This window comes from Rhododendron vialii, chromosome 6a (genome assembly GCF_030253575.1).
Source record: "Rhododendron vialii isolate Sample 1 chromosome 6a, ASM3025357v1".
NCBI lineage: Eukaryota > Viridiplantae > Streptophyta > Magnoliopsida > Ericales > Ericaceae > Rhododendron > Rhododendron vialii.
Window position 1 is genome coordinate 10646995 of NC_080562.1, and position 142597 is coordinate 10789591.

The following is a 142597-nucleotide window of genomic DNA, read 5'->3' on the forward strand; positions in this document are numbered from 1 at the left end:
TCTTTGTGAATGTGTGTGGTAATAAAATTATTGGTGCACACTAATTTATAGCCCTAAATCAAAAAACACGAATCAAGAAAATAATGATTGGGTGAAAATCCTTTAATATGACCTCTCAAGCTGATGGGGGAGAAGCCCACGTAAGCTTGGACCAGAGCGATGAAAAGTTGAGGAAGAGAAACGTAATTTTCTCGAAGATATCAACAAGTTGAATTGAAGAGCGTACGAATTAGAAGGACAAATGACCTTTGCAAACCTCATGTGTTTGTCCTTGAACGAGTGATTGGATTTGTAGCAAGCTGAGTTGTGCCCAATTGGCGAAATATATTCGAACTGCAGAGGACAATGCATGGGATGCTAATATGACTAAGAAGATAGAAAATCCACGTTAGTTCCGATGTCGCAGAAGAAAGTGCTTTATACTCGGCTTCAATATTGGACTCATACATAAAAGCTTACATTTAGTGACCCAATAAATGAGATTTTTACCTAGAAGAACACGACTCCCCATAGTTGATTGTTGTGTACCTGGACGCAACCAGTCCAACTGGAGTTTCCAATTGGAGCCAACATAACCAGTAAGATAAGAAGAAATTAGGAAAACAAAATGCAAATCCCAAAGGAAAATTCATTTCTCATTTACCAAATTTAAAAAATCTGAAATTGAAAAATGCATTTTAGATATTATAAAATGCGCTTAGCAGCTTGAAAATGAATGGAATGCGAGCATTACACAATCTGTCACACCTATTGATCGATCTACATATGTAATTGTAGGTCGGGTGAAACGAGTTATTGCAAGACATCGACAAGTTGTTGATACTGATCCAAAATGTTACCTTTGTGAACAGACAACTTCCTTCTACTAAAAACTAGAGCAGAGCATGGTTTGCAATCAAGCATCTTCATTTTTTAGAGTACAAAGAGAGTATACTTTTGTTTGGGTAAAGCTCAAGGGAAGTGAAGTCTGTTTGGCCTCAATCCCAAGAAAGTTACGCAAAGCTCCTAAAGAGGCTCTCCGTTTTTTTTCTAAACCTTTTTTTTTTAAAAAGGAGGTAATTTCAAATTTAAATATAACGAAATTGAAAAATAATTTTTGATTTTTTTTGCACCTTTTAAAAGATCTCAATGAGATTTATCAAACAAGATCCATATTGGTGGAAAAATTATTTATGTAAATACATGATTTTTGAGCTTGAAATTACCTTCATTTTCTAAAACTTCATTTTCTAAGAAAGTGGAACAACACCTAAGTATATTTCATAGCAAACCGCAAAGCCAAATAGTTGATCACGCATTCTATCAATGAATTAGCTAGAAGAGCTAGTGAGATTTTTCTTATCAACATATAAGAGCAGAATCACAGTACATTGAGAGGTTTTAGGAGTAACAATAGAGAGATCGTTACCTCGATTGGACGTGATAGGCATCACGACAAATCTTAAGTCTGAAATAAGTCTTTCTTTAGATAGCTATAAATGGCCGATCATTCATGCACATAGAAAAGATTCTAGACCGACGATCGGTAAGTATCTAACGAAAAAGTTATTTTAATAAAAAAAAATCGACTTGTTTTAATACCTATCGATATTCGATGATATATACTTTTCTAACGGAGGAAGTTTTCAAAAAGATCTACAAGAGGAACGATTAAGATCATCTTATCATGCGTCGATATGCTTCTATACTTTATACATGTAGAATGATTTAATTTGTATAGAGCCCTTATCAATGTCCAAAAAATCAATCTTACAAATGTGACTTTAACTTTTTACGTAAGAGCTATAAAAGTGGACGATTTTAAATCATATTTTTGGACTCGTAACGGTGCCATGCACAATCCAATCAAAACACACGCAAAATGCACGAAGCAAACGCTGAGAGAAGTTCCCGCAGAACCACCCATGTCCATCTCTCTCCCCTTCTCCAACCATCTCTCTTCAAATTCTCTCTCCTCCATAAAATCCTCTCTCCTTCATTCCCATCCACAACCCTCCCCCAATATAATTTCACTTCCCCACATCAAAACGCAGACCCGAAGAGAAAAAACATAAACCCAGAAAAAAAAAAATACTACTTCCGAAAAACAGAGCCTAACAGCCTCTCTCCAATCCTTCCTTCTCCGGTCGATGTTGACGACGTTGATGGATCCGTTTCCGATGTCTCGCTAAATTAGGGAGAGAAATCAACGAGAACTGTCAATGCCAAACACAGTACATCGATCTGGGTGATCATAATGTATCATCAGGAAGGAAGAAACTGAGGAGAGAGAGTTGTTTTTAAAAGTGGAGAGAGATGGAGGTTCAGCGGATGAAGCAGTTGTTGTTCTTGTGGTCCAATTTGCAAAGTAACCGTGTTGCCCTCGTGGGTGGGAACCACACCGCCGCCAGATTTTGCACCCGCTAAATAATAACCAACCCGCGATCACCACCTCCCTCTTAGCTAATCTCTTATTCTTCTTCTTCTTCGATAATCTCTTTCATTCACTCTCTGATAATTTTGGTAATTTCGCTGCGTTTTCGATCCTGCTTAATTTTCCTCAAAAACCAAGATATGAAGTTCATAGCCATGGATTTGATTCATGGGTTTCGATTCAAACAACAGTACAAAGTCAAGAATCTTTGCAAAGAAGGCGTCGGATTGAGCGCCTACGCGCATTTCCTGGTAATTAGGCTACCCAATTCGTGGATCTTGAAGCTTGTGGCACGGACCCTGGTTTTGGCATTGGTTATCGCCTCACTCCCCCAGATCAGCTCGGTAATCGGGGGAGTTTCTTCGGATTTCTATAAAGCCACCGATTCCGAGGCAGAAATTGCGTTCGATTCGATAAATTTCGATCTGCTGCCTTTGCTCTTCCGCGATTTGAAAAACGAAGGGATACTAAAGATGGGCGACCGAGCCCTGTTCCTCGGCAACAAGAATGACGAAGGGCTTTACAATTCTGACATGATCCGGCTCGGAAACGGCGGGAACGAGATGGACTTCGTCTCGTTCTCGGATTCGGAAAAACAGGGCGCCGTCACGGACGAGACGTTCGATTTTGCATTCACGCAGGGGTTCCACGCCGCGGTCGCCGCGGAGTTCATCGGCAGGACTCTCAAGGTCGGCGGCGTGGTGGCGGTCCAGCTCAGCGAGGACCCCGCAATGGCGTTCGAGAAGCCTGAAAATTTCCAAATCGTCTACGTCCGTCGGTTCGATACGACTATCATTGGAATGCGGAAAACCAGTGGAGCTGGTTTGAAGTCGCCGGCGAAAAGGAAGCTCTGTGGGGTCACGACGGAGGCGAAGAAGGCCGCTTTGAAGAAGCTCGAGGACGTACTCCTCGAACCGCCGCGTGCGGCGTCGGGAAAATCCAAGACGTACCTTAAACGGACACGGTACAATTTGAAATTTCCTTTATTATTTCTAGGGTTAATTTTAGAAAAAGTCCCTTTAGTTTGCTGCAAACTTAATTTCGTCCCTCTAGTATTAATTGTACCATTTTTAATCCTATAATTTGTATTTTGTCTCAATTTGGTCCCTTTCACTGACGGTATTATTGAAACTAACGGAACTTGTCTGCAAAATCGGCATTTCCCTCCTAGAAGGACGAAAATGTGACAAAATACAAACAAGAGGGACTATTCAATAATTTTATTTTTTATTTTGCAAGGACAAACTCACACTTAAAATCTTTTTCACCTTAGTTATAATTTCCTAATCGAATGATAATCAAAATATATTGAGGAAATTAAAAAATTTATTTTGGAATATATTACAGATAATATTATGAAATTTAAAAAGTATCTCTTATTTAAATAACTTTGCACCGGATTTTTTTCAATGAATTTATCTTGATTTTTACAATCCAGTTATATATGTTCTCTTTTTAAAAATCAAGATAAATCTATTGAAAGAAAAAAAATTGATGCAAATTAAGTTCTTTAACTAAGGGATGCTTTTCAAAATTTATAATATTATCTATAATATATTCTAAAATAATATTTTTAATTTCTTCAATATATTTTGATTATTCAATCAAGAAAAATAATTAAGGTAAGAAAGATATTACTTATGAGTTTGTCTTTGCAAAATCGAAAATAAAATGTAAAATTTCTGAAATAGTTTCTAGTTTGTATTTTGTCTCAATTCCATCCCTTTGAGAGGCAGGTGCCATTTTTGCCCCTGAGTTCTGTTAGTTCTAATAACATCATCAATGAGAAGGACCAAATTGAGACAAAATATAAACTACAGAATTAAAATGACACAATTAATACTAGAGGACGAAATTGAGATTGCATGCAAACTAGAGGGGCTATTTCTAAGATTAACCCTTATTTCTATGTTTCAAACTTCCAAGACATACCTGTAGTATGTCAAAAGAAAATGAAAAACCAATTCTTCTACTGTACATTATACTTATAATATGCGTAGTATTGAACAAATGGGAAGGAGACGAGATTATGTTTATACAAAATTGTTGACGTGTGATATTACATGTTATTTGCGTTGATTAAAAAATAATTGATAACTTCAAATTTAAAGAGTTTTTACACTCGTACACATAAATTTTGGAGTTTTTCTCTCAAAAGAATTTTCAAGGACTAATCATATAAAACTTTTTCAAATTAACGTGAAATTAATATAATTTTTAGAAACGTTTGGAGTTTTACAGGGTCTAGGAGATCCCAACATCCCCTTTAGTCTGAAACTTTTTTTTTTTTTTTTTATCTGTGAAAGTCATGGATAGTTCGCAATTTTTTTTTATAATAATTCATTATCGATGTCGGGGTCAGCTTACGAGCAATAACAATTATTTATTTGTGCAAAGTTTGTGACTTTGATCAATTATTATTTTATAAATCCCCCAACAGATACTTGCCGGATTTACTGGGCGATTCCCTCGAAAGCTACCCGCGCCGAGTCTTCATCGACGTCGGGTTGCCGGAGAAGGACGGCGCAGACGTCGGGTGGTTCGAGAAGCATTACCCGAGGAGGAACAAGGATTTCGAGCTATACAACATCGAGACGGTGACGGAAGAATTCTCTGGCAAGGTGCAGCCACAGATCGGGATGTCGGATTGGTTGAGGAAGAATGTGAAGGAAGAGGAGTACGTCGTGATGAAGGCGGAGGCGGAGGTGGTGGAGGAGATGGTGAAGAGCAGAGTGTTAGGGCTGGTGGACGAGCTATTCTTGGAGTGCAAGTATAAGGGGCTGAGTGGGAAGAGCAAGAAAAGTAGAAGGGCATATTGGGAATGCTTGGCTTTGTATGGGAGGTTGAGGGATGAAGGTGTTGCTGTGCACCAGTGGTGGGGTTGACAGAGAAGAAGAGAGAGAGAGACATAGAGAGAGAAAGAGAAGGGAAAGGAGAGAGAATGAGGAGAGAGGTGTGCCTCATTTTTTGGTGCTACTTCCCTGTTTTGTTTGTGTATTCTCATCGTTGTTGTAATTTTTGGGTTATTTCTATGTTGTTTTTTGTATTTCAAAGGCCGATAACAATGAGGGGTTTAATAAGGTATAGAACTGCTAATATTATATTATCCTATGGCCAAATTTTGTTGCTGCTTCCTATTGTTTATATTCTCTTCTCCTTTGATGATCTCTAGTTTGATGCATTCATAATGATTTTACGTGACAATTTGAACAATTCATCTTACGGGGCTCGTTTGTTTGCCCAATAATAAAAGGATGACACGTAAAATCCATGTGATATGAATGAGATATGGAACCTCTTGGTATATATTGCTCTGCATACATTTGAATGGATGGAGAAAAATTCATATTCAATGTTTCTATTGACATAGATATAGCCTTTGTCAAGTATTGTGCACAAAATGATTATGACTTCGGACCCCAATTCATTACATATCCAATCCCACCCTAAATCCTCCAAATCATCGAAGCACATATATAGGTCTTGATATCTTTACCGTTCATGTAGAAAAAGTTAAGTTGCTCAAAGAGAAAACGAAAGGTCAGAGTATAGTCGTCTAGTTCTCTTGTGACAAATATAATTTGTTCAAATGTATATTGATGTGTGATCTAATCTTCAAATGGATGTCGAACACATTGAGGTTTATAAAATGAACAGCTTAGATTATCCAATGAAATCGTGGTGGATCATATTTTGTGTCACATGAAGAATCACACAAGCAGTGCTGACATTAATTTTGCATGAAACGGTAATTGCTTGCCCTTGTTCGTTTACTATGAAAAAAGCAATCATGGAATTCTGATTTCTTAGCTTCAAGGCCAATTTGGATCCTTAAAAGATTGGGTTTTGGACATGGTCCAGCAATGGACGGAATTAGCCCAGTACTGTACTACTGTGCAAGTGGACTGGGAGTTGTTGTAGTACGGCAGTCGCACTACACGGTGTAGTGCAACGGATCCGACCGTCCATTTTGATATGAAGGGTTCGGATTTAATCCGAGCTCTTACAAATTCGAGCCGTCAATTGTTCAGATGAAAATCCGAATCATCCATTGCCGAGATGGTCGGCCAGATTGGCCGCACTATATGTGTAGTGCGAAGGTGCACTACAGCACCCCGGATCGCAGGCGGGACAATAAGGAAGCAAGCCACCAGAGAGAATAAAATATTTTGGAGAGGGTTTGGAGGGTTCAAATCTATGGGTTTAATTGAAATCAAGATCGGAGTTTCAAAAAAAAAAAAGAGAGGATAATTTACCACCAAAAAAAAAAGATTAATAAGGATAACAAATGAAAATGCCAAAGAAAACCTGAAAAATAAGGTAATTTTTTGTTGAATTTTAAAACAAAAGACTTCACAAAAACTGACTTGGTATAGGCTAAGAGCATGTACACCAAATAATTTATAATGCATTTTTAGTTATTTTAGCTAAGAAAAACAAAAAAAAAAAAAAAAATAGCTGCAGCAGCTTCGGGAAAAGGACAGCTATTTTCCATTCTTGAACAGTGGTTCGGTACTTTTGCCGAGGATGGTACAACTACTGTTCACCAGCTACCTTTTAAAAAATTAGTTTCTCTCACCTCTTCTCTCACTCAGGCCATTATTCATCTTTTTCCACTCACTCTTTCTCTCTCAAATTAATATTTTTTTTGCCTAATTACTGATAAACTTGCTCTAAATCTACCTCCATCCTTCATGCCTCTCCAAACATTCCTATGCTCGTTACGGTTGTCCGAACCGTTGATTTCTTACTTTACAAAGTTATTTTGTAATCCAGCTATATATCGTGCATCTTGAAGAAAGAAATGATAATCACTAAGCTACAGGTATATGGGGCGTGTTTACGATAGCCGTGGATACAGATTTTTGATTTTAACTTCATATCTTATGGGGCGTATTTACGATAGCCGTGGATACAGATTTTTGATTTTAACTTCATATCCTACTGCAGATTTTAGATTTTGAATTTTAGTAGAAGATAATAAACCTATTTGTTGCAACTGCGAGATTATAAGAATTTCATTCATTTTTTGAAAATTTGTGTTACAGAATCCCAAAAGTAACCCAAACCCAACTTTAAAATTTTGAGAATTTTTTCTCTTTTTCAAGTGCTCGGAATCTGTAGATTCTAAAAACTAATCATGTATACTTTTTGAAAAAAACATTCTAAACTGATTTTTTGAAATTAGAATCTAAAAATCTGTCAAAATAATTTTTCTCAAACACCCACATGATCTTGTTTTCCCATTCTTCACTTATTGAGTTCATAGTTCCAAACAAAGGCAAACTAGAAAAAGGAAAACGATACAAAAGGAAGAAGATATCCTAGTTACAAACAAATTAGTAAATATAGATATAAATTAAATTTACAAACAACGAAAGTCAAATGACGTCGCTTTGGCCGAGTGGTTAAGGCGTGTGCCTGCTAAGTACATGGGATTTTCCCGCGAGAGTTCGAATCTCTCAGGCGACGATAATATACTGGTCCTTCTTTTTTGTACACCCGCAAACCCGGAAAAGAAAATCCACGGTTCCTTGCGTCAGTTGCGTGGCCCGACGTTTCTCAATTGCGTGTGCACTTGTTTTCTCCCTGGTACTTGACCCGTAAATACACGGCTCCTTGGACGCGGTACAATAAACCGATTTGAACTTCTCAATAGACATACTCCGGTACATAGCTGATTTTTTTCCCACCCTTAAAACGTTGAACTGTGCCATCAGTGCTGGCCAAGATGCTTGGGTTGCCCAAGTTCGACCCCAAGTTCGGTTGCTCATTCATTATTAAGTCATAAAAAATAAAACGACACACAAGTTAGAAAAACAAAATTAGGTTACACTATGTTGTTAACTTGATTTACATCAAAAAATCAAAATCGAAATGTAACCCCGGTTATAGTGTTTTTATGATTGCACGATCCACAACAACAACAGAACCCATGTAGTCCCCAATCATTGGAGGTATTGGCGGGAGAGGATTGGAGACAGACATAATCTTTGGCAATATGCACAAAGTGACTGTTTTCGAAATACCATTGAACAGTGGCCCCCTTATTTCTATTTTGTTGCGGAACCATGCCTCCAAATCAAAGTCGAATGACATCAAAAAAGGCAGGCCTAGAGACCCAATTCAATTTATGTCCACATTACCATACTCGTTTGGCTTATTAAGTACTCCATAAAAGATACAAGGTACTTGAGATCGGATTGTGATCAATTCGTCTTAAATATTTTTAAAACTCGTTAAGTTATCAAACCAATCTTAATTAACTATCTGCTTGGCTCGTTTATCACCCCAATTGAAATAACTGACTCCGTTCATGTACTGGGCATTATGCGTTCCAAAGTCCATTAAACTCCTTTTGAAATAAAAATATGGAAACGCTTTTTGACCCCTATTCTCAGGCAAGATCGAGATTAGTCAGAAAAAGGAGGAGAAATAACCAAATAAATAAAAATAAAGGAGGGGAAAGTTTAATTGACTGGCGTTGAGAATTGGTCCGGTCAACTTCATTCTAGTAGCAACCTAGGGAGACTTGTGTTGCACTCCTATTTAATGGTTGAGCCGAACTGGACTGAAATTGTTGTTCGTAGTTGGGCTCTGTTACGATTCTATGGTTTACATTTCTCCTACGGCTCCAAACATTTGGGTTTGGTTCAGTTTTGTATATTTAGTTCTGAAACTGTAAGTTTCGTTTTAGTTAAAAAGTGTACGCAGTGGTAGCCAGGTAGTAGGTGCTATGTACTCTCCGTGCAATTGATTGAAGTTCAAATTTCACTGACTACAACTAACAATGACTGTAGACTTTTTCCGAGCAAAAGGGGGGCAAAAAAAAAGTGTACTCCCTTTTTGGTTCTTGTTTCGTATCAAAACATAACCAAACCAAACTACTAGCCGTGAACAACCTAATTAATGGTCATCTTGGGAAATAAAATGTAAATAGAATGCTGGAAAACTAATGTCAAAGCTTCGATACTTGACCCAAATGATACTCCCTCCATCCCATAATTTTGGTCGACTTTGACGTGTAAATTTTAAACTTCAAAATAATTTATCTTTTAAAATAATTTTTTAAATTCTTTTTGCACCGTTCAAAAGATCTCATCGAGATTTATCAAATAAGATTCATATTTCACAAAAAAATATTTTTTGCAAGTATATTATTTTTAAACTTAAAAATTACACGTAATTTTGTAGTGGACCAAACTTATGGGACTGAGGGAGAGTATTATAAGATGCCATGCATGAACCCCAAGGGTTTTGGGTGAGAAAACAATAAGTGCTCCTCCATAAAATCACAGATTTTGATTTCCACGGAAGTCAAATATTTCAAACTTTGGGGCCTCTAAGGGTTATGCCTGATCATTACTTTCAGAGTTCCAAAATTAGTCGAGGTGCGCACAAGTTGGCCCGAACATCCGGTTATAAAAAAAGAAAAAAAGAAAAGATGCATTTACCTCTACCCCCAATTCTTTCTCTCTATTTTTGGTTAAGTCAAGTCTTCCCCCAATTATTTCCTCCCCCAGCTAGTTGCTTCCCATATTCTGGCCTTGAAATCACATGCTTAAGCGGCAAACCATGTGTATTACTAGGAATTTCGGATGCCCTATGCTGTCAGGATGGTGCCTCCAAGTCCAAGGACGGTAACCCCTTGGAGTGGCCTGAGTCCTCCGGCTACCAAAATCCTGCTTTGAAATTTTGAGAATTTCTTTCTATTTTCAGCTTTTCAGAATCTGTAAATTTTAAAAATCTGTTTTGTAGAATATTCTAAACTGTTTTTTGGAAGCTATAATCTAAAAATTAATCCGTCAAAATAGTTTTTTGCACACACCCACAAGTACTTATTTGATCTCTCATAAAAGCACTCGGGCAAACCCCTTAAAATTACGATTGCGATGTTCTTAACGTCTTACATGCAGGGCACACGCCGGACCGCAAATCAAGTAAATTTTTTTTTTTAGCTGCAACAAATCAGGAAATTGGAACCGTGAATTTAGGTACTCCAATGCTAGGGTTCTCCAATAATAATACTCCACTTGTTGAGGTACCCACATGTTTGACTTGAATACAGGAGAGGAGAAATCAATGAAGTTGGAATCAAACCTGAGGCTCATATCCAATATTCTCTTCTTTTTCGAGATCACTCTCTTAAAAATCAACCAAAAAAAGTAATTTCCATTTCCCTCTTAACCATTCAGAGTCCAGTCTCTCTTGGGAGAATTACTAGTGGTGGACTGGTGGGAAAGAAAAAGAGGCGTTCACATAGGTTTTTCTTTCAACTTTTTTGGGCTACGGTTCTAGATGACTTTAAAAGTCTTTATGAGAAACGACTTTTTTTTCGGGGTAATTTGTCAGGGTACGTAATCAATGAAGTTGGAATCGATGACGAGTTTCAGACATCAATAATTCTCAATACTCCGAAAATGCCCCGAAAAGGATAAATCAATAGTTCAAATTCACGGTAGATAAATCAATGGTTCAAATTCACAGTTTGAGTGTGAATCTAAATCATTGATTTATCTTTTCGGGATAATTTCTCGAGGGTACGTAGCATTGCTCTTTCGGGTCCTAAAATTAGCGATTGGACCAACCATCTGTTGACCTTAAAATTTGAAATGTTTGGCTTCCTTGAGTTTCAAATTTCATTTGTGTCAATTGAAATCATGCCCAACGATTTTAATTTTGTTTTTTCAAAAAAAAAAGAGCGATAATATATGATATTATTAATCTCAATCAAAATACATAAAGTAGAAAACTTGTCCCTAGACAGGGAACTAAGCAACCATGACGGTGGGGACTCGGCCCAATGGCTATACCCCAAACCAAACAAATCTTTCCCACCAAAAAAAACACACTTCACAAGAAAACAGGAAGAAATCCCATAAAATCACAAACCGTCATAATCCGTCACCGGTAGAATTTTTACCACAAAATCATGAATTTCCAACAACCTCGATATGCTAATTACCAAAACCACAACCATGAACGCCGACCTGTCAGCGACCACGGGTTGGCAACGATGGAGGAGGAGTGGCGGTGGCAGAATCAATGATGAAGGGAAGCTGAGAGAAACGAAAAGAGGGATTAACCCAAAGAAAACTCTCAGATATGAGATCGAGAGGGAAAATCCTCATAGAAATGGAGAAGATATTGAAAGCGAAGAAACCATCATTGTGGAGAAAGAAGGACATAACTATTAATTAAGTATAAAGCCCTCCCCTCCCGTCGCCGCTTAAGGGTGGTGAAAACCCTAGAACGAGGGAGGGGAAGGAAGAAAGGAGGGTCGGGATTTTTGAGAGAGAGAGAGAGAGAGAGAGAGAGAGAGAGAGAGCAAAAGGTGTTTCTTGGGGGATTGAGCAACATAAACTTATCAACAAGAAAAGTGAATTACACAACATAATTAGACAACAATACGTTGAAGTATAATTCAGTACATAATAAATCGATCTTTAATGAATTTTTACGCTCAAATTTAAATTCATATCAACCAAATTAAAGATGTCTACGTAGTACTATTAGGTTGTCATTTCACACATTCTCTCATATTACAAATTTTTACATATGAAAAAAATTAAATGTTAAATCTTTCCTTTGATTACTAAACTATTTAAAACTTTACTGCATAAAATAAAATAGAAAAATGATAGTTTTAAAAATCAAAAATTTCTAAAATACTCCCTTCCCCAACGGCCAAATCGAAGTATAAAACACTACCGTACGTAATTTCAATAATTATTTTGCACCAAATATATTAATTTCTTCTCAAAATTTCACGACTTGTTTGTGGTGGTGTAGACACCCCAATTCGAGCCTCCGAATAATCTTTAAGTTCCCCGATGATGAAATAAGGAAAAATATACCTTCAAGGCTTTGATTGTTGCTCCTTGGTCACTCATTCTCTAAACCTCAAGAAAACCCCTTCCCAAACATGTAGGGTGGCCCCCAGTTCAATTGCAAAGAGAAAAACGCGTTTGCTTGGTCAAAAATAACTTTTTTCATGACATACTGATGGTAAAATGGGCACATATTTCAATGTATAAAACGTCTTTGAGTGAAACCAATTGGGTTAGAAAGAGGACTCGACAAGCTTTTCAACGCTTCGAACCACGCCCAAATCCGAGTTCTGGAGTGTCTAGGGCGCCCCCGCGAAGTTCAGTATGATGAGCTGTCTCGAAATACCGCGCGGCGTTTCAAAACGTCGCGCGACATTTCAGAAAAATTCCAAAAAAATCACTCTACCGCACGAGATTTCAATATACAGTACGGCATTTCTCTTTATGTCGCGTGGCGTTTCGAGAAAAAGTTCTGACAATTACAGAAAGTTGTCAACCACGCCTGCTGATGTAACAATTGAAAAATGGATCGGCCAGAGCACATTTTGCACGGTTTTTTTTTCCTTTGGGTGCATTCCAAGCACATTTTTGCCTATAAATACACCCCCTCTAGTTAAGAAGTACTCCTTCAACTCCAAATAAAGTTACTCTGCCATTTTCTAGACTCTCACTCTCTCTTTCTCTAAAAATACTCTCATTCTTCTTCTCCTCTTATGTTCAGTAAACTACTGACTTAGAAGGACCTCCACCTCAAAACATCCAAACAACCTCACATTCTTCGATCCCCATTCAAGCATTTCAAGTCCAAATCAACTTTCATTTCTCCATCTTCGAGCACATTCAAACTTCGATCAAAAGGTATAAACAAATTTCTTGGGCTAAACCACTTTAGTTTTGAGGGGGAGCCGATCGAGACCCTTCTCGGTCTTTCTATACCGAGTTTAGGTCTCAAACGAGTTTTATATTTAAAAAGCACAAAAAATTAATTTCTGTATCGGATACGCTACACCGTGTGTCGTTTTACAATTCCACATGGCGTAGTGTGTTACACCGTGCAGTATTTTATTTCTTATACATATTCCTTCTTATGTTATTCTATTTAGTCTCTTTATTACTTTTCTGTGCGGGTACATTTCAGAATCAAATTTCATGTTAAAAGTCATTTTTTTTACTTTATTAAATCTTTTAACATTTCAAAAAGCTTTTAACATTGCTTTACATGATAAAATGAACAAAAGGGTTTCGTAAATCACTTTTCAGAGATTCGGAAAATATAAAAAACTATTTTGCGGACCTATGTTCGTTTTGTCATGTAGAAGCGAACTGATTCTGGAATGTGTAGACAGGTGAACCGCACGGTGTTTTAGTTACACCGTGCGATGTATCCGGTCCACCGCGGTGTTCCAGATGATATTGGTAGACTGCTGCAATACTGTTATTTCACTTTCTGTATATTGCTCATCCATTTCATATTGTACAGCTCGCACCACAAGCACGTCAATGCGTTATATTAAACCCCATGTCCCTTTCTCGTACATGTTTTAATCAAAGTTAAGTTTTTGAAATGATATTAAATTCCTCATTTAAAATGTTAAGTAGAGACCGATTTTACGTGGGGAGCGGGGTGCTTTTTCAACAAAATCTTTCTCGTTCGTAACATGGCTCCTGAACCCAAAATCTCAACGTTTTCGCTAGACCAAAAGCCTTTTTCTCTCAAACAAACTCTCAATTTCTCGGATCATCCATCTCAAAAATTCGAGTAGCGACTCTTCGATCGCGCCGGGCGTGGGAGCCCACAGGTGGGCTCCTGTTCTCCCCCATAGGAGAAGCCAGGGTTCGAGCGCCATCTTGAGCGTTTGGAATTTAAGGTTATGGATAGCCTCTGAAATTCTCTATAGACTATTATATTAACACCTCGTTAATCCCCGCTAATGTATATAATATTAAAAAAAAGAAAACGAAAAAACAACTTGGGAGTTGGGACAGATGGAGCAACAGATTTATTATATTAATTGCAGAATAATTTTAGGAATGTCAAGTGTAAACACGTCAAATTTCCATAACAGAAAGTCTACACACACATACACTTTGTGCACAGATTGTGCACAGATTTTATTGTGGGGCCCACCACGGGTCCCACACGAATCATCCGAGCCGTTCATTAAATGTAAAACACTTTTTCAAGAGACCTCATAAAAAATAAGCTCAATCCGATACCTATAAGTGCTCGATCCAACCACATAACTTTTCATTAACCGAAAATCTGAATGAAAAGTTAGATGGTTGGATGAAGCACCTATAGGTATTGGATTAGCCTATTTTTTTTGTAGGGACCTTTGAAAAATTGTTTTACATTTAATGAACGGCTCGGATGATTTGTGTGGGACTCGTGGTGGACCCCACAAAAAAATCTGTGCACAATCTGTGCACAGACTGCTGTGTGTGTAGCAGCTCTCTTTCCATAAATAGCCATCCAATTTTTTTGTAATCATCCAAAAATTTTGACACGTCCCCAAAACTCGAGGTTAGAGTGCTCCTACGATTGCCAAAAACGCTCACGCGTCATGATTCTAGCTGGGTTCGTCCTAGCTGGTTCCACCATTCAATTACAGAACAGAGACAGAAGTAACGCAAAAGAGAAAACACGACACATTATTTATTAACCCCAATGGGTTTGCCAAATAGTCTTGGCTTAAAATTTAGGTGTTTTTTCAATCCTAACGTCTCGTGTTTGATTTTATTTGCCAATCACTTTTGGGTTATTTCAACCCACGTGTAAGCATGTAAAACGGTTATAGAAATTAGTTCGAAATGCGCACAAATTAATCCGAAATACCTGCATTACCCAAAAAATAAAAAAATAAAAGATTATGTTATGCTTTGCTTCCCAGTTACTACCAATCAACACTTTCCATTTTGGCAGAAGGTTGGAGAATCAAAAAAGAGAAATACCAACGCCCCCTTGCCCCATTTAACAGTAGGACGTATATAACTTTCCCAAAACTAGGGTCAAAGGTCACGCCGACGAACTTTCCCAACTTCAACAGTAGAAGAACCGGTCCAGTCGAAACCAAATTAGGGCACTACCAACTGGGTCCCCCCACCCTCCAAACTCCGCGTACTGCCTCCGAACGAAGCATCTCTCCTTCCTTCTTTCCTTTCCTTTCCTTTCCCACCTCCCTAGTACTATAAATATTTTCTACCCCTCCAAACACTCCCCACATCTCAAACCCACAAATCGAAAAAACTTCAACAGCAGCATATGTCTCACAGACCCATCGTTCCTCACTACTCCTCTATAGCCTTCGGCCTCCATTCCCATCTCCTAGTCTCCAGTGATATGAACCCAAACTCCTACTGGTCCCAATAACTTATTCCTCTCTATTCTTTGCTCCATTTTTACAGAGAAAACCAATTCTTTTTAACCAAAATCACTTACATTATTTACACAAATCTGAAATGGGTGCCAAAGGATTTGTCGAGGGAGGTATTGCTTCCATCATCGCCGGTTGCTCGACCCACCCGCTTGATCTAATCAAGGTCCGGATGCAGTTGCAGGGCGAAAACCACGCTGCCCCGAACCCCAACCACCACATCCAACTCCGCCCCGCCTTCGCTTTCAACTCCACCACCATCGCCGCCCCGGGAGGCCACCTCCATATTCCGCCGCCGCCGCCCAAGGCCGGTCCCGTCTCCGTTGGACTGAAGATTTTCCAAACGGAAGGCGTGGCCGGCTTGTTCTCCGGCGTCTCCGCCACCGTCCTCCGCCAGACTTTGTACTCCACCACCCGTATGGGTCTCTACGAGGTTTTTAAACAGAAGTGGTCAGACCCGAATTCGGGTACCCTTCCTCTGGGCCGGAAAATAGCAGCCGGGTTAATAGCCGGTGGTATTGGCGCGGCTGTTGGCAACCCAGCCGATGTAGCCATGGTCCGTATGCAAGCCGACGGTCGGCTCCCGGCTTCTCAGCGGCGCAACTACAAAAGCGTAGTCGATGCTATTTCCCAAATGGCCAAACAAGAGGGAGTTACTAGCCTGTGGCGCGGCTCATCGCTTACGGTGAACCGCGCCATGATTGTGACCGCGTCGCAGCTGGCATCGTACGATCAGTTCAAAGAGACGATTTTGGAAAAGGGTTTGATGAAGGATGGGCTGGGGACTCACGTCACGGCGAGCTTTGCGGCGGGGTTCGTGGCGTCGGTGGCGTCGAATCCGGTGGATGTGATCAAGACTAGAGTCATGAACATGAGGGTGGAGCCAGGGATGGCAGCGCCGTATAGTGGGGCACTTGATTGTGCTTTGAAGACTGTTAGGGCAGAGGGGCCAATGGCCCTGTACAAGGGGTTTATTCCTACCATTTCAAGGCAGGGTCCTTTCACTGTGGTGCTGTTTGTGACACTTGAACAGGTCAGAAAGATTCTCAAGGATTTTTGAAGGGGTTGAACTTGGACTGGTGATGAGATATAATGACGATAAAGGATAACTAAATAAAGTTGATTGAGACTATTGATGTTGTAATGTACTACTATATACTATCTTTCGTATTGAAAGTTGTAGCGGAAAATATCAAATTTTGTTGGGAAATTGAATCTCTTTGAAGGGAAAATCTCTTTCTTTCTTGGTAGTTGGTAGTACTTTGGGAATAAAGAGCCAGCTCGAAACAACAAATAGCAGAAAAATGTTTTACCCCAAACCCAAATGGCCTACTCCCATCACGGTTTCAAGGTTTCAATTTCTTTCGTCTCGAAAATTCATGTGCTTTTGTGTTTTATGCCGTTGGATTGGGTGACTTTTTATGTTATAAATTTAACGGTTAAAAAATCTCTCGACACAGGACCATAAATGTTTTTGGCACAAAAGATCCTTCTTCAACTTCAAGCAGTGTCTCTTAAAAGGAGGAGAGTCCTCAGAAGCCACGAAGTCTGGATTTTGTTTGCCAATGCCGGCGAAAATTGAAAATTTGAGCATTTATTACTGAGGCCCCATTCCAGAAATCTTCTTAAAAAATACAGTAAACAGTCTATTTCACATTTTTAAACTCAAATAAAGTAAATAAAAAATAATTTTTCAAATTTTTTTGCATCGTATAAAAAATCTCATCGAGATCTTTCAAACAAAATCCATATTGCATATTTTTAGATTTCAATAAACCCATAGTTTTTGAGCTTGAAATTGCCTTCGTAAAAAATAAGGACTTATTTTCGGTTCCGGAACGGAGCCTGAGTCCCCTTCTAATAAGGATCACCTCATTTCAATAAAATGCGGACCTCCCTTTTCCGATCGAATTTCGACAATCCGAGCTGCTCAATGTATTTAGAACGTGATTTTAAGGGTACCCGCGATGAATCAGCAAAAAAAAAAAACCTGGAGGAATCAGCAAAAAAAAAGACTGAAAAGGATTTCATCTGAGCAGTTTTTATTTTATTTTTATCGAATGGTTCAAATAAAAACTGCTCAAATCAAGTCCTTCCTGGTCATTTTTTTTGCCGATTTCTCGTGAATACCATTAAAATCACGTTCTGAATACATTGAGCGGCTCGAATCATCGAAATTCGATCGGAAAAGGCGAAAAATGAAAAGGTCCGCATATAAGGTCCTTATTTAAATATTTCTATTTTTTACTATTACAAGTGTATAAAAGTAGAAGGGTTCTTCAAAATTTATAAGGTTCTGTATTTTGCACACAGTATTAAATGATTGGCCCACTGTGTGCTCCGCGGTACACGTGGGTCGATAGGTTTTTTTTTTTTTGCCACATTTTATAGCTATCAGAAGTTAGTAGAAAGTTAGTCAACAAAGAGTGGGGTGTTCCACTAACCCTTCTTTTTTAAAAAGTTTTTTTTCTTCAATTTTCAAATTCAAATATAATGAAAATGAAAAATAATTTTTTGATTTTTTTGCACCGTATAAAAGATTTCAATGAAATCTATCAAACAAGATTCATATTGGTAGAAAAATTATTTACGTAAACACATGATTTTTAAGCTTGAAATTACATTCCTTTTCTAAAAAGTTCTTTTTTAAGAAACCGGAACACCATTCCCATAGCCTTGAAATCCCAAATCCTATTTTTTGTGGGACTCGAACCTTGGTGATATCCTCAAAAGGGGAACGTGAACAAACCATCTCACCAAGTAAGTATAATTTCTCATGATTGATAGTTTTTTTTTTTTTTTTGCCACGGGATATACATCAGCAGAGGTTAGTGGAGGTGTTAGAGTTAGCACGGAGAGATCAGAAGCTATCCATAGCCCTGGTTCCCTAAAGGGCCTGCCCTCTGTGTGGCACAAGCTCAAGATCTTCCACAAAAGGGAGGTAATAACTGATCAACTGCACTAAGCAGTGGTTGTCCGTGACTGATAGTTGAACAGGGCGATTTATAAAGAATTTGGACTCTTCAGTCACAGCGTGATTGGGGTTGTTTGATGTTCACTGAAGTCGTACCCTTTCGAATGTAATGGTTCAGAGCAACTCTGATCTATCCCTAAAATTTCAAAAAAGAGAATGGATATGATATATTGGAGGGAGATTTTATAATTTATTTTTATTTTTGCATTTTATGAGAGAATTTAAGAGACACACATTGTACTTTTTAGAGATTTTATTTCCAAAATGAGAATATGATCTTCATTTTTAGAAAACCTGCCAAGGCAATTTAGAGATTAGAGATCCAAATCTCTAAAAAATATAATGAGGTCCTCCTATATTCTTTCATAAAGTTCAAAAAAGAAATAAATTACAAAAAAATTTCTTCAATATATTACATTCATTCTCTATTTTAAAGTTTTAGAGATGAGTTGGAGTTGCATCCTTTATTATAATAAAGTCTCAATATTTGTGTTACTTAGTATAATTTTGTTATGATAACCTAGGACTCATTTCCTTACAATTTTTTTATTATTCCAACAAATCTAGCTTTTAACTCCCCCGCATACCTAAGACCTTGTTCGGTTGTGGGATTTGGATTTTGGATTCTATTCATTATTTTATTTCTCTCTCCATTTTTTTACTTTTATTTTTAATCATTACTCTTATTTTTCTCTCTATCTTTCTCCAATCATTATCTCTATTTTCAATCATTACTCTATTTCTCTCTACACTCATTACTTATAAATTAAAATCCAACAAGCTACTGTAGCAGCGGCGGGGGGAGAGAGAGGAGAGCAAATCTAGGGCTTTTGATTTCTTCAAATTAATGTTTCAATTGCATGAAAAATAGACCTTTTAATTTGGTTACGAAACCCATCTATCTATATACTATATAATATAATATAATATTGTAGGATGACATTTCGTGAGGAGAATTGTGAATGTTACAAATGGCAAAAATTCATTGGATTGTGATGAAAATTATAGAGTAAGCGATGTAACATAATCATACGACACATTCTAAAATGTTTTTTTAATATAGAAACAAGGATTTGATGTATCCATAAATCTTCTCATTTCCATAATGATTTGAGAAAATAACATTATTACATTCTCTACCATCCGGCGATACCAATACAACCATGAAAAAGATAGTTTTAAAGTGTATCTCCAATCCAGTCGTGCATACCAAATTACCAACACAACAAGGAAAGAGAACTTTTTAAAAGGCCCGTTAAGGAATCAGGTGATCTATATGAAATCCAAGGTACTTTTACCGTTGACTGCTTCTTACTTGATTGATCTGTTTACAAAAAAGGAAGATTTTTTCTGACATTCTCTTCCTTTCCTAAACTCTACCCTGCTCGTTTAAAGGTTTTGGATTCTAATCATTATCATATTTTCTTTCAATCATTACTCTCATTTTTCTTTTCATCTCTCTCCAATTATTTCTATTATTTTCAATCATTACTCTATTTTTTTCTACACTCGTAACTTATAAATCTAAATCCGAAATCTCAAAACGAACGGAATAATTGCTCTGTTCTCTCGCATCGACTCGCTCACCATGAAGATAGATGTGAACGTCTCTTGCTCACCTTGCTAATTACCACTTTCCTCGCTTGATTTGTCAGTATGAATGCTAAATTTGTATCAGGATAGTTTAATTTTTTTATTCTTTATATTTATGGCTTTACGTAAGTTTAATAATTTTTATAAGGAGATAACCCAGCTGCCAATTAAATGTTTGGCGATCCATGCATGTTACCTACATCACGGCAAGATATATGCTCCATTGTCGGTCCGAGCAATTAACTTCGTTCTATGAAGAGTGGATGAAAAGTACTTTTTGACAAATGCTAGCTTCATTGCTGAATAACAGATTACAGTGTTCAAACTTCATGTCTGTTGAAAAATTTATGTTTCTGGAATTTCAAGATTTAGTGTTTGGGGTGAATTCACCAGGTGTCTTAACTAATTAATTAAGCAAATTTTTTAAAATATGTATTCTGCTTGTATGTTTTTTCCTTTGTCACGAGGTGATGCTATTGGCTTAAAGGAGAGAGATCAACAGGTGGGGTTGTAGCGATCTGCACAACCTGCTAACCATTAGCCTAAACATGTGGTTCAAAATATTAACTTCCGGTTAATAGTAACTGATGGGTATCGCAATATATACAACACATTTCTCCCACATTTTACCGATATGGGATTCTATTTGGGATTCTCATAGGGTCATCACCGAAACACTGTCTAATTACTAACATCTTTTGAATTTTTGGAATTCTATTTGGGATTCTCATAGGGTCATCACCGAAACACTGTCTAATTACTAACATCTTTTGAATTTTTGTGCAGCTGTCAAACTTTTAGTTGGTGTAGGTGTCTAATTACTAACATCTTTTGAATTTTTGTGCAGCTGCATGTCAAACTTTTAGTTGGTGTAGGTACCACGCTAGCTTATATCCTCCCGGTATGGAAAATTTTCTCTACGAGCAGACTCTGACTATTCATTTTTTCACATAACAAATAAATATACGCGACCAAGTCTTTATTTAAATATGATCATCCTAATTTAAGGCATGAATGATAAGTTCAACAACGCTAATAAATGAATGATTTTGACTATCAATTGAGACTTTACCAAGTTCTATTTTAGACGTGGGAAGAATATTTTTTAAAAAATGAAACAATTAGGGTCAAAGTGTTTTTTTTTTTTTTTTTTGATCCTCAGTGTCAAATTAAGTTCAAGCCGGCGAACTTTCCAAAATCCCAGCGTCTCGAATAGTAGAACCGGTCCAGTGGAACTGGAAACTGGGGCACCCCCAAAACTCGCGTTGTTTCACTCGGTCCCCCACCCTCCCAACTCGACTCCGCGTACTGCTTTAATGCTTGCTTCGGCCGAAGCATCTCTCTAGAGCCAGCCAAGACTCTCTCTGCCTTCCACTTTTGAACTTTCCCTTCGGGCAAGGGAATTTACATCGTTGTGCTGCGTTTCGCAACGAGGCTCTTGGGCCTGCGTCAGTTGGGTTGGCTTTCACATCGGGAGTTTGAGTTTGTGTGTGTGTGTTTAAAGGGTTCACTCTACCTCTCCCTAGTCACCAATTGTCTAGGTGAGTTTGGTAGGTGAAATTACCCCATTATCCTCCCTAAAATAAAATAAAAAGAACTTTCCCTTCTTTTTCCCACAAACCACCACTACTACTACTACTATAAATATTCTCTTCCCCAAAACACTACCCATAAAACAAATAAAGAGCTTCAACAGCATATAGTATTTCTAACTGACCGATCGTCCCTCACTCACTACTACCAGCTAGTAACTACTTCCTCATTCATTTCTTTGCTCTCTTACTTTACAAACCAATTCTTTTTGATATGGTTCTTTAAATATAAAGGAGCTGAAAAACTAGACTCTCAAAAAAATTCCATAGCAAAGCACGTTCAAACACCAAGAGACTTTTGGCACAATGACATCAGGTGTGCACTTACGTGCTAAGAGTATAAAATTAAGGAGTTTAACTCACTTCCAAAATGTTAATTAAACTCGAACAATGCTAACTGATTAAAAAAAGACTTCATAAGTGGGGACCAATACACCCTACCAATGTATGTCGGGCTCGAATGAATATGAGTTTTCGCATCATTTAGGCAATTATATTCTCCCTCTGTCCCAAATTGCTTGTCCATTTTCACTATTTAGGACCTCTTAAAAAATTATCTATATCTTTTGTTTTGTAATGCTTTTTATATATATTCGATATGGATTTTATTTGATAGATTTCAATTAGTTGTATAACATGATATTTTTTAAATTATATAAAACATTATAAATTGTGAGATATAAATAATTTTTTGAGTGGCATGACTGCTCAAAAGGAACCAGCAATTTGGAACAGAGAGAGTAGTATTTAATTTGGGTTTTGTTTAGAAATTTTGCTAACGAGAGTACCTCCAATGAATAAATTTTGGGGTATAGTATAAGCTATACATACGTTTAGTTTTTCTATTGTGTTAACAAAAAAAAAAAAAAATTTGGTTGCCCAAGCCCGGGGATTGCCCCGGGGTCTGCTCTGTATGTACATATATATGAATTTAGTTATGTACAAAATAAAAATTTTATTTGCTTTTAGATTTATATGAGAGTATAAATTTTACATGGTCAAGTTTGCATGACTACAATACTAAATCACATAATGCGCGCGAATGCATGAGCGGAAGAATGAGGTGAAAACGTATTCTGAAAATATCTCAAACTATTGAAGTTTGTGAGAGAAATGATCAATAACGGTAGCCTAGAGCAAAGACCGAGAGCAAGAGCGAAAGATAATTATAAGGTGCTCTAACACTACAGTTGTTTATAAGTTTACAAAAGTTGTAAATGTTTTTTTGGTTTGTACAGTAAAGTATTTTAGTTGAAAACTACTCCTTTTCACTACTAATTATAGACTATTTCCATTTCGGTTTGTGAAGAAACGTTTGCTAATGTATATTGACAATTTTCATATTATGGGAAACCCATGGTAAGTGTTAAAAGTGAAACCCGAAATCGTGTGTTAAGCGTTTGTTAGGCAGAGAAAAAAAAAATGTTCCATTCGGCACCTTATGTAATGTTTGTAGTGTTGCAAAAACACGTTGATTGGACATTGACGTGCATATAAACATGCTAATATTTTCACCACGTGCAATAGAGATATGCGAGCAGACTCTTATCTTATCGTCCTTCTTTTTTTCAAATAAATATATTCGACCAAGTCCCTAACTATTTAAGCCCCATCATCCTAATTTTAGACGAATATTCCTAAGGCCCCGTTCTAGAATATCTTCTTCAAAATTAATACTTATTTCATATTTTTAAACTAAAAAATAATGTAAATGAAAAATTATTTTTTTGATTTTTTTTTTGCACCGTTCTAAAGATCTCAATGAGATCTATCAAATAAGATTCATATTGCTAAAAAATTATTTACATAAACACATTATTTTTTGACTTGAAATTGCATTCATAAAAAAATACTCCCCAGCAGCTTCAATCATAGAACCGGCCCAGTCAATAATAGTAGAACCAGCTGCTTCAATGATCACAACTTCTCGCGTTGTTTTAACGAAAAGTCTGTCCACACAACTCCGCGTACTGCTTCAGAAGCTGCAGAAGAAGCAGCATCTCTCTACACTCTCTATCCCTTCCACTTTTGACTTTCCCTTTTCTTTTCCCACCCCATCCCCCCTACTATAAATACTCTCACCTCCCAAACACTTCCCACAAATCAAACCAAAAAAGGCTTCTTCACCAGCAGCATATGTCTCACAGACCCATCGTCCCTCACTACTCCTCCATTGCCTTCGGCCTCCATTCCCATCTCCTAGTCTCCAGTGATATGAACCCAAACTCCTACTGGTCCCAATAACTTAATTCATTTCTTTCCTCTCAATTTTTTGCTCCGTTCTTTCCTTAGAAACCAATTCTTTTAAAACTTAAATTATTAACAGAAATCTACAAATCTAACATGGGTGCCAAAGGTTTTGTCGAGGGAGGTATTGCTTCCATTATCGCTGGTTGCTCCACCCACCCACTTGATCTAATCAAGGTCCGGATGCAGTTACAGGGCGAAAACCACGCTGCCCCCAACCCCAACCACCACATCCAGCTCCGCCCCGCCTTCGCTTTCAACTCCTCCACCATCGCCGCCCCAGGAGGCCACCTCCTCCATATCCCATCACCGCCGCCGCCGCCCAAGGCCGGTCCCGTCTCCGTTGGCCTCAAGATTTTCCAAACGGAAGGCGTGGCCGGCTTGTTCTCTGGCGTCTCCGCCACCGTCCTCCGCCAAACTTTATACTCCACCACCCGTATGGGCCTCTACGAGGTTTTTAAGCAGAAGTGGTCCGACCCCAATTCGGGCACCCTTCCTTTGGGCCGGAAAATAGCAGCCGGGTTAATAGCAGGTGGAATCGGCGCAGCTGTTGGGAACCCAGCCGATGTAGCCATGGTACGGATGCAAGCCGACGGTCGGCTCCCTGCTTCTCAGCGGCGCAACTACAAAAGCGTGGTCGACGCTATTTCCCAAATGGCGAAGCAAGAAGGGGTTACTAGCCTGTGGCGCGGCTCGTCCCTTACGGTAAACCGCGCTATGATCGTGACCGCGTCGCAGCTGGCATCGTACGATCAGTTCAAGGAGACCATATTGGAGAAGGGTTTGATGAAGGACGGGCTGGGGACCCACGTCACGGCGAGCTTCGCGGCGGGGTTTGTGGCGTCGGTGGCGTCGAATCCGGTGGATGTGATCAAGACTAGAGTTATGAACATGAGGGTGGAGGCAGGGATGGCACCACCGTATAGTGGGGCACTTGATTGTGCTTTGAAGACTGTTAGGGCTGAGGGGCCAATGGCCCTTTACAAGGGCTTTATTCCTACAATTTCTAGGCAGGGGCCTTTCACTGTTGTGTTGTTTGTGACACTTGAACAGGTCAGAAAGCTTCTCAAGGATTTTTGAAGTGGCGAGGAATTTTTGGATTGCGTTATAACTAGATGATTCGTGATTTTGTACAATTGTCTTTTCCATTCAAAGTTTTGGTCGAAAACATATATATATACTCAATTGGCTACTACTTCGGTTTTCTTAATTTTGATTTGGTTCTTTAAATATAAAGCAACTGAAAAACTAGACTCTCAAAAAAATTCCATAGCAACGCACGTTCAAGTGCCAAGAGACTTTTAGCACAATGACATTAAGTGTGCACTTACGTGCTAGGAGTATAAAATTAAGGAGTTTAACTCACTTCCAAAATGTTAATTAAACTCTAGCAATGCTAACGATTTTAAAAAAAGAACTTTATAAGTGGGGACTAGGGCTGTAAATGGGCTCGTTTACTAAACTAGCCAAAAATTCGAGCTCGAGCCTTAATGAGCCGAGCTCTTATCGAGCCGAGCTGAATCATTTACTAAACGAGCCTCTTTAATCTAGCCGAGCCACCCCTAACGAGTTGAATTTTTGTCCAACGAGCCGAGCTTGCTTTCTAAACGAGCTGAAAACTCGAGCTCGCTAGTTCGGCTCATTTACTTAACGAACCGAGCCGAACCAAGCTCATGAGCTGCTCGATTCATTTCCATCCCTAGTGGGGACCAATACACCCTACCAATATACGTGGGGCTCGAATGAATATGAGTTTACGCTTGAAATATTTGTGTAAATATATGTAGTTGTAGAAGAGTTAAACAGTCAAATGACCTATTCATTGTGCATCTTCAAGCAGAAAAGTGCAACATATATAGAATCATGTAAGTGGCAAACAGGGTTCCTACGTAAATAAATGCAATGAGTAAGAGCATCACCGACAGTACGTACATTATAGTGTTATACCGTGTTATGTGTTGCTATCGTCATATTAAAGCATGAAGGTTCAAATTTCCTTCTCCACTGGCAAGGTAAATTAAGTGTTACATTTAACTATAATTGTGTATTGTGCCAAATATAGCAAAATATATACCTATTGCTATAATTTGGCATGCTCCTTGTCCTCTACCTCTCTCATGATGTGATCCACAAATGACTCTTAAAATTGTCATTTTGGAAAAAATAGAAGAAATAGCATATGCACCATTAAAGCAATGGCAACCCTTACAGCATGCCAACCATTAGAAATAAATCGGATCATTCGTGAACTATTCAAGACTCGATTCGATTAAGACTTATTCGAGTGATTCAAGTACTAAATGAACTGGACTTGACATGAGCGTCAATTTTTAAACTTGTTTAATAATTGAGCCAAATTAAGCAGAACTTGATAGCATTTGGCTCGAATAAACTCACAAACATGGAAGATGTGTGTCTGTGTTTGTACATTATATGTACTATATCTCATAAGGATTTCATCATAACCTTAAATACGTATAACCTTTTACATATGCAAAATGAAAATATTATTATATCTTGTCATTTTTAGATTGACAATATCTTTCAATTTATAATATTTTTCATGATTTTGAAAATTTTGTATAATAAAACTAATTGAGATCTATCAAATAAAATCCATATTACATATTTTTGGATATCTAAATTGAAAGATATACGATTTCAATACATATAATTAATTTTACAGTTTTTAAGGCTAATTTTGGAAATTTTGAGCAAAATTTTGACTTCTTAAAAAGTTCAATTTCCCGTAGAGGACACTTAAATTGGAACGGAGGGAATATAAACTTGATATGTTTATAATTTTATATACACACAGTGTCGACCCGAATATTTGAGTTACCCGAATCCGACCCTAAGCTAGGTTGCCCACTTACTAATAATAGTCATATAAAATAAAAGACACACGAGTACTTAAAAGAACAACATCAATGTTTACCTTATGCTTTTAACTTAAATTACATCAATTAATAAAATCAATACATTGGGTCCACGACAGCACCATGTTATAAGTGCCGTCATAATTTAGAAAATTATGTAGAAATATTCTTGGCCAGTTTTGACATTTTTGGAGCTTCATGAGAGCGTCAAAGTGGGAGTACTTTTATTTTTATGTCTTACATGATGGATAGTTTTTAATTTGGTGTTATATATCAAGTACTAAAACTAGTTTGAGTCATAATTTTTACATACGGATGCCTCTTAATCCGTAGCTCACAGCCAGCTCGGGATATACTTTTTGAATTGTTTTTTACCAGCTAGAACGTAAAACTAAACATGGTATTTGTAAATTCTTTGATAATCTGAGAGAATAGAAGCAGAAAGATTTAAGTGGCGACCAAAATATTTGAAAAATGGGTGGTGCATATATACCTTGCTAATCATAATTTATAAACCACTTTTAGAATATAAAATAGAAGACTATTAGAAGCCTTAGTTTAGAGACTATGGAAAACATGTTTGCTTCCTGCCAAAACTGATCAATTTAAGTTTGCAAGAGAAATGATTAATAACGGTAGCCTAGAACAAAGACTAAGAGCAAGAGCGAAAAATTACTCCTTTTCACTACTTAGACTATTTCCATTTTTCTTCGTGAAGAAACATTTGCTAATGGTGTGCTAAATGACAATTTTCATATTATGGAAACCCATAGTAAGTGTTAAAAGTGAAACCCGAAATTGTGTGTCAAGTGTCTGTTAGGACTTAGGCAGAGAAAGAAAATATGTTCGATTCGCACTTAATTTATGTTACATTTGTAGTGTTGTAAAAATACAAGTTGATTGACATCAACGTGCATATGAACGTAATATTTTCCCACATGCGATAGAGATATGCGGACAGATTTCTGGTCGTCCACTTTTTTTTCAAATACTAATGTATTCGACCAAGTCCCTGGCTATTTAAGTCCCATCATCCTAACTTTATACGAACATTCCTAATCCCCAGCAAGCATCTTCAATAATAGAACCAGCTGCTTCAATAATCACTTCTTCTCGCGTTGTTTTAACGAAAAGTCTGTCCACACAACACAATTCCGCGTACTGCTTCAGAAGCAGCAGAAGAGGTAGCATCTCATCTCTCTACTCCCTTCCAATTTTGACTTTCCCTTTTCTTTTCCCACCCCACCCCACCCCCCCTACTATAAATACTCGTCTCCTCCCAAACACTTCCCACAAATCAAACCAAAAAAGGCTTCTTCACCAGCAGCATATGTCTCACAGACCCATCGTCCCTCACTACTCCTCCATTGCCTTCGGCCTCCATTCCCATCTCCTTGTCTCCAGTGATATGAACCCAAACTCCTACTGGTCCCAATAACTTAATTCATTTCTTTCCTCTCAATTTTTAATTTGCTCCATTCTTTCCTTAGAAACCAATTCTTTTTAAACTTAAATTATTAACAGAAATCTACAAATCTAACATGGGTGCCAAAGGTTTTGTCGAGGGAGGTATTGCTTCCATCATCGCTGGTTGCTCCACCCACCCACTTGATCTAATCAAGGTCCGGATGCAGTTACAGGGCGAAAACCACGCTGCCCCCAACCCCAACCACCACATCCAGCTCCGCCCCGCCTTCGCTTTCAACTCCTCCACCATCGCCGCCCCAGGAGGCCACCTCCTCCATATCCCATCACCACCCCCGCCGCCCAAGGCTGGTCCCGTCTCCGTTGGCCTCAAGATTTTCCAAACGGAAGGCGTGGCTGGCTTGTTCTCCGGCGTCTCCGCCACCGTCCTCCGACAGACTTTGTACTCCACCACCCGTATGGGCCTCTACGAGGTTTTTAAACAGAAGTGGTCCGACCCCAATTCGGGTACCCTTCCTCTGGGCCGGAAAATAGCAGCCGGGTTAATAGCCGGTGGTATCGGCGCGGCTGTTGGCAACCCAGCCGATGTAGCCATGGTCCGGATGCAAGCCGACGGTCGGCTCCCGGCTTCTCAGCGGCGCAACTACAAGAGCGTAGTCGATGCTATTTCCCAAATGGCCAAACAAGAGGGAGTTACTAGCCTGTGGCGCGGCTCGTCCCTTACGGTAAACCGCGCCATGATCGTGACCGCGTCGCAGCTGGCATCGTACGATCAGTTCAAGGAGACCATATTGGAGAAGGGTTTGATGAAGGACGGGCTGGGGACCCACGTCACGGCGAGCTTCGCGGCGGGGTTTGTGGCGTCGGTGGCGTCGAATCCGGTGGATGTGATCAAGACTAGAGTTATGAACATGAGGGTGGAGGCAGGGATGGCACCACCGTATAGTGGGGCACTTGATTGTGCTTTGAAGACTGTTAGGGCAGAGGGGCCAATGGCCCTCTACAAGGGGTTTATTCCCACCATTTCGAGGCAGGGGCCTTTCACTGTGGTATTGTTTGTGACCCTTGAACAGGTCAGAAAGCTTCTCAAGGATTTTTGAAGTGGTGGGATTCTTGGATTGGTGATGAGATAATGACGATAAAGGATAGTAACTAAAGTTGATTCAGATAAATTGTTATTGATATTGAAAATTCTCTTTGGAAATACTAGTACAGTATCAAATTTAGTTGAGAAATTGGACTTTTCATTGTTCCTTTGATTTTTTTTTTTCTCTTTCTTCTTTTCGTACTTGGGAAATAGAGAGACAGTTCAAAACAACAAGCAACAAAAAAGTTAGACCATAAATGGCTAAGTATTGTTAAATTTTGTGTTTAATTATGTGAAATAGGAGTTTAGGAAAGGGAGAATTCGGCGCAGGATCATGTGTGAAAGATTATAGTAGTAATAATATAGATTTTTCCATGAATGAACATGACTTGTGATGATTGACAAAAGGGTAGTTTTCTAGTATAAAACGCAATGAGGAAATGAAGTGGTAGTAGTCTTTTAGGAATTAATAACCTATTCAAGTCACCTTGTTTTTTGGGGTCTAAAAATTTATAGAAACGGTTTTAAATAAATTTTCTCAGTCTATCTCTTTCTACTCATTACTCTCAAATGAAAAATCTCCCTCAAAACCCCCAAACGAACCCGTGCTTGAGCGGAGGTAAACATGAAATCGTCTAATTTCGAAAACATTTCAGCCTGTTAAAATACGTAGGGACAAAGATTGAGATCGGGAACAAAAGTAGAATGAGGATTAAGAGCGAGAGCGGAAGATTTTATTATTGAAAATTTATGTGACCTAAGACTATATATAGTACTAGTTGTTGTAAGTTAACAAAAGTTATGATTCTATTTTGAGAATATCTTTTTTTACAGAGGATACCGTGAAAATGGGTTTACGGAGCCCAATCGCGTGCGTTCAAAGTGTTTTTGGACGGTCCGGATTGAAAACCAATTTTGACCGGTAAAAAATAATTTTTACTGTCAAAATTAAAAAACAATCTCAACCATTGAATTGTGGAAATGGACTGTTGCGATTGCACGAATCTGCGAAAAACCTGTATACTGCTCCGCCGTGAATAAGTTTCTCTATTTTATTTTACGTTTGCGCAATAAAGTACGTAGTAGTAGTAGTAGACTAGGAGTAGTAGTAATGGTTTCTGGTGGGCGGTGGCTGCGGTGGTTTTGGGTTGTGAAAAAAATACTCCTGTACTGTAAAAAAGGTGGATGAAAGTAGGTATATAGTTTGGTCTAATAATAGCGATCATTTGATGATGATGATGATAACATTATCGTAGAGTAGTGTTTGGAATTTTGATGAGCCCAGTCCAGTCAGTTTCATGCAAAACCACTTGCTCTTCGGACCAACGTATGGGCTCTACGAGGCAAAAGGTTTGTTCTTTGTCCTTACAGATGTCGGGTCAATGTCCTCGTCAATGAACCAAAGTAGTATTTATTTTGATAAACGCCGCAAATTAAAATAAATTCAACGTATAGCCCCCAAACTGGATTATACCTTTTTCAATCGGTCAAACTTTGGTTTCAATAATTGGCTGCAACAGGGCGTTCTATTTAGTTTAGACGAGGCGTTCTATTTAGTTTAGACTAGATCATACTTCTAGACCCCCATTTCTCATGATCCTTCCAAAACTCAATTTTGTTGTTTTTCGTTTTGCATCCACAACATTCATCCCAACTAGTATTAAATTTATCGGAAATTTTAATCGCAAGAAAGATTAGCAGGGAACCACGTAAGCAAAAACGCGTTTGGACCCATTTCGAATCTAAAAGTAATACTTACCGATATCCATTGGAGCTTATTTTTTATAAGACCCCATAAAATAATATTCAAAAATTTATGGATATTTTTTTAGATTTTTGTGGGACCCGGAATGAGCCCAAACTCGTTTTTCCTTGCGTGGTTCCCTGCAAATCTTCCTTGCAAATAACAGGGCTCTTTTATAGACGCTGCAATCAAGAAAATATTTTAAAAAATCATATTACGATATCTATAGGCGCACAAATAAGTCAGATGTTACATTACAAAATGATCAGCGGTATTGTTTTATGGATTTGAGACAATTTTCTGCGCACCTATCAGTGTCTGGGCAAATTTTTTTTTCATAAGAATGTTCTTCTATGTGGGATTTATAAAATTAACACGGTGAGTCGTAAATAGATGGTAACCCCAAAAAAAGTTCGTTTGGAAGGGTGTTGAGAAATACGTTGAGGTGAGTTGGTTGTTGGAGGGAAATTGTGGAAAGTAAATTTAATATTTTCTTTTCAAGGTCATCACTATTTTTAGTATTTTATAAAGGAAAATTAACACATTACAAACTAAAATACCCTTAACTTTCATGTTTTGAGTAGTTTCAATATTTTGACCTTAGGGAGTAGCCCAACTGGTTGTGTAGCCTCCCAAAGGGAGTGAGAGGTCACGGGTTCAATTTCTATGGATATGAGATCAATCCTTTGTACGCCTTGGTCATGTAGCCCTCTTGGGGGTGAGAGGTCGTGGGTTCGATTCCTATGGATAGGAGATCAACCCCTTGTGGTATTGCTAACTACTAACTCCACTTACTATATCGCTTGACAAAAAAAAAAAAAAAGAACTTTCACGTTTTACTTTTTAAAAACTAAATTCTTCAATATTTTTTGGTATATACATTTTATGATCCAAATATGGCATTAGTTCTACGTTCAACTGTTAGAGTTCATCACACCTTTGTGTGTCTTGGCTCTCTACGGTGAGGGTTTTTAACATCTCTTCTGTTTATAAGTTCTTTCTCCCCTTCTTTCCTTGCGCCGTCGCTCCACCAGCCTTTTATCTCTTGTTAGGAAAACATTCGGAAGCAAATTAGGCCAGTAATTAGCAACCAAAATATCAGCTTGTGCTCTCTAACAGTTGAGTCAACTTATGAGTTGGTATACTTTATAGGGGAAGCTCTAACGTTGAGCGTTGCAAACTCAGTAATCATAATTTCTTTCAGAGAATGAGAACAAGATTCTTACACTAGTCTATCAATTTCGGGAGAATATTTTCTTGCGCCCTCACTTTATCAAAGTTACCCACTTTCATGATCAGAACCGCTTATTTTATTCACACGGATTTCTTGTAGGAATTTGTGCAGAAATTCAGCTTAATCTGATATTGATAATTGCTCGATTAAAAAGTCTAATTCTTGGGCCTAAACCTTTAAAAAGTTGCGGAACAGAATCAGATAGGTTGAAAACAAAATAAAAAGCTCCGATCACAAATTGTAAAATCAGGCAAAGCATGATCATAAGTGTAAAATTCCACGAATTGTTGCACCAACATGACCCTTTCTGAAATGTAAAAAACCGCACATTAGAAATGAAGCATATTTACAAGACTATAAATAAGGCCAGAGCACTAATGGAACTGTAGCACGAAAAGAATGACGATTATGTTACAGAATTTATATGGAACACCACACGGCTTAACCACTGCACAAATACAACAAAGTCCCAAGCACCAGACTTTCTGCAAAAAGCCCCTAAAAGAGCTTTGATATGACATGGCAAGAAGTCCAGAAGGCTGCTGAGGCAGCCCTGAGAAGCGCCGGGTTTTGGTAAATCCTGTTTAGATAAGAACAGAACAGACAAAACTAAGAACTATACATAATGAACAGGAACAACAGAACAAAACCATAGCAGTCAGAAACGTGACTATTAAGCGTGATAAGATACAGTGATACAAATTAGCTCCTTGGGCATCTCACCAACCCTTCATACCTTAAGCTCCAACACTTTCATCAAGTTAACCAAATCATGGAACAGGCAAAATCTTTATATAATGCATGATGATCCAAATCTTTCATCAAATTTGAGACCGATCAATTTTAACTCAACTTAAAATTTGGTTGGAGATGGGTTTTCTCTTTACCAAATTTGGTTCTTCATGAATCAAGCTTTTAACAGATGTTCTTACTCAAACTCTGATGAAAGAAAAGGTGAAGGGTTGGAGGAGGTGGCCTTAGCCGCCTTAGATGGAAGTTGGAACCGACATTGCATGCAAGAAGAATATAACTCCTTGTGAGAAAAAATACAAATAAAAAAAAGAGAAGGGAAAAACAAGCTAAGTTGGTGAAGATGATTGCACCCTATTTGTCTCTCTTGCAAAACATACATCATCTCTAACAGTATATAGTATGTTAAATGCTTACACTTGTTACTCCGTTCAGCGCTCAAATGTATTAGCACTGAAGCATAGAGAGAGACGCTGCCATAGTATGTTTAGATATAAGCTTATGATCTTCTGAAGATGAATTGATAAACACCGAAGTAGAAGTGGTACAGTAGAGGGAAGTTGCAATGTCTAAGCATGTTGGGATCAGATTTGTCTTCCAAAAGAGCAGGGAAGACTAGGTTTTAAGCATTTAAAAAGTGTGGAACAAACTCACCATGATGAGGCACTTATGGGGCATACGTAAAAAGGTGATACCTTATGGGTTAAATGGATACACACACGTCATTAAGGCTAATAGTCTTTGGTACACGTCCTTGCCATGGCATTCTTCTTGGAGAGTAAGGAAGTTATTCAAGATCAGACCATTGACCCAACCATTGATCAAATACACTTGGGGGAATGGACAGGGAACCTTTCTTTGGGTTGACAACTGGCAAACCTTGGGCCCCTTGTACCAGAGGAATGGTGATATTGACCAAGAACAAAAAATAGAGTAATACAACAAATGATAACACTCCAACAGATTTTCTCCCAAACGAACAGATTCAAGAGAGGGTCACATGGTTACCTAGAGCTAAAGGGGGGTTTTTTTTTTTGGCTTCTGTGAAAACAGCTTGGAACACTATTAGAACTGCAAAGAATAAGGCACTTTGGTTCCCTACAGCCTGGTACAGCCAGAATATTCCAAAATGGTCATTCATCCTATGGCTTTGTTGCTTAAAAAGGCTGAGGACCAAAATTGCTTAAATGAGGCTTGCTAGCTGATGAAAAATGTCTGCAATGCTACTGAGCAGCAGAAAACCATGACCAACTCTTTTTTGATTTTGAGTTTGCTAGGAAGGTCTGGTCTATGATGCTTCATCAATGCAATGTCAACAGGTTACCAATGGGTAGGTCAGATGAGCTTTCTTGGGCCATCAATAATATGAAAGGGTGATATCCTTTGTGAAGGTTATACTAAGGTTGGGATTAGCAGCCGCTGTCTGCCAAGTTTGGCTTGAGAGAAATCCTAGGATTTTGATAAACAAGGCGAGAGATCCTTCTACATTGTTTCAAGTGTTGGCATCCGATATGAGCAAATGAATCTGCTCTTGGAATACAGTGGAGAACAGCTATGAGAACTGGACTGCCTATCGTGGAATCTTCCTATGAAAATTTTGAAATTTAGAGCTGGTAGTGTTAGATCAAATCTATGAAGCACAGGTACTTCGGAAATGTCCCCGTACGCGCACTGGGTACGGGTACAGCGTCGGTATGGCAAAAATGTACCAGGTACGGCAAAATTGTACCGGGTACTTTTGGTACAGCAAGGGTACTCCGTCAATATGCGTTGGGTACTTTGCAGGTATGTTTTAGCCCAAAATGAATTTTTTTTCAAAATTCTGGAATTTTTCGTAAATAATTATAAAATGTTGGGCTTATTGTGTAATTTGTCCTTTAAATACACACAAAGCTCAAGCCTCAACCCACGATGACAACATCCATCGATCTAGGTCTCCAAATCATAAGTTCTCTCTCTTTGTATATATGTATCTGAATGCTAGTTAAGTTAGTAGATAATATGTATGTATCTGATTGAATGCACTGTGATATATAAAAAATAGTAATATATATATATACATACAGTCCGGATCAAGTCCATACCTCTTCCGGTCCGCACCTCTCCTTTTCCGATCGAATTTCGATGATCCGAGCCGCTCAATGTGATCAGAACGTGATTTTAAAGGTACCCCCGAGAAATCAGCAAAAAAAATGACCGGGAAGGGCTTCATCCGAACAGTTTTTGTTTGTATTTTATTGAACGGTTCAATAAACAACTACTCAAATCAAGCCCTTCCTGGTGTTTTTTTTTTTTGCCGATCTCTCGCGTGTACCCTTAAAATCACGTTTTGAACACATTGAGCGGCTCGGATCATCGAAATTTGATCGGGAAAGGGGAGGTGCGGATAGGAAGAGGTGTGGATAGGAACCGGACTGTGTGTTTATATATATAAATATTCGCCGTACCCGTAACCGTCTTTTTTGGGGTTTTGCCATTTCCCGTACCCATACCACGTACCCGTGCTCCATAGGATCAAATGCTCAGGGATTTGTGTTTGCTTTGTTCTGTAGTGATGAAGGGGTGTGCCCTGTTGGATTTTGTATTGGTTTTCGGTTTGAATAAAATGATACTTATTAAAAATAATAAGTTGCAATGTCTGAGGTCCACACAGCCACCAAAGATATTTGTACTTTAGATCTTTAGATAGTATAAAGCTACGAAACCATTGTCAGCGAATCAATCTCAACAACATACCCAATGGCCGTTGCTCCCCAAGATGCTACATTGTAAATGACTTTGCTCCCATCCCAAGCCTTTCGAAGCTTTCCCTTTTTCTTCTTCACAGAGAATGTTTTGCTCAGTGCTGGAGGAAAACCCAGATAACGTTGTTAGGAAAACATAATTTGCCTAATTTGCCTTATACCTTCTGAGTTCTGACAGCTAAGCCAATAAAGATGGGATGGGAAAATCATGGCAAACGAAAATGCCTTTTTACTTCTACTTTCTGTAAGATCAATATGAATCAATCAAACTCACCATCTTGGAGTTGATTAGGAGTCAAATCCTACAAAAAGGAAAGAAGAGGCAAGAAATCAATGGTAAATATCATGTCATTAGTATGGACTTCCTATAAGAATGCTACTGGATCTCAAACAAATTTAACAATGACACTGATATGGAACCACAAGGGATTCCAGTGCAAGAACCAAATATACTGTTACGCATATAAATTATACGAACTCTATCCAATGTATGACCCTAGAACCTATGAAATGCAAAGAGCGATACCAACAATGCTCTATACCTGCATTCATAGCACGTCTAGATGCACCGGCAAGTGGTATTTGATACTCAGGAAAGTCTGCACAGATACCTATATTGGCAGGCAGGTAATAGCATGTACAGTAGCCCTTTAGCTGGTTTTAGGACCTGACGGCTAGCGGTCTAAGGAGATCAATGTCTTACAACAACCAATTCAAGGTAATCAGGCACAACGGAAATTTTGTGAGCAACCACTAATTAAAAAGCAAGATCAAGTTCCTTGCTTCAGGCCATAGGCCCAAAACAATGTTAAACCAAGAACACTTACCCATGCATGCTTTGATCATGATTCTGGCTACATGCTGCATTAAGTTTGAACTTCTCACTATGAGAATTTTATTTGTCCAATAGATGATCAAATTGGCATTTTTATGTCAATTTAGTTCTAATGACCAAACCCTTTGGGTAAAACTCATAAATGTTCAGTTTTAGGGAGGAAAATAACAAGAACTAAACATGGAATGACTATTGGAAACAACACAGTAAGAGTAGCTCACTGAAAGAACTGGACAGTAAAGAAGGGCTAATGAAGATGAACTAAGCCTCTAGTTACCATATTCCTTTCCACACAGGTAGTATCCCTGAACCAGTGGTAGAGCCACGATTTTAACCCGAGGGGGGCCGGCTTAATAGACATATATTTTTTAACGGAACGTATACTTATTATATCATAAAGTTCTTGCTTTCCAATACATTACATTTGTACATTGAAATGATTCTAGCCTAATGCAGCCAAAGTATACCAATCATTTTGTTTTTTTCTTTAGGCTACTTCCAACTTTCAAGTGCTTATTTTTTATTTATAAAAGAAAGGTGAGAAATGAGAATGTAAAATAACCGGTTATTTATCAAATCAAACCAAAATTAAGATTATAAGTAGCTATACACGAATAATTATCAATAAAATATTCAAAATCAGGTATATACAAAATAAAAATTTTAAAACTACTACCCACACCCCCTCGCCACACCCCCCCCCCCCCCCCCCCCCCCCCCCCCCCCCCCGAACTAAAGGCAAATGGCAGCTAAAGTCAAACTAAATATATCAGAATATGTAGTCTACTGTAACTGCATATGGGAAATACAGAACTACAGTGCAAGAAAACTGCCAATTCTGGATGTACTAAAACATAAAAGACAAGCCCAGGACTCCAAGCCAGTATTTCACTTTCACAGAAATTGTCAAAAGGCAAATCATTAGATCCTTGGGAATACAAGTATACGCACAACAGCACAAAAGCAAGGTTCCAGTTATAAGAGAGATTTACAATCCCTTTTGCCAATTCTCCACCATAAGGAGATGAATAGATGATTATGAGCAACCTAAAGCTCAAAAATTATACCAAGAACCAGTACTTGAGACTAGGACTATTGATGTAGGCTTACTGATAGCGATCAACTATTATGGCAGAGAATAACCAATTGAATCAAACAAAACATTCCCCATGACCTCTATTGAACAACAATGACGGCTTACACATACCTTAGTCTGTTTAAGGGATAACAGGTAGGCTGCCATGAAGCATGCTATACCCTCGACTATATCTTCCTGCCTAACCAAAACATAGTCTTCTTGGTCCGGCTCGGAATTTCCTTCTTCCCATAGATCATTATCGCTGACCATGTCCCATGAACTACCTTCTTCTGCTATCACAAAAGGATTGATTAGCAACAAACAATGAACTTCTTTTGAAAGGAAAGGAGTAGTTGCAATAATAGAGGATCTGAATTTCGGTGGCCATTCCCAAGAACACGGTTGTCAAAGGTTTTAACTTTTAAATGGCAGGAAAAACAATTATTTACAGTACGTGAAATATCTGTGGATGTTTTCCAATCATCATACGTAATTTTTAAGTCATGAATATCTCAGAGCAACAGCCTCTAGATCCCTACCAGCCATATTTTGCGGAGCTGATGCTTGTGCACTTTCTAGCTTTTCAAGGAAATCAGGACATTCAACTCTCGATTTGAGAAGATCACACAACTGCAAAACAGAAACAAAAAGCATTACAAATGCACATCACAATTTAACTTACGAAAAGACATATTGACAAGTTGGTGATAAACTAATGGTCATATTTACATGAAGAGACCAAAGTTGGGGTCTTGTTAGGTTACTGCAAAAAAAAGTAACAATAAGTAGTCCAATATAAATTACTACCATCTAAGCTGTCAAAAACTAAATAACTACCATCTTCAGACAGAATCATCAAATTTGTCTGAGTGCTTCAACACTTGTAAAGTGCTAAAGCAAATCACTAGCAAGAGCTGCAAGACCAAGGGGATATGATCATCGAGTAAATTTTTATACTCATCGAAGCATTCGTCAACCAAACTTGACCTTAATATTGTGATCATGTCAGCCTACAAGGCTAGGAATACACGGTGTAACTTCCAATTACAACCCTTTGCACCCAAAAGAGAATTACACAAGACTTAAACAAGATGGTCCACTTTGAATATCAAACAAGGGAACATGATAACTATCGCGGAGTATCTTACTATCACTACGACACATACAGACGTATTTTTGGGCAAACCCTGAATGTGGGAGGGCAATACAGATAAACGTATTCAAGATTTTCGCGAAAAACAGAGACCAAACAGAGAACAATCTTGTTTTAATAGACAGTTATCATGTTTTCTATGTCGTATGCACAGAAAGCATTCATCATATTCGAGGTCTTAAATTTGTATGCACTACAAGGTTTTCCTTAAGCATTACGACGTTTTCCTTATATTTAGCTGAATTAAAGTCTAAAAGGTCTTAAATTTCTTATCCTCAATGTCAAGCATAAAAGAACTTAGCCCAAAGAACCAAAGATCAGTCTCTCAAAGTCAAAGATAATAACCTCCACCCTAGGAGGCTAGGATGAGAAAACAAATTCAAACACAATGGAATCAAATCAACAAAAGCATAGAGAAATAAAATACAGCACCACAATGCAATGGAATCAAATCAACAACAGCATAGAGAAACAAAATACAGCACCACAATACAATGGAATCAAACCCTAGCTTTGACCGAAATCCAAAATTCAGCAAACAAACAACCAGAATCCGTGAAAGTGCCTCATCCAGTCTGTTTCCTTATCGCGGCCTGAATTGTTCTATGTTGCATAGAAAACATTCATCATATTCGAAGTCTAAGATTCATTATGCTCTGCAAGGTTTTCCTTAAGCCCTCCAAGATTTTCCTCTATTTTTTTAAGTCTTTCGAGCGGAATTAAAGTCTAAAAGGTCTCAAATTTCTTATCCTCCGGGTCAAGCATATCAAAATTTAGCCCAAAAACCAAAGACCAGTCTCTCGGAACGTAATTATCCCTACAATAAGATTGAAACACAATCTAACACAATCAAATTCAATCAACAAGCGCATAGAAAACACAGCACAACAATACAGCAGAACCAAACCCTAATTTTGACCAAAATTCAGCAAACAAACAACCCGAACACGCAAAACTCTCTCACCTCGTCCGTCTCCTTATCGCGGCCGGAGGCCTCGGCGGCATCCACATCGCTGTCGCTGCAGTCGCCGTCGTCGTTACCGCCGCCGCAATCGTCGGCGTTACCGAGCAACTCGAGAGCTCTCTGACAATTCTGAAGCACAGCTTCCAACGTCTTCCTCTTCACGCGAAGGCGATCCTTCTCCGACCCGACCCGATTCAACCCTAACGCCTCGACCTCCATAAAAAAAAAAACCCCCTAGAAATACATAGATACAAACGAATATTGATATGGATACAACATGTGTCGGGCGGATGTAGAGAGAGAGGCACAGTGAGACCTCTTTCTCTCTCTCTCTCTCTCTCTCTCTCTCTCTCTTTGTTACTTCTCTCTCTTGGGGTTTCTCTCTCTTGAGCTCTTAAGCTCTGGAGGAGGAGATGATTGTTGGGTCCGACTCCATTATTATTATTGTGGAGGGTAGGAATCGATCGGAAAAAGAGGAAGAATGATTCTAATGTGAGGTTTGTTACGGCGGCGTTTTGTTTTGGATGGGTTGGTTGTTGGCGTGATCCACGTGTGTTTCGTTACGTTAGGTTACATTACATGCTTTGGATGCCGTGAATTGGAATTCGGTCTAACACTAAACCTAGACGGCTCCACGGAACAAATAGCTCAATTTTCTCGAATTCTTTTTTTTTTTTTAATTATTAAATGGTGCGAGAATAAAAACCATATTACCCTCTCAAAAATTTTGATCTTTGTTTAAATGTGTATTAGTTAACTCTATCGCAAATTTTATTTAGAATTTTTGCCAAATTAATTGAGATCTTTAAATTGGTAGAAGAAAATTAAAAGGAAAAACTGTATCTTGAAAATAGCAAGACTTTCGGGGGAGAAAAAATGAAAGAAGACATAGGCAGCATTTTTTCTAAAAATTATGAGATCATGACATTGTATCGCTAAAAATTAGAGGTTTTCGGTAGGCAATAAGTTTTGAGAAAGAATTAGTTGTTGACAAGTCATTAGTTGTTTCCACTAACCAATAAGTTGTTGTCAAATGTCAAGTTATTTCCACTAACCAGTAATTTGTTGCTTAATGTAAACAACAAGCTAAAATGTTATAACTTGTTGCTGAAAATTGTTAGTGGAAACACAGCCTTAACAAGGGATTGGGAGGTGTTGCCAAGCAAACACCCCATGCTTGCCAGCAGTGCAGAGCGCATTTGGACCGTACATCTCTGCAAACAACGATCCGGATTACAAATAAACTTTTTTAGGAAAGAGTTAAAGTTTGATTTTAATCTGGACTGTTGATTGCAGAGATGGACGGTCCAAATGCACTCGGCACCACCGTCAAGCGCAGAACTGCTTGGCTTGGTAGGGTCCCAGCAGAGGCAAACCCACATTGGGGCACGTGGGGCCACATGCCCCACGTCCTTTTTTTTTTTAAAATACCCGATTTTGTATGTGTGTGTGTATATATATATTATATATTGTCGAATATGAGCTATAATGCAATGTTTGGTTTGCTGGTTTGGGAATGAGAGGGTGTGTGTGTTCGAGTCTCCCCCCACTCTCCTTTGTTTTTTTTTTTTTTTTTTTCAAAATCCACTAAAAAATAGTGCATATCTTGGGAGGAAAATGAAAAAACAGAAATCTTGCACTGCGAGTGTCGTTTATAAGCCACACCATTGGTCCGACCTATCCTCCCACAGGCAAAACCAAGGTTTCCCCTACTCCCCAACGTCACTGATCATTTGTGTAGTACTCAATATGAACCAGAACATTGCATTTGTAAACTTTTGATTCCCGAAACTTGTACTTGTAGAGTTAATAATAGAAAAATAGATCATGAATATGTGATAATTTTGTTTTAACGCATATAGTTGAGGTGTGCAAGTTTGCCCAAATAGCTTGTTATTAAAATACATATATACTTTAAAATTGTTACTTTATAATGAATTCTAAAATTATTTTGGTGTAAATGTGTTTAATTGTAACTCATATAGTACGTCATTACAAAGAAAATTGGTACATTCACTATATCAAATTTCTGGATCCGCCACTGAGTCCCGGGTCCCCTTAATAGGGCCAAATGACTCCACAAGTACCAATAACGTCCATTCGTCCCTATTCATAATGATTGTCGGCAAAGGAGTCCCATTATTCAGGAACCTTCCTACGAAAAAGTTAGAACTTAGAAGTACATTATTCAGCACGAAGTCCGACTTGGGAAGGCAAATCCAAATGCTTTCTCCCATTGTGTCTTGGGCCAAACTAGTGCGGTCCTCCCATTATGTTCCGAGATGGCCTTCATTCAAATGGTTGGCCTTTTCGTGGTAGTGAGAGATTATGCTACCAAGGACTTGATATTTCTCCGAATCGTATGCAACTGAGTCGCGTGGCCATTTGTTCTTTACTTGTCCTTTTTACCTCTTTGTTCTTTACTTGTCCTTTTTACCTCTTGTGTTTTGGCAACAACTCTTGAACAAATGTGGTTGCTCCAGAGTGCCTAGGGGATTGGCAGGAGAAATCAATTGGGCAGTACAACATGGAATTGGTCATTTTATTAGAGCTGACTGCTATCTTCATAACCTCCTTGTCTGCAACTATCGAAATCTTGGGATTTTTCTAGCTCAAAAGTACCGATTGCCTTGATCTCGGCCAAGAGCACAAGTGCAATTACTAAGAAAGTACAATCACAAAGAATGAAGAGAATCAAAAGACATGCTCAAGAGAATATTATTATACACAAGTCTGAGTACATTGCTGGTAGCCTCTTCCTTTTATAGAGAAAAAGAGAAGCATAGCCTAGAATCTAGGAAGGTTCCTAAAAAACATCTAACTTACATTATTACACATGGACATATTCACATGGATTCCCTGTGAAAGTTTCTCACAGGTACTATTACATTATTACAACAGACAAACAATTTTACCACTCCTTACAGAAAAGAAATGACTGAAAGTAAAACAACAATTATTCTTGCCACTTTACTTTATCTTCGTTTCACTTCACACTTATTGCACACAATACTTTAGACTTGGAATAAAACAGCGGGCACATGATGATGGCGTTAGTCTGAGTATTACTGGGAATCATCCGAGTCCTACTGTCGGAGTCAGACTCGGTAAATTGGATGGTCTCGATCTCTTTCATCTATTTCCCATTGGTCACGATGAACATCCAGAAGATACCGAACATTCTGACGCCACATACTCTTCTGGATATTCCTCATTAAACTTCCAATTTGATGTTGCCCTCTAAAGGAGAGATTGGGGAACGTGTCCTGGATTAACAGTGTTGAGAGCACACATGGTCCATAAGAAACATGGTGTGGTATGTTGTTAAGCTTGTTTTGTAGCGGTTCTGTGTAATCTTGTTTTCGGAATTATTAATATTTTTTTTTAGGACTCTCACGGCTATCCCTTGTTCCATGTTCTTCGTCTGCTAGTTCTACTGAATTAGCTCACCCTACACATACAAAAGAAAAAGGAAGAAGAAAAAACTAGTCATCATTGGGTGGTCAATTTGTCGAGCTCATTGTTGCCTTTCTGTTTGGTTTCCAATGAGTTTTGTTGTTTGTTTTGATAAATTATGACGTATTGTTTTGATTATTTCCTGTCTAACGCAAGGGAAAGAAAGAAGTGTTTTTTTTTTTTTTTTAAAACCCGGAAACCTGTAGGTGCAGTGGTGCGTATTATAGCCGTTAGTGTTTTCAACGGATTCAAATGAAAAGTTTCATTTGAATCCGGATCGTTGAAAGCACTCACGGACGGCTAAGATTTGCCCTACAAGGCAGACTGTAGGATCCCCGGATCTGTTTTTTATTACCGAATGTTCGGGCCAACTTGGACACATCTCAACTAATTCAGGGGCATTGAAGTAAACGACCGATCAAAACCCTCCAGTGGCCCAAGGTTTGAAGTTTTTGAAACCCGTGGGATTCGAATATGTGACCTTAAGACAAATGCTTGTTACTTTTCTCATTTTCATTTGGCCAAACCATCGGGTCAAAAAGATTGGGACCTAACAATTGGAGTCCATGTCCCTAAAGAAGATTTCTTTCTTTTTTGGTAACGAGAGAAGATTTAGCAAATAGCGACTAAATTTATTTAAACAATATAGGAGTAGAAAGTACTTCCACGACTTGATTTTAAATTTTGGTTCGTCTTACGCCAGCTCCGAGGGTTGTGTTTGCAAGCGAAAACTAATGGAAACACAATTTTAAATAGTGCATTTATCAATAGCTGGAAATAAACAATAGGAATGGAAAAAATAAACTGAACAGATTATCGAACTGTATCGTATGGTGTCCTTAAAATAGATTGGCCACCTCACCAGAGGTGTTGAAAGATACCATCAACATCTGTCTCCCAAGATACAACTCTGCAATGTCGTAATGTCACCGCACTCGGCTGTTCCAACAAGAAAAATTGCCCATTTCATTCCTAAGCAATTAAACTAGCAATTGATACAAAAACATGTGCATAACTCTTGGTGTGCAACTGAAAAATATGGAAGGTTCAACGCCAATTTCGTTCATGCATTCTCCCTATATGAAACTCAGGTACCTCTTGGAACGCAAACCCAAATCCCAACTTTAAGATTTATATACGCAATATTATTTGAATCTTTGAGCAATGTGGAATGGACATGACTTTTTACCTTCTTGCCTTCCACTTTGAGAGAGAATTTCTCATTCTTCTCTCAATAGTAGTATTTGTTTATTCATTCAATGGTTTAAACCCCTTACTTAAGAGTATCTCAGTCCAAGCCGGTCAGTCCGGGTTTTTACTCCTGGATTATACAGGAGAGGAGAGGTTACAAAATGGAAGGTATCCAGTTAGTAGCTAATATGAAAGCAAATTTTGGCAGCCAAAGGGAATAAATTTTGAAATTTTGGACGGTTGATTTCGAACTAAGCTGTGAGGGTAAAGAATATAAAAGAATGCGAGCATCATTCTATATTGTTCAAAGATTACATATGCACCATACAAAATTGGTATGCCTTGTTCTTCTGACTTTGGTAGTAAATCACATAATAACCCTAACATGTACAAACAAAATTCAGTAGTAGTACGTGCTTCCCTTGTGACTTGGAGCATCTCTGCACAGCATTGACTGAACCTCAACAATTGTTTTGGGGGGCTCAATGTCCTTCTCTTGGAGGGCATTCCCCAGAAGCTGCTGCATCTGAGATGCAAAAGTATCATCCAGAATCTGCAAAACATAGAAGGGGGACGGAATCACGCAAGGGGTCTAAATCTAGGACAAACTGAAAGGAGAAACCAATAAAAGCAATGAATACGACACTTTTCTGATAAACATGGCCTAATGATTGTTCAACTTATCCCTGCATTTTCTGGGGATTGAAGCAGCCTTCATCATCCATATATTAGTTTGTGTTTGGCCAAATCAATTGATCAGGCATTGGAGCCTCTAATTACAGAACCTTTCAGCATTTGAAATCCGGGGAAAATATTGACACACCAACAAATTTAAAAGTCGTTAATCAGACAGTGGGACCGAACAATATTGCGTTGTCACCAACAAATAAAAAGTTGCTAATCAGTCAATTTTCAAACACCCATGTTTCATACTAACCCAACAAAGTTATGGTCCCTGCCGCTATGTGAGATTTCCTTTCCCCAATATCTGACGGGGCTATCCACTACAAAATTGACGAGACTATTTACCAAGTGCGGCAGGTTAGTTTGTTACTTCCCTAATTGGCCAGAAATTTGGTACGTTTGTTACTTCAAAATTGGAAAGTTGATCGTTTTTAGTTATATTATTACGTTGCAACACAAATAGTGGACGGCGGTTGGGGTTATATGCCGCTAGGTTATGTATGAACTGCGATCTTTTAAAGCACCTTAATTTGTTTCTAAATAAAAAGCACCTTATTTCCAACAACAAAGAAAAAAAGAACTCCCGACTTTAGATGCTTTTCCCCTCAATCAAAGCTCCATCGCTCCCGACATGGCAGAGCCACTGACTCGTGGAACCCTCTCATATCAACCAGCATGTTCAAGTCATTTTTATCCATTGGTCCTCGTTTTTTTTAAAATTGCCCAGAGGCCCCACTAAAAATGGAAAGTTCCACTTATTTTCTTATGATTGCATGCATTTGACCCCACTGCCAAAAAAATCTTAACTACACCCCTGGTTGTTTATGAACCACCAGCTAAAGAGGTTGAGTCTCATATGTCGCTATATACTTACAGAGACAGCAACTCTTGAACCTTTGTACCACGATCTATTCTCTTTCCTGTTCTCCAAGAAGCTCAAAACATCCTGTGACAACATAACAATCTTCAAGATCTGCAAAAAATATTCAGCTGGAGTGTACTAATACTGGCCAGAGGCAAATTAACTAACCTGCCCCATACGATCCCAATACCCCCGACAGATCGAAATGAAAACGTGACTCTCAAATACAGTATGGAGGTGATTCATTGTGCTTGTCAGCTGGTCCGTCAGTTGCTGCATTCGATTTCTTACATCCGAGTCCACCACAGTTTCCTTAGAATCTTGGAGTATCTTCTTCAGTTTTGTAGCATTTTGTAACCTTGTCTGAAGCACAAAAAGGGAGCCAGTTAAAATATAACAAAGAACTTAAAACCGGCTTCAAGCTAAAAATGTATATTCATCAAACGAAGGAAACTTGGTGTGCAGCACATCACAAACAAGTTAGTTGTACTCTTGGGCTGTATTTGGGTCAAGAATGGAGAAGTAGAAGGATCTAAGCTTTGTGAGCTGCTAGATCCAGTCTTATACTTTCTTTCATTTTCCTTACCCAAATACAGACTAAAGGAAATTCCTTGAGCAAAGCTGTCTCAGTTGGTGTGCGGCATAGGCTTCCCCAATGGAGGCCATGGTTCGAGCCCCACGGGGGGCGCGTTTGGAATTCAAGGCTATGGATAGCTCTGGATCCCCTGTTGACTAACCCACTAACTCCCCCAATCCCGCTGATGTATATCACTGTGACCAAAAAAAAAGTGCGGAAGCAGGTTTCCCACTTTAAGCATGGGATTCTAAGTTCACTAATTTAACTTTTAGATATAGACAACCATCCATATTGTATCTAGAAATTCTCACATTTTTCTTTCAAGCATTATTGATTGTTTTTTTCCATTACACCAATGATCTAAAATGTTTCTAGGAACACTGAGGTGAGTAAAGTGCCAACGCGGTGTACCCAAGTTAAACACTGGATCCTCACAGCGCAAATTCAAATCTTAGGATGTGTGGTTACATATGTGCCCATGCCAGAGAACATAACCTGATGTGTGGGTCTTGTAGTAAAAAAAAAAAAAAAGAGAGAGAAAAGAAAAGGTACAATGTAGTCTTTATTACCACCCATAACGTATGAGGCATGAATATGCAGTTACCATCTAATGTTTGGAGTCATTTGGATTCTTTCTCCACACAAGTTGGACTAAAATCAAACCAACTTCTGCTGACTAAAACTTCAAATTGAAAAACTTAATTTTTAAGCAAATTCATTATCTCCACGTTTCGAAAAGTAAACCCTAAATTTCCTTCCTTCAGTTTGTTTATCAATTTGACTCCGAAGTGATAAACTCTTAAGAATACAACTTGACCTCATATGAACTATAAAATAGCTATAGACCCATTATCCTATTTTTAGATACTTCTTAGTTGGTTTCATGGATATGCACTAAGAATTATATCAAAATTTACGAACATTTATAGTATATAAGTTATATAACCATAGTCCAGCACATAGCGTCGCCCTGATGATACTCACATTTTCTGCCACCTTCTCCACAACCGCTTGCAAGTAGTTTCTGAATTTTGTCCTCAGCATCACGGTTACTTCACTGAGCCTCTCTCCAGGGGCTGTGGTGCCTCCATCAGGGATGCAAGAACCCCAGGACTTCAACTGATATTCTATCCTTGGCCGCAAAACATCAAGCATCCTCTTCATGGAATTCAAAAGGATTCCCAGCTGAAAGAAAAACCACATTTCAGGCCAAAGAATACGAGTACGAAGAAAAATAAGAGAGAACTTGATAGGAGAAACGCACCTCATCAGGGACAAGATAGGGGCACACGGACCGTTTTGCAAGCTTCTGGACATATTTTAGACCAAATTTCTTGGGTGTCAAGTTTTCCTTCAACGGTGCCAAGACGTCTGCATACTGCTTCTCTAGGGCTTCCACAATTGCCTTCTCTACATCAGCAATAGCCTGTTCATAGATATACCGTCCGATCAAAAAATTAAAGCCATCATCCACTCTGTACCATAAAAAAAGACAAAATATATACCCTTCCCACTTTGTTTGTCCATTTTTACTAGTCCTAATATTTCAAAAAATATTCCATATATCCTATTTTGTTCTTTTATTGATTATCTGGAAAACTTTTTCTATCAGACCTGATTGAAATATGGGGAAAAAGTTTCAAAAATTATGCACAAAAGTACATTATATCGAAACGGGGGATGAAGTAGGCAGTCCGACATACGTTCTCCAAAACAAAAGTGTATTCTGGCCAGCGACAGATAATAACTTCATAATCATTCAATGTTTCTTTCAGGCGTTCATACATCTCATCAACAAAAGGAGTTGTTGAGTGTTGTGTCCTGACTCCTGACCACTTAACCTGCAAGTAAATACATTTCTTCAAGCATCAGTGCCAAAAATGAGAAACAAGGGTTTGCAAAACTCTGTGGGATGTAAAAAAATTTCTACAGCTTCCTTCAAATTATCCTTGACAGAATTATATTGTCAAAACACAAAACAGAGAAGTTGGAAAGAGAGAAGTTAAGACTTGCCCATTGACAAAAGGGAGAACTTGGAAAGAGAAAGAGAAGTTAAGACTTAGCCATTGACTAGTGGCAATAGGCACTTTGTAAACGCATTTAAGCAAAATCAAAACAAACCTTCTGGACAGCATAATCATGATTAAGTAGAGCCCACCATATACTCACGATAAGGTACACTTTCAATCATCCAAAAATTTAAGGCTAAAAAGTATTCCAATCAACAACAGGTCATACAATCCTTATAACTAATGTTCAATCGAATAGGAATTAGTATGTGTATACAGTGTATTACATAAATAATGTCACTGCATAGCAATTGTTATCAAGACGCAAGTTTCTGAAATTGCTTTAGTACGTGTATTACATAACTAATTTCACTGCATAGCAAATGTACCTTATCTAATTTGCATGTCTCGAGCAATGAAAGGCGCTTATCTTGAATCCAGAGCATAATATACAAATGGAACAGTTCTTTTGCATCAACTCCACCTTTGACAGGACTAAAATGAAAAACAAGGTCAACGGAAAAATATAGGAATTCAATATTAAGGAACAGGAATAGGACCAATTTCTTACTTAATATTCCAGCTAGAAAGATCCCTTTGAAAATCAGCAGTGGCGATGATAAGTTCTGCTACAGGAGGTGAAGGACCCGTTGGAGGGCAGGCAATTAGAAACGAACGCAACCTGCTGCAGAGTTCTGCGCTGTATATAGCCGCGGAAAGATTGGGAAGATCTATGAAACTGCAACAAAAAAAGAGAAGCAAGTTTTAAACATTTTCACAAGATTTTTTCAAGTTCGAATATCATTAATCAACTAATCAGAAGGCCGAATATTTTATTCAGTTAAGAACTTTCTGATTGCATGCCCAGAACTGACAGGAACATGTTTCATACATCAAAATCAGCCTATGAAGACGTTGAGAATTTCAGAGCACATTCTACGTCTGGTAGGCATTCCTGCACTGGTTATAGTTATTACAAAACTATTAGTCTTGAAGTGAAAGCCGACAAAATTAGTTGTGTACTACAGATTGATTTGTCCAGATCTCAAATTAACTAAAAGTGGTTCTTTGTGAGTTACAACTCAGGTTTTCCATCCTGATGTAATAGCTTTCATGTGGCAGAGAACATAGATGCCTTTAGATTCGCATATATGTTCTTTTTCCATTTGATACGAGGGTGCATATGTAATAGATGACTAGATGAGTGACCACCTTTTCTGGTGTTATCAACTAATATTACTTGGCATGTTACAAAAATAAAAAATAAAAAATAAAAATGGATTGACGACAAGTAATTCTTCACATAACAGACCATGAAGTGTTACTCATCATGGAAGTGCATGTTTCTTGAGTTCGGAGAGACTTTAGAAGTAAATGACCAATTTCAGTGAACAGGAGTAATAACTTAAACAACAGGGAAAAAATCCCGCACCTCAAAAAAATAGACATGAAAATCAAGTTATTTCAAACAGCTTCTTCAGTCATGAACTAAGTCAAATCCTCAAATTAAAAAAACAGTCGATTATAGAATATGAGTTTCGCAATTGAAGGACAAGCTCCATGGCCCAAATGAAAAGATGAACTTTTTCTCAAACTTCACATACTGTTGACACAAGATGAACATTTACCTAGGGAGTACATGTTGACTGTGGATCTCCATGTCAGTGAAAATCTCATTCCTGATGTGGAGGCACAAGGATTTCATTTTTTGGTAAGCAGAAGTCATGGTGAACGCATCGATCAAACAGCCTTCATTGTTACCCGTAACAAACTCATCAGTCTCAGTCAAGTGCCATCTAGATCTCTTTTTTGCAGCAGCCTGGTAATACACAACCACTAATCTCAAAAATGACAGCCAATCAAGGTGTAAGCAACATCTGAGACGGTCTTTTATTCACCACTGACACACAGTCCCACACCAACCATAGTTCATTTCTATCTATATTTTCTGAAAACTCATTAATTTCTCTCCAAAACTCAACTTTCCTTTTAAAGTTGAAGAAGTTATATTTTAAAATAGAATGTCAACTTTATATGAATCACATTAATTACTCAAATCCAATATATATAAATGGATACGGATCTCCCTTTGCTGGAAGAGTCTCCACATAAGGAGAATCAAAATTGGGTCTCCATTTTAGAGGTCAGAAGTTGGGTTGAATATGCTCTAATTAGCAAGATGAGAAGGTGTATTTTGCACCACATTTTATACAAGTGTCCGTTTGACAAACCTGAAAATAGCTGTATAGCTTATTCTGTGCCTCAGGAGACAGTATATCCTGCAAAAGGGTAAACAGCTTCACAGCAGGCTCCAATACAGGGGCTGCAAGTCCAGTTGCAGGCTTAACAACATCCATGATGCCAGATGGGACTGATTCGTCCAAAGACTTGTAGTTCTTGAACACAAGAGCAAGAATCTCATTTATTTGATCCTCAATTTCTCCCAATATTCGGTTCTAGAAAATTACGGGAAAAACATAATGTTAGGAGATACAAGCAGCAGGAATCATTCAGTAAAACCACTAATTGCATATGCACTAACATTGTACTTGGAAACAAAAAAAACCCTAGTACTTATTCTTCTCTCTATGAAGAAGGAAGAAGGAAAAAGGAAAAACAATATAAGATCTCCGCAGTCAGCACACCGCATATCTCTCTCTAAGTGTAGCGTCTCTCTGAAACAACAGCTCAGGGAAGACCACCCTCTCTTTTTATCTCTTCATCAGTGATCTGTTCTGATTTTTATCTCTTTTTCCTTTCTTTTGTTCTCCCTTCCTAAAATGTTCTACAAGAGTTCAGTTTTACATGATATCCGCCGATTTCTCTTTGATAGCAATCTGTTTGTGCTGATTGTTTGTTTGCCGCTTGTCAAGATTGTACTCCCGAGTCCCTTGCACTTCTTTTCTTTTAAAGATAGTAGATCACCAGTTGTTAGGGTTATCTATTCTGGCGTTAAAACTTCTATAGCTATTGTTTGGGCCAACTCTCTGTTTATCGTCTGATAGACAACTTTGGTCGGTAATTATCTTACCATAGACTAGATCTGGAAAAAAATTTACATCATCAAACAAATGAATTCCCCTTGATGTTGTTTTATTTCTACACATAAAAATAGTTAAATACTCCTGCTACTATGACTAAGGACAAAAGTTTCATTTTGGACTGAAAAAGCAGTTATACCTCTTGATGACTCAATGTACGCCGACTGTTGCCCTTCATAACTACAGGGTACAACAGATCGTATACCAGGGTGAGACAATCTGCAGTTGGTGTTGCCACATCCATGACGTAAGAAAGATACCTAAAAGTAAGCATCAGAGAAGCATCATTACTCAAACTGGCTAAGGAACAGGAACAGAAATTTGGTCATAAAATGCGTATTACATGGCCATAACATTATGGAAGAAAGAAGATGCCTTTACCTTAGCCTTGTATAAGCATCTGAAACACCATAATACGATGCAAACTCAGTCAGCAACCATTTCCACGGGCCATGCAGCAGCAAATTTCTTTGTTGAAAATGCTGAACTTTCATTGCAACTTCTAATACCAAGTCATATGCCACCGTTTCTGCAACAGAGCCACACTACCGACCAAAACAAGGACAGGCAACAAAATCAGTAGTTACTTTCGAGGACACTGAATGTTGCTAAAACCATACTGTTAAACATCTTAAACAACTATTCCTTACATAGAACAAAAGATAGACATTAAACGCAGCCTTTATTACCGGTATAAATTTAAGATCTGCACAAAAACCATAAATGCCAATCTTCGGCACATTGGAAATGTGATATTATGTCACACTAGTGCGTACATCTGTAATTTCTTGATTTGATGAAGAAAGTCGAACATACTTATACAAGATACAACTAAAATTTCAGTATCTAAGAACATGCCCTGTACTCGCTACGTCTAAGACCCATTGAGCTATTGAGAATCTTTGTAGAGAAGATGCGGCACGAATGCATACATCACACCAGTCACAAAAATCACTTATTAATTCATCAGAAAAAAATCACTAAAGAGTTAATCTTAACTATGGAACCAGATGATAGGACACAACAATGTTGCACCATGTTCAAAAGTATAATTAGGAGGAAAAACAAGGCCAAAGAATGAGGATGCTTCATAAATGAATTGGAATTTTGCAACTACAAACCTAGAGGCTTATAGTAGTACATTACAAAATAGATGACTTGGTATGACATCATTCAGAGGGAAAGGATACTCACCTTAAGATTACTATTTTCGTCCAAAATTGTAGAGTAGTTAATGAAAAGTTGTAATTTTCCAACAAGTTCATGTTCTGGTTCACGATAAATAGACCACCATCGTAGCTTATCACCCTACAATGACATCAAAATAAAAAACGGTTCATAAAAATCCCTCATTAACAGCTAGCTTTGTAACTAAACTAAGGATTTGGAGAGCTTTACCGGATCTTCAGTGATAGACGCTACTTGAGCAAGGACGCGACCGAATTGTTTCCCTTGGGAATCCAGGACTTCAACAATTAGATCATCTCCTAGGCTGTCTGGTAGGCTGTAAAGGTGTCAATACCTTCGCCAAATAAAACAAGATAAAAACAGATGCAGAATAGCATGAGATGAGCGCATACAATACGTGGGTTTCGCCAGATCCAGGTTGCATTCGAATTGCATCCTCGTCACTTGAACTTTTTAGCCGTAAGAAGCAAGAATATGTCTCTGACAACATTTTAAAATAATTGCCTTTAGTTAGAGTTGCATGGAAATACATAGTTATTAGCATTCAACGGGCTTAATAAGCCAAGAATCAAAACAAAATTGAGTTAACTACAGGAACCAACTTTTATTGATCAATCGAGATCAACATTATATGCCTATTTCACTGTTCAATAATGCCATAATAACAAGAGCATCTCCTCCATAGATTAAAAACCATGCAAACCCAAACACCAACTGTAAAATAGTAAGGCTAATTAATGTACCTGGCTGTTTTGTTTGGGGCACATGTTTTCAGAAAACTGTTCATAAAAACAAAATACTCATCATTTTCGTAGTGTATTTACTTTTTTAGGACAAAAGGGCTTCAAGAATTTGGAAACTCCCCTAAGCATATTCCAGGAATGGCTTCTTTTTGAATATCCTTAAAATAAGGTTCGGAATCTATCATCCGAATGAGCATTTTTATAATATTTGAAAAACTAATGTAAAGAAGCAATCAAACAGAGTTAGCAAAATTCAAGGTGTTTGATCTACTCAAAAAAGGTACATCATAGCTAAAATTCTTACCAAACACAGAATAGGTGATTTAGAAAGACTGTAAATTTCTGATGCGTAGGGTCCACATACCTTGAACAACTTCACGAGAAGACGAATTGCTGCGCAGAGTTGTTACGCCAATTTTCAGGAGTCCAGAAACCTGTTTCACATACTGAGCACTGGCCTGAACATATGCCAAGCTCTGGCGCGGAAGGGAACCATTTGGAGGAACACGAGGAACAAAACGGATTTTCCGAAGTGCTTGCCACCCAGTAGAGAGTGTTGATTGTAAACTGTAAAACCGATATCGGACAGCGTCCATTTTTATCTTCGGCGCCTTGAGGGATGAAAAAGTGCAGCCTTTTGGTGGGTCGAGAGCCATTTTCACCTTTCGGACTGCATACATTAGTCACACGTAAGAATGGTCAATTTCCATTTTTTCTTGGTCACAAGGTCCAAGATAGGAAATGAAATATTACCTTGCACCTTCATCTTTCCAACCATTTTCTTAGGTTTTGGGGCAGTTCCCTCGCCAACAAGTTCAGAAGAGCGCTTTGCCATTAGTTCCTCCTCTGACTGTAATAGCACTTGTTGCAGGCTGTAAATGCAGGATATTGAGACACTAGAATCAGAATAAATTTTACTGTCTTAGACTAGAAAGCGTGCGCACCCCATTTGCATTATTTGAGAATAAACACCAAACAAATGCGCCATCCGTATATATGCAGGACTTACAGTTACAGGAACACACACAACACAATCAAGCATTTCAATTCGAATACTAAACAGCTACAATATGTCACAATAAATTTGGAATTATACTGTACACAAACAGCTACTTATGCACAATATTAGATATAATAACTTGCACCTTATGGATTGAAAACTCTACATCAGGTGTAATATTTTCCACGACTAATTTGCTCCCAGGGAATTAGAGTTTAGAACATATGCAATAGCCCATATGGTAAGTGCAAATGGAATACGTGTGAGATGAACGTAAAGGTTGGACAGAATGCGCACGTAAATGATTCGGAGTTGTGAAGAATATGCTTCTTACAAAAAGCTACAAAGAAACTAAAAACAGAAGGAATTAAGATAACTGATGTAACCACACCTAGCAAAGCACCCAAGTATTCACCGCTATGGTAAACAATGTCAGGGCAGGGTTACGTGTCAGTAAGATATAATACGGGTATTGCATCATGCAAGAAGCAACAAACTCCGATGGAGGCGGTAACACTGGTAAGATAGCAAGGGTAAATTCTCAAACAACTAAGCACCTACAGAATCTCTTGAATAATGACTTTCCCTCCAAAAGAGTAGCATTTTTTTGGAAAATTTAAAAATACATTTTGCCCAATTCAATGTAATTTTCTCCCCCTCCATCAGCAATTCAGCTTAACGAATCTAGTATTTTTGGTTCCATATCAAACCAAACTGAGCCTTAAGTCCCACTAAATTGAGGACAGCTACGTGAATCCGTTGTCCCCATTGAGTTTTGTCAAGGGCATCATGTTCAGTGATATCCAAGAAACCTAGGCCTTTTCGAACTATCACCTCTACAATCGATTTTGGTCTACACACCACTAAGTGCTACCATACACCATAGCTATATTATTCATCCTAAAATTGTAAAACTACTTCAAACAATAGTTCTGCTCCATGAAGAGTTTCAGTTATTGTTAGGTTCCCTATTACACCGTCTGCAATTCTTGAAAGAGTATTATTCTGAGATATCAATGCTGTTTTTGGATGAGTTTTTGAGAAATTTTTGAAAACTTTTTGGGGTTATGAGTGGAGAGAGAAATGAGTGAATGGAGAGAGATAGAGAGAGAGAAATGAGAATAATGATTGGAGATAGGGGTAATAAGTGAAGAGTAATGATTGAAAGTAGGGGTAATGAGTATTTTTTGAGTTGGAAATTTTTTTTCAAAAAGGAAACCGAGCAAGGCACAAGAGAAATTGCAAAATGATAGCATTCTGGCAGCAAGGAAAAGAAAAAACATGAACTCACCTAAATGAGTTGCGCAATAGTGCACATTCATTTTCCAAGAACATCGGAGCTTCCATGCATTGCTTTGCCCATGCATGAAGGCACAGCCGAACACATGCATCATAAGCAATCACAGCATGCCACGGCCCTTGTGCACTGAATTTGATTAAGAAAGCATATAAGACAGTTGTTGAAAGAAAAAATAACTAAGAACCAGGAAGTCAAATGAACACAAAACAATCTACAATTAGCAAGAAATACCTGGCATGAAAGGTAGGGAGGCGAGCTGGGACTAAACCAGAGGGTGCAACACCTTCTATAACAGTGGCACTCCTGTAATACAAACATAATACCTAAGTCCAACCTTTAGCAAATAAACTCAGTTATGAAAGCATGAAACAAGTCACAGCAAGGGTCTAGCTTATTTGTATATTCCAGAAACTAAACTCAAATTCATTTGAATTTTTTCACCTATCGGAAAAACCGTTCTCAAGAATAACAAAATATGGCAACTGAAACAAAAAAACCAGCGCAACATTTTACAAACCTCACGTGCTGGTCAGAATTCTTTTGTCCAGTACTATCCTGTGGTGGTTCAACCTGAGGCTTGATTTCTCCAGTAGAACCACAAAAAGGAGGTGCACTGGGAATTTCTTCATCAATAGCACATGAATCCTGCAAATTTGTTGGATACTTTTAAATGAGTGAAGTACCTTTATATACACACCATGAAATGGTCAAATAGGAAAATGAAAGGAAGAAAAAAAAAAACGTAATGCTTCTAAGGCTTATTTTGTCACTTGGAGCATATAAGTATCATTCTGGTGTTTAAACATTAGATGAAACTGATATATACGCAACTACCCACACCCAATTTAGGACCCATGCTATGCAGCATATTCATAGAGGTGACACCATTCTATGGCCCCAATGTGCATGTTCTAGAGTCAAGAAAAACGAGCAAGACGTTGACCCTTTTCTGGAGGACTGTATGTGATATTATTATTGGTCGTCTAGGGAAGACAGATTTTGAAGAACTTGCCTTTTTTTTCCAAACACGGGCATTACATCCACACCGACCCCCTTCTCGTTCCACTCTAAATACTTTGGCTGTCTAAATTTAGCTATTGAAAAGCATTAGTTTAAGTTGAGCTAGACCAAAATCCTTACCACTTACCAGTTACCAGCAAGTCATTCTGATAAATTTCTACCTAAGTGGAAGGGAGTGGGCGAAAGGTCACCGAACCAGTTGAAGATGTAAAAAATAACTAGCTGGCCAAGAAGGATAGCTCTTAACTGCCAGCAAAGCTGTTATTTTACGGAGCAGATACTCCAGAAAATACGAGTGCTGAAAAAAATTAATAGGAAGGAAGCAATGTCTCAAGCAGAAATTTCAAACAAAAAAGCTGGAGTCAACTTGAGATGAACTAATCTCAGTACCAACAGCCAACGCCAACCAAGTTCAAATTCCAACACTAAATATTGTACCAAGACTTTGTATTTGAATTTCATTACCTTGGGAATAGAAGATCTGCACAGAACAATGAGTACACAAGTTTCAGAACATTCAACTATACGGCTATGGGAAGCAACTCAACACCCAATTGGGGCATTCAATTTCTTCACCATGACCAATACCAGCTCAGTTTGTCCAGTACATACTGATACTATTATCATGCAATCGAACTCTAAAAGGAAGAATTACATCGAGCCGATTCCATATCCGCTAACTTCAGTTTATCACTTAATGTTTCCAAGAAGATTGTTCAATAAACGTTCGAAAGAACAGACGCTTAACATGTAACACACGTGCTCGGACATAAATGAACCTAAACAGCCCATTAATGCTTATTCTAACCCACAATCAACATGAAAAATTAAGAGCACCTCAACACAGGAAAAAACTAACAAATTAGAGCAGTATTTTCAGCAATACCCAAAGTCCGCATACAAAAACAACATCTGAACACTCGCTAATTAGATCACCACTAAAGTAAACAAATAAAAAGAGGACTTAAAATGAGAACAGACCTTTACTCCAGCACTTTCCGCGTTGATCCGAGAAGGAACACTCGATGCATACCCCTCTGAGGCATACGCTCTCGCATGGGGCCCAGCTCCATTGTTACTCCTCACTTGTGTGCTCGAAAACTCCGAGCTCGCAGCAGAATCAGAGGATTCATCCTCAGTATAACCATCCCTTCCAATCGGATACCTATTGGCTCCCCTCATCAGCCTCTCAGCCACATTCCCATTCCCTCTCCCTATTGTTTCCCTAGATGAAGTAACATCATCGGAATACACTGATCCACTGGCGTAAACAGGTTGTTGCCTCTGAGCAGAACCGTAGTATCTTTGTGCAGCTGCATTATTAGTGGGAACTCTATCATCTTGGGGGGAAGAATCGAGGGAGTATCTCCCCCCGTAAACCTCATCCTCCGAATCGGTGGTCATATCGTTTTCGGTCGCGGACCGACTGTCATCCAAGTCGTCGCCGGGTAGGGTTTTAGAAACTGGAACTACGCCGGATAAGTGCCCGCTTCGAAAATTCGACGGCGGAGGGAGGCCAATACCCCGACCGGCGCCGGGTCGGAGCCGGAGGTTCGACATTGAATAAGGAACTTCCTTTTTCTGATTCACAGAACTCTGTGTTTCAATTAATCAGACAAAAAAAATGACCGTAATAAGAAAACCACAGAATTTCAAGAAATTTCTTTAAAACAACAATATTCAAAACCCACACCGACACATTGGACATGTAGAGCAGTAGACTCAGTTTCACACACACACACGGGAGTGAAAGAAGAATGTGAAATAAGGAAACCTCTCTGACCCATCGAAGGGCACTGTTGTCGAGACCTTCTGTGAACATTGTTGCAGAGGGAATTTACTCACCTGTAACTAGAAAGTTCAAAATTTTCAGACAGTGCAAGTAAGTAATAGATACGATGGGATTTTCGTACGGTAAAAAGTGATACCAAACTCACATATCAATATCCCAGTTCAGAAATAGTAAGGCACAGTTTCTTCTACCCAAAACACCGCAGAAACACCAAGCACAGAGATTTCCCTCTTTCCTTAGTATCAATGCAGGCAATGTAGGAAAAGAGAAACTAACAGAAAGTTTCTGACACAGAGAGAGTGTGTGTGTGTGTGTTCTTGAATCTGATCTAGAGAGAGAAAGTACAGAGGAGAGAGATCTGTTCAAACTGTGGACGAATGTGAGGGGAGAGTAGATTTGGGGTTCAGTAGGCAGAAGAAAGCAGGAAACCGAAAAAAGAAACCCATAACCCCTTTTTCTTCCAGCTATTTACTACTCCTACAGTAAAAAATTAGAGCTGATGAGAGAGAGAAGTGTGTGCCCAAAGCTCTGCTGCAAATTCTCTCTCTTAAAAAAACATCCCTTTTTTTTCAAAACTTGATTAAAAAAAATGTCCGGTCCGGTGGAGCAAACGATGTCGTGGGTATACGAGGTGGGCGTGTAACGACGACGTCCTAACGGCAATTTGGTTTCTTTTCTACTGGTAATTACTGTAATTAGCTTAATTAATGGAGTATATAGTGGAAGTGGGGCCGCGAAAATCGAAAATAAAAGCGCATAAAGATGCGGGTACGTGAGTCGAACGTTGGAGTCGGGGGGCTGCACATGGCGTGGTGGGCCACCACTAGCCGCCCGCACACCCCCATAATGCTTTTCTTTCTTTTTTTCTCTCTCCTGCTTACGCAACCCGGGTTTGGTCGTCTGTTTTTTGAAATTGTGTTGCGCCTAGACTTGGATCACAGGAGGTGATAAGCTCGGGGAATTGATTTTCGCACCCCGTTTCGTCGCACAATTATTTAAGGGATGTTTTTGCTGACCTAAAAGTTGTAGACTATGAGTAAAATTTTTTTGTTTTGACTTTTTGCTTATAAAATTTTCGTATTTGTTAGTTTTGCGTCAATTTTTTTTATATAATCTTAGTTCTTCTCGAAAAATCAAAAAAATAAAAAAAAATTGACTTTGACCCAATTCTGTTAGGAAAAAAGCCACAAAAAGTCAGAATTTTTCTTGGATATTTTTTAAAAATATTGTGTAAAAATTATAATTTTTTACTTTTCTAATTCCTCTCGTCGATACGAACCAAATTATACACAAAAACTTAACAGGTAGCAGTACTTCTATTTTAACTTTTCAATTACACTCAATCAAAAAAAAGTGATTTAATTGATGTAGGTAGTAGTACTTCTATTTTAAGAGTACTAATGGAATTTTATCAAATTTCCATAATTGATTTTTGGAAAGGGAGCATGTATTTAGGGACACTCTAAAATAAAAGATGGGACTATCAAAATGGGTGAAATGGAGTAAATTTTTTTTCGATGTACTTGAATGAATAAAAAAAAAACTGTAGTATATAAATAGAAATACAAAAATCAAGAGAATTGATTTATGCACTTCTTTTTTCATCATTCAAGTTATTTTTTTATGCTATATATTTCATCAATGTACTACTATCATATTGTCAAAAATAAATTTATTGATATCAAAATCACAAGCAGCTCAATCATCGTCTGTAGCTTCGGTGTGATGACACGTGTAATACTGTTTTTTTTTTTTTTAAATATTGCTTCGTTGTTGTCAGGTTCGTTAATTCCATTTTGACGCCTGTTTGTTTACTGGCAAGAGCATATTCTAGAAGTTTTTAATTTTGAAAATTTTTGAAAACTGGAGGCTATCTGGATGTGGGTTTTGATATTTATTGAGAAGATGGCCCACCACCCAGCTTGTCATGGACTCATGGGGGCCAACCCCTGGCAAAACGGCTGCCGAAGCGCTGCACTGGCATCCAGTAATTATTCCGTCACTCCCTCATACTCTAATACCTTATTTTCTCACACATTTTTACGGGGTTGCGGTGTCCAATGATATTGAATAATTTTCATATTGTTATCTATAATTAGAGGTTGTTCGGCCTGATAAGCTAAGACCCCGTTAGTTTAAAATTTTTGATTTTGAATTCTAATCATTATCTTATTTTTTTTTAATCATTAATTTTATTTTTTTCTCTATCTCCGTCCAATCATTATCACTATTTTCAATCATTATTTTATTTCTTTCTACAATCATTATCTATAAACTCAAATTTAAAATCCCAAAACGAACGGGTTTAAATGACTTTTTTTTTGTCCTTATTCAATTGTTTTTTTACATTTGTTAGTTTTTTGTCAACTTTTTGTGAATTATTGCTTTGAGAGGAATTTAAAAAGTTAGAAATTACGGTCGAAACCTAAATTTCTTGAATAAAGACAAAAATAAAACAATAAGCCACTTTTTTCGTCTTTATTAAAAAATGAGTTTCGATCATAATTTTATACATTTTAGATTCCATTCGTCATGATGAAGTAATAATCCATAAAAAGTTAACGAAAAATTAACAAATACGAAAAATAATTAAATACAGTCATTTGACTTGTTAGGCCAAACAAGACCTAAGATCTAAGGTATTGTTTGAGGGTTATGGAAAAAATGGGTGATTACTAAGCAAATTATTTAGATAATTAATACCCCCAAATGAGATTTCTTGGGTTCGAGCCCCACAGAGGGCAGACCCTTTAGGGGACCAGGGCTATGGATAGCTTCTGGTCTTCCCGTGCTAACTCTAACACCCCCACTAACCCCAGCTGATGTATATCGTCGTGGCAAAAAAAAAAATAGCATATATGACCTTACCCAATTTTTTGATAATTGTCGGGTTTCAGTACCCAATGCTGCGTTTCTCTGACAAGCTATGTATGAACACTGCCCGTTCCGGAACACCTTCTTAAAAAATAAACACTTATTTCACATTTTCAAACTCAAAAATAATGTAAATGAAAAATAAATTTTAAATTATTTTTGCACCATATTAAAGATCTCAATGAAATCTTTCAAACAAGATCTATATTGCATATTTTTAGATTTTAATAAGCCCATCGTTTTTGAGCTTGAAATTACCTTATTAAAAAATAAGTACTTATTTCGCGTTCCGGAACGGGGCTGAATTCGAAGTTCTCCTACGATGATGTAGAACAAGTGGCCGGGATGTTTCTAGAATGACTGAACCGTATCAAGTCAAAGAATGAATAATAAAGTATGGAGTATTTTGTTTTGGAAACTTTTATTTAGGAAATAGTATTGCTATGAGATCTTATTTGTGCCGCCTGTTTTGCATATTTTTTATATTCTTATTTCCAAGTTTTGGTAAGATTTCTTATTTCCATGGAGTTAGTTTCTCGGAATCTTTTTTCCTTTTTGCTTATAGTTTTGGTTTCCAAGTAATTTTTTTGCTTGGTCTGCTAGATAAATAGGCAAGGAAGACTTAAGGGTTGAGGCATCTTTCAACCAATAAAAATTATATTGCCGGTCAACAAAAACTTCTTGAGTCTCTTTCTTTTTTCTTGTGGATTAAAAAGTTACTCGTAGACTTAAATGTTTATTTCATTTGCTAGATAGCCTTTGTGTTCATTCCATTGTGCCATAAAAACCTGGAGTAATAAGAAATCAAAACACATGCATGGGTATTGGGTTGTGTTAGATTCTTAAAGATGGATTTATAGCAATTAGCACATAAATAAACGATATACAATTACTTACAAAGACGGAACTAGTAATTGTTTGGGTTTTTTTTTTTTTGGGAATTTCAATATTAATATTAGGTGTTTTTTGTTTGTTAAGAACACTTAAATTTTATGTAGTATTTTGTATTTGATGTTATTTAGACATTTAAAGAATGTGTTTGTTTTGGGTTCCAAAACCCTATCCTCTCTTTGCGCACAGTCTTCCATAATTTTTTTCTTGAATTACTAATACCATTTTTCTTTCTATCTCTCTCTCTACAAATTACCCAAAAAACCTCCCTCAAAACCTAAACCAAACAAACTATAGATCCTGAACCTTAAAATTTCATAGTTCGACCCCCGCATTTAGAAAATCCTGGTTCCGTCCCAGATTACTTTTATTCTGTAACCAGATGTGTATAATGTTTAGTAGAGATAAGATCATGATTTAAGAAGAGGAGAACTGATCTATCTTATAAGATAGAAATAATCCTTCTGATGGAATCTGAAAGTCATATCCATAAGCCCGGATAAGTCCAACCTACCCACCATCAGAAAGTTAAATCCATGAGCCCGAAAAAGTCCAACCTACTCACCATCAGAAAGTCATATTCGCAGTTCCGACATTTTGAAGGACTACGGCAAATTTTAAAAATGCACAGCAAAACTATTTGATTTGATTGCCCGATTGACTTGATTTCATGGAGTTGTTGCTCAAGTCGAGTCTTACATAGCGAACGGTTCAGATTATATTTTCAAGCTCGGGAATGAACACGTATTATATTTTCAAGCTTGGGACAGAATACAAATCGAGGGCACAACAGCCTACCGTGCCTTGGGACCCAGAATCACCAAATCTCAAATTGTCTTTCTTCTCTTTCACAAGAGCGTCCAAATTCTTTTCTTATTTTGAGTAAAAAATGAGCATGTGAAAAGAGCAATGTCCTTGTAATCTGCCTTGCCCAAATACTTAGCCCCATTCCGCTGAGGAAAATAAGTATTTATTTTTTGAATTAAATGTAATGTATTGTAAAAGAATGACCTGTCTCGTAAAGTGAAAAATAAAAGCTTAAAAATAAGAACCTTAGCAAAACAAGGTCAGATTAATGAAAACTAACACACACTTGGTTCATAAAACCTTATCATAGTTTAACTCGAATTAACATGAAACTTTCCAGAGATAATATTAACGACAATATTGGGTATTGCTTTCATGTATAGACTGTTTTCATCTCATTGCCCCTTATGAATTTCTGGTAGATGCGAAGGCAAATCAAACCACCCAAAACAGGATTTTATTTCAGACAACTTCAATGCAGTCATTCTCAAATCTCAACAAATATCCAAATCTGACTGTAAAAAACCAGCGGACAGAGCCTTTTCCGGTACCTCATGAAAGGTGGTTCTCAAGTTGCAACTCACACGTACATTTCATCAAGATTACACTCTCCGAGGAAAACTTTGATGCTACGAGGTGAGCCACAGCTGCCTTCAGCTATAAGTGCTCTATCATTGGCAGCCATGTGGGCGATAATCTTGTAAATCATCTCAATCTGCAAAGACCACAAAAATGGTCAGGTAAGCATGGTATACAGGAGCTATAATTGGGTACAGAGTTTTTAGAGAGATGGCATTGCGTACATCTTCAGGAGCATGGCAACGTTCAGCTACTTCATCAAGTGTTAATGGCTCAACAGGGTCTTTACAGCTGGGGGACAAAAGAAAGAAAATTTCACAAAACTAGTTATCAGTGTCCCAGAAGGCCAAATGGTAATAAACACAGAAGGGATTATATTTAACCAAAGCTGGGCCATTTACAAATATAGAGCATGGCTAAATGCCAGGTTGTGAGGATATTAATGAAAATATCAGTCAGGTCAGGTACTCTTAACAATCGAGGGTATTTTTGTAGGGCATGAAACAAATAAAAAGACCTACAAAGCCTAAATGTTTAGAACACGCGCAACGTTAATTTGCCGCACCTTTGAGATGGAAGGGTGGAAACACATGTTCATTTTGACTAAAAATCAGAAAAGAATATAATATACCGACTGTATTGTGATGGTATCCTGCTCATTGATGTAATGACACAATCAATTGCATCACCTAATGGTGACAATGTCTTCAGCCTTTTTTTCTTTTTTTTATAAACATCATTCATGATGCCTTTAGCTAGAACATCTTCCACCAAAATTATGCATGGTTCTCAGAAATTATGGACAAAACATCCTGGATTATCACAATCTTGAAATTTGGACAACATACCTGGCCTCATTGAGTACTTGAAGGACCCGCTTTTGGAGAGCTAGTACTTCTCCAGCTGCTTTTTTCCCAGCTTCCACACCTGAGAATCATGAGATAACGACATAACGTTGATGTAAGAGGACAGTTCCTATATGCACAAAATGTCTTTCTCACAAAAATATAGCTTTGTTCCAAAACAACAATTGTCAGCTGGACCCCCAAACTCTAAGCGATAGCAAAAGGAAATAGGCATTTACCAGGTTGGTGGTAAGCATTAATGTTGACCAGCGAGGCATAAATACCAACTGCTCGTTCATACAGTGCAATCATTGCCCCCACTGATCTCGGAGTCACTTCTTGCACGGTCACTGTAATGGACTCCCGATCATTAGAATACAAAGCTGACCTTGTGCCCTGAAAAAGAGTCACAATGAGTTTAGGCCAGATGAGTTGGGAAAAAGAAAGTAATGTTCAATGACAAAAATGACCTTTAAAAAATAGAATTATATCATTCCCCTGTCCCTTTAGTTCACTTAATCGAGGATTTGACCTTTTTATTTCCCTTCACCAACAATTTCCAGAAGTAGGAATCATATACCACTCCTTACAAAGTGCAATCCAATGAATCGGGCCTAAACAATTTAACACGATATATGCGATTTGACTCCTACATTTGCATAACTTATCACACAGTCCACGTTCCCACATATTGCCATGTCCATGTGGCATAGCATGTTGGTGCCAAAACTCAGCCCACAGGGTACAGCCACAGGCATTCAAAAAAAGAAAGAGATAGACACACACACACACTCGCCCGCGCACAAGAACTGTAAAACAATTGGACGTATGCAAAGCTGAACCAGATACTTGGTTGACGGTTTAAATAGCACAAGCTTTCTCTGAGTAATGCCCGAGGAACCAGTTTATCAAAGATCTTGGTTTTTCCAAAGGTTCTTAACTCAGGTCCAGTACGGGGTTGAAAGTAGCACCAAGAGAGTATAAACTAAGATACTATGCCCGGGTGGTTCTTTCCTTTGCAAAGAGTTTCAAATGCAGCAGCAACTTGTCGATGCTGAAAATTTTCTAAGGACAACAACAAAATGAGTGTTCTAAAATCGGAACTAATCGCTGGCGGGGGACCTATCTGACTAATGGCTATGCGTCGATTACTAATTGCTATGCGCCAATTACTAGGCCTCAAAGCTCGAAGGTGTCCAACCGCCCAACTAGTGCCTAGCAACTTTTAGAACATTGCAAAATGATAAAGAATGTTACTGAAGGCTCGGAGATGACATGAGGATCCTCATTCATATGAATGCCTCAAAGTCCAATGCGAAAGAGCAGTGGATGATGTTCATGGTAGGTTCTCACTTAACGCTCAGTATGTTCAACCACCAATGCTTCCATGTTATCCTTTCATATTTTAATTTGGGCAGTAGTATACAACAGAAAATGTTGAATATTGATTATAGAGCTCATTTACTCTCTTACGGCTACCAGTAGTCAACAACCTGACACCATCGTCAAAGTTCAAATCAATTGATTGTTTGTAACAAATATGTAGTCAGCTCAGCCTTAAACCAAAATCCCAGTGGATAGTGGAGATTATGTTCAGAGCCTTTAGTAACAAGGACAGGGTAGCTTTCACCTTTCCCCCGTTCATTAATAGTACAACACAGAATATAGATGTGATCACTTGGCCAGTATCTACCCTTGCTGACCTAATTCATAGCGCACACTCAGCACAAATCCAATCTTCGCATTTCAACCTCAGTGGTGAAGGGAAAACTAACCTGTAACATACCAAACAGGTAGTCACCACATGTGACCCCTGGTTCAAGCTCCCAATCATGGCCAGGGGGTCTATCACGTAGGACTTCAATAAATGTGACAAAGAAGTTATGAACGCCTTCTCTCAGTTGTTGGATGTAGCTGTTTAACAGGACAATGAAAGGCTTAGTTATGGCCATATCTATAAAAACATGGTCTACGCAGCCAAATGAGAAGTCAGAACAAAATCTCACGCATGCTGATCTGTGCTCCCTTTATTTCCATAAACAGTAAGTCCCTGATTCACCTGTTGAGGTAAAGAAGACAGAGAAAGAGGCTACTATGAGTGGCCAAACTAAAACACAATATAAAACAGGACTTTTTACTTAGCTTAAGAACTCATGAAAAGCAAAGTAACTCTTGAGCAGGAATATTCCAGCATCATTGTTACTGGCAACCAACATGTAGCATTTTAAATACTATGCTCAACTAATGCTTAAAGCTTATAGCTCATTAAAAAGGACTAAAGCTTTCTTCTGTCAGCATTACCAAACGACAACTGCAGCTACTTGCACAAAATTAAGACCGACTCCCTCACATGCCGCAATATCTATGAGAGATGTCTATTACCTATTGTGAGCAGGGGTATTCATGTCTTAAATCAGTATATCTAGCTAGTAGATCTGGGTTCATGGATAAAGGGGCAAAACATCTACGAAAAAATGTTAACAAGTTGCAAAAACATTATCAAATGCAATTTCGACACTTAGTTAATCAATATCCAATCTTTACAATTTCCCATACAACGGGTTGAGAAAAGGATGCAAGGGTACAAAATCAAATTTCAGTAGATAGGAAACCTCCACGTCCATTGTTTTTAGTGCAGGAAACACTGAAGAGGCACCAGCTATTAAACGACAACTTTGGTTTAACAATAAAAATCAACACATGGCCTGGGCTAGAAAGCAAATTGGAATAATATGTACAAAGTAGCTAGAAGAACTGCCACAGTGTCAATAGATCACATGTGGCAAATGTAAGCAAAGCTAGGCTTTGTTTGGTTTGAGTTTTGAGGGAGGTTTTTGGGGGAATGAGCTGGAGAGAGATAGAGAAATGAGAGTAATAATTGGAGAGAAAACTTATTGGGGACTGTGCGCAAAGAGAGGGGTTGGTTTTAGAGACCCAAGCGAACACAGTCATTTCTGCAAGTCCTACAAACTAAAATGCCTCCAAAGAAAGATTAACGAGCTATCCTCAAACAAGTCCCCCTGCTCCAGACGGCTGTTCCTGAGCAGTTGACACTCTAAATGCTAAGGGGAAAATATCATCTGCAATAAACAATCTTGGCCTCACATTTACGCTTTCTTAGTCCTCACCAGATGAGTCGCAACACGTCATTGGTAAAAAATTCTAATTCCAGCGAAATAAACATGACATTTTTATATCATTATCTGACCCTCCTTCAAACAATAAGAGTTGAAAAGAGATGATTAGTAATACCCGATTACCATCCAGGTCAAACTCCTTCCCAATTGATTCCATGACCAGCTGCTGTAAGTACCTGCTAAATAATAGTAGGCTGTCCTTGTAAGGAAGAACGACCATATCCTGTAGAAAGCCAAAGAAAACAAAGCATAGCTTTCAGTGTGATTGCAACATATCATAGGCACGAATAAAGTTTAAGAAATGACGGCCTGAAGCAACACCTTGGATCCTACTCCATCAGAAGCCCAGTACCAGCATAAAGCTAGCAACGCTGCAGGATTATTCCTCACCTGAAGAACAGAAATCAAATCAAAATTTTCTGTTCTGTACTTGTGTGGGTGATCACTTTGAAAGATGGGAGTGTTAGTCAAATAGAAATAGGAAGCAAATAAAAGTACGAGCAGTGCAACAAAATTACTTTTCCACCTTCAACAAGGCAATCTCACACCAAGTGTATCTGGAAATGTACACATTCTGTTCAATGTCCACATGGGAAGTACATATTAACTAAGTATTCAATCTAGCCGATCAAAACAATAAGCATTCAATCTATTTAGGTGATCCTCATAGGCTAGACAATTAAACCGATTTAAGCAATGAGCCCTGTAATCATCGCACTGAACTATTTCCGATTCTGCAGCAAAGAGAACTGGAGTAGTTGGCACATAACTAAGCTATAATGCAGCTCTATCGATCTATTTGCCTCACCATTTTAACTTTGATGATAAGAAAGGCACATACGCTCATGATGGCATCTCTGACAGGGATATGCACCCTCCACTTATCCCTCTTGGAGTGGCAAGATACCACACAAGGATCAAGCTAATAGCGGATCAATAAGTCTATAGAGAAGGAAGATCGGAAACTACTTATACATTAAAGAAATATAACTAGCGTACCAAAAAATGAACTGTATTCACCCATCTACACCAAAAAAAGAGCCTTTCCCAGCTAAAACAGAATTTTGGGAGAGGAAAATAGATGAACTGGAAAACATGAATTGCAATTTAGTGAAAGATACGCTGGCTTGTACAATTCTGGAAATTGTTAATCGAACAACATTCTGGTAGTGACTACGAAATTCAAACCCATCATATTGCTAACCACTAACTCATCTAAAATCTTAAGCTGTTACAAAGAGGAAAACCGTAGTACTCAGACTTCCCCCCGCAAGCGCGCCAAACATGTCCAAGTATTTAATTTTTAAGTTTGAAACACAAGATCTATTGCCTGCTTTAAAATATATGAGATTGTTAACCACCAACTCATCTATAAACTTAACCGGTTAGAGAGAGGAGCACTGCAATATAATTCACCAACCTATAACCAGAAATAGATGAAAGACCATCCTTTGAAAGGCCAGCAAAAGAAATATGAAGAGAATATAAAGAAGATAAAAGATGAAATGGATGTCCTGCTAAAAAATGTTGCTGTCCTTTATTCGGTTGCATGAGAAGATGAAGACTCATCTCCCACAATTGCATAAAAAGTCCTTTATTTAGTTGCTCAAGTAAAGTAAGAGACATTTGTATAGCAAATCATTACCACTGTCGTCCTATTTGCCTCATCCATCAATGAAGCACCGTCAATCATTTCTTTAATATCAATTCCCTGAAATACAAATTCTGTCTAAATAAGGGTGTAGTTCGGAGTAGAAGATAGGACACACTGAGTTCTGCATACAAAGATAACGAACCTGAAGAGCTGCTGGAAGTAGACCAACTGAAGACAGTTCTGAAGTTCTACCACCCACCCAGTCAAACATAGGAAACCTAGCTAACCACCCCTCAATTCTCGCGGTGTTGTCTAATAAGGAATTCGCTTGTGTAATGGCAACACCCTGGAAAATAATATATGAAGAAAAAAATCACAAGCCAGCATAAAATTGGAACTAGAAACAACAGAATTATCGTACATATAAGCTTATAGCAGCACAAGTCAAGCCCATTCAGCTAATAATGGTTCGAAAATTGTTGAGGACATGCAACAAGTTAAGGTGGTGGCTAAACAACCGGTTCTCTAATACTTGCCAAGTCGTCCCAGAAATTACTATGAATGGAACCCTGATGATAAGGAACCCCCTTACAGGTAAACCTCAATTCTATGTACACCCAACCACACAAGTACATTGGGCAAAGTCATGATCCATGAGAACCAATAACCATGGTTATCTGGTGACAACATGACATTGTTGACAACTAATTACAGGCGAACTACACCCCAAGGGTCCATCAACATCAAAAGTAGCCTATTAACCGAGCAATTATACACAAACACTATTCCAATAAGTAACACAGTAACTATTTATATTCCAACACTTATAAACAGCAATGTGTTATATAGTGTTTTCAACCCTAGTGGGTAAACTCAATGAAGCCAAACCATCTGTATGGCATATAAAACAATCAAACAACTATGATCCACATAGATTAAAGCAACTGCAAAGACCAAATAGCATATAAAGTAACAAAGTTTACCAAAAAAATTAAAGTCGCTTGTCAATAGGAGTTTTAACACTATGTCGTAGGAGACAGCTGGACACAGATTTTATAACAAAACTTAAAGTTCACAGTAGCAACCAAACAGGAATACACAAGACAAAAGAAAAGCATTCCCTATCATTACATGTATATCAGTCAATACCTGCATAGTTAATCAAGTTTCAGTATCTTGTAGAATGATGTTTACTTGATTTATATTCTGAACTCTGAAGAGCTAAGAAAACAAAACAAAAGCAGAAACAAGAACCTGAGATCAAAACCTGTTTCGCAAAATCCAGGCCAGCTTCACGAAAAGCCTTTTGTACTTCCAATAAACCATTTCTGGTTTCCGGCGTACCTCCACTCTGAGTAGAATTGCAACCGAGTACACATTAGCAGCGTGCTTTAGACTGTGATTGGTGACAGCTAAAACAACTAAGAACAAAAAGAAAGATCCCCATGCAGACCTTTGATATCACTATTACTAGTGTTGAAGCCAACTCAGGACCAAGCTGCGCAATCTGATGATCAATGCCAGCTGGATCCGTATTGTCAATGAACCTTATCTTCAGAAAACAAAAATTATGACCAATTTCAGACATGCCATCAAGAAAACAGATGTTCCAATACAAGGTTGTTTACATACCTTGAGAGGAGGATTATCAGGAGCCAACGCCTCTGCAACAAACTGTGGTCCAAGGGCAGAACCTCCAATTCCAACAGAAAGTATATGCGTGAAGCGACCCTCAGGAGAGGATGGGGGCTTAATCTGTGGTTTTATATCCAGATATCAGATACAACAAAAGGAAAACTGATAAAGCTGCATCTCTGCCAACAATGCCATGAAGAAAGTACTGTTAGAATCAAGGAATTATTTCAAATATACATAGTCACTTACATGATGCAGAAGGTTCAAGGATAAGAGAGGTGCATAAACAGCAATCCCTTGGCAAAAGCCGCAAAACCTATTCAAATTGTGATTGCCTATCTGAGTTGTAATTGTTTCTGGAACACTTGTAAGTATTCATTTCTGGTTTAGATAGACTTTAGATGGATATTTAGTGTCACTATTTGTTTCAGATTTAATTTAGTGTGATCTACAATGCTTGACAAGCAGGAAATATTGAAACGGTTTAGAAGGCAAGAGGTTGAAGCCTGAAAGCAAAGCCAAGCTAAGTAAGTTTAAGTGTGCAAAACTGCCAGGTGGTCTCTCGATCGGTGACTGAGAGGTCCTTAGCTGCAGAAAGCTCCTAATGAACCTCACTCCCACTCCCAACCAGCAAGAGCCTCACTCCCTACCAGGAAGGATTCTCTCACACAAATACATTTCAAAGAAACAAATGATGAAGAGCTACCAAACAGGAAAAAAATGTATAGCAAACATAAATTTACAGATAAGAATTAATTCAAATTACTTTTAGTGCTTTTTATTCTCATGATAAATGATAATTTACTCATTACATATTTAGAGTATAAAATCTATAAACGCTTCACAGAATCTGTTAAAGCATCCAACACAAAACCAATTGGCAATGAGCTGAAAGGCTACCCAGGTTCATATATTAGTTTTGCAGGAGATAATTAACCGATGTGGGACAAACTCCAACACTCCCTGCACGTCCGACCCCCGACTCGCCCGTGGAGAGGTAAACAAACAATCCATAACACATGGATCACAAGAAACAATGGTGCACTTATGGCACAAACAAGGGGGAACAAATTTACCGAAACCCTAACTCTGATACCATGTTAAAGCATCCAACTCAAAATCAATTGGCAAATGAGTGGAGAGGCCGCCCAGGTTCATATAATAGTTTTGGAGGAGAAAATTAACCGATGCGGGACAAACTCCAATAGCACCGACAACATAGACTCTTCTACATGTCCTCACTTCTCCCGCAGTCCCACCCCACGCTTCTTGCAACTAGGAGTGGGCATCAAGCAAGAAGCAGGAGAAAGAGTGTTTTTGGGTCTATCAATTGCATACTCTACGACTCCTAGAGCCAATGATGTAGGATTCCAAATTCCTCATTATTTGGACTTCCAATTCCAGATTGGGTTCCAAGTCTTCCTAGGGTTCTCCTATCATTAATACAAGTCAAGAGGCAGACCAAAACATGCTGTGAAAGCCAGAGAAGATGCAACATGTGAATATTCTCCAACCTTTCACTTCATTCATATACATGGTGGAGATTACCTTAGTGGATTTAAGATTGTCTAAGTTGGTTGTAAAACATGGGTGGATCAATTGGTTTGTGAAAGATTCTGGAGGTGTTCTCAACATTCAAACATAAAGTGAAAACCTTAGATATCGTGGATTCTGAGGTAGTTGTACAAGCAGCACACTCACAAGTTGGCATATTGACAACCTTAGGCATGTGCATTTACCTAGGTTCAATATGTAAACCGCAACTTGTAGTTTGTTCTTGATGGAAGTGGAGTGGTTGGCTGAATTAGGTCACATATTTTTCCCTGTTTCAGAGTTTTCACGTAAAACTTCTGTGCTTTATATAATTTCCTTGAAATTTATATTCTGCCTGATTAAATCAACTAAAACAAAAATATCCCACAAGTCATATCAATGCAAGTTTTCTTGTTTGCTAGCAATAACTGCAATTGGTAATTCCCAGTCCAAAAGATTGCTCAAAGTTCACAGAACCTCAATTTTCACAATTAACAATTCAAAATTAATGCAACGATTTTGTAAAATTACCCCGAGTTTGACAACCACCCCAGGAAAGCCATGATATAGGTTATGCCCAGTTCAATAACACAGTTAAACCATTACGAGTGCATAACTAGCTTCAAATCTAGTGCCTTGAATAATGCACACAACTCCAATGACATTCTGAAAATTGAGTCCAACCTTAGAAGTTCACTAGCTAAATATGTGAACACTTCAGATTTAAAAAAAACGTGAACTCTCAAAACTTAATATTTTCAATAAACACGGAGAAGACAAGTTCAATACTTCACTCTCAGTATCATCAGTTAAAAACTGCAACATCATAAACTCAGACTCGGTTCCGTACAAATGCCACGGGCTGCACGGCCCTAGTCATATACACCGAGAAGAGAGTTCAGTACTTCAATTTCATTTACTATCAAACAGGCCACTAACCAACTGGGGGCTAGGTCAGTTGGTCAGGACTCTTGCATCTCACTAGGAGGTCAGGAGTTTGAGTCTCCTCAACTACATGTGGGTGTTCGTCCCCTGGTATTTGTTGGGATTAATTCACCTCATAATCGGGCTTGTAGTTGGGTTGGGCTTGTAGTAATTGTGGTCTCTTTGATGGGCAAATTTATCTTGGTTGAGTTGTTCGGTTTGTTATCGCGTGGACTCTCACACAATTGATGAAGTGTCCCACGGAAATGAAGCCATTGAAAAGTATACGCTGACTTCAATTGGCGGAAAACAACATCAGCACCCCATGCCACAGAACAACACCACTTCTCTACGAAACGCAATCGACGAAAAAAAAACTGACCTTACCACAGACGACGTCGTCGGCGAACGAGCACACAGCATCAAAAGTAGCCTCAATCTGCGACCTCAGGTACTTACTCGGCGCGAGCCCCGAGTTCCTGAGCCAGTAATGCCCGACCATCCTCCCCTCGTCGGGATTCGCGATCGCCCCCTTCTCGAGCTTCTCCATGGCCCGGAACGCCGCCTGGAGCCTCGGCTCCATCTCGGCGACGAACTCGTCCGTGAACCCGACCCGGCTCACGTCCAGGTACAGCCCCAGCTCCCTGTGCTGGTACAGCCAGTCGACGTACCTCCGCCACAGCTCCCTCGGGTCCTTCTCCAGCCCCTTCTTCTTAATCTCTTCTTTCAGCGTCTCGTTTTTTGGCTTGGAAAGGTTTGCGGGGATTTCCTTGGCCACGGATTGGACAGAGAAGCGGTCGAGGAGCTTTGATCGGGCGGGGAAGGAGGCGGAGTAGACTCGGGCGAGTGGGGATTTGTTGGGGGTGGGGTTTTGGAGTTTGAATGTGGAGGAGAGGCCGGAGATTGATGAGGCCATTGAGGAGAGAGAGAGAGAGAGAGAGAGAGAGGGCGATGGAAACGAGGAGAGAGAGAGAGAGCGGGAGAGGGTGGGTGGGTGGGTTAGGCCATTGCTGGTGTTTGGTTGGAGTTCTGGTTGGGGAAGTGAAAGGCGGAGAGCTTTTTGGTCTCACCTGAGAGTCTGTGGCATTGTGCACGAGGGGACAGGGGCCGGCTTCCATGGGGAATTCTAAAAGCACCCACATTTTTCTCTCTACACTCTGCGAATAATTAAAGCCGAATGAGGCTCGTTTCTGTTGGAGCATCTTCACTCCTTATTCAAATTTTTATCTAAATTTGAATAAAAATTCGGGTAAAAACTTAATTTGGTATTGTGTGTTCCAATAAGTAAACTCAAATCCAAGCACAAATATGCACAAATTTGAATAAAAACTTCATTAATAGCAATATTGTAAATTTAAAGGTGTAAAATTTGCCTTCAAAAATTTAAGTAAGAATTTGAGTTTTAACCAAATTTGAGTCTAAATTTGAGTAAAACTCAAATTTGGTATAGGTTTGGATAAGGAGTGGAAAAGGGTTTTAGACGATTTTTACTCAAATTTGAGTTTAAGTCAAGATTTGAGTAAGAAGTAGAGATGCTCTTAAAGGATGTCGTAAGTATTTTTTGAATTAAAGGTGATATATTGGGAGAGAATGACATATTTCTTAGAGCAAAAAATAAGGGCCCGGCTAAATACAACTGCGAATTTACTACATGCAACCAATTCATAAAAGGGAATCCAAAAATTTACTTTTATGAATTGGCTACATGTAGTAAATTTGCAGTTGTATTTAGCAGCATCCAAAAATAAATATGTACTATAAAAAATACGAACTTGAGCGGAACAGGGCCTGAATTTTGCACTCATTTGTTTAGATAATTGATTTTCACACCTCCTTTATGGACTCAATCAAGCTCTGATTACTATAGCCGGCGCTAAAACCACCAATTGAGCCTGCCACAAGAGTCTCAGTTCCTCTTCTACCATAATCGACCCATCGATTGAAGTAAACCCTATCCAAATTGAACCCCAAAACCATTACACCTTAGCGGAAGAGCACGACTCAGGGACCAAAAGCTTCGGCCAACATCTCGTCCCTGTCAACCCAGAACTGATTGTGTTCCAAAGGTTATTCAATTCGCCTGCGATGGTGGAAGTGACATCAGGGATGTAAATTGGTGGAGACTGGGGAGTATAACTGGAATTGGCTATTTGATTTTGTGGGAGAGATGAGACTTATAAGAGAGAGAGAGAGAGAGAGAGAGAGAGAGAGAGAGAGAGTATGGGCTTATTCACTGCACACCGCAGGTGAGGTTAATTGGTGTTGTTGAGGTAGGTTGTTAATGGCCGTGAGTCCATTTCAACACATTTTGAGGAAGATGATGTAGGGCTAATGGCTACAGTGCAAAAGAGTCAGTTAACGTTTCCCATTAACAGAGTTCACCCCATTTGCAAATTGTATAGTTTAAGGGGGTTAAGTGTTTGAGTTCAAACAATAAGGGGACAACTCGAAAATGGATGATAGTTAAGGGGGGCTTAATGTAATTTACCCTTTATTTTCCCTCTATGAAGTTATTCTTGTACATAGGGGAAAAATTATTCAATGTCTTTGGACTTTGAGGCACTACATGTAGTGCATCAACCTCTTTCTCTATTACATATTTGTGTGGTCCCCAAAATTATGGAGCTCATACAAATGTGTGAAGAGAATAGTTTGCAGCACTACCGCATAGTGCCCCAATGACATTGAATTATTACTTGTACATGTGTGTTTCCAAGAACTTAAAATAATTGAAATGTGAATCTTATTTATCATAGATTTTGTTAAGTTGTACAATTTATAATAGTTTTCCCTATTAGTTTTGTCCACTTTTTTTTTTGCCACAAGTCATACATAAGCAAGGGTTATGAGAAGTTAATAAATTAGTTTATAAAGGATTCAGAGGCTGTCCATACTCCATATACCTGAACCCAAAAAAACCCACAACCGGGCTCAAACCCCGGAGTTAAAAGAATTGGGTTTATTTAGAGCCCGTTTCAGAACACCTTCTTAAAAAATAAGTACTTATTTCATATTTTGAAACTAAAAAAATAATACAAATGAAAAATAATTTTTTAATTTTTTTTACACCGTATTAAAGATCTCAATAAAATCTTTCAAACAAGATCCATATTGCATATTTTTAAATTTTAATAAACTTATCATTTTTAAACTTGAAATTACCTTCTTAAAAAATAAGTTCTTATTTCGCGTTGCGGAACAGGCCCTTAGAAGCACCCCCAATTGGTTGAGAGCATATAGTTGTTAACAAAATTGGCCTTTTATTGTGAGTGTTACCACAGCAATGAACTAGAATATTCCCTTCAATTATTCTTCCAAGTTTTGCCTACCAGACTGGGGACGATATAGGCTCAGGTACGTACAAGACACGATCGAAACTGCACAAGAAAAATGCATGGACGGTGGCCAATCACTGTCACCTAGTTTTGGCAAGTCACCCTCGGACTAGTTATTCAACAATGTTACTCACACAATAATTCAAACACAATAAATTACACAATTTCTCACATACATGTGGGGCCCATACGTAGTAGTGTGTATAGAACCCATATGTATGTGAGAAATTGTGTAATTTATTGTGTTTGAATTATTGTGTGAGTATCATTTTTGCTAGTTATTTACCGAAAAAAGAATAAGGAGCGAGATGGTTTCGATAAAAACTGAACTGTTTCAGTTAGATTTTTTGGGGTCTAGTTGAGGGCTTATTTTGATGATCGGTCTTGTTCATATTGTAAAGCTTGTAAAGAAATGCAATCATCCCAAAAATCACATTATTCAAAAATCGTTCAACAAGTGATCGATTTATATTTGTCTTGAATCAATGAGTCCAATCCAGTGTGTCAGTCTATTTTTTCTTTAAAATCATGTTAATCAGATACTAATTAATATTATTCTTGATATGACTTGTATTCTCACTGAAATCTACATGACGAACAGTTCCTCCAATCATCAAAATAAATTTAGGATGATATAAAGAAAAAATCAAAACTAAACCAATCCTGTTTTCTTCAAGAATGGAGAGGAGCCGAATCCAAAAACAAAGTCATATGGTCTAGTCAAAGACGGATGTAACCTCCCCTCAAACACCCAAAAAAAATTCTAGTAATATCACATATATCTACGTAAGAGTTCTATATAGCATACACAATTATACATAAATAAAGATATTTTTATTTTTCAACTTTCGTTGTATGGTCCAATTATTATTAGTTTATTAACCGTCTTGAGGAAATATCTTAAAAGAAGGTCATAATAAGACCATAATGATCACTTTGAAAGCTTGTCAATGACAATGCAAAACATACCCTAAAAAATTGTACAAAATAATTTTTGGATATTTTTATGAATAGTATGTTCTATAAATTTTTGTAGTTAATTAGTAATGCATGTCTTAATGTAGTACGATTTTATTGTGGTTGGAAAATTTTGATGAAAAACTAAATAATATCACTAAAAGCTAATAACGCCGACTGTCCTTAAGAAATATTAATTTAGGCCAAACTTAAGTTTTACGGGTCATCTGGCCTAGATTTTAATTTCGATAAATTGGTTCATTTTTTCTAAATTTTTATTGGACTTGCGTTAAGTTTTTTGGATTAATAGTTTTCCTGACGAGATGAGTCTAAAAGCTTACAAATCACAAACAAAGGTCAAAAACTCTAAAGACGAAAAAGGTTTGAATTAACTGTCTTTATTTTCTTGGTATTGTCTTATCAGAGTTGTTTCAATTCCAATTTATATGTTTCTACTTTGTTAATTATCTTGTCAAGACGAATTAATAACCTTAAAAAGGTACACAAAAAGCTAGACAGCAAAGATCACTAAAAGTCAATGATACAGATTCTCTTCTAGAAACCTTATTAAGCCCAAAAAATTTAGATAGTAATTGTTACAATCTCTTTTGTATATCCACCCTCTTTTTCGTTCTTGTGCACAAAAGTATAATATTAACATCTCATTTTCCTATTTTTTACATAACAATATAGTTATTTATAATTTTCAAGCTTAAAAATAATAAACTTGCTGAAACAAATTTTTTTGGGTGTTTGGTTTCCAACTTTTTGCCCTTTCATTTTCTGCTTTTCACATTTTGAGTGTTCGGGTTCCCCATTTCAAAAATTTATTCTCAAAGAATGATTTTTCCATTTTGGTATTTAGAAAACAAAAGACAAAAGTATGGGAAAATGAGCTTTTTGACTTCTCATTTTTGGTTAACAAAAGAACCAATATAATATATTTTGCACATATCTCCGAAATATTACTTGCAAAATACATTCTGCACATATTTTCCAACCACTAATCAAATTTAAAATGCATTCTAACCATAATTCAAAAAGCCAAAAAATCAATAAGTAAAATGAAAAAAGCCATAAATTTGGACTCTCAATGGCTAAACTTTTTTGCATAATATGTCCCGAAGGTGGGCTTTACGGGGGTAGTGCCTAGCCCCTAAGGCCATCCACAGTGGTATAATCAAAAGCAAATTATTTTTAAAGTTAACAATGTTGGTGTAAAAGATGGCTCACAATGATATAATCAAACTTAGCATTATTCTTAGAAATAATCAAATTTTGGGTTTTGGATAAGCAAAACTAGCAACATTTTTCAATAATCAAAATTTGTGAATCCCACACCACATAAGTTAACTGGTTCCAAATTTTGTATACACGCGTGTTTTAAATGGTATTTTCTTCTTATTTTATTTGTCTACTCTATATCTCCTTCTCTTCATCCACAAATTGTTTTTCTTTCTTTCCCTCTCTTCCTTTCCCTCCAAAACTGAAGCTCATATCTCTCATGTACAATTCAACTCACTGTCGCCGGATTAAGGTATTTCACTTTTTTTCCCGTTTCTATTTTATTCTTTTTTCGTTCCTCTCCCTGTGATTGAGTACATGAAGAACCTTGTATTCTTTTTCAAATTCAAGAATACATCTAATTTTTTTTTTGAGTACATGATTTTCTTTTTTCCAAATTCATAATATGAGAGAAGGAAGTCACCAATTTTTTCCCCAAAATTAAGGGAGGTAATCGATATATTTTTGCCCAAAAAAAAAAAAACGTAATGATGGGAAGTGATCAAATGGTGGAAAACATAAGGGGAAAGTGAAATTGTAATGGACCATTTATTTTGGTTATGGATTAGAAGTGATCATTGCGGACCTCAATATTGTTAAGTTTAGCAACCTCTTAAATGGATAATCAAAAGCTGATGTGTCAACTTTTGGTTATCCATTTTTTATTATACCACTGTGGATAGCCTAAGGAGTACTGCTATTGGTACTGATGGTACCGTAGAGAAAATGCACCGACAGCCACCGGAACGCCGTCTCCGGCCACCGGACGGCCGATCCGAGCCGTCCAAAAATTTTAAAAAACAAAACCGAGTGGGCTTGCGCGAGAATCAACAACATCCGAGGTGTGTAGGGTATTTGATCTGAGAACCCTTTTTCATGTATATACACATGTATACATATATAGACGAAAAATGGATGCTCGGATCAAGTACCCTACACATCTCAAATGCCATTGATTCTCGCCAAGGCCCACTCGGTTTTGTTTTTTAAAATTTTTGGACCGCTCGGATCGGCCGCCCGGTGGCCGGAGACTGCCGTCTGGTGGCCGTCGGTGCATTTTCCCTACGGTACCATCGGTACCAATAGGATTTTCGTAGCCTAAGAGATAAAACAGCGAGAAATCCATGTATAGTGGTAAGAAAGGCATTGCTTTCGGGATCTGGATCCTCTACGAGGATTCCTTTGTAAGGATTGTGTGAGGCTTTTGATGTAGGGTTGTCACCACATAAATGAGGAGATCCAACGGTGAACAACAGTTTGCCGGCTATATGTTGGTTGAATTCTAACCGCATAGGAGAAATAAAAAGAGATTCCACAGAGTGGGAGTAGTATGCGTTTCCATCGTCATTTACGGACTTCAAGTAAAATTAAATTTGGTAAAAAATTTTGGTTGAATTCCAAACCGCATAATAATAAAAAGAGGATCCCAGGCATTGCGAGTATTTGTTTCCATAGTCATCTGTGGATTTCGAATAAAAATTAAATTTACAAATTGTCGGTTAAATTCCAACCGGATGATAATAAAAAAGAGGATCCCATCCCACGCAGTGGGAATATGTGTTTTTCCATCGTCCTTCGCGGACCTCAAGTTAGATATAATTTGGTAAATTGTCAGTCAAATTTCAACCGTATAATAATAAAAAGAGGATTTCAAGCACAAATATAGTATTTACATTTTATCTTACAATAGGAATGAGACCCACATTACTAACTTAGCATTTATATAGTATAAAAAAATAGAGCTCTGCAGGACCCACAAACATTACTATTTGGGAGCAGCAATAAACTTCATCAAACAATATTGAGATTTTTTCCTACTCCTAAATAATAAGAACAGGTTTGAGGGATATGCCCAATTTGGTCCGATTTTTCCAATAATGCCCCCGGAGGTTCTAGGCTAGAGGGCTTTGGGTGTCTAAAATGGTAATTTTGCATGAGCCTAGGGTAGTGGGCTAGCTGGCATAATCTTGGTGGTCTGTGGGATGCGTGCAGTATCTCGCCCGTTCGTTCTATTGTCTTCCCTGATGGCTGTCCTCACTCCTTTGCATTTCGTTTTTTTTTTTTATCTTTTGTTGGAGCCAGCTCCAGTGATTTCTGGCGTTATCCTCTCTGTTTCTAGGGCTTTCTGCTGCGTCATTTTCCAGGTAACTATTCTGCCTTCGTCTCCTTCTCTGTTTTGCGTTGTTGTTCTGCATTTTCGGTTCGGTTCGTTGGGTCTCTTCGTTTGTGGTGTTGATTCTGTGATTAGCTTAGTTGGGTGGGCTCCCCAATGGCGTTGGGTCCGTTTATTTTGTTGCCGAGATCCCATTATCTTTTTGTTGTTTCCTGTGCTGGTCACTTGTGCTGCTCATAGTGTTAGCTCCTTGGCTTTATTTGTTACTCGGAGTTGTTGTTTGGAGATTTGGTTTTGTGTTGTCTCGCTCATGCGTGGATGCTCTTCAGTTTAGCTGTCTTTTTTGTGCGTTTATTTTGCAGGAGAGGATGGTAGTCCATGCTCCGTTTCTCCGTTGGGATAAGATTCCCAACCCTTCTCCCTTGTCTTCTTCTACAGTAGCTTCATATTTTCTGCAAACAGCTGAAGGGGAACAGGTGATTGCTACTTTTGCGGTGCGTGGTAATGACAATCGTATGGTTTACCAGCCATCTCATGAGTTTGTTGAAGACTACCAGGGTGTTTTCAATTTGGGCTATGTTAGTGAGTGGAATTGTGGCTTCCAGTAAAATGCATGGTTGGATGGTCTTGTGTACCATTCGTTTGTGAGGTACAGTGAGGAAGGTATATATACACCAAGACTATGATTTTTGCTGCCCAAATTTGAGAATGTTATCTATTGTGCCGATTTGCATCTTCCATTTACACAGCTTTTCATTTCTGCCTTTTTCTGTGCGATTAACTTGTAAGATTTTTCTGCGCAGTTGTTGATCAATGTTGGTATCTAAAAAAACTTTCCATGCCTGGTGTCACTGACGTTAGCTCTTACATTTTCTTATGGTTTCACCCCTCTCCCTTGGCTACAGGTTTCCCCTGGGGTCTGATACATAAAGTAATAGAGTTGTCTGGCTTTTCTGTAGAGATTGCCCCGTGCTCTTCGTCAATACTTCCCTACTAATGGTTCAAGTACTTGGATTCTCTTTGCTTTTTGAAAAGAATTTTCAAAAAATTCCCCCTAGATTCTCTCTACTTTCAACATTTCTTTCTCTATCTCTCTCCACTTATTACCCCTACTATTTTTCAAAAAACTTTTCAAAACACAAACCAAACATAGCATTAGTCACTAGAGATTATCAACCATGTGTTTCGCAAAAATTGGGACGAGTTCCGCCAGGCACATCAGCTCGAGGTTGACCATAGGATTGTTTTTTCGTGCGAACGTAAGTGGATCTTTTATGTGACTGTTTGATAAAGATGGCTGTGAACTTGTGTTTGATTGGTCTGGGCTAAGTGGTCGCTGACAAGATTTGCCCCCACCTTCAGGTTGGCACTCGAATGTGTTACCAAACAAATTGTCTTTCTGCGTACTCTCTCCTTGTTTTCACCTTTAGCTAATATTTATGTGATTTTTCTTTTCTGTTATAGGTAATCTACAGACTGCTTGCTTTCCTTCGGTTCTTGTTGATTCTCATGCAGTAGCGAGATTCATTTACTACAATGTCTATGGGCCTGACTTTCGGAATGTATGTTCTGCTTCTCTTTTTGCTATGGTCGGTGCTTTCCATTGTGTGCTACATTTGAAAAACTATCCTTTAGTATTGACCACTATGTTTTCATTGACTACTATGTTTTCATCTACTCTCCCGCATCACATACACTGTGCTAATTTTATAACTAACACGTTACTAATTCATTTACTAGATGTCCTATTTGCCATTCTTGAAGTTGGCACTCAAAAACCAGCAAATCAATCGCGTGTTACAGATGTCAGTGTTATAGATCAAAGGTAAAAATGAACAAAAACTGAATAACCCTTCCATTTCATTATCAAAACTAATCCATGCTAAAAATACTCCGATTCTTAGCTTGCAGTCGATGATCATATCTCTCTGGGATCACTTCAGCGATTATGAAGCACTCGCAATGACAACTTTACCAGGCACATTTCTAGTTGCACTTGGACACAGGTTGAAAACTTCGACATACTACGGTAATCATCACTTCCTGCATATTTCATTATGTTTACCTCAGATACAAAAACAATAAAATTCATCTTCTCTTCCAGGTCTTTCCCTTGCCACCAAAATTACCTCATCGTTTGTCCTCAATCCATAAATACCAGAAAATGCAGCACTCCAATCCTGGTACCTATGTCAATTCCAATATATTTTATTGTAGCTCCAACCATGATTGATTTCATAATCCAAAAACTTCTTCAGGTGCCTTGCCAATGCCGCCAAGATCAGAGAATTACCACCAATGGCAGCAATGCAAGCTCTCATGGTCGAATCTGCTGCCCCTCCATTAACTGATGCAATCAACGTTATCAACCTTCCTACCTCAGTCGAGAAGGTAATGATAATGGAACAATCCAAAGCCTCTTTTGTCTTTCTTATGTTTACTCTATTTATCTTTCCTTACTGTCGTTGTCCAAATAGACCAACTATAGACATCCACTATATGTCAGCCACTGCTTTTACATGATTCTCAAAATGTATATCCTTGTTCCCTTCCAAAAATCTACGATCGAGATGGTAGCAGTTAGTTATTAACAGTGAAGCATCATTTAAGGGTCCGTTCCTTTAGCTTATCTCTCGCTTTGAATACATATAAAACAAACTGAAAACCGACACAAACACAAGGACAAGTATGAGCCAACTCCCAAACATACTGAACAACACCAAATAAAAAATTCATGCATAAACTCTCCCAAAAACACCGAGTTAGGAAGCATCTGTTCTTATTGGTACCGCCTATTTTGAGCATTCTAAAAAATGTAACGTAAGCGGACTTTAAAAAATATTCTAGGTACTAAGTAACATAACATGACCCCAAGACACTCTCATTTTCTGTTCACATATACCTCTTTTCCCTTCTTTTCTTTTTGGTTTCCCCCCACCCCCCAAAAATACAAATATATACATATCGACATGTATGTGTGTGTGTGCGCGTGTATACACACATGAAGCACCAGCCATGCACAAAAAATAATACGCATAAAATAGGAAAAATTAGCCTCTAATCACCCGTTAGCTAAGCCCCAAAACAGTAAACTCACCGAGTTACTTTTACATGTAAAGCAACAAAGCAGAAAAGGTAAAGCAAAACAAGCACTTACAGTTAACCCATATCTAACAATCATGTAGTTATGGTATCAAAGCTCTATTGCATTCAATTCTCATGATTTCTGTTTATGCCTAATTATCTTTCTATCCTATCAAAAAGGGTTTGCTTAGGGGACTCACAAAAAATAATGCAAATTATTTGTTGGGTTCACTTGCCATTAGTTTAAATATATTGCACAACTGTCTCATAACTTGACCCTATAGATTCGCAGACCCCTGTACTAAGCTAATGATACAATAGTTTAGGTTCGTTTTATCTAATGTAATATTAATAATGCATAGATAGTTTAGTTTTGCTCTTCCTTAACCCCCCACCCCCCCCCCCCCCCAAAAAAAAAAAAAAAAAAAGTTGCAAGCTCATCACAGGTCCAACTCATTAATGTGAAAGGCATAGCAAAACTCACCAATTTCAATCAACGGTTCTATTACCTTGCTTGCTCACTATGCAACAGAGCATCGAATGCATATGAAGATCATGAGCTCTGGTGCAATTACTGTTCCCAACGAGTTCCACCACTAGCAAGGTACAAACTTTCCCTCCCAAAACAGATACGTGCAATCTACAATCAACATTTAAACTTCCTGCTATCTCCCAAAATGACAGGGTTAAGTTCAACATTGAGGTCAGCGATCCAACAGCATCGATCGAGGCAACAATCTTCCCAAAAATTGCCGAGCAATTATACGGCATTACGGGAGCCAACATAGACACAACTGAACCTAATGTAACAACATTACTCCTTTTTACGCCAAACACCACTTAAACATGCTCCCTTTATCACACAAAATAACCACTGCTTCTTAAATACATCATGCAGGCACCACTCTCGCCCGAGCTCCTTGACCAGCTTGCTGAACCCAAGAGATGCAACATCACACTCAAAGCTTACATGAACACCTATGCTGGAATTTCGCAGTGCAAGTTCAATGTCTATTCAATGTCTGCCATACCATTGCCAACACCGGATGACCAACAGAATCTTCAACAACCACTGGTCCTACCTCTTCCAACAACAATCAAAAACGAAAAAAGCGTCACGGCATCAGCATCTTCGAAATTCCAGGCAAAAAACGCAAGCTGAACTGAAGCCATAAAGCCTACTCCCACCTCTACTATCAATGGCTGCTCCCTTTTGAAGTACTTTCACGTTGCTATGAATGCCTACTCCCTGCTCTACTAATCTTATGCTCCTTGACCATCTCAAAATCAACTAATGCTTTTGATGCACTGTGTTGTCTATATCTACATCAGCTGGTCCTTTTGATACTTTAATCAACCTATGTAATATATCCACGTCTGTGCACTATATTATGCATATCTAGATGAACTGATACTTTTGATCCTTTGATCAATTTATGTGATTCTAGCAACCTATATCCATGCTACACCTATTTTCACCCACTTCTATTCCTTGCAACGGTAAAATTACAAACAAGGCATATCTAACCTATATCAAAACTTCCTCTCTTCAACGGGCATGCGTTCGTGCCATGCATGAAGGGGCACCTAGTATATACAAATATAAGGGATGCCACTAATGGTATTTTCAAGAATGCCAATCAACCGAAAATACCTGTAACTAAATTTTCGTTTTCGGGTATTTTTCTTCATCTTCTCTTATTTTTTGTTGAATTTGCATTAAAGTTGTTTGAAATTAATAATCTATCTAGACGAGTTGAATTTAAAAAGTAAAGAAAAAAATGAAAATCAAGAAGATGTTAACTTAGAGATGAAAAATGTTTGAAATCGATGTTTTTATTGTCTTTAGTGTCGTCATATATAATTCTTTTTCCAATTTCAATCTAAATTATTATACATTTCTAATTCAACTAGTTGAGATGAAGAATCCATGAAAAAAAAAACATAATATCACAAAAATTAATTTAGGTCAATGTGATTTTAAAATGTGTGACGTAGTTCGATAGGAAAATTGAAAACATCATGTTAATGTTACCATGACAAAAATCATGTCTAGATTATTTTGATAATATTAAATGGGGATGGAAGATGATGTTAGAGATAATATGAATAAATTATATTTTTTTCTTTATTTTTTAGGATCCACGCTTTCAGTAGTTAGCTGTGGATATTACTTTTAATGTCATCAATAATAAAGTTGACTACTTAGGGGGATTTAGGCTCCACTCTTGTAAATTTCTTCTTCTTCTTCTTCTTCTTCTTCGTTTTGAGTATTTTGTTCGTCTCTTATGAATTTTTGTTGGATTTGCTTTATATTTTTTGAGTTAATCATCATCTCGACCAAAAGAGTCTAAAAAGTAAAAAAATTATGAAGAATTTTTTTTTTTACTAAAGACGAAAAAAATATAAAATAGCTATCTTTTTTGTCTAACGTATCGTCTTATATATATGATATTTTTTTAACATCGGCCCACATTTTTATACTTTTTTTATTCCTCTCATCGAGACGAATGATTAATCCAAAAAATTACAACAAAAAGTCACGACAAGTAAAAAAATACCAAAAAGAATTTAGTCAAAAAGTTTACAAGAATGCACCCTTAGAGAGCGTTTGTACTAAACTAATTTTTGTTAAACACAGTCGGTATTATTTAACTTTTTTAGTTATTTTTTTTAGCTTTTCATCATAATTTTGAATTACATCGTTTGTCTCGATGAGAAAAATAAAAAAAGTATTAATATAAAGACCAAAGAGGAAAGAAGTTCTTATGAGATGATGTTTTTTTTTTTTTGTCAAAAGTGAGAAGATTGTATTGATAAACGCTCAACGACACTTACAAAATAGAGATTATTACAAAAAACTTGGACAAAGCCAAACTAATCGTCTAACAAATACTGTACAAAACACGTAAATCACAAGGCAATCAATATCTTTCATCCTAACCTAGACATGGTTTGATGAAACAATGACACTTTTAAACTGTCTAATATTTAATTAAGAGTCTCAAACGAGAAAAAGTGCAAAGTTAATGACAAAAGACACCAAATATCCAGACGATCAGATGCACTTCACCTAAGTATGAATGCATTAAGGAACTCTCAAGAACTACAGATCTGCCAAGCCGTTATGAGTTGCCTCACCAAATACATCGTGTAGGGATAGAGCACTGAAGCACATATATCATTGTGAAGCAATATCGATTGAGAGAACCTGATCTGTAGACAAAATTCGTCCAAAGATGAAACTAATAACTCTCGTTGAATGAGAGACAAAACTCTTGTAGAGCAAGAGATAAAACTCTCACAGATCAGACGACAAGTTGTTGATCCAGAGAGAAGGAAGGAAAAAAAAGGAAAAAATAAAGAAAGGGAGTCGGTAGTACCATAGCCTTCCCCTCCCGCCGCCGCACACGGGTATGAAACCCAAGGGGGGGAGGGGAAGGAAGAAGATAAGTTGTGGTGGCTAGGGTTTTGAGAGAGGGAGAGAGAGAAATAGGCGGCTCCATGAGATGATGTTAAAGACACTAAAAGACTATAATTTTTGAATTTTTCCGTCATTAGTGAAGTTTTTCCAACTTTTGTCTATCTATAATTTTGATTTTTCTAGTTGAGACGAATCTAGTAAAAATTAAAATAAAAAAATTCTTGAAAAAATACAGGTTTTTTTTTCTTTTTTCCAATTATGCCTTGAGACCCCTTTTGGCCTTCTTTTTTTTTTTTTTCACGCAATTTTTTGGTACGACTTTTTTTGTTGTTGTATTCTCTTACAGTAATTTTTACTAGATTCGAGCTAAATTTTTACACATATCATTCGTCATAATGACAGGGATCAGAAAGTTAATACATTAACCAATGTTAAAAATAAAAAAAAGACACAAAAGACGGTCTAAATGAGAAAGACCTACTTTTTGGCTCTTCTCCGTCGTCTTTTTAGTTAATTTTTTTCTTAATTTTGAGTAGATTGTGTTATAGGAGTACTAATTTGAACATTATTTAGTTTGACTCGACCGAGATTAATTCCTAGGAAGTTAGGCCAGCCAACGGGAGCCTAATACTAAAAATAGGGTAAACTACATTGAACCCCTCAATGATGACTCATCTTCACTTTTAATCTCTCTAAAGTTTTAAACTCAAAACCTAACCTCTTTATAAACTATATGAATTCTGGATGTCAAAGATGGAGTCAACGAAAAATCACAATTTATCCTATTGCTTGTCAAAATCATCAGCCCACCACATTTTTTTTCACCTTAACCTTCATCCATAGCCTCCTTAAAACCACTGCTACAACATTAAACACCAAATTCAATCAGCACATTCCAACGAAAACTATTCCAACACCAATTATTCACCTCATATCTCGCGACCGCTTGCAATTCCCTCACAACTAACCCAAACAATTAGTTTCTTTGTACCTTCCTGGCTGCCTCGAATTTTGAGAAGTCACTTTAGATCAAAAGAATATATAGTAATTTAATCATAAAATCTTATTTATCATGTAGTTTTTTTGCTCACACGACAAATTTCGTCTAAAAATCATAATACTTTGTTAACGGAAGGAGTTTATTATCGCCGGATGAATATTTTAAGGGAGTTAAGTGTTGAGTTTTAAATATTATGAAGATTAAATCCCCGTTTCAAGTAGTTTTTTTTTTTTTTTTGTGGTGATTTTTTGAATTTTTAGTTTTCGTTCTTATTCAATTTTTTTTTTGTATTTTTTAGTTTTGCGTCAAATTTTTATAAATTATTACTTCGTCTCGACGAGATGAATTAGAAAAGTAATTTTTTTTTTACTTTTACCCCCAAAAAATTGAGAAATATCCCCCCAAATTCTAGTTTTTTTGAGATTTGTTTTGGATATATTTCAGAATATTTGAATAAAAGTTATTTTTTTTCCTTTTGTAATTTTTCTAGACGAGACTAACCAATAATCCACAAAAATTTAACGTAAAACTGATAAAAAATGGAAATAGAGACTAAGTGAAAATCAGTCATAGTTGAGAGGGCTTTAATAAAATATAAAATAAAAAAGTATTGCCACCAGACTAGTACGGAGTACTATTTTTTTTTTCAGCCGTATTTTATAGTTAGCGGGTTAATGGGAAATTAAACAAAGGAACTTGAGCTTATCCATAGCTCTGAACTCTAAACTCTGTCCCTTGTAGGACTCAAAATTTCGTCAATAGAGGGGAGAGGGGAGACATATGAATCACTTTGTTTGGTTCTCTCAGAAATAATATTTCCAAAATTTTTGACTATTTTGTCATTAGTGTTTTTCGTCTTTAATAATTTTTTGTCACATTTTATACTTATTTATTATACCTTTTAATGTAGATAGCCTATCTTTATTTGAAAAGTAACTATTCTAAGGCTCCATTCCAGAAAAAAAAAACACTTATTTTTAAAAAAGATAATTTCAAGCTCAAATATTATGGATTTATTGAAATTTAAAAATATGCAATATGGATATTTTTTGGAAGATTTCGGTGAGATCTTTTATACGATGCAAAAAAAATTGAAAAAATATTTTTCATTTGCTTTATTTTTGAGTTTGAAAATATGAAATAAGCTGCTTATTTTTTAAGAAAATTTCTGAAACGGGACCTAATAATAGACACCAGGTGTAGACCACTCCGGATCACCTGTCCGACTCACATCTGGACAGGCGCCTGTCCGGATGTGAGTCGGACAGGGAGATCCGGATTCGGTGTAGACTCGTTCTAAATTTTTTGGGGTTAAACAACCGCATTCGAAAACAGTAGAACCCCACAAACAAACAAACACAGAAAAATTACCTCCGATCGCCAGACCGAAACCAACTCCGTTCCGCGCTCTCCGCGCTTCCTCCGAATCCAAAATCCAAACCAACACCATGATGTGGGACGAATTCGACCGGCAAGATTTCGCTTTTGGAAACCAAGACACAGAACGAGAAGAAGAACACGACTCTTATCTCAACTTCGACATCTTCTCCGCTCTGTCCAAGCTCAAGGTCGCTTCAAATTCCTTCCTTTTTTTCACAGAAACTACTTCTAGGGTTTGAACTGCCTGTCGACGCTGTTTCTCTGTTATGCGTTTGATTTTGCTTTGTAATTGTCTGTGTGTGTAGGATTACTATGGGGTATTGGAAGTGGATTACGATGCTACGGACGACGCCATTCGATCGAACTATATCCGTTTAGCTTTGGTTCGTCTCCGCTTTCTCTATTGAATGCTGATTTTTGATTGTCATCAAATTTTTGTGCACTATTCTCAATATAAAAAATTCAGATTTTTATGCACTTGATGTTATTGCTGCATCCTTTGAAAATTATTTGAATTTAGAGTCCCTTTGGGCTAGATTTATGCCGCCATTATTTTGGTCGTTTTCTTTCAATTTTTTCTAGATATGTCACATGTGTCTCGACAAGAGGAATCGGAAAAGTACAAAAATAAAGTACAGACCAAAGTTGAAAAAAGTGAACTAAAAAGAAAAAATGCTCAAAAAAGACAAAAAAGTTGAAGGTTGAAAAAGTTTGTGTCTTCGGCGTCGTAACTTTTATATGAACTTTTTTCAATTTTGTCTATATTTGTATGCTTTCCTAATTCCTCTTGACGAGATTGACGAGATGTGATGTAGAAATTATAAGAATGGAAAACTAAGAAAAAGGTAACTGGAAGTTAATAATATCTATTGTCTTTCCCAAAAAATTATTTAGTCCAAACCTAGCCTTATTCTTCTAAAAAGTTGCTAAACTTATGAGCTGTACCTTTTTCTTCTTCTTGTCTTTGAATTGTCACTGACTCAGTGGATTGTCTTTGGACAGAAATGGCACCCGGATAAGCAAAAAGATCAGGATAGTGCTACTTTGAGATTTCAAGAGATAAACGAGGCTTATCAGGGTTAGTAATTAGATTCAAATAGTTTATACCCTGTGAATAAGTGCTTTTATTATGTATTCAAATTTATGTATTAGTCCTTGTGAAGAAGTTCTTAATGCTGACGTTATAAACCTAAACTTAGTAAATGTGATTCATGTTTAGTCAGGCATTGAGCTTATACATGATGTACAAGCCCAAGTTTATCTTGCAAGCTGTTTTATATAAGCAGTTATTGGGTTTGTTGATTGGGAGAGACCGAGACAGAGTTTTGGAGTTCGAAGGAATTTGGAGAATTTAATGATTCAGCTTTGTGTGGTCGGAAAGATGGAGTGCAATATAAAATTGTTGACTGTCTCGTTAGAAGAAAGATTAGTGTATGCGAGCAACATATGATTGATTGAGATGTATTTGGTGTAGAATGTTCCAGTTCCATTTTGTAGTTTAATTTCAGATTCTGTTCTGAAGCACGACTGATGAAAAGGTAAAAAGTTAATTAGTGGTCCAACGGGTATGAATACAATTTTTTTTTTTTGATCGGCATGACAATCGTAACTGTGTAGTTGTGAAGACTTTGGTTTTTGGACTTGGATACTACAAAATTGGTGGTTTGGAGGAGGATCTTTCTTGCGGAGAAGGTGCCGAAGCGAGTGTCATGTCATGTGTGAACAAAGAGGTCTAGCCTAGTTTGTGTAGTTCGATTGATGAAATAGGAGCTTCTTCATTTTCTTTTTTGTTTTAGTACAACAATCACTATTTTCTTACAAAAGAAGGTTAATGTATACGTTTTTGTTTAGATCTTCTCAAACAAAGGGGCCGCGGGGGGGGGGGGGGGGGGTGTGTTGGGTTGTGGCGTTTGTTGGTTTGTCCGTCCTTTGAAGAAAGCTTTTTTGTTGGAAAATTAGAACATGAGGTTGATGCAGAATATATGTATGAGAAACACATGTTTTACTTTTACTAAATAACTCTGTTATAAATATCCAGTTTCTTGTCCCTCAATTTATATTCCCTTTGCATAGTCAATTATGACTCAGAAAGTGGCTTGATATTGGAGCTACCAATACTGAAGCTAACATTGAATCTTAAGAAAGAAATACAACTAAAAGCACCAGACGGGGCTCAACCTTGTACATTCAAATATACAAATTCAAAAGCAACTATACAGTACCATGTCTGGGCTTTGACAGGTTGTTGATATATGCGGTTGAGCTGTCATAAATTTATCAATCTTCAAAATTTGGTGCTCTATAGCTTTGATTCCTTTGAAGTTATTTGTGATGGGCTGGGTGTTGGACATTGCAAGCATACGTGACCATGTCCGTCTTACTAGGAAGGAAAGCTGACTCTTACGATATTGTGGATACTGATTGGAATAAGAGCCATGAATAGAGAAATGATAGAAAACATCATTAGGATGCATGGGGAAATACCTAGAGAGGTGTTGCATATTATTAATGCAAAATAAAACGTTCCGATCCTTTAATTGAACTCTTAGGAGTGGAATCGTTCTTTAAGTGAAAAAGACAGGTTTTCCTCGACGTGTCACTGAAACTTCCCTGCTGTTTTTATTGTGTGATTCTTATGCAGCGTTTGAGCATATGGACTCTATCTTAGAAGCTAATTCTAGCAACATTCTTTTGGCACTGGTTTCACTGGTGCATTTTTAGTGGTTACAAGATAAGATAGAATGTTGAATGGTTTTGGTGACTTAAGTTGATAAGGCTTACGAGTCTTAAGTTACACTGATACATGTGTATTAATCTGTAGCCAACCAATGCATCCTTAGAACTTAGAAGTACCTAAGACCATGGATGACTGTGTGCAAGTAATGGAAGAACTTGCAATACCTGCATTGGGTGTCACTCACATTGGTGATTGACTTACTTTAAGCATGCGGCAGGAAGAGAACTGAAACATAGTGGTGCAAAATCTATGCTGACAAGCACTACTAAGAGGTTTAAGGGTTTGGAGTTTATAGTATGCATAATTGGATCTAGGACAACGATTTTCATGGATTTTATTCAGTTTAGTTGTTTCTCTTATGGTGCTTTTCCTACTTTGTTGGTGCTGGCCTCTCACCTCTTCTTTCTTTATCTGCTTTCTGTAGCCTTATCTTTTTAGGCCTAATTTTTATTTTTTTTGAGAAACACCACTTTTAAGTATGTGGACAATTGCGTCTTCTATCTGGAATCCCTCCTTGCTGGTATAGAGTTTTTTCCCTCCCACCTGGACAGGCTGTTTGGTACTCTAGTTTGTTGCACTTCGAGTTAAAGAAGCAACTTAAGTATCGTCTCAAGAGGAAAAATTTTCATCAATTTCATTGCTGAAAAACATCTTCCCACAATTTTAGTCATGACGAGAAGAATCAAAGCTAATTTTACAAGTAGATATCCAAGGGTAGGCAGGATTCTTCGGTTTCTACCAATATCGTACTAAATAGAGTTTTAAGAGTTTATTATTGGATTTAGTTCTAGAAGTTCAATGATGCAGCGAATATGGAAGAATAAGTTTGAAATTGACTGTAAAGTGCTAGTATGATTTTATACGTCTAATTTTCTTTCAATATTTTCTCGAGAAGTGAACCCACTGAAATATAGGTGACCCTACCCTGCCCTTGGTGCTCCTTTGATAAAGTTTGGACTTATCTTAGGGCAGGGAAATAACGAATTCTTTTACATAATGAAATTCTTGACACACGTCATTCATCCATGCATTAACCATGTTTGTTATAGGTTGCACCAACCAAAGAAACTCTGATGTAATCTATATGCCTGCTTTAATGGAATTTAAAGGGGGAAGAGTGTTTTACGTAACTCTAAGGATGTTTGACCCTACTTGGAAATATTGTTCTTTAGTTAAAATAAATGTTGTCGTACTGATGCTTCTTGTTTCTAAAATATTAGCCCATAGGATTCAGGTTGTTTCGTGTCCTTGAATGGTGCCATTTTTCAGGTGACTACTGCAGCCTGGCAGAAGTTTAAGTTACTTTTATACCTGTGGGAAGCAAGAAATGCTAATGTGTGACTCTCTGTCATATCTAAACAATTTGTAGCTAACGAACTGCTTATTTTGATCTTATCAGTGTATTTGTAGCTAACAAGCTGCTTATTATGTTCTTATCAGTGCTGAGTGATCCTGTCAAAAGGCGAGAATACGACAAGAAAGGGATGCCGTACGTGTACGATTACAATATCATTGTAAGATCTCTCGTTTCTTGTTTGGTTCCATTTCAAACCCTGTTAACAAAATATTTTCTTTCAGAAGCTAAGATTGGTTGAATTGACGTTTAAACCCTTGTTGGGAGTGCAGGAGTACCTTAACCGTTACAAAGGCCTTATATTAACGTGCAATGGCCTTGGGCTGAAGCATTCAATATGGTAATTATGAAATGTGCACATATACTCTTCTTGGTGCATCAATCATGATCCTTCTTCTCGTGCTGCGTTCATGTATGGTACTGCAAGCGGCATAAGTTGGTTTGAGGACTGATCATTTTCGATGTAATAGCCAGCTTAAAATTTACTTTGTTAATGTGTATATGGAATATGACTAAGCTTATCTTACCATTGTAGTATACCATCTGAAGTTGGCTCTCAAATCCCTGGATGGGTTGTATTTAGAATTTTTGATAAAATCTGTCACCCTTGTTACCGTTTCAGTTCCTGCATTGAGGAAATTCAGTATCCTACGCATTTCAAGGGTTGTCAGATGGACACAAGTGAGTTAGTGATATCAACCAACACTAGCAGCTTTCCAGTGCTCGATGTTTTGTTCCACAAGCGGTACTTCATTGGGTTTTGTGAGAAGAATTTGTACTGTGGGCAAGAATATGCATAGCAATTGGTGTTAAAGAACGTTTCACCGTCTCTTTTATAAAATTAGTGCGGTTAAGTTGCATAAACTTAGCCGGAAAAAGAAGACGAGAAGTAGCACAATACTTCAATAACAGCCCTTTGGACCCGTCGTCGTGAATTTCGGTTGCATTCTAATTAAGAACCAGTTCTGTTGCTTTTATAATGCGTGGCCAAGCCAAAAAAAAAAAAGCTCAACTTTAAGTGATTTTCTTTCCCAGTTCTAATAGAAAAAAAGTTGAGTTCCAGGAGAGATTATTTCTTCTTGAACCACTGGAAATTGGACTCAGAAAAAAACCAGCAGACAATAACTAAATAAATACATGGTCGCTCTACTTTGAATAAGCTGCTCCTTGTAAAACCAGAACTGCATCATATCATCCTACGCAACACTTACTCTTTCGCCAAAACTCGATTGATATGCATTGCTATTGCCCAATCTTATCAACTGCTGTTCATGTTGAAAGCCAGACACCTGCCGTAACTCATCTAGTAGAACAAATGCAGGCAATAACTTTCGCTCCCCACATATCGCATCAACCAAAATACTCCGGTAAATCAGGCTCCGGTTTGAACCCCATCTCCACCAATCCAAACAACACTGTCGCAGCATCCGCTTACTCCCCATCCTCGCAAAGACGAACCAGTAATTCATTTTTAAGTAGCGAAATGAAGCAAAAACCCCCTACCCAACATCGAATGCAATAACAAGAGCTTTACATAAATCCCCTTCTTTCCACAAAAAATTCAACACAATCTAGTAACTTGCTTTGTTCAAAGAACAACCCTCGTAAGGTGGCTTATAAAGCACCCAAAGAGCCTCCTCAAGCCTACCTTATCTGCACAATCCTCCAAGTATCACATTCAAGGTGACGACATCAGCTCTGCAGCCTTTTTTTTCATCTCTTGAAGCAATCCCATAGCTGGGGAGATCCATGGTAGTGAAGATGACAATGGCGTAGAAGTCTTAGTAGAGAACCAACACCTCCAACGGTGGTTATGGAAAGCGACTTTCATCTAATCCAAGAAAACTGCTGAGGATATTATGACTTTTTTTCCTTTCTAACAACACAGAAGTCACTAGTCACTAGTCACTAGTTTAAAGCACCTGTAAGCATAATTGCTAAACCTTTTGCACTCGTTTAAAAGAAGTCACCGAGATCTTTGAACCCAGAAGTGCTCGACTCTCATAGAAAATAACACAGCTTTTGAAAAGAGACCAACCATTTGTCATCTCTTACCCAAACATGTAGAAGCCTCGAAGCCAAGACCTCTTACCTCGACAGTTCAAGAAGAAGAAAAAAGCAAGAAACAATCTGTGGATCTCAATTCAAAAAAAAAAAAAAAACAGCTCGTCATTGCACAACCTCTTCCCTAATTAAGCCTGGAGCCAATCTGGTAACCATCGGTGAGATGAACAATTCAAGGGAAGAAGGCATGTGTCTTTGTTCAACATGAACTCAACAAATTAAAGGTGCAAGGGAAGAAAACATCTCCTTAACTTGAACTTAACAAATGAGAGGATTTGTGATTGCAAATTCCAACTTCTTTTCTCCATCCCTGCTCTGCTTACCTAATGTCAAATTCAGAGAATTATCCATGAACTCAAGAAGCTGAGCAGTCAGACAACTTCTGCATATCAATTACTGAGAGCAAAAGGGACAACGTCCAATTCAGAGTTTCGTAAAGAGCACTATGACCATTTACATGACATTAAAACTTGCCTTGCCTTCTAAGACCAACATCCAAGAACATAGACACAAATAACATAAAGAGAGCACTTATATCAGAACATATAAAAAGAAATATGGCATCATATTTGTAGCACAAATACCTATTTATTAGCAGTTTACCATTTCTTCTTCTTTTTCTTCTTTTTTTTTAGGTACATGCAGTTTACCATTTCCTTCAACACTGTGTAGTGTCTAATAAAAATACCAGGCATAACATGGCTAATCTACTTTCTATCAGAATTTAGGGCCAATGACAATCTGAATGTCCCAATGACAACTATGACAGAGATTCAACATATTCCATTCGAAGGATAAATAGATAGAGCAATCCAAAGATACCAATAAACGTGTCCAAGTTTGGCTATTCTAGATGATCTTCCCCTTCCTCTCTCTATTTACTGCGACCAAAATCTACCACCTCTTGGTGGAAAATATTATGCTTAACAGACAAAGTGATGTAATGAAACCTATTGTCTATCAACCGTTGCTGAATGAGAATCAATTCAGGTTGGGATTCCTTTGTGCCGATGATTCTGCCCAATCTAAGTTGCTGGACTATCAGATCACAAGCATATATGAATGAATTCAAACATGCTAAGACAATAACTCACAGTTCAAAAACCACAAAAAATAGAGGCCAAAATCGTGTTGCATATTTCCCTGCAATACTGAATGAAGAACAAAATTGAAGGAGGAAAATCAAAGCTAGAAAATACTTTCTTTTAATCCAAGCTGTGTGAAGAAAGCATAAATAGTCTAAAACAAAAGCAAGTTGCTCCAGATTCCGACCAACAAGCTCCATGAGAAAACTATACATATCGTAGCTATTTTGGTAAGTCTTTTTTATAATGGAGGAGAACAAGCAAGCATCAACAAAAGAATGACTTTGATTGATTGCATTCTACATTGTGCTTGATAACACAAAAACAAAGGAAGTAGCACTCACGTGGACAAGGATCATGGTTCTATTGGAACACTAACAAGGGTAACAACCGAACAACAAAAAATGAAAAGAAAAAAACACAAAACCATCAACAACATTGCGATAGTTAAATTGCAAGTTTCAAGCTACATAAGTGTAGGGAGGTATTCCCGAACACATACATTTAGATGCCGAACACGTGATATTCGGGAGCACGTGGTAAGTATGACAGGACTTACCACCGGGCAATATAGTGAACAGCAATATGGACCAATGATATGAGAAGTCATTGATCCATGCAGTTAGGTCGGCAAACTAAGGGCCAAGTTACATGAGAAGTAGATGGTCCAAAGCCGACTGTTCGGTTATGATACAGCCGAACAGATGATGTAAAGAACCAAGCTTGTGATACGAGTAATCATGGGTTTAAGGCAATGCAATCGATATCCGAATAAATGGTACGTGGGACCATAGTTTGAATATAGACAGGACAGTTATCGTCCTAAACAAATGTTCGGCAATATGGACCAGTGACATGAGAAGTCAATGGTCCAGGAAGGTTGTGCGAGCTAAAGGACCAGTTACAAGTGAAGTGATTGGTCCAGACAGTATGTTCGGCGATGAGAATGCCGAACAGATAAAGAAATCCAATTAGATGTTGGAATAAAAAGAACACTCTGGAAAGGATCCAGAAACAGTGGTATTCCGTTAAGGGATGAGATCCCGAGAATATAGGATTTGAGAAAGATACCCAACAAGTATGGGATGTTCGGCTCTTAAATGGAAGAGAATCCTAAAAGGACTCTTTTCCATAAACTGATAAAGGAAACGAGATTCCTTGATATCCTGGGTTTCCTATACGAGTTAGGAATCCTATGGCAATAAGGATGCTTGGGTAACAAGCATACGAAAATATATAAATATGAGGTAAACCTAGAGGAAAAAGGTACGCAATACACTGTATTCTTATTGCTTTCCTACTGATAATTAGGGTTTAATTGCTAGTACGTGATACTAACAAAGGCATCGGAGGGCCTTTGCCACGAGAGGCAGAGGTGCACTCACCCCCTGTCTAGTTTGCAGATTAGGGTTCAGACGACGAGTTAGGGTTCCGGTGAAGAGGCACGAATAAGCCGTTGCGATCCAGTTGATTCGAAGTACCAATTGTTTTCATCCCCCTACAATAAGCAAATACAGAGAATGAGCAAAATAACAGATTGATCTTTTGACCTACCACTTTCTCTTCCATTTCCATCAGATTAGCGGTCCCATTTAATGCCATTGCAGCCACAAGGTGAGAAAAGAGATTGTATAAAATGCCACCTCAATCCATTTGCAAGTCTTTGGAATCCCAATCCTCTTATATCTATTTTGCTTCGGGTTATAGACTACTATCCTATCCTAATCCAACACCATTACAACCTCTCCATCCTTTGTGTCACATAATGGCTTTAAGCGGAAAAAGAACTCTCCGGCCACATTTGGGACAACAAACAACTTGGTCCAAAACTCTTCCTCGTTTTTTTTAATTGGGAGATTTACTCTCTAGTCCATTATTCTCGAACACTCTTTCTTCTCGAACTACAAGCATTCCATGTGCGGGCGGGTGTGTATGTGGGAGGTGGAAGTAGATAGTTGAGCTCGAGGGATTTTACTATTACACTATTCTCCACGACCATTAGGCAAGACTCTGTTGATATTGCGGAGTAAAAAAACCATTAAATAATTGCCAAGTATCTGGATTTTGCCCTTTATTTCCATAACTCATCTAGTAGAACAAACGCATGCAGTAACTTCCTCTCTCTGCATACAACATCAACTAAAACACTCCATGAATCAGGCTCCGGTTTGAACCCCATCTCCACCAATCCAAACAACACTGTCATAGCATCCGCCACCTTCCCATCCTCGCAAAGATGAACCAGTAATTCATTTGAAGTTGCGAAATGCGGCACAAACCCCCTACCTAACATCAAACACAACAACTCAAGAGCTTTGCTTAAATCCCCTTCTCTGCACAAACAATTCAACACAACCCGGTAACTTGCTTTATTCAAAGAAAAACCCTCATAAGGTAGCGTATAAAGCATCCCTAGAGCCTCCTCAACACTACCTTCTCTGCACAATCCTCCTAATATCACATTAAAGGCGACAACATCAGCTTTGCAGCCTTTTTCTTTCATCTATTGAAGCAAATCCATGGCTTCATCAATCCTTTCACTTTTACAAAAGCTATCAATCAAAGTGGTATAACCAACTGTATCGGGTTTCAGACCAATGCTCTTCATCTCAGTAAAAGCATTAATGGCCTCTTCCAATCTTCCCTCCTTACAAAACCCTTTCGTTAAGGCTGAGTAATTGAAAACATTTGGTTTGCAACCGTTCTTCTTCGTGAATTCGATTATTTTATTTGCCCTGTCAACTTTTCCCCCACGGGCAAATCCATTGATCAAAACATTGTAAGTTAAAGCATCGGGCACGATTTGATCTTTCGAGACCATTTCCTCGAACACATCAGCTGCTTCTTTGAGCTTTCCGCATTCACATAGACCATCCATCAAAGTAGAATAGGTAATCAAATTAGGGTAAGAAGTTTCAGACTTTTTCATCTCTTCGACCACTTGAAAAGCACATTTGATATCCCCTTTCTTGCAATGGTATTTAACCAAGATGTTGAAAATACAAGTGTTAGGCTCCAAGTTGAGATTCGTCTTTGCATTCACAAGGAATGTTCGTGCCAAATCAACCTGATTTGACTCAACCAGAAGATTAAGACAGGTGCTGATGGCTTTAAGGGAGGGCTTCTCGCGAACAATTGTCTGAATGACATAAAACATCTCAAGCACTCTTTCATGGAGAGAGGATTTTGAGAAATGTTTCATGAGATTGAGGAAAATACCCTCATGAAATCTACATGTTTCATATGTCATCTGATGAAGAACTGCATCAATTGCCTGAAATTTCTTGAACTGAGCAAGCTTATCGAGAATAGTCGCATAAGTGGCGTTATTGTGATTAAACCCCCTTTGATCGGATGCCTTGTTAAAAATCTCTAGGGCACGTTGTGGATCCCTCTCACGTTTTATCAAGTTGATGGCAGAATCGTGAGATATATATTTAGATTTCCTTCGAGCTTCTACTATGGTAAATGTGGTTTCGGTAGGAAGGTCTGGTTTTTGAGAGGGGTTTTTGAGGAACTGAAGCAGGGAGATCCATGGAAGTGAAGATGACGACGGCATAGAAGTTGAAGTAGAGAACCACCGGTGCTTATGGAAAGCGACTTTCATCTAATCCAAGAAAACTGCTGAGGCTATTATAGGGCTTCATAATCTGGAGAAGACAAGAATATGTAAGTCAATAGACTGGCTGACTAAAGAACACTAAGCAAGTTTTTCCTCTCTAACAACACAAACAACAATAAAGCAAAATTAATCAAGCAGAGAAATGGCTTACACTGTGACTATGTCAGTAAAATGGATCATAAGCTGCAGAACATGAATGTGTGAAACTCCCACCTACATGAACAAAAAGCAATAAATTATGTGCAAGCCACGACTTGAAGATTGGCAAGATGTCAACAAAACAACAACAAAATACAACTGGAAATAGAAGCAAATACCATCAGCTAGCAAACAGTTGCTTCTAATCTTCAAAGCCCTTACACCCTCAAATACATCTAATTAAGTCTTGGATGTTATACTCTCCAATATTCTAACTTGGCATATCTCAGCAACCAAATACCAATTAACAGAAATGTTGTTTAAGACCAACTCAGTCCTGTAGTCCATAAAGTTCAGAACACGACAAAGAAGATTGCATCCCAAATTGCTTTTTTCAAATCCTTATTACTAAAGCCAAACCACAAGAATGCTAATGAAGGACGATCTCTAGGGTCTACCCAATAACACAACAGTAGTAGATGATGAGTAGTTTCTAAAATATTTTCACCAAAGGATAAAAGGTGATGGAGTTTGAAAAACAGTAAACCCCCCCACCCCCCGACTAAGCAGATCTCTTGTGGCAATCCTATTCTGTAGCACCAACCAAGCAAAACATTCCACCTTAGTCGTTGCAATTCCTCCAGACCAAACTCTCTGCTAATCCAAGTGATCTGTCTAAAGTCACCAGCTGGTTGGTCATTGATCCAAGAGAGCATGCATTGTTTTTCTCCGCTAACCACACCACCACATCTTCCTTGCTACTATAACTCCGTACTGTAGTCAAGAGTCACAACAAAGTTGATCAAAGATTTTTCTCCTAAATTTAGGTTCCATGTGACACTCAAACAGGTTTCTCCTACTCCTTTGCTTTATGTTCGACAAAATCATTACACAGCGATGAAAGGTGCAAATATAGTGATCATCTAAGGATCACAGCTATGGATACGACATACAGACACAATACGTTATTCCTCCAAAAACTAGGATGCAGACATGAAAGAACACGACAAATGTGACCTATACGTTTCTTAAGAATTCAGATAAAAGTTGACTTTTGTGTCAAATTAAGATTAAAAAAACAAAAATAGTAAAACATTGTGAATATACAAATCAATGATCATTGTATACATATTCCTGAACTAAACATCCAAGAAAATTTTGACTATGGGCCCAATTCTAAAACTGCATTTTTAACCTTCTAACGTGTCCTCAACATGTTCTTGGAGTGTCCCCAATGTGTCCTCGAATGTCTATAATGAGTTCAACTAAACAAAATATGATTAAAAAGTACACATATTTAGGTGTGTCTGAGACGTGTCCGGAAAAATGTTGTGTTGCATCTGTATCTCACAATGGACACGGTTGCGTGAGGCCAGTACACATGAAAATAGATTAAGCTGCAAAACAGTTGGTCCCATGTACTACCAATACTCCAACCTCCTTGTTGCCCCACTGTCCTTGTTCTGTCACATTGCCACTAATTAAGTTACTTGGGCTGCCACACTAAAGCTTTAGCCCAAGCTAAGATGGATGAAGATTCTTCTTAAGCTGTGGTGCCGTGAGAACCCAGTGAAAATGAGACACGGATGATCCTAGTCCCTTGTATACAGTTTTTCAGGAACAACTAAACCGTACGATTCATATCTAAATGGCAATGACAATCGAAGTTGAAAATGGTGATAAATCATCTGGTAGCATTAACATTTCAATCACACAATGACACAAATAGAGAAAGACTAAGAATCTATGAAATTGACCCAGTTTCAAATTTTGTCACCTACTCCACAAATATCAGCCCATCTACATATTTTAACTTTTTCTTACATGCACCAATTAAAACTAGATGAATAGAGTGACTCAAGTGCTAAGACAAAGAACAGGTACTGCAACTTACAATCCACAAATAGCACAGGATTATGCTGCAAACGAACTGGTCTCGTGTGATTGGCTTGGACCCTTTACCTCAATTCCCTGACTTCGCTGTCTGCCCCCCGTCTTCCTATCCTACCACATCAACACTTCCTAAGTTTTAACATTCTCCCTATGTTGCCATCAATAAAGTTCTACCCCAAACTAAGTAATAGAATAAGAAAACCAATAATCTCTTTCTTATCCTTCTACTTAAGGGGCAAAGAGAAGCGCTTTTGCTACTGAGAAAACGAACGGTCAGCACGAAGGTTCAAGACTTAGACGAGCGTTAGCGAAGTGGAATAGACTAAGGGTTTCAAGTAATGTCCTGCGACAATACAATGTGAATGACACAGAGTTGAGACAGAAATTTGGGGTTTAATATCCTAATTCGCACCTAAAATACCTAGGTAAATACGAGTTTACGACTGCGATTACATGGCTGAGAGCATAAAAATTTTCAACTTTCCAACTAAACTAAAAAGGTAGAAAAATTAAGAAACCAACCAAATTGACCCACTTGAAATAATGTCACCTACATCCGTTCGCAGACGCAAAGCACAAAAAATGACAGAGAGAAATCTACCTGAATTGGAAGAACCATAACGTGTCGTAGATAGATACAAATTACCAGCGCATCATATATATCCTCCGTTCCTCTATATATATATATATATATATATATATGAGAGAGAGAGAGAGAGAGAGCGCAACGGGAATGGGTTTCGCAGAATGGCTTTTGGGCTCAGGGTTTGCCAGTTTGGGGATCAAAATGTATTCTCCCAACAACGCGGCCGTTTCTGGCAAATCATACTTGGGTGAAAGTTTTGAGAAACTTTTGTATATGCCAGGCATAGGAGGTGTCTTGGTAGCTCCATCGGTCCATTTTTATTTTTTTGGCTATTTTTCGAGCACATTTTTATAATCAGCTCCGTTTATTTTATAAAAATCAACTAGAATATTAATCTTGACAAATATTATGTTTACCGGACTATATAAGATATATGATCAACAAATGTGAAATGAAAGAAAAACAAAAATTAGATCTAAAAACATACTGAATTGGAAGTCAAATTTCGTTTTCTTGCATTTTTTACATATGCCGATCATGTATCTATTAAAGTCTAAAAATCATAATTTTTGACAATATTAGTATTCTTATCGAATTCTACAAAATGAACGAATCCGATTGTCAAAATGTGCTCAATAAGTTACCAGAAAATTTAAAACAATCCAAAAGGGTATACCAAGACCCCTCCTGCAGCTGGGATATATAAACGGCGACGTGCACAAATCGAACGGATACTCTAGATAAATAAAAAATTCCTCTCTCTCTCTCTCTCTCCCCGTTCCGCATCTCTCACTCTGCTCAGCAATGGCGGCTTTGACAGTACCAGACAACCTAACCAGAGACCAATACCTCTACCTGGCCAAACTCGCCGAGCAAGCCGAGCGCTATGAGGAAATGGTCAAGTACATGGAAAACCTCGTCCTCATCTCCACCCCCGCCGCCGAGCTCACCGTCGAGGAGCGCAACCTCCTCTCCGTCGCCTACAAGAACGTCATCGGCTCCCTCCGCGCCGCCTGGCGCATCGTCTCCTCCATCGAGCAGAAGGAGGAGTCGCGCAAGAACGAGGACCACGTCGCCCTTGTCAAGGGCTACCGGTCCAAGGTCGAGTCCGAGCTCTCCTCGATATGCGCCGGGATACTCAAGCTGCTCGAGTCAAACCTCGTGCCGTCGGCCTCCGCCGGCGAGTCGAAGGTGTTCTATCTGAAGATGAAGGGCGATTACTATCGGTATATGGCGGAGTTCAAGGTTGGGGACGAGCGGAAGGAGGCTGCGGAGGACACCATGAACTCTTACAAGGCTGCTCAGGTAGTTACATACTCTTTGAGTGCTAGGGTTTTGGATCAGTGTTTCATGGAAATTGTGAAGTTAGTGCTTTACTTCTAGTTGCTTGTGTAGTTAAATGTGTATGTATGTTTTCTGTCCATTTTAAACAATTTAGCTCTGAGACCCTGCCAATGGACTGGGGTTGGTCCCCACGATTAGTCAAGATGCCCTGGCCCGGGTATCTGAGGTATCAAAATAGAAACAATAAGAAAACAATTTAGCTTTGCAATTCTAGGGTTTTGGGCGGCTTAATGATCTAAGTGTTGTGATTTTGAATATTAGGGTTATGAATAACTATTTATGTGGAAATTGTAAATTTAGGGCTTAATTTACAATTAGTTGTGTGCATTTTGGGTTTGTAATTCTACGGCAACTTGAGTCTTACACAACATGTATTTCAGCAAGAAAGTAGTTTGTGAATAATTTAGTTGTTAGATTGAGTGTTGTTTATCTAGCAATGAATATCAAGGTGTATAACACATTTAGGCTCTTGATATATATAGGTTGGAGTTGGGTTGGGGTGCAACTATTATGAATTGAGAATTCAGATTTACAATTCTAGGGTTTTGGCCGGCTTAGACTTAGACATGAGGTATTTAGGCGAGAATGTTGTTTTCCTATACAGTATAGTTGTTAACTTGTTGCAGATTGAGAATTTATGTTTCAGAGTGAGCGATAGCGTGTATATTAGGGTTTTGAATGAGTGTGTGTGGAGATTGTGAAGTTAGGGCTTAATTGAATACATTGTAGCTTTGTGATTCTTGGGTAGCTGAGCCTTATGCATTATAGATTTTAGGCGAGAAAGTAGTTTTTGTGTGTAATTTATTTGTTACAAATTGGGTGTTCAGGGTAAATCTAGAAATGAATATCATCACACATTTAGTCTCGGGATAGATATGTTCGAACAAAACTATATAGTGAGTTCCTACTGAAGAAATAGCTAAGATTTTAAGTTTGGTTTCAAGCTAAGATGTTAAATTGGATGTTGAGTTTTTGAGGGGAACTATGTAGTGAATTCGGCGGAAGAATAGTGTGATATTAAGTTTGAGGTTTGTGGCAAAGACGTTCAGTTTGAAATGTTGATTTCCCGTTGTTTGTTGTGAAGGATATTGCACTGGCTGATCTGGCTCCTACACATCCAATAAGGCTGGGGCTTGCCCTCAATTTCTCAGTGTTCTACTATGAGATTCTAAATTCATCTGATAAAGCTTGCAGTATGGCAAAACAGGTATACTCCAATCTGATAGGTATTATTGCAAAGTTTGTTAATTTTGTTTATTTCTGATGTGTATTCTGATTTTGAATTGGCATTATTACCTTATCTTTGTGATGGTGTAAATTCATTATGAGAAGACTTGGATTAGGCCTTGTATTGTTAATGGCTCATCGGGCAATTGATTTTATGGTCGTGGAAGAATTTTTCTAAGAGACATATTTTGGCAAAGAGATCTTTTATCATCTTGGATTTACTTATTTAGTTGCTTTGTATGCAGCATCTTTCTGTTGACCTTATTTTATTCAATTAGGATTTATCAGGTTGAACATTCAGCATAATTCGGATGAGGGCCCCAAAGTTTGATTGTATGCAAGAATGAGTTTTGTAATGTGAAGCATAGTTCCTCAGTTGTTTCGTGTCGATATTCTATAAACCTGATAATATCAACATTTACATCTCCATATTTTTGTGGAGGTGCCAGAAGAGTTTACAGCTCTGGTTTTCACATTCTGAAAAAACAAGCGATTGTTTAAAGAAAACAGGCAAAGTTATGTAGCAATCCAGTTGTTCTATTTCAAAGTCTGATGTTAAGAACTGTATATATTCCTAGGTATTATGCCATGTTCCAATATGAGTTACAAGCAGCGGTAGAAATGGTTAGTGGCCCAAATTCTGGAATATACATGATTATTAAATACAGGTAGCGCCATACACAATCCTTTATTTCTTCATTTAGGTCATACTGGCATAAATTGCGGCAATCTTGTGAATTAAATTGATCTACCGCAAGCTCCTTAAATGGGTAACTCTCCATGCTGGTCTTGCTCGCTTATGTTCAGGAAAGTAGATTTGTAAGAATCCAGATTTCTATGATTTAGTCTGAATGTGTTAGTTACTTCTTTGTACGTGCAAAGATTTTAATGTTTGATGGTAGGATCTTTCATGGTGAGAACTTGAATTATATGCAGGCCGGGGAGTAGGGAATGTTGGTTCTCCTCCACTTACTTCTCTTCTAGATTTTGACCACAAGTTTTTGGGAACTTGAAATTAATTGCTTGGGATCGGGCAAAAAAAAAAGGGGGGGGGGGGGGGGGGGGCCTGTATTGGAGGTAACGCAAAGGGTTAGCTCAATTGTTAAAGAGGGTGGAGGTGAATGCCTGACAAGCATAAGTCTCTAGTTCGACTCCCACTAAGGGGGAAATCCTCAGGGTACTTTCCCCTCAAGGAAAAACTTGTACCAAATAGATGTGGGAGGGGCTTTGGTTTTCAGTGCTGCCACGCAACCTATTAGGTTGTAGCAGGTGGAATCGGCTCTGTATTACTGAAAACAAATAAGATTGAATGGGAGTGGATTTTTCTTGCCCCGCCCATGATCCTTGAGTGTTTTACATTCCCTTGTCCTGGGCCCGATCTCTAATCCATCTCCCCCATCCTTTTTTCTCTAAGTTTGTAAGGTTACCATTAAGACCAAGCACTAGGTTGATCACAAATAGAAACATGTATTATCAAACTAAATAGTGGGGGAGACAAAACCCCAAATACCCCTTCAAATGGCTCAAAGAGAGAGATTGATTTTATTGAAAGGTGATAACAAGAACTTTTTCTGATCAACAAAACAAGCCAGGCACCAATAAAAGCTACCCCTATTGGTCACCAATTGTTTGGTATTCTGTCCCAAATCAGCCCCATAACCTTTGAAAGAGAGGCATGAATCTGACCCTAATGGGGCAAAGGTGGGATGGATGGATGTGAATTGTGATGTGTCTCTGTTTGGCAGAAATAATTGTTAGGAAATGGAGGCTTGTGGAATCGATAGAAGGATTCATGGAGGCTTGTACCCTTTATCTTTGGCTCATTACAGTAAACTTACAACGAAGTTCTCTATTTTTTGTTTCTGCACATGCTGGGCCCAGTTGGGCATATTTTACTCATTTCCTAGGTTTGTAGACGAGTCCTCTACATTGGTGTTTTATTAAATTACATACATGTTATGACAGCCACGAAGTATAGGATAATTAAACCAACAAGCGATAAAAACAAGGACACAAAGATTTACGTGGTTCCGCTCAAGCACAAAGCAAGAACGTACTCCACGGGCAAAAAGCGAGAGAGGGTTTACTATGAACAAGGAGGGATTACAAAAAGCTGGCTATACACGAAACTCTCAACGAAGTACCAAACAATATTCAAGGACAAATCTGTGGTGGAACCTGAAGGAGCACAAACCATTGGTGGAACCCAAAGAGACAACTCAAAATCCTAATATCAAGCCCAAACAACAAAAGGAACAAAAAAACTCCAAAATTACACCCAAAGGAGCCTCTCCTTAATGGACCCAAAATGGACAAATCATAGGAACCCCTCAAGGTCCCTATTTATAGGAAAGCACTAAAACTAAACCTAGACCGACTTGGAATAGGAATTCTAGTCAAATAAGTCAAAACGGACTTAAACAAGGAATTCTAGTCACTTTCCAACAAATCTCCTCCTTGACTTGAGTTCCTTAGTATCCAGCACCATAGAGCAATTCTTTCGCAAAACAACTCTTCTCCAAACACCCCCCACAGGGCAATCAAAGCCTATGAGCATCAATCAAGCCCAAGGAACTCGTGAACTTGACAACAAGACTAGTATGCAAAAACTGCATATGCCAAAACTCCAAAAGGGCAATAAACTTTGGTAGACGCAGTCTCCTCCTCAACCTCTCGCCAAGAACACTCTTCTTCTTCCCAAACAAAGCCTTGTATAATTCTTGTTGAACTAGCAAAAAACGCATCTTCGCAAGCCATAGACTGGCGCTGCTACTTTGCCCATCAAACTTCTCAATGCGTGAACTTGACAACAAGACTAGTATGCAAAAACTACATACGCCAAAACTCCAAAAGGGCAATAAATTTCGGTAGACGCAGTCTCCTCCTCAACCTCTCGCCAAGAACACTCTTCTTCTTCCCGAACAAAGCCTTGTATAATTCTTGTTGAACTAGCAAAAAACGCATCTTCACAAGCCATAGACTGGTACTGCTACTTTGCCCATCAAACTTCTCAACTTCGTATCAAGCTGTCATTATTGCAATTGAAAAACGGTCACAAAAAACCAAGAACACAGTAGAAAACTCTGATACCAGTTTGTTATGACATCCCCGAAGTAGAGAATAAACAAACCAATAAGCTATGAAAACGATACAAAGATTTACGTGGTTTCGCTCAAGCACAAAGCAAGAACGTACTCCATGGGCAAAGAGCGAGAGAGGATTCACTATGAACGAGGAGAGATTACAAAGAGCCGGCTATACCTATAACTCTCAACGAAGTATGAAACGATATTTAGGGACAAATATCTGGTGGAACTTGTAAGGGAGCACAACCCCTTGGTGGAACCCAAAGAGACAACTCAAAATCCTAATGTCAAGCCCCAACAACAAAAGGAACGAAGAACTTCAAAATAACATCCAAAGGAGCCTCTCCTTAATGGGCCCAAAAGGGACAAACCTTAGGAACCCCTCAAGGTCCCTATTTATAGGAAAGCACTAAAAATAAACCTAAACCGACTTGGAATAGGAATTCTAGTCAAATAAGCCAAACATACTTAAACAAGGAATTCTAGTCACTTTCCAACAATGCACAAAACAGAAATGATTGCTTGGATGAAACAATAGAAATGGTTACTCCGCCATCCTTTTGTTGGTATGTTTTCTTTGGCTAGTGTTTACAGTTAACACAAAATGGATGAAGTTGTGCTCAGTTGTGATTGCTGAAATTGTATCTCATTGACTATGTTGCATGGGTTGTGCTACGAGTATAGGTGCGGGTACGTGAACTTGATAAAGCTTAGATCTTTGGATATTGGAATACGTGTCCAAAATGTGGGTACGGATATGAGGACACATGTTGAACACTTGTAGTGTATTGCTATAGTGTGTTTTTTCTTCGAAGAGATGTAAATTGTTTAGAAATGTAGGTGAACACAAACAAGATCAAGGAAGAGTTTTGGATTCTTCTTCTTTCCCATCCGTGTGGGAGGCGATAATGCTTCTTTTTCTTCAGATATGTTAAGACTTGGAGGATTCAAGTGCCAAAATTGGGTTCATATGTCGGACACATGTCCCACATCCTTTTCCATGTCATACGTGTGTTGGACACGAGTACCGTTGTTAAATTTAAAGGATTTATGTAACAGTGTGCATTGATAAGATATTTGTAGTTGCATCGTGGCAATTACTCTTCCTTAATATGATTTCCTTAACACAATCATGCTTAGCATTTAGCAATGTTCTATTATAACCTTTGGGGTTATTGCCACTTGTGTTGAAATGCATTGTGAAGTGTATCCAACAAGTGTCTATAAACATGCCGATCAGGAAAAAACCAAGTGTCTCTAGCATGTGCGTGTTATGTTCCCTCTTCCAGGAGTGAAGTTAACCAACGTGTTATTTTTCCCCAACCAAAACTGAAGTTATCATAATTGAGAGTTATCCTTAGTCTGCCTCTTACATGTGCATATATGGAGCTGCTATAAATTACAGTCGAGTCTGGTATTGTACGAATGCTTTCCTTTTCCATAATACTGCATATCAGTCTTCTTTTGAAGTCGCTCTTATCATTATGCGTTTATGTGCAGGCATTTGAGGAAGCAATAGCTGAACTTGATACTTTAGGTGAGGAATCATACAAGGACAGCACCCTCATCATGCAACTGCTAAGGGACAATCTCACTCTTTGGACTTCGGACATGCAGGTCAGTGCCTCTCTATCTGTGTTTTTGGGTGTGGCTGTGTGTCACACGGTCAATGTTCGCAGAAAGTAAATTTTAGGACATAATTCATTGTGATTGCAGAACTAGGCTGATAGAGGATTTTAACATAAATTTGATTTGACTCACGCAGGACCAGATAGAGGAGTCCTAAAGATCTTCAAGTTGAAGGGTTTTTATCTTCTTTGAGAGGAGGTGGGCTTCGAATGTCATTTTGTTTTGTGCTGACTAATCGTGATTTGATTTGGACTGGTAATCAGCCAATGAATTGATGATCCATACTAGGACTAAAACCTGCTTTATAATGTTAAAGTGATTTGGGATGCAGGATGCTCTTTTGGAAGTACGCTATATTTGCCTTTTCTTGCATCTGATGGCAGTTCATTTTGACTGCTTTCCCCCCCCCCCCCCCTCACACTACGGCTCTATAGTAGAAAAATTAGCCCCAACACTGACAGACTGAACGGTAATGGTCTCTACATGATGCTTTGGCTCGATTTCAAAAAGCTATATTGTGTATCCGATAAACTGTTAAGTTTAGCAGTCGGCGTTTCAGTGGCTAGGTGTTCTGGATATATACCCTGAATATGAAGAAACTTCAGACTTTCGGTGCATATGTTGTCGTACAACAGTATAGTATGGATCCTTCCACGACTACATCACTTGTCCTTATCGTCATCACCAACACCAGCCCTCGTCACCTCCATCCATCTACCCCCTCTCCCCGCTACAACCACCACCACTGCCACCATCGCCATCTCTTGCCCACACTACTACATGTAGTCACTACCTTTTCACCACTACCGCCTTCGCTGCGACAACCTTCACCAACACCACCGCTAGCCACCTTGATCACTATCTCTCTACCACTCCACTAACTTGCAACCACCACCTCTCTACTGCCACACCATGGCCTGCCATCTCTTCATCACAAACATATGCCAGACATTAATAAATTAAAAGAGAATAACTGAAAGTAATAGTATTCAAAAGTCATTGATCTTTGTATCGAATTATTTATTTTAATTCAGTCGTAATTTTTTTATTAAACAACTTTTCAACTTACAAACTTGAGTATTCTGTTTTCAACACTTAAATTTTTAATTCTTAGTTTTTAATTTTCGGTTATATTCATAGATTATATATCCTTTCGACACTCAATTTTTACAAAACATGAGGTATACAGTACACAGAATGTGTGGTGAGTGTAGTGACCACTTTTCTATCCCAAGTCTTAATAGAGCTAGCACCAAAAAAAGAGAGGAAAGGAGAATCTCCTACAACTGGTTTATGTTGCTAAAGCATGAGCTGAGTGGATATCCTTGCGGGAACCTTCGCGAGCCTATAGAGAGTAAATCAATTCGAAATTCTTCTAGGAAAGGCGCCACAAATAAACTCGTCTGGGCTATCAAACACTGCCATTTGCAAGACGGCATCAATACGGTAAAAGGAAAATGGCCAACATCAAAATTATGAGAATGACACTGTCTAAAACAAGGAGAAGAAGAGCCATTTGTTTTGGAGCGAGGATATGAGACTCGACTAATGAGAGAACCATACGGACGACTAGCAGTAAGCCCGATGCTACTCCAAAGTTTTCTTTCCTTCCAACCCCATCAACCACCAATGTGACGGCATTGAGCTGCAAGGATCCATCTCGGGATACTAGCACGAAACCAAGGAAATTTCTGCTGGCTCAGAGGGGCTAGGGTGAAAAGAATTTGCAGTACCAGATCACATAATATGTCATCACTACTAGTCCAGCAAATTAAGCATGATCTTATTTCATTCTTTATGCCACTCGAACCGAACATCATAGTTGGACTTCGTAAGGAAACAGAGTTGGATTGCAAAGTGCGCCAACCAAACATCAGTATTGGTTTCGAAAGCATGAAAAGGCAGTCCTAGGTTATTAGGAAAATGCGAACGACCATATCCTTAGGACAGTGGATAATATGTAGAAAATTTATCAATATATGAGAAAAGTGTTTTGAAACGTGAGAAGGTGTATTAATATCCGTGAGATGTGTATTATGATTCTAACTTGGTGGACATTTTCTATGCATATTATCCACAGCCTAGTGTGCGGTGGTCTGCCGGACCCTCACTATAAATATAGTAGTTCCTACTGGGAGTTGGCATGTTTTGAGTGTAATAGTGCATTTTTTTTTTATGGGAATTGATTTTGCCACTCCCTTTTTTGTTAACGCCACTCCACTGCAAATGTATTTTTACACCAAAAATACACTTACAGGGGAGTGGCGTTAACAAAAGGGAGTGGCAAAATCAGCAGCCTTTATTATTTCCGCAACTTACATATTTTTTTGCAGATTGACCATGAGCTTGCCCAATAGGGACAAGAATCCCTGATCTAGTACAGTAGACTTTTTTCCCCCTCTCCCAGATACCCCAGCCTACTCCGAATAACTTTGATCATGTAGCCAAATCAAACTAAACACAGCCTTAAGTCTCAATTAATTGGGATTGAGTACGTGAACTTATTCTTTTCATTAATTATATAAAGCTCTATCGAGGTCATCGTGTTCTGTAATACTCAAAACACCTAGATCCTTTTGAACAACTGCATCTAGTGTCAATTTCGGCTTACCGCTCCCTTTATTGTTACCCTCAATGTACCGTAACCATATTACTCCTCCTAACACTGCGTTGGTCGATCTCAAAAAACCACCTTAGTTTATTTTCTCTTATCTTACCTTGTATCGGTGTTACCTTTACCATTCCATGAATGTTCTCGTTTCTAATTCTATCTCATAATTGACAAATATAATTCATATATAGCTCTAATGTCTTATAATTATAATCTTAATGAAAAGACATTGCTAAGTTATTAGGAAAATGCTAACCACAACTCTTAGGGCGGTGATAATGTGTAAAAAGTATAATATCGATGTCTAAAAAAAATGTTTTGATATCCGCAAAGGTGTATACTGTATTGAAATTCTAACTTGTTTGACATTACACATCCAAATTTATTTATTTTTTAACTTATTCAAAAAAAAAAAAAAACCTTGTTTGACATTATATGCGTATTATCCACAATCTAGTTTGCGGTGGTCGGCAATACCCTTGCTATAAACATAAGTAGTTGCCCAACTTAGAGAGTTAGCATGTCTTGAGTGTAAGAGTGCAATTTATTATTCCCATAACTCACATTTTTTTTTAAAAGATTGACCATGACTTGCCCAATAGGGACATGAATCCCTGATCTAGTACAGTAGACTTTTCCCCCCCGCCCCCCCTTTTTTCCCTCCCATCTACCCCACGCTACTCAGAATATCTTTGATCGACATAAAACCAAATCAAATTAAACACAATTAATTGCTACTCAGAATATCTTTGATCGACATAAAACCAAATCAAATTAAACACAATTAATTGGAATCAGTTATATGAATCTATTTTTTTTCATTAAGCTCTATCGAAGGCAGCGTGTTTCGTGATACTCAAATTAATATATCTTTCTCTCATCTTATATTGTATTGGCGTTCTCCTTACCATTCCACGAATGTTCTCATTTCTAATTCTATCTCATAATTGACAAATATAATTGATATGTAGCCCCACTATCTTATAATTATAATCTTAATGACCAATTAGAATATCTTATTGAACCCCAAGGGGTTCGCCTGGGTTTTTGGTGTTTGCTCGGTCTCGGGTTCGATTTTCTTTGCAAGTAACTCTTAGAGTCAATGGCGGAGGCAGAATTTAACTAAGGGGGTGACACTATTCAATTCGGGTTCACTAGTATATGTTTCTGTTTTGGAAATGCAGGGTGTCCCGCGTAGGAATGGCAGTGGGGCGGGGCGGGTTTTTGCATACCCCGACCCGAAAATCATCACCCGGCCCTGCCCCGACCCTGACCGGGTTTTATTGGGTACCCCGTTCCCGCCCCTGCCCCATAAAAATTTAAAAAATTAAAGTAAAAGTAAAAAAGTTAAAAAAAAAATGCTAAATAAGAATAAAAATTATCTAGAAAATAAAAATTTTGAAATTATTTTTGTGTCTTTTGGTATCGCGGTTTTATCTAAACTTTTAATTGCAATCAATATTTTAGATACTTCATTCAATTTCTTTATGTGTAGAATTTATTATAAATATTTGAAGAAAACTTTTTAAAAAATCCACTAAACACCAATAAATATCAAATTTTATTTCTTTTTTAAATTTAATTAGGCTACTTGACAGTAAAGAGACATTATTTTTTGGATTAATGCTAACAAAATGAAAGAACATGTATATAAGTATATATACATATATAAATTATATATATATATATATATACACACACACACACACACACACACACGCCGGGTCGAGGTTGGGGCGGGGCACTTTCACCCCAAACCCGGGCGGGTTTGGGAATTTTTACCCCAACCCGATACCCGAAAATGGGGTGGAAAACTCGCCCCCATCGGGGTGGGGCGGGTACGATTGCCATCCCTAGTCCCGCGTGGGATTGAATCATTGAAATGGCCATCAAGAATTGCTGGTAAGAAAAATCGAACTTGAAACTTTATATATGAGCAAACTTTTAAGTCTTAAGTCAAGACAACTTGGTCAATCCCTTGGTTTCACTATTATATTTTACATATTGTTGGTAGTAATACGAAGAGAAAAATGTAAAATTGGAGTTTGTCTTGGGCTTTAACTTTTTTTTTTATAGAATGATTTAAGGTTTGATTCATTTATGTTGTAGTCTTTAAATGGAAGTCATTAAAATATTATTTTTATGATCCGAACTATTTATTTCTTTAGTTGTTGTTGTTTGTTTGTTTGTTTTTTTTATATACTATTTTAGTAAAAAATGAAGTTATTCAGTTACCAATAAATACCGGAACCAGGGGCCCCACTCTCCATATACCTTCGCCCCTACTTCGGGCCATCTCACCCCACGCATAAATGTTAAAAACAACTGTGTTCTGTGCACTCAATTTAGCCCAAAACACTCATACATTACCATATATATATATATATATATATATATATATATCTTATTAAATGACACATGTTTAAAAAATCCAATGTGGGCTTATTTTAATCCCTATGGCGGAGACCGGAGAGACACAACACACGGCGGATGTTCGGGGTGGCTGAGATCGGTGGCGGACCACGGTGTTGCATTGGTTGCACATGCCCCCCTGCAATTCATTAGATTAGCCAAATGCTAGAGCTATAGCCCTTGATGAAGACAAAATTTGTATTTTTATTTACCATTACTAATTTATGCTTTTACTATCTCATATACTAAACTGGTCCCCCTGGTTTCTATATTTTCTGAGATGCTGAGGTTGTGATCTCAATGTACTGCCAGAGGGAGGAAATGATTTGATTAATGGAGTGCCATGCCTTGGAATTTCTCTTTCATATTTTTTTTAACGTATAGATTAGTTAGAGTATGCCAACGAGCTTGTAACCCAATGACACTTCCTCACCTCTTCCATATGGATGAAAAGTGAAGGTTCGATTCTCGCCGGGAGCAGGAGTGCTTGGTGTAGTGACTGATGTTCTTTGAGCTTGCTCTCACCGTATGCCGCTTAGCGATACCCTTTTCTCATCTCTTTAAGAGTGGGCTAGATATCCATCGAGTGAAAAAAAAAAAAAAAGAGTAGTTAGAATATGGTTATAGAGATTAGAGAGCCTCGCGTGCAGATGTAAGTATAGTTTTTTCATGGTCTAATTTGACCAGAGTTTTATACTTGGGTTTTAATAATGCAATAGAATCCTACTATTTGTAGCTAGCTAGAGCTAGACTCACGTTGGAACTAACCCAAAGGGTAGCTCAAGTGGTAGAAAGGGCTATAGATACATAAGGGCGTAAATAAAATTTAAAAAAAAATTGTTTTATACGAATAAGTCTCTAACTCGAGTCCGATCAAGAGTACTTTAACTTTTTCGATCAAGCTACAAAGAGTCTCTTGTGAATTTTCTAGTCTCGGCATGAATGATTTGTTTTTAATCAAACCGTTTAAGAAATTCGTTATGGTATGTGTGTAGACTAGCCAGGACATTACCTACTGTTGAACCATAAAAAACACTCGCAGGTGCGAAATCATATCACACATAGTATGGCTATGGTTTTAATTCCAAGGGGTTGGTCGTAGGGGCGGGACACCCGAGCCCCTGCACAACTCCGAATATTATAGCACATTATACTAATTTCCACATTAATTAAGAAAAATATTAAGGAATTGGCTCCTACAAGTCCCTTGAATGAAAAAAATTTCTTAAAATTTCTGTATCTGTGAGGTAACAATTTCTAAAATTTCAAGTTATCAATCATTTTCTTGGTTGCATGTATAACATTAAACGATGACTACGCACATACACACAAAAGGTCTTGCTCCCAAAGGAGGTCTCAAGTTCGAATTACACGAAGGTAAATCATTCCAAACCTTGGGCCCACTGGAAGCATGCCCGGCTATCAAGGCTCTGGAATTAGTCTAGATGCTCGTAAGCTGGCCCGTACATCCAGTTATAAAAGAAAAACGGTCAAGGTACATACCCTATCGTCCATTCCTTAAGATATGCACAAATGGGTTTGGGGGGGTGTTCATATGTCTAACATTGGGGTTAGAGCAGTAACAAAAAAGAAAGAAAGGAAAACCCAAACAATTAAGGGGGGGATGTTGAGTGAAAAGAATAATAAGGGTAGTGGGAGAGAAAGACACTCTGTAGAGCTCGGATCTCAAACAGTAAGACTCCCTTTCTTTTTAGGGGCTTAGTTAGACCCCAGACTTATAAAAAGTCTCAAGCGCCAGAGGGCTCCCCCCCGTGCTTCTATGCTTTCTTTTTACCCTCAATATCTTAGTTTTTCGGATCCGCTCACGTGCATCTCGATTAATTTTTGGAAGGTCAATTCTACAACGTAATAGCAGGAGGCCGTTTTAAAGTTAGGGCAAAGTCTCGTATCGTACGTACTGGCTCCACAAGAGGTAATAGCACTGAAGATGTTTTGAACTTGAGACCTAAGATAGAGTAAACTCCTAGTTTGTAGAGCCTAGGAGATTTTTTTTTTTTTAAATGACTCGACTCCGGATCATCTCAAGATTATTAAATGAACTCGACTGAACAATTGAGTTCGTAGGGTTCACCCCGAGTCATTTTGAATTAGAATTGTTAAATTATAAAACTCTTTAAGTAAATAAACTCTGCAAAAAATCAAGTTGATAATATACCGGGAACAATCTGAAATGAATGGCATTTTTCTTGCAAAATAGATGACTGATCGAGTCTTTTCAAGACAAATTTGATTTAGGCCCCGTTCCGTTAAGGTTATTGTTTTTTAGGTTCTTATTCTCACAATACATCGCCTTTAACTCGAAGAATAAGTACTTATTTGCCGTAGTGAAACGGGGCCTTAGACCATCCATTTTCCGAATGCATCAATCGATGTCCAATTAAGCTAGAAAGTTTTACACATCGGATTTTGAAAATGAACAATGTCAAATCATCAAAATGAAACTCGTAATGTATCCTACAGGTCTAACTATTCGGTCCGACTCCAACCTATTTGAAGAGAGCAGTGCTAGAAATGCAGCTTTAAAACATAATATTATATATCCGAACACAACTGTATTCAAAGTCATTCGATGCATGTTAGAAGTTGTGTCCGAGAATTGTGTTCCTATGCGTACACGTTTACCACCCTGACAGGCTCCATTTGCCCGCAAGTTTTGTTGTCCAAAACGAGTGCATGACACTGCAAAAGATACTAATAGAGAGATGAAAAGTTGAATTCCCAAAGGAAAGGAAAGGAGAGGAGAGGAAAGGGAAGAAAATAAAAAGAGCATTTCGAGGGAATTTGAGGAAAAAGGGTTAGAGATGTGTGTCCCAAAGTCTCTTTTAAGTATTCGTTTTGGGTGTGTGGAACAAGCATCCAAGGTTTTTTTATTTAAAAAAAATAAAAAAAAAGGTAATTCCTTTGTTGTTTTTACAGTTGAAGGTGGTGGTAATTATGGTCAATTGGGATTTTGACAATAGTCAATTGTCGCAAGAACATTTTCCAAAAATTTGAACCATTCATAAGCAGATGGTCAAAATCACCATTAAAGGGGCACAAAATCATTTGTTCCAATTCCGTGGAATCACCGATATCTATGAACATATTTATTCTTTGACTTAATAATTACTAGAAGGGAAGGGATTTTCCCCGCGTTTCAACTTTCAATAGACCCTTCAAACACGATCTTCCTTCGCCTTCGGCAATGAGAGTAACCTTACGCAATTTGTGTGTCGTCCGTTGGTCTTGTTTCGATGACCAGAACTATTCATTTTGTGAGAATTAATTTCTTAAGAGGCCTTGGGAAAATTCAACTCAATTGATTATACATAAGTACTTGATAAAAAATTTAATTCTTCTCATTCCAATTTAAGACCCCAAAATTGATTTTTTTTTTAATCAAAATAGAAGGTAAGGAATAAAAGACAACAAAATGATAAGGTAACATTAGTTTCGCATTTGAAGCATTGAAGTCTCCTCACCCGTAAAATGTGAGGAGGAGACCTATGAACTAGATGTGTGGAGGACCCTTAGTTCGGTCTTGCACTTTGGTGGGATTGTAATGACGGACTCACCTTCTCAGGTGGTAGCTACGGCTCAAACCAGTCATTCCACAATGGATGGAAACCCTAATAGTAACGCTCAATGGGGTTAATTAATACGCTGGTTGCCGCCCTTTTCCATCTTTCTACATTTACTCAGCAAAAAAACAAATGTGAGGGGGAGAGATAAGTAAAATTTATAGGTGAGATAGAGCTTGGGGCATCTACTAAACCATACAAAAGATTAAGAAATTTCAACGCGAATTTTATTCTGTCAACGTGATTTTTATATTTGTTTTGTATCATATATTTAACATTGTACCGCTCTTCTAAATTTTTTTAGAAATCGCATACCTATGTTTTTTTTAATGGAAAATTGCACGATTATATTTGTCTGATCAATATTATGTTTTCATTAACAATCTACACAAAAGTCTAAAAAATAAATGCGCGTGGGCTCGCCGAACATTTGTTTATTAAAAACATTCTAAAGAATAAATAAACTCATTCACAAGCAAGCCTGATGAAATGATGGGGAAATATCGTTCTTGTACTCAAACCAAAAAAAAAAAAAAAGTAGAAAATTTGATTTTGTCATTATCTTTTTTTTTGACGGCACTCCTCTTCACTCACACAACAAAACACCTAATAGAGACACAAGGGGGAGTGGCAAAATCACTCCCCCAACATAATAGCATCATTCTAATCAACTACAGTAATTAAGAGCTCTGAATCTCTTGTTAAGAGTAAAGTACAAGAATATAATTGAAGCACTATATTCTCTCATTAACTAACTACTAATGGGATTGGGCTGTCCTAATCTCCTAATCCTAATCACACGGCAATAGCTGAATTTTAGGTTAAATTTTATGGTACTTTTGATTTTACAGACCCCACTAGGACGCGCCCTAAAGTAAAAGGTTATTTCTTTTTCGTGATTGTTTGTTTGTTTTGTACAAGCCTTTACTTTGGCCCCACAGAGATTTTTTTGCTGACATTGTGGTGAGTTTTTTCTCATGAGTAAAGTCTACGGGTACCGACCAAGCATGCATCGAGTGTGCACAGATCAGTGTGCAGTCCTGTTTTGGGACGCGGGGCTCTGCTGCCCACCCTGGGCAGCGAGTACTGCTATGGGTACCGACGGTATCCATAGGGAAAATGCACCGACGGCCACCGGACGGCCGTCTCCGGTCACCGGACGGCCGATCCGAGCCGTCCAAAAATTTTAAAAAATAAAACCGAGTGGCCTCACGCGAGAATCAATGGCATCCGAGGTGTGTAGGGTACTTGATCCGAGCACCCATTTTTCGTGTATATACACGTATATACAAATATACACGAAAAATGGGTGCTCGGATCAAGTACCCTACACACCTCGGATGCCATTGATTCTCGCGTAAGGCCACTCGGTTTTATTTTTTAAAATTTTTGGACGGCTCGGATCGGCCGTCCGGTGACCGGAGACGGCCGTCCGGTGGCCGTCGGTGCATTTTCCCTATGGGTACCGTCGGTACCAATAGGATTTCTGCTGGGCAGCAGCTCCTACCCATACTCACACACGGCACGTTTCATCAAAGAAAAAATAAAAATTCTTCCGCTTGCAATTCTATGGAGCAGAAACGTGATTATGAGAGCTTTAGAGTTAAAATTTAATTATGTCTCTTTAGAATAATATGATCAGAATAATAAGATCTTCACGTCAATTCAAACGGATTGAAAATTGGAGCACTTAATTTTTTAATCATATTTTTTAATATATAAACGGTCTAAAAAATTAAGTGTGCCACTTTTTAATTCGTTTGAACAAGTACGAATATCTTATTATTCTAATCATATTATTTTAAAGAGATAAAATTAACTTTTGTCTATAGGACTCTCATAATCACGTTTCTGATCTACAGGATCCTAAATAAAGAGCAGATACTTAATTATGAGAGTCCTAGAGACAAAAATTAATTATGATGCTTTAGAATAATATAATTAGAATAATAAGATATTCGTACTTGTTCAAACGAATTAAAAAGTGGCACACTTAATTTTTTAGACCGTTTATATATTAAAAAATATGATTAAAAAATTAAGTGCTCCAATTTTCAATCCGTTTGAATTGACGTGAAGATCTTATTATTCTGATCATATTATTCTAAAGAGACATAATTAAATTTTAACTCTAAGGCTCTCATAATCACGTTTCTGTTCCATAGGATTGCAAGCGGAAGAGTTAGTTTTTTTTTTCATTTGATAAAACGGTGCCGTGTGTGAGTGTGGGTAGGGGCAGCAGAGCCCCCGCGTCCCCTGTTTTGGTTTCAACACGAATGATCTGAAATATATTACTCCTTTTGTCATAAATTTTATGTCCATTTTTCGGCATACATGTCATTTGTAAATTACTTATGTTTTTTAATCGCAATATGTGAATCTTATTTGATAGATTCATAGCATATGAATAATATTTTACATTTAAAAATATAATTAATTTTTAAAAAATGTTCAGTATGGTGAAAATGAACAACAAAAATTTAGAACGGTGGGAGTAGTATTTCTATAAAATGTGTATGCACGTAAAAAATCTAAAGAGGAAAATAATTTATTTCGTGCATTTAGTAATTCTATTTTAGTAGGAATAGTTATTTGGTAATTGATTTTGGCACTCCTTTTTTTTGGTAACCACACTTCAATATTTATCTTTTATTAGAACACTAAAAGACAAAATATTACAGTGTGGTTACGAAAAAGTGGAGTGCAAAAATCATAGCCCTAATTATTTTTACTTCCAGGCCCCTCCTTTTTTAAAAAAAAAAATGGGAGAGCTTATAATCGGCTGAAAAATAGAGTTACGATAGCAATTAAGGTTAAGTTTCCATAGAGGATTTTTGAAATTTTTGGACTTTCTTTTAAATTGTCTTTATACAAAATTTTCTTTTTTAGTTTGTTAGTTTTGCACATAATTTTTTTGATAAGCTCGAGAATGGTTGTAAAGGTAAAAATTACTGTAATGTATTGTTAAGAGCCCCACAAATATCAGAAACGGCAAATTCTGGTCCTAAAGCAAAATGGTACTCCTGGTAGTACTGTAAAACAAAGAACACGTGTCACTACCCCACGAAAAAAACAAAATACTTACTGTCCATTGGTCAGTGGTCACTCTCTGTCCACACTAATTTACCCTTTTATCCCCGTTCTCTATATTGTTTACCACCTGCCCCACAAATAATAGTACTCCTAATATTGAGATAATTTACCCTTGTAACCCCGTTCCCTTGATTATTTGGCTAGGAGAAGATAAATTGAACCCTGTTAACCACACATACATCTATGCATAGATTTTGTTGTGAGGCCTACAATGGATCCCACATAAATGATCCAAGCCATTCATAAATGTAAAATATTCTTTCAAGGATCCTTGTAAAAAATCAGTTTAATCTAATACCTATAAGTGCTCGATCCAATCATCTAAATTTTCATTCAGATTTTCGGATAATGAAAAATTAGATGATTAAATCAAGTATCTATAGGTATTGAATTGAGCTAATTTTTTACATGAACCCTTGAAAAAAAAATTTACATGTAATGAGAACGACTCGGATTATTTGTGTGGGATCCGTGGTGGATCCCACAACACAATTTGTGCACAAATTATATGTATGGACAGATTTATCCAGATAAATTATAGCCATGTTTGGTGTAGCTTTTTATAAGCTTAAAAATAGAATAAAGTTCAATTGTTTGGGTATATAAGTTGTAGAATAGCATAGTATTATTGAAAGAATATCTAAATTTTCTTACTAAGGCCACAGTTCTGTTAAGATTTTTATTTTTTTAAGTACTTATTTTTTGTTTTACGAAACAAATCATTCTTTAATAATACATAACTTTTTATACAACGAATAAGTACATTTGAAAATAATTATTGTAGTTAATGGAACACGCCCTAATTTTGTATTGATACATTATTGTCCTCCCGTAACTTTGACAATTTAAAATAAGCAAAAAAAAACTGCAAATCGGACCTCAAAATAATCTTCATTTGTGGTCAAATAAGTTTAAAAAGAAAATCATGTACTTATCTATAATTGCTATAAAACACTCTTCGTGAGGTATTTTTAAGCAAATAGGCTGAATAATTCAGCTTGCAATTGCTAACAAAAAATGGGGCCTTCCTATCCCTGTTTTTCAACATTATTTTCCCTTTCCATTTCATTCCCAATTCCATTGCCTATGTATGGGGCGAAAATTAAAGCAAATGAAGGATATTTAAGGAGAGTCAAAATTCCATTTCCAGATACGATTGTAAAGCACTCAAAGGGTTAAAACTTTGGAGCAAAATTTATCATATTTATCACATGTTTAATTATCTCGTTATCAAAATACTGTGAAAGAAAATCGGTAACCAAAATAGAAATAAATATATTTGCTAAGATGTAATAAGAAGCAAAAAAAACAAGAATCCGAAAGGTCACACAATAATAGTAAGTAATGCAGGATCTTGCAAAAGTAAGAACATTTATCTTTTCTTTACTATACAAAATCCATCCAAAACAAAATCGATAGTTGCTAAATCGGAAATCATAGTAAAGGGTTCAAAAAAAACAACGATAACGAATCGTAAACATTACCAACTATCAAGTTATATATATATTTTTAGTAGGGACAACTAGGACTGTAAATAAACTGAGTCATTCGCGAACTGTTTGAGGCTCGGTTCGGTAAGAGCTCGTTTGAGTTCGATTCGTCTGCTAAACGAACTGAACCTGAACCTCAATTCTAGGCTCGTTCCGTAAATGAGCCGAACCTGAGCCTAACAGTATTCGGCTCGGTTAGGTTCGCGAACCTATACTTAAATTTAATTAATAATTCAATAGGGGTCTATTTGTAAATGTAAAAAATTTTAAGGTTGTATATATAATTCAATACTAATTTTTCTCCCAAATTCTATACAATCAATGAGAGAGTTTAGGTTCACTCGAATTTAATGAGCTGAGCAGAATCAAACTTGAGTCTTGACGAGCTCAATTCGAGCTTAGATTCGGCTCGGCTCGATTCATTTGAGTTTTAATTAGCCAAACTCGAGCCAAGATGTTCAAGTTCGAATCGAACCCGAGCCGAATCCGAGCCGAACTCGAGTCAGACTAGTATCTTAACGAACCCAACCGAGCCGAACCCAAGCCTTGAAAAATTTTAACGAGCCGAACTCGAGCCAAGTTGTTCAGGCTCGAATCGAACTCGAGCCGAACCCGAGCCGAACTCATACCTTAACGAACCCGAGCTGAACTTAACAGGGTTCGGCTCGATTCGGTTCGTTTACGGCCCTAGGGACAACCAATCTCATTGGAAGCTTAAAGCGAAATCTAGGTTTGATGCCTTCAAGAGTTAGAGTAATATTGTCTCCTGCTCAAGAGATGAAAGCTCGTTGAGATCGAAAGGTGGTTTTGATGGGCCGGCCAGTCAAACATTTTAATCTAACTTTTGTTTTTTATTTATAAATTACATTTTCTTTTTTTATAGATGTAAAGCTATTACTCAAGAAGTACTACCAAATGTGAAACACGAGAGAGATTAATCCTACGGAAGGATCAATCCTAACAAAAAAAAAATCCTTTTCGAAAGCTTTTTTATCAATTAAAATAGTGTTTGAAAAGTCAAAACTAATACAAGCATTCACGTATGTCAAAGTGAGGTTTCTCAAAATTGGAAGTGCTTGACGTAAGCTTTATGAACCAATTCTTGAGCCGCTCCTAACACTGAGAATATAATTTATACGAACTAATAATAAAATAATTTGTGCACTAGAATTTTAGCACCAACAAAGACAGTTTTGACATTATCATTTTCCTAAAACAATCTAACCATCTTATTTATGTTTAGAAGATGATTGTTTTCATTGGTTATTTATTTTGAGAAGGTATTTATCGTCACGTTTTACTTCTAACCCAAAAATTAAGATGGAAATACAATAATAAAAATACTACGAATATATATTCTCGCGTACATCATCCATTGTATTTGTACCGAGGACACTAGTGTCAAAGAATCCCCTCTCTCTCTCTCTCTCTCTCTCTCTCTCTCTCTCCTCCCTGCCCTTCTTCATTTTCCTTGTCTATATTTTGCAACCTCATTTTCTTGCATTGGTGCCTCTCTTCCTCATCTCTCTCTCCACATTTGCCCTAGGTCTGATAAGCCGCTCTCTTGCAGTCTTTTCAGTCCACCTATGATATAACAGAGAGAGAGAGAGAGAGAGAGAGAGGTTCATCTGTTGCCATTAATTTGTTGTTTCTTCTTATTTCCTTTTCATTCATTGATTTTCTCTCCATTTTCGATTCAGAAATCTATTTCTACATCTTAAATCCTACTTAAAAATCAATCCAACAAGCACAAGAACTCTGTTTTGTACTATTTATTCCCATTTCATCAGATAAAACATCCATATAGAAAGAGAGTTTTACTTGGAGAGGAAAATATTTGTGGGTACTGCAAATGGCGCCTAGTTTTGATTGTGCAGCGTCAACCCTCCTATGTACAGAAGAACACATCAGCATGTTTGCTGATGAGTTTGAAAATGGGGACATGATTGAGGATTTTGAGCCTGTTTGGCACCATAGGAACAATGGGACTAATAATCGAAACAAGGAATTTGATGGTGAATCATGGTTCACTGGGTTGCCAGTTCTTAGTGATGAGTGCTTGGCTTTAATGGTGAAAAGGGAATGTGAGCATTTGCCTAGAAGAGATTACTTGAACAGATTGAGGAATGGGGATTTGGATTTGGGGGCTAGAAGGGAAGCTGTTGAATGGATTGGAAAGGTTTGTTCATGAGTTTTGCTTAATGGGTTTCTTATTTCTCCTAAGTTTGTTCCTATGTTTGGATGATTTCAATAAACTACGTTTTGGGTTTTTTGAGATTCATTTCTTTCTTGTTTTATATGGATTTTCTGGGTGAGTTCTTGGGACTGAACTCCACTCTTGTTTTGAGATTTTGTGGATCCGTTTCGGAGCAAAAAAATTTGATAGGAATCGTTTATTTTGTAGAACTCGCTGAGAAGATCATTCATGTCGAAAATCAGTTTGATCGAAACCATTTGCTAGACAAACATATTGGGTTAGTGCAGGAAAAAAATGAACGGTTGGAGTTTGATGGGACATCGTTTGTGATGATTTTGATTCATGTTATGTTTGTCTTTTGAAATTAATGCTGGTGCCATCATTAACAATGAGGGGTTACAATGAGAGGATTGGAGTTTTCTTTCATAATGGACCACTTCCTTTTATTGCTTTCACACCTTACATGATTTAGGTTTGGTGAGATCCTTCTCTTTATTGCTTTTTAGAGTTGGAATTTGTCTCTTCCTTCTTTTTTATCCCCATTTTCAGCTGACTAATATTGGATTTGCATTGCTATTGTTTTACTTTTCCAAACAAACTCATCTGAATTTACTGCCCTGATTGCTGTGATTTTACTACCATCATTCCAAAGGCTAATGACCATATTGATGCAACAGGTTGTTGCCTATTTCAATTTTGGACCTCTGTGTGCATATTTGTCAATAATATACTTGGACAGATTCCTTTCAGTCTATCAATTACCTGTGAGTTCATCATTTTATCCCCTTTCTGATATTTCAAGAGTATTCAACTACTACAATGCCTAATCTATGATTTGTTTTTTGTTGTTGTTTGTTACTTGTAGAAGGGCAAAGCTTGGATGATGCAATTGTTGGCTGTGGCTTGTTTATCCATTGCAGCCAAAATGGAGGAGACTGAGGTTCCTTTAAGTCTAGACTTACAGGTACAAGGCATGGAATTTGGGTTGTGTTTGGATCACTAATGATTAGATGGATTAGTAAATGAAAGATATAACAAAATATACGAAGTTAATGAAGTGAACTAGTTAAGTGTTGTCTGTATCTCTGATTTCTGCATAGTTTCCTTTCGCTTTTATAGTGTTTGGTTTACTAGAATGATTTCGTGAGGTAAACGGAGGCCATTCACGTGAATTAGGGAACGGTGATTCCCTTACTTACTAACTTGCACTTGCCAACTAAACGTTGGAATGAGCATCCCGTACGGGTTAACCAAACACGGTCTTTGTTCATCGCTCTACAAATCATGATCCAACCATAGCCTTAGTTTTGTTATTGTTTGTTGGTCTAGTTTTCTAATTAGTAGTGTGGAATGACAGGTGGGTGAGTCTAAATTTGTGTTTGAAGCCAGAACCATACAGAGAATGGAGCTTCTGGTTATGAGCACATTAAAGTGGAGAATGAAATCAGTCACCCCATTCTCCTTCATTGACCATTTCCTTAGGAAGATCAATGGTGATAAAATCCCCCTAAGATCTTCAATATTTCTGGCAACCCAACTCATTTTGAGCACAATAAAAGGTACATTCCTTGTCTCCCTATGCATGTAATGCTGTGTTTATCAGTGTCTATTGCATTTAATTCTTCTGTACTAGCAAGAAAGTAGAAAGAGGGATTGGAAACTGGGCTAATTTTGTGGTGGGTGGGACATTTATTGTAGGAATTGACTTCTTACAGTTCAGACCTTCCGAAGTTGCAGCAGCAGTAGCAATTTCTGTTGCAGGGGAAAGTGAAACAGTAGACACTGAGACATCAATTTCTCTCCTCATTGAGCATGTAGAAAAGGTAAAGTGGGTGGTGGTCCAAGAACCCAATGAGACACAATAGTCGAAATGATTTGTGTATGTTGTTGGCCACCTTTAACTTCTCTTAATCATTTCTGGTTTGATTAGCTACAATTTCAATTGCTAGTTAGAGGCACCTCCAATGGTGTCTCAGTTCTCTTCCCAATTTTTTGTTTTGTTGTTGCCAAGAGCTCCCAGAACTACCGGCCAATGGTTTGCCTAATCCCAAGCCAAAAAATGGTTTCGTCATTTCTGAAGCTAAATTTGGCTCAAGAAATGGCTTTTCGATTTCTTGTTGCACCATCGTGTGGGTAAAATCTTGGGTAAAATCCATGTGGATCCTATGGTTGTTAATCTTGTGATGGGTTGACCAGAGAAACCACTAGAGCAACTTTGTCTTTAGAAAACTGGTCAAATGACTCAAAATCATTGGAGATGGTATTGAACTACAAATCTATAACAATAATTAAATGGGTGTTTTCTAAGTGGCGTTAATTTGCTTTATGCAGGAGAGAGTGATCAAATGTGTTGAGATGATTCAAGAGACATCATTGATAAGTGCAACTATTAAGGGTACAAGTGCTTCGAACCAATCTGTGCCCCAAAGTCCAATTGGAGTACTAGATGCTGCATGCTTGAGCTATAAATCAGATGACACAACAGTTGGGTCATGTGCAAATTCTACTCATAATACTCCAGACACTAAGAGGAGGAAGCTAAATAGACCCTTAGAAGTGGAGATTTAGTGGGTATATGAGGAGTTATTGGTCATTTCTCACCCAAACCCAAATCTTTTTGGTGTTGAAAACAGGGGGAAAAAAAAAGAAGTTGTTTTTTTCTTTATTAAAGGTAAAATAGGAAATGAAAAATGAAGGAGGTCAATAAGTTGGGTCATGAGTGAGGGATGGAGAAATGGCATCACAACATTTCATGCTCTTAGCATGAAGGAAACAGACACCAGCTGTTGGTTGGAAAACAAAACAAAAGGAAATGAATGAGAAATCTGGTTAATGGATGATCGAACTGTGCGGCTACTGACGATCAATAGGTATTGAAAATCACTATGCTTAGGAGGCGCTTAGGAGGCTTAGGCAGTTCAGTTTTTGTGGAGGATTGGGACGTCTCATTGGTTGGCTTGATAAAGGAACTAGAGGAAGAAACAGGAGAGGAAGCATGGGAATGGTTCAATGTTCATGTCTATTTTTTATTTGGTTTACTATTTTTTAGTTTGTTTTGTGAAAAAATGATGGAAAAAAGAAACTTTGGAAGTAGGATTGGAAAAACATACCAAAGGTAATAGGATTTGGGCTTGTTTTTTATTTTGTGTTTATAGTTATGGTATGCAGAATGTTTTTTGTTTTTGCATCTCTGCACTGAACTGGTCATTTGCTCTTGGTGGAGCCCAAATTCAGAAGCTCTTTTTGTTTGACTGTTTGTCTGGTTGGATCTCCTTGGTTTTGGTGTTGAGATATAGTACTAGTAATAAAGGAGCACTGACTCCACATGGGACTCTGGACAATGAAATACTGTACAAATTACTACCTAACTTATAGTACACTATCAATTGGGGGAAGAGGGTAAAGAATCGAATTTTTCTTCCATGCCCCTGAGTGGTAGGGGACATGGATGCCCGTAAATATGGACGAGTAAATCTTAGTCATTAGATAAAAATCACCTACAAAACGATGTGGTTTATGGTTTTTCTGCAAAAAATTAAAACAAACTTGCTTTACATACTAGTATTTATTATGATTACACTTACCAAAATGTATGGCAATAGTTACCATAATGTATAGCCACAATATATGACTACACTTACTACGAGAGAGATTCAACCAATGGTTTAAATTAAAGGGTAAATTTCAGATACACCCCTTGTACTTTGATCGATTTTCAACTACACCCCCTTCACTTCATTATGAAACACTCACACCCCTTGTACTTCAAACTAGTTTGAAACCATTCAGAATTCCGTTAAAAGTAATGAAAAAGCAGCTAATGGCGGGAACTTTTCCTCCTAAAACATATTCTGTAAAACCATTTTGCCCCTAAGAACTATTTGCATCCTATATATTGTATTTTTCCAACGGGCACAACTAAAAAACAGAGCACCAACACCCACACGGCCACACCGCAACCCTTACCCTTCCTTTGCCATCTTCTCCGTTTGCCGACGTTGTAATTTCAGAAATCACTGCAGAGATCTTTGTTATAGTCATAAACCAAAAATCTCCATTTAATTATCCCTAAAGATGAAAAAGGGTAGAAGGATGGGTGGTGGCTGAAACCAATTTTGAGTTCTGAATTTATGATACTGGAAAACTGTGTTGATTTCTAGGGGGTGTTTCATAAATGGAAGGAATGCTCATTTGTAAAACTAACTTCTAACTCCATAGGCCTTTGGAAAGTCGAGAGTCGGCATGGAGGCAAACTGGACCAAAAAACCCTTTCAACCCCTTTTCGATTCCGTCCCTCTTTTCCGGTGCAACCTCGACACAGGAAACCTTGTTGCCTTGTTAAAGCACTCCAAATCGGCCATAAAATATATATTGTAAGATGGGGGCTTTCCACTCAATCGAAAGATGTGTTTTCGCTCGAGTTCGTCATGTTAAAGACTAGCGATTGGCGCTGGAGTATTCTTTGATGGCCAATTTGTTGTAAAAAGAGATTATATTGAATTAGGGTTTTTAGATGTAGGACTCATTCAGTTTAGGTTTTTAGATGTAGGACTCATTCGGGCTCATTTCAATGACTGAACCATTTATCAATTAAAGCTCGTCAAAAATATTCACCACCAACAAATTATGTTGCTCCACTATCGTTCCATATGTTTTTCCAACGCATTTATGTTGAGAAAATGAGTTTTAAATTAAGTGTTGCAATATCTCTTTTTTTTTCCCCAACGTGTGCTTGGAAAACATATAAAGATATCCAATCAACGTGACCTATTAATCTCAACGTGTTCTGCAAAGTGCATGATTTCGATCATTGAAGTGAGCCCGAAAGTGACTGTCCAGTGACTAGACTCCACTCTATAACCAAAATAAGAGAGGATTCTGTTCCACTTGTGTTCTAGCAAGTGTTGGTGATAAGTTTGTATTCGAATTCTTCGACAAGTATTTGATGATTTCTCCTCTAATTTGTTACAACATTACAGTCACCCTGTACAGTCCACAGTCAGTACTCGGACTCGTAATTTCCGACGTGCCAAAAATAAATAAACAATTTCTCGAATTTTATTAGCTTGAGATGTCTTTTTTCACGCTCGTATGCCCCTATGCGAACTGTGTGACTTATGGCGTGCCCACATCCGCAGACTTCACATACAATGAAGTTAAATTTTTGATAGTGGGCCTTGGACTTGCCATTGGGCCCATCACTGCGATGAAACTTCAAAGCCCATCCTTCCTCTCAATTGTCTGGGCCGACCAAATTTTTTTATGGGGATAGGCCGGGTTTTTTGGATAGAGTCAAGGCTGGGACGAGAGAAGCTTTAACCCAACCGTGATCCAATTCGAAACCCAACAAATGATTTTCTAAGAAGTGGAGTGTGAATATTGGTCAAATAAATAAATAAAAATTAAAAAAGTGGGAAGGTTTGTTTTTGTTTTTTTAAGATTTGGAAGGACTAGATTATAAGAAAATGGTATTCTAAGATAAAATTAACGAGGAAGTAAATTGGGTTCAAAAGTACTGGAGTAATAAAATATCCATTAATAATGCATCTATTTTTTGATTTCCGAGACTTTTTAATTTTTTTTGATATACATGTTTAGTTCATACACAACGGTTATTGGTAAGCAAAAAGTCTAGAGTCACCGCACGCCTATTGAGACCCATTCCGGGTCCAACAAAAATACAGAAAAATATCCATAAATTTTAAAATAATATTTTAAGAGGTTCTGTAAAAAAATTAGTTGTAAGCCTGTAATGGATATTGATAGGTATGTTTTTTTGAATTCGTACATTTTTTAAATTTACAAATATTTTTTCTGAAATTTTGTAAGATGCAGAGTGGGCTTCAATAGTCGTGCGGTGGTCGTAGCATTATTGTAATGTCCTCTCACATGTAACGCCTCTCTCACATAAGCCACAAATACAAATAACCGTTTTATTAAAACTTTTCTGTATAATGTGAAAGGGCAGACATCATTACAAATAACTGTTGTATTGAAACTTTCGCGTAGAAATAATCTTGAGAAACGGCGAAGACTTCCGGCTAAAAAACCACGCCCAGAAAGCGGGGCACGCCACTGGCGGCTACTCGGGCCGCTGGTGCTACTGGACCCCGTCTGCCACGTGCACGCCATCTGTAAAACTCTAGCCGTATCCCTACCAAATCCACTTTTTACTCTCTCTCTCCCTCACTCTCTCTCTCATGGATTGACGAGCCAGGCGAAGCGTGCAGGAATGCATGCGGCCAACAGATGTACTGTACGAGATCCCAAGGTTGATAGCTACATCTCTCTCTCTCTCTCTCTCTCTCTCTCTCTACGCACCCAACAGTTGCTTGCCTCTTTTCACGCTTATGATTGTTGCATCCATTGTTGTTTTCCCCTGCTCTGCTAGCTGTTATTATTAAAAGTGTTATCGAGGGAGGTGAGGTCCTCCCCCTGTCCCCACCTTCCGTTGACAAGTGTACCTACTTGCATCACTCTTTTCGAATCTTCCTTCTAGTAGTAGTACGTAGATTTTGGGGACATGGATGGATCATCGATCCTCGACCTCCCCTCCCCACCCCACACATGGATTGGATTGCAGGGGCTCACTTTCTAATGCCTGGGTTAACCGCTACCTGGGCCAAATACGTGATCTAACTAAACCGTGACTTGATCGTTTTAAGGTCTTAAAATTTATGCGATTTCTAATAGGTTATTTTTTATCTATCTCTCTATTAATTACTCTAAAATAGCTTATTCAAAATTCAAATTGAACAGAGTATTTTTTGTGTTCACTGTTCATGCGTTAAATGATTACTTACACTGATTAGCAAAAAGAAAAAAATTAATTACACTAATAAATCAACTCGAGGAATTTTTTAAAGTTTATTTAGCTTTCAAACCAAGCTCGAACCCTTATAATTTAAGACTTCATTTCACTTTTTCTATTTACAAGTGTATTTTTAGTAACTCAAGAGAGAGAAACTGATAGGAGTATATAAATGGGCGCTATAAAAGTTGATATATATATATATATATGTATATATATGTATGTATGGGATGGAGAGAGCATTAAAATTCACATGAGGGAGTGTTTAAAAAAAAAACTCGCTTAAGCTAAGCTTGCAAAAGCTTGAATATACTTTTATGGTTCATCAAATTATCAAGCTAGTCATGAGTTAAAAAGTGTCCGGCTTGTTCAACTCATTTATCAACCTTGCTAGTCGCAAATCTCATCACGATTCAGAGATCGTGCATGTAAAAGAAATCTGCTTAATTGCACATTTGTTATCGTAATTGAATTACTTTGTCTTAATAAAATAAACAATTGATATATTAACTAGCCATATTTTAAGATGAAGTTATTCGTTGATCAGAATTTATTAAGCGTCGTATTAATCTAATTCGAACAGCCATAAAAATGGATTTTGTTAGGAGTTACTTGCTCTGCTTCATAATTTTAGTGCACTTTTCTATTTTTGGGTGTCTCTATTTATTTATTTTTTTGGCCCGGCAGGGTGTCTCTTATTTCATGTCTACTTTAGTAAGTCAAGGGAAAAAATTGATACATAATATTTTCTTTTTGTTCTTGTATTTTCAAGTAGAATCATAGCTCTCCAAAAGAAAATACAAAAAGAATAACATTAAAAAAATGCAATGAAATCATAGCTCTCTATTTTTGAAAATTTATAGCAACTTTCAAATCATAATGATGATGTCGTTATAAATAATTAATTTTTAAAACTCAATTTTTGGAACAAATGAAGAGTATTCAACTTGATGAATCCCCGTTTCGCTAAGGTTCTTATTTTTTAAATACTTATTTTTCGCTTAACGAGACAGATCATTATTTCAAAATACATCATTTTTAATTTAAAAAATAAGTACTTATTTTAGTTAGTAACACACAATTGATATCATCAATGTAAGATTTAAGGTGAACCAGAAATTACAAATTGTAATCCTTGAAATTGAAAATAGAGAGTCTCCTCAAATCAACGGTTTCACCAAGTCCAAGCACTGTATAAATAGTTTTTTGCCTCTTTCCTTTCCTTTTAAGTGTGGTCGTTTAGGTTACGTTTTCGCTAAATTAAATAGACATAAACTCATATTTTTTTACAGGTTTTTAGGCACGTTATTTTCTTCACATATATCAACTAAAATACTTCTCCGTATTTTGTTGAAGCAGGAGCAGGAGGATTGAGGGGGTTGACTCTTGGGGGAAGGAGGAGGAGGAGGAGGAGGAGGGGGGGGGGGGGGGGGGGGTGGGGGGGTGAGAGTGTTTTTGGTCGTGGAAGATAGATAGATTAAGATAAGACTTGGCATGTTTGTTTGTTTTGTTTAGGAATAGGAATAGGAATAGGAATAGGAATAGGAAAGAGGTGGGATGGGGAGTCGCGTGAGTTAACTTTTTCTACGAAAAGTCGTCTGCATTTGCTTTACTGTCCTCAAGATTTGCTGGTCGGAATTCCAAGATTTTCTCTCCATTTTTTAGGAGTATGTACGTACTATTCCTCTCTCTCTCTCTCTCTCTCTCTCTCCATTTTATAACTACTGGAGTATTTCTCTCTCTCTCTCTCCTCTTTTTAATTTTTACTACTGATAGTACTAATCAAGTGTGTGAACGTGGAATCTTGCTAGTTTGGCTAATGAATGCTACTAGTAATTACAGTACTAAATTAATTATTGTATTAAATTAAGCTACTATCCTTTTTCTCGTGACGTGTCTTTCTTCTCTCACAAGTGGTCCAGTGGAGGTGCCGAAAATAGGAGTAATGATGATCATGAACCAAATAAGGTTTTACTTTAGTTTACTTGATTGATCTTGTGCACCTTTCAATGAGATATTAGGTTAGGGGTTTAAAGTAGTTTTGTTAAAATAGTAGGATTGATTATTTTTAATTGAAATCAAAGTTCTATGTTTACTTATCATGAGGAATGATTTTGACACTCTCTAAACTGATAACTGAAAGGAAGTGTCAAAATCAATTTGGAAAGTGTAGCTATAAATTTAGGTAATGCTAAAATCAATTCCCTTACTTATTTATCTCCTTTGTAGAACTTTTATGTACCCGGTATCATAAAAAATCAAACAAGAAGCCTATGATGCATTGAAATGGCATGTTTCACTAAATTACGTAAGTCAAACAATGCACAAAGGTAATTTCGCGACCAACGTGTACGGGTAACATTTCATTCGGAGTCGAATCATGATCATGGAACTATTGGAGTTAAATTGTAAATTATTGAACTTCTGGAGTAAATTATATAGTAACAAATTGTAGGGGTTAAACTATGCTAATTTATGAAAACTATTGGGGGTTAATCAGTAATTTGTTTACCCATATAGTAATTTCTTAAAACTATACGGGTAAATATGTAATTTACTAACATATATTGGTAAATTTATTATTTATTAAACTGTAGGGTTTAAAATCATTTACTAAAATGTAAGGGTAAATCTATATTCTATTAACGCTAAAGGGTAAAATAGTTTTCCCGTACTTTTCTCAAAATAGTAATGTAATGAGTTAATTTTTATGACTTAATTTAGGCTTGAAACTTCCGATCAAAAGAAATCTAGGCTTGATGTTTAGGGGTGGTTTTGCTTGATTTTCATGGAGGATTATTTTTCCTCTTTATTTAAAATTTGAGAATTTTATAGAAATGGCCCTCCTAGATTCATCTGAGTCTTATTTTCGTCCTCCAAGTATCAATTGCAACTTTGTTAACCTTCAAATTTGACTTTCGTACTAAGTTGGTCTAATTGATAACGTTTCTCAACAAAACTGGACGAAAAAAATCAGATTGAGGATAGACGTCATGTTGGACCAACTTGGTACGAACTGCAACATCATATTGCCATTAATCTGATTTTTTTGGTCCAATTTTGCTAATAGAAGTTATCCATTGGACCAATTTGGTATGAAAATCAAACTTGAAGGTCTTTTAAGAGTTGTAATTGATACTTGGAGGATGAAAATGAGACTTAGATAAAACTAGGAGGACCATTTTATATAAATTTCCCTTAAATTTTTTGCATTTAGTATTTGTTTTGCATTAATTTTTCTTTATTATTGGTTCGCCTCGACTAACTTTTAGATTATTTTTGTCTTTATTCAATTGTTAGTAGGTTAAATTTTGTCTCAACGAATCAATAATCCACAAATTTATTTTTTGAAACAAACAAATGCGAATTTTTTCTTTGGTTCAGACAAAAAAATCTTTGACCCAAAACAGACCTTAGTCAGGGGTTCGAAAATTGATTTTTATAAGTTGGAAGGGGAAAACAATAATTTCCTAACTTGTAAGTGTTAAATAGTCAAAATGACACTTTTTAGGGGTTAATATCTACTTATCTAGCATCATGTGGTTCAGAGTAATTTTTGCAGTTAAATAAAGTGTATACATTTGTGTATACGTCACATACTGTATGCACACATGTCTACTTTTGTTTTTACTCATTAATTTACATGATGGAATAATATAATGCCTAATTAATTAAAAAAGATCTAATTTTCGGAGAAAATTAGCAAGGTTACATTATCTCTACCGTTCACGTGGAAAAAGTATATATCTTAAAATGGATTTTTGCAGACAAATCTAACATGTGATTTTGTTAAATACTTATTAATTTTGTTTAACATAAAAAAAGGAATATTGCTAGTTTCGATTTTCAAATAAAGTTACGTGAAAAGCGACCGCACAACTCCCTGTCTCCTCGCAGTGAGCATAACATGGGAAATTCGGCCTTCAAAATTTGCACATTTTCTAAACAAATGCATTTCATTATCTCATAACTAATTAATCTAGCTTTCATCGACATAAAATCATCCTTTTAACAATCAACGACCACCATAAATAAGCTTTCATCTACATTTTGCATATTCATTTCCCACATTTGACCGTCTTATCAAATGATCAATGTTATATCATTAAATATTGTAATAATTGTTCTTTCACCGCGTTTCCTTTTGATATTGATGTGTTATTCGTTTGTTATCTCACATTGTGTATTAGGTTTCTTTATTCCTGCCGTAATATCTACACAGTACGCACAGTGGGTTATAATTTTCATAATCAATGAAGTTCTTACTCTTCCTACCGAAGAAGAAAACATAAAATAAAAAAAAATTCTAATTAGCACAAAGTCATGACATTTGAACAGTTTAAAAATGGCTGCAGATGGATGTGAGTATCTCTTAATTTACAATTTAGGAGTAATAATAATTAATTAGGGCCACGAGTGTTTCTACTTTTTTAAGGGTGCACGCATGCTGTCCATTTATTCTCTTTCTAATTACTACTTAGTTGTTTTCATGAAATTAAGAATAATCAAATCAATCATTCAAGAAATGGAATTAATCAACTCCTATAACTTGCTTCTTCAACCTCTTTTCTCATATATGTTGGGTCAAAGATGGTAGTTCGCCTGGAAATTTAATTCTTGGAATTATCAACGTGGCTGTCCAAGTGTTTTTGAAGTCAGCTCTCTCTTAAAGTCTCATATTCAATTTCATTTGCCAGCAAGACGACAACTTTTGGAACCTCCTCATGCGTAAGCGTATGAAACGGTGAAGGGGCTGTAATAATTATTTTAAAGGAAAAGCTGACTCATGACACCCTGCATTACCAAAAAAAAGTCTAGCTAGCTATTTTATAATCGAGATGGGCACATGATTTCAACATTGGATGTTCAAACTACACATAAATTACGACATATGTGAGGTGATATTTGTTTCCGCTAAAAGAACTTAGTACCCCAAAAAAATTCTAGCTAGCTATTTTATAATCGAGATGGGCACATGATTTCAACATTCGGTGTTCAAACTACACATGAATTACAACATATGTGAGGCGATGTTTGTTTCTGCTGAAAGAACTGATTAACTACCAAAAAAAAAAAACTCTAGCTAGCTAGTATTTTATAATCGAGATGGGCACATAATTTCAACATTGGGTGTTTGAACAACACATAAATTACAATATATGTGAGGCGATATTTGTTTTTGCTAAAAGAACTTACAGAATCCATGTTTTGGACTGGAGGAGGCAGTCAAAATCTGTACCGTCCAATACTGCAATCAATGGTTCGAATCTGCTCAAAGACTCTTCGCTTCGCTAATTGAATTTTTTTGCGCGAATAGTTCTTGAGCAAATCTGTACAATTGATTTTTCCCAATGTATGATTCAGATTTAGACTGTTTCCTCTAGTCCAAAACTTTGACTGAGAAGGATCTGATCCTTTTTGCTAATCCTTTGGGATAACATGCATGCGATATCCATATGTATATATGTATTTGCACTAGAAACTACTGTACAATTTGGTAAGCAGTATATATCTGTAGATACGTACATGTGTATGCACACCCACATACTGTGGTCTCTTCTGGTTTATTGGATCAAACTGAAAGAAATAGGAATAGTGGTAGTGGTGCTAAATTTGATGCATCTGAATGAATGAATGGATGGTTCTTGTTGTTCACTAATTTTGGTCACTTTCATTCACGATCTCATTTTAGTCGGAAGTTCAGGAGATTTATGGGATGTATCCAATAATGAAGCATAATTAATGTGTAGTTAAAATTCTCCTCAGGATTTCTCTCTTCTAGAAGCGATCAAAGGGGCCAATAATATCACTTCATCATCATTATTATTACTATCATCATCTTCGTTAATTCTCTATTGTTCTTGTAATGGTATTGCGCCATCATATTAGGTTTAAAGTGACTTCCTTGGTACCCGGGATTAGTTGAGGTGCACGTAAGCTGCCCGAACATCCGAATTATTGAAAAAAAAGTGACTTTCTTGGTTTAAATAGTTATGCTTTACCGAATAAACGAACCCACCAAAAGTACGGAGATGCACCAAAGAGCTAGACTTTGTAATTATTCATGCGTGGAAATGGGACTTTAGTTAATCTAATGATACAAGTAGCTAATTTCAAACCATGGTGGATAAAACAATTAATTACATTCATGCTGTGGTTAATCATGATTTTGACTTTTTTTAACAAAAGGTTGAATAAAAAACCTAACATCGATATCGAACTTTTAATGAACTAATTAATTTCTAATCTTTGGTTAGGTGAAAATAGTTTTAAAAAATGATCAAACCGAATAACTAATCATGGTCTGCCCTTTTTAATTAACTTTTCAAACAAAAGACATGAGGTTAGTGCTAAACAAGAATCATTTTGCAAAACCCAATTTTTAATTACTTGGAAATAGACGCACGATTCCACTCCGTAAAATTCGGCCGACTTTAATGCATGGTTTCATACCACTAACACGCAAATTATGTGTTATTCCCTAGTCATTGGTAACTGAGTTAATTTTTTAATAATGGAAAACATTAATTGGACGAACTTGTTTAAAAAAGAGTTGAAACAGAGCATCACATTTGAGTAGTATTTTTTATAACTTAGGTGTTTAGGACAGTTTACGCACATCTCGACTAATTTTGAGCGCACTTGTTAGGAGTACTGGGCCCAAAGAAGTTGATAGCGCCTAACAAGTTTCGAACCTTAGAAGAGCAAATCTCTAAGTCCTAAACCTTGACAAGAAAGCCTATGAGCAGAGCAACACACGTATATTGGAGCCATTTTGGTGATGTAGGGAACTTTTTAGATATTGCAAAAATTTGCATTGTTTTTTTATTTTCGGTCAATCGGAAATTCAGAAATTTTCATTGTTGTCCTTAGACGGTGCAATGTAATTTTGACAAAACCAGCTACTTTGTCAATTCTTAACCCATTGATTCATTCAAAACACTGTAGTTCTTTCGTCATTGAGAATATCAATTGTCGCTGAGTTGACAATTAAACTCTATATTTGATACCAATGAGATCTTAGCACAGTTGGTACGCCTCCCTCGGTGGAAGCAGGTTTGAGCTCTGCGAGAGGTAGTTTGGGGTTCAGGGCTACGGACAGTCTCTAAATCTCCTATGGACTAACATATTAACACTTTGTTAATCTCTGTTTATGTATACAATATGGACAAAAAAAATTCTATATTTACTTAGTATGTTCGGGCCACCATGCATGGACTATTCTTGGGAGTACAATCTTACCATCAATTGCAGCGAGGGATAATTTAAAGGTGGGATTCAAATATGGTACAAATTACAAAACGTTTGACAAGGCTATTATGAGGCTTGAATTTGCGTCAGTGGAAAGGGAGTTTTGGGCCGGGTAACACTACCCAAAAAATGATCGACTTTAGCAAGGGAGGAGTTGCTATCATTTAATTTTTGTTATTTAGCATACTCAGAATACTACGTTGCATTGTCTACGTGACAATTTACATAATGACAAATAATCAAACAGTAGAGACATTATTATTTACTTTCATTAGGTGGTTGCATAGGAGACAACGAGGGACCCACATTATACGATAACAATCTTTTATTTGCAAGGATTGCCACATGACACTCCGGAAGCAGAAATGATTCTCAAAACTTTTGTGCACAGATTGTGATGTGGGGCTTATTCCGGATCCCACACAAATAATTCGACCCGTTCATTAAATGTAAAACATTTTTTCAAGGGTCTCTATGAAAAATTAGCTCAATCCGATACTTATAAGTGCTCAATCCAATCATCTAACTTTTCACTGATAGGTATTGGATTGAGTTGATTTTTTGCGGAGACTCTTGAAAAAATGTTTTCCATTGAATGAACGGATCAAATTATTTGTGTGTGACCTAGAGTGGACCCCACACTACAATCTGTGCACAGTTGCTGTGTGAGTAGCATGATTGCTCGTCTGCTCCGGAAGTACCCATTAATCGGTCAAGTTCGGGAGGTAATATGAGAAGTAAGCTACCTGAATTTGACTAGGTCAGTTCATAATAGAAGCATACTAATCATCTGACACATTTCAAAATTCATTAAGGAGTTAATTTATAGGTTTAATTCATATGCTATATAGTATAATTTAGGCACTCAATGACAAATTTAAAAGTGCATTTATGACAAAATGGAGTGCAAAAATCATTTCTTTTCTTAAAATTTAATTATAGATTTTTTTTTTCTAGTCATTTTTTATTTTATGGTAGGAATGGAAATTCATCAAAGTCACTGATGATCATCTAATAAGTCTCTCTCTCCCTGTGGAAATTAAGAAAAAAAAGATGGGAAAGTTGTTACCTTGAAGACCGGCCACATTCAAGCCACCATGATGAGAAGGTAGCTTTTTAGTGTTTTCTTTTCTTGCCATCCAAGCCATACCAAACGTACGAACGTGCGACAGCCAATTCCAAATCATGTTCCTTTCTCGTCACTTATAATTTTTAATTCCTATAATTCCATGCAATACCATAAAATCTTGGTGCACCAAAACCCTTAAGAAGCCACCCAAAAGAAGAAATATTAAGTGTCCTTTTCATGGGCATCAACATATTGCTCAGATCCTCCAAACGGGAAGGTTTTGGGTTCATATCTTGCTATAAGCAAGGTACGTAGTATTAACAGTTACAGTTGATTTATACCCGACGTCCCCGTCTTCTTCCCCCTAGATATAGAGTAGAGTAGATTCTTCCCACATTTGACAAAAAGCAAAAAACATATTGCCCCCTTCAAACTCTCCAAACATACTTAGGGTCGGTTTGGACTAATCTATAATTATTATAGTAGATAGTTTTGGTGTCTAGTGATCTTTTTTAGCTTTTCGTCACAATATTTGAAAATAAATATTCGTCGAGAAATCAAAAAAAGTATTGAAATATAGACGCAAAAGTATTGAAATATAGACGCAAATTGAAAAAAGTTAAAAAAAAGGAAAACAAAATTTGTACTTTTTGCCTGTAGTGAACTTTCGTTAGATTGTGGTGAACTGATAATTTTTCAATGTTTTATTTTTCCTCACCGTCTCATCACGAAAGATTATTCCAAAAAAAATTGATGTGAACTGATCTAAAGGATTCAAAAAAACAAACATAAAACACTTGTAATGCTTACCAAAAAAAAATACGTCTAACAATTTATGCCAAATCAACCGGCCCTTTACTTTGTCCATGTAACAACCGAACTCAACTGACCATGGATCCTTTTTCCGCCTGAACACTTGACCTTAAAAAGTATATACTGACAGGTAGGATTAAGTGAGTGTTAGAGATATTAGATATGCCAAGCGAGGTTCTACTCCCAACCAATGTTGGAGTAACCACTTAGTACTCCCCCCAAATCTGGGGTATCATTACAATCCATGGCGTCATTAACGGATCCCTCACACGGGTTTGATGATGTATTTCCAACCTAACAACACTCTAATTACTTCTTTAATCTCTCTA

General features: G+C 37.6%; 11 protein-coding genes, 2 non-coding genes and 1 pseudogene across 16 annotated transcripts; 9 read left to right on the forward strand and 5 right to left on the reverse strand.

Moving 5' to 3' along the window:
- Positions 1 to 1828: 1828 nt before the first annotated feature.
- LOC131331381 (uncharacterized) lies at positions 1829 to 5532 on the forward strand. Its single transcript, XM_058365301.1, has 2 exons — positions 1829 to 3377; positions 4854 to 5532. The coding sequence occupies exons 1-2, from the start codon at positions 2554 to 2556 to the stop codon at positions 5296 to 5298; spliced, it is 1269 nt and encodes a 422-aa protein (XP_058221284.1). The 5' UTR covers positions 1829 to 2553; the 3' UTR covers positions 5299 to 5532.
- Positions 5533 to 7803: 2271 nt separating this feature from the next.
- On the forward strand, positions 7804 to 7885 carry TRNAS-GCU (transfer RNA serine (anticodon GCU)). Its single transcript has one exon. It is a non-coding gene; the product is annotated as a tRNA-Ser (tRNA).
- Positions 7886 to 8467: 582 nt separating this feature from the next.
- On the reverse strand, positions 8468 to 8570 carry LOC131331658 (small nucleolar RNA snoR100). Its single transcript, XR_009201462.1, has one exon. It is a non-coding gene; the product is annotated as a small nucleolar RNA snoR100 (small nucleolar RNA).
- Positions 8571 to 15411: 6841 nt separating this feature from the next.
- On the forward strand, positions 15412 to 16849 carry LOC131331383 (mitochondrial uncoupling protein 5-like). The gene has a single exon (XM_058365302.1). The coding sequence runs from the start codon at positions 15703 to 15705 to the stop codon at positions 16675 to 16677; it is 975 nt and encodes a 324-aa protein (XP_058221285.1). The 5' UTR covers positions 15412 to 15702; the 3' UTR covers positions 16678 to 16849.
- A 6928-nt stretch (positions 16850 to 23777) lies between these two features.
- Positions 23778 to 25218, forward strand: LOC131331384 (mitochondrial uncoupling protein 5-like). The gene has a single exon (XM_058365303.1). The coding sequence runs from the start codon at positions 24120 to 24122 to the stop codon at positions 25101 to 25103; it is 984 nt and encodes a 327-aa protein (XP_058221286.1). The 5' UTR covers positions 23778 to 24119; the 3' UTR covers positions 25104 to 25218.
- Positions 25219 to 28059: 2841 nt separating this feature from the next.
- LOC131331385 (mitochondrial uncoupling protein 5-like) lies at positions 28060 to 29562 on the forward strand. The gene has a single exon (XM_058365304.1). It carries the CDS (start codon positions 28444 to 28446, stop codon positions 29425 to 29427), a length of 984 nt encoding a protein of 327 aa, XP_058221287.1. The 5' UTR covers positions 28060 to 28443; the 3' UTR covers positions 29428 to 29562.
- A 3068-nt stretch (positions 29563 to 32630) lies between these two features.
- On the reverse strand, positions 32631 to 40461 carry LOC131331386 (uncharacterized). Of its 2 annotated transcripts, XM_058365305.1 has the most exons (7): positions 40278 to 40296; positions 39917 to 40242; positions 38339 to 38429; positions 37929 to 38092; positions 36161 to 36188; positions 35879 to 35987; positions 32631 to 32972 (listed from the first exon to the last, which is right to left on the reverse strand). In XM_058365305.1, exons 2-7 carry the CDS (start codon positions 40133 to 40135, stop codon positions 32891 to 32893), a joined length of 693 nt encoding a protein of 230 aa, XP_058221288.1. In that variant the 5' UTR covers positions 40136 to 40242; positions 40278 to 40296; the 3' UTR covers positions 32631 to 32890. The 2 variants fall into 2 exon arrangements, with proteins under 2 accessions (XP_058221288.1, XP_058221289.1); XM_058365306.1 differs by having other exon boundaries at positions 37929 to 38089; positions 39917 to 40461.
- A 4320-nt stretch (positions 40462 to 44781) lies between these two features.
- On the reverse strand, positions 44782 to 59317 carry LOC131331387 (uncharacterized). Of its 2 annotated transcripts, none has more exons than XM_058365308.1 (23): positions 58925 to 59317; positions 58762 to 58838; positions 57969 to 58583; positions 56485 to 56612; positions 56199 to 56270; positions 55959 to 56093; positions 54421 to 54539; positions 54032 to 54337; positions 53317 to 53404; positions 53135 to 53240; positions 52931 to 53044; positions 52118 to 52281; positions 51876 to 51996; positions 50927 to 51151; positions 50324 to 50514; positions 49267 to 49434; positions 49085 to 49190; positions 48390 to 48527; positions 47951 to 48112; positions 47671 to 47871; positions 46278 to 46472; positions 46122 to 46193; positions 44782 to 45116 (listed from the first exon to the last, which is right to left on the reverse strand). In XM_058365308.1, exons 2-23 carry the CDS (start codon positions 58807 to 58809, stop codon positions 44964 to 44966), a joined length of 3627 nt encoding a protein of 1208 aa, XP_058221291.1. In that variant the 5' UTR covers positions 58810 to 58838; positions 58925 to 59317; the 3' UTR covers positions 44782 to 44963. The 2 variants fall into 2 exon arrangements, with proteins under 2 accessions (XP_058221291.1, XP_058221290.1); XM_058365307.1 differs by having other exon boundaries at positions 58762 to 58832; positions 58925 to 59221.
- Positions 59318 to 63783: 4466 nt separating this feature from the next.
- LOC131331388 (glucose-6-phosphate isomerase 1, chloroplastic) lies at positions 63784 to 74687 on the reverse strand. The gene is made up of 14 exons (XM_058365309.1): positions 73981 to 74687; positions 71139 to 71261; positions 70960 to 71058; positions 70774 to 70857; positions 69709 to 69852; positions 69558 to 69623; positions 68234 to 68302; positions 68028 to 68135; positions 66782 to 66834; positions 66551 to 66689; positions 65015 to 65171; positions 64779 to 64857; positions 64155 to 64221; positions 63784 to 64066 (listed from the first exon to the last, which is right to left on the reverse strand). The coding sequence occupies exons 1-14, from the start codon at positions 74512 to 74514 to the stop codon at positions 63932 to 63934; spliced, it is 1857 nt and encodes a 618-aa protein (XP_058221292.1). The 5' UTR covers positions 74515 to 74687; the 3' UTR covers positions 63784 to 63931.
- Positions 74688 to 83532: 8845 nt separating this feature from the next.
- On the forward strand, positions 83533 to 85853 carry LOC131331389 (uncharacterized). The gene is made up of 4 exons (XM_058365310.1): positions 83533 to 83678; positions 84818 to 84975; positions 85056 to 85176; positions 85270 to 85853. Exons 1-4 carry the CDS (start codon positions 83586 to 83588, stop codon positions 85531 to 85533), a joined length of 636 nt encoding a protein of 211 aa, XP_058221293.1. The 5' UTR covers positions 83533 to 83585; the 3' UTR covers positions 85534 to 85853.
- A 4248-nt stretch (positions 85854 to 90101) lies between these two features.
- On the forward strand, positions 90102 to 94887 carry LOC131331390 (uncharacterized). Its single transcript, XM_058365311.1, has 5 exons — positions 90102 to 90363; positions 90481 to 90558; positions 91178 to 91253; positions 94353 to 94426; positions 94539 to 94887. The coding sequence occupies exons 1-5, from the start codon at positions 90244 to 90246 to the stop codon at positions 94608 to 94610; spliced, it is 420 nt and encodes a 139-aa protein (XP_058221294.1). The 5' UTR covers positions 90102 to 90243; the 3' UTR covers positions 94611 to 94887.
- Positions 94888 to 98924: 4037 nt separating this feature from the next.
- LOC131331391 (pentatricopeptide repeat-containing protein At5g18475-like) lies at positions 98925 to 103757 on the reverse strand (annotated as a pseudogene).
- A 630-nt stretch (positions 103758 to 104387) lies between these two features.
- Positions 104388 to 111270, forward strand: LOC131331392 (14-3-3 protein 10). The gene is made up of 4 exons (XM_058365312.1): positions 104388 to 104959; positions 106083 to 106205; positions 110812 to 110928; positions 111077 to 111270. Exons 1-4 carry the CDS (start codon positions 104459 to 104461, stop codon positions 111095 to 111097), a joined length of 762 nt encoding a protein of 253 aa, XP_058221295.1. The 5' UTR covers positions 104388 to 104458; the 3' UTR covers positions 111098 to 111270.
- Positions 111271 to 125510: 14240 nt separating this feature from the next.
- Positions 125511 to 129515, forward strand: LOC131331393 (cyclin-D4-2-like). Of its 2 annotated transcripts, none has more exons than XM_058365313.1 (6): positions 125511 to 126306; positions 127002 to 127088; positions 127190 to 127288; positions 127682 to 127883; positions 128023 to 128147; positions 128656 to 129515. In XM_058365313.1, the coding sequence occupies exons 1-6, from the start codon at positions 125980 to 125982 to the stop codon at positions 128890 to 128892; spliced, it is 1077 nt and encodes a 358-aa protein (XP_058221296.1). In that variant the 5' UTR covers positions 125511 to 125979; the 3' UTR covers positions 128893 to 129515. The 2 variants fall into 2 exon arrangements, with proteins under 2 accessions (XP_058221296.1, XP_058221297.1); XM_058365314.1 differs by having other exon boundaries at positions 125549 to 126306; positions 127193 to 127288.
- The last annotated feature ends 13082 nt before the right edge of the window (positions 129516 to 142597 follow it).

What these genes read in the sequence shown, in the direction of transcription:
- LOC131331387 (XM_058365308.1), bottom strand. Translation starts at nt 58,809, where the DNA reads ATGTTCACAGAAGGTCTCGACAACAGTGCCCTTCGATGGGTCAGAGAG. An exon ending in GTACATTGAGTCATCAAGAG is followed by an intron (nt 51,152 to 51,875) that starts GTATAACTGCTT and finishes GTAATTTTCTAG; the next exon opens with AACCGAATATTGGGAGAAAT. An exon ending in CCTATCTTGTCCCTGATGAG is followed by an intron (nt 47,872 to 47,950) that starts GTGCGTTTCTCC and finishes TTTTTCTTTCAG; the next exon opens with CTGGGAATCCTTTTGAATTC.
- LOC131331386 (XM_058365305.1), bottom strand. Translation starts at nt 40,135, where the DNA reads ATGGAGGTCGAGGCGTTAGGGTTGAATCGGGTCGGGTCGGAGAAGGAT. An exon ending in GCGATAAGGAGACGGACGAG is followed by an intron (nt 38,430 to 39,916) that starts GTGAGAGAGTTT and finishes TCTGTTTTGCAG; the next exon opens with TTGTGTGATCTTCTCAAATC. An exon ending in TATCCCTTAAACAGACTAAG is followed by an intron (nt 36,189 to 37,928) that starts GTATGTGTAAGC and finishes TCCTTTTTGTAG; the next exon opens with GATTTGACTCCTAATCAACT.
- LOC131331381 (XM_058365301.1), top strand. Translation starts at nt 2,554, where the DNA reads ATGAAGTTCATAGCCATGGATTTGATTCATGGGTTTCGATTCAAACAA. An exon ending in ACGTACCTTAAACGGACACG is followed by an intron (nt 3,378 to 4,853) that starts GTACAATTTGAA and finishes ATCCCCCAACAG; the next exon opens with ATACTTGCCGGATTTACTGG.
- LOC131331383 (XM_058365302.1), top strand. Translation starts at nt 15,703, where the DNA reads ATGGGTGCCAAAGGATTTGTCGAGGGAGGTATTGCTTCCATCATCGCC.
- LOC131331384 (XM_058365303.1), top strand. Translation starts at nt 24,120, where the DNA reads ATGGGTGCCAAAGGTTTTGTCGAGGGAGGTATTGCTTCCATTATCGCT.
- LOC131331390 (XM_058365311.1), top strand. Translation starts at nt 90,244, where the DNA reads ATGATGTGGGACGAATTCGACCGGCAAGATTTCGCTTTTGGAAACCAA. An exon ending in CCGCTCTGTCCAAGCTCAAG is followed by an intron (nt 90,364 to 90,480) that starts GTCGCTTCAAAT and finishes CTGTGTGTGTAG; the next exon opens with GATTACTATGGGGTATTGGA. An exon ending in TGTACGATTACAATATCATT is followed by an intron (nt 94,427 to 94,538) that starts GTAAGATCTCTC and finishes TTGGGAGTGCAG; the next exon opens with GAGTACCTTAACCGTTACAA.
- LOC131331392 (XM_058365312.1), top strand. Translation starts at nt 104,459, where the DNA reads ATGGCGGCTTTGACAGTACCAGACAACCTAACCAGAGACCAATACCTC. An exon ending in ACTCTTACAAGGCTGCTCAG is followed by an intron (nt 104,960 to 106,082) that starts GTAGTTACATAC and finishes TTTGTTGTGAAG; the next exon opens with GATATTGCACTGGCTGATCT. An exon ending in CTTGCAGTATGGCAAAACAG is followed by an intron (nt 106,206 to 110,811) that starts GTATACTCCAAT and finishes GTTTATGTGCAG; the next exon opens with GCATTTGAGGAAGCAATAGC.
- LOC131331385 (XM_058365304.1), top strand. Translation starts at nt 28,444, where the DNA reads ATGGGTGCCAAAGGTTTTGTCGAGGGAGGTATTGCTTCCATCATCGCT.
- LOC131331389 (XM_058365310.1), top strand. Translation starts at nt 83,586, where the DNA reads ATGGCAGCAATGCAAGCTCTCATGGTCGAATCTGCTGCCCCTCCATTA. An exon ending in TTCCTACCTCAGTCGAGAAG is followed by an intron (nt 83,679 to 84,817) that starts GTAATGATAATG and finishes AGCTCATCACAG; the next exon opens with GTCCAACTCATTAATGTGAA. An exon ending in TAGACACAACTGAACCTAAT is followed by an intron (nt 85,177 to 85,269) that starts GTAACAACATTA and finishes TACATCATGCAG; the next exon opens with GCACCACTCTCGCCCGAGCT.
- LOC131331393 (XM_058365313.1), top strand. Translation starts at nt 125,980, where the DNA reads ATGGCGCCTAGTTTTGATTGTGCAGCGTCAACCCTCCTATGTACAGAA. An exon ending in CTTTAAGTCTAGACTTACAG is followed by an intron (nt 127,289 to 127,681) that starts GTACAAGGCATG and finishes GTGGAATGACAG; the next exon opens with GTGGGTGAGTCTAAATTTGT. An exon ending in CATTTTGAGCACAATAAAAG is followed by an intron (nt 127,884 to 128,022) that starts GTACATTCCTTG and finishes CATTTATTGTAG; the next exon opens with GAATTGACTTCTTACAGTTC.
- LOC131331388 (XM_058365309.1), bottom strand. Translation starts at nt 74,514, where the DNA reads ATGGCCTCATCAATCTCCGGCCTCTCCTCCACATTCAAACTCCAAAAC. An exon ending in TACTTCCAGCAGCTCTTCAG is followed by an intron (nt 69,624 to 69,708) that starts GTTCGTTATCTT and finishes TTTGTATTTCAG; the next exon opens with GGAATTGATATTAAAGAAAT. An exon ending in GTTGCCATGCTCCTGAAGAT is followed by an intron (nt 64,067 to 64,154) that starts GTACGCAATGCC and finishes TGGTCTTTGCAG; the next exon opens with ATTGAGATGATTTACAAGAT.